The sequence below is a fragment of the Rhyacophila brunnea genome, unplaced genomic scaffold, assembly GCF_057557595.1.
Source record: "Rhyacophila brunnea isolate RB1 unplaced genomic scaffold, BYU_Rbru_1.0 scaffold_19, whole genome shotgun sequence".
Classification (NCBI taxonomy): domain Eukaryota; kingdom Metazoa; phylum Arthropoda; class Insecta; order Trichoptera; family Rhyacophilidae; genus Rhyacophila; species Rhyacophila brunnea.
The window spans coordinates 14796988-14941166 of record NW_028232848.1 but is presented as its reverse complement, the minus strand read 5'-3'; the positions used below and the strand labels follow the sequence as shown (position 1 = coordinate 14941166).

At 30.4% G+C, this 144179-nt stretch overlaps 1 protein-coding gene across 1 annotated transcript; it reads left to right on the top strand.

Moving 5' to 3' along the window:
* Nucleotides 1-23757: 23757 nt before the first annotated feature.
* Nucleotides 23758-116552, top strand: LOC147072772 (lachesin-like). Its single transcript, XM_085945706.1, has 8 exons — nt 23758-23779; nt 50123-50280; nt 81387-81594; nt 104638-104808; nt 108882-109010; nt 110754-110892; nt 113536-113687; nt 116506-116552. Exons 1-8 carry the CDS (start codon nt 23758-23760, stop codon nt 116550-116552), a joined length of 1026 nt encoding a protein of 341 aa, XP_085801832.1.
* Nucleotides 116553-144179: the final 27627 nt, after the last annotated feature.

Genomic DNA, 144179 nt, shown 5'->3' with positions numbered 1-144179 from the left:
AATAACAGAGATTACTTCAAACGGTACACGAAAACAGATTAACAAGATGAGATGACTCGCTCGACCAAATAATCAGATGAACTTGCCAAAGGATTAGTTTAGGTATCACATTTGACAACTAGATACCACACTTATCACTAGAAATGAATTTCGATAGTGTAAGATACTTAGTCTCAAAATAAAGGACCCGTATGATCAAAAGGCTCAGAGCTAATCGGACTAAACCGACTGGCTGTATGACTGTGAGAAATATCAATTATTATGGAGACAACATAGAGTTTAATCCTAATCCGTCTACATAGTGCTTGCGGCATCCAATCAATAAACCGCGCCATCTATGGGTATATTTTTGAAGTGACGCCGCTATAAGGTTGAAATACACAATACAAAAATAGACAGATATGTTATTATTAATAGTTCAATTCAAGATTCGCAACGGCGAGGACCGTAAATAAGGGTGTATTTCATTCATCCCGCAATCAAATAGAGGAAAATACGCATCTTTATAAATCCGTATTCCATGGCTTAATCATATTCAAGGTTCGTTTTTTTCTGTAATTGAGTTCAGAGTATATATCTAATAGGCCGAGTAAATGGCTACCACATAATATTTACTCATGGTCTAAGCTCCAGTTTTTCTCCAGTTTCGGAAAATGGGATATTTCACTTGGTCCACTCTCATTCTAAATCTTTATAACGTTGCTAATATAATATTGGAATGGGATGGGCACAAATAGGAATGGTTATATAAATAGACCTTTTATGGAAATCGGGTATTAGATATTTACTTCTCTCAAAAGACCCTAGCTCTTGAACAAATAAATTTAAAGGAAAAATGCCAGATGCAAATTAGAACCCACATCTATAGTTTTAGAGACGCGCGCTCTAACTACTACGCTACTATGGGTGAATAATTAATAATAACTAAATACAATTGTTTTTAATAATAAAGTTTAACCACGTCTGAGGTTTAGTAGTGTTGTGCGCCTAGAGCGAGGGGCAGTGAGGTGTTGCAAGATCGTCAAATAAATTTCCTCCTCGTGCAAAAGTTTCGACTCAAGCGGTCGAAACAATTGTTTTTTTCGCAGCCAAGTATTCGGAAATTCGATATAATTGGCGAGCAAACTTTTCCCTAAAGAGTGAAGTTTGCATTTTGTGGAACTTTGTACTCCCCCACAATGAAACGGTTACATTATTTTCCGGAAAATGTTTTATCAGGCCAGCGTTTATTCGCATAATATATGAATAGTACACGGATTGTCAAATTTTTTTTGAGAGGTGACTCTTAGTCACTTTCGCATAATAAGTCCTATGATACTCAAAGTCTTTTGCGATATTATTACACCAAAATGAAGTACTTTTACCAACTACTCTATTAAAAACGTGGAGGTTGTTAATTTCACAGTCGATAACTTCCATATACGGCCATTTTGGCGTAATCGCAAAAAAAAAATCAATAAGTTTAATATTTAGGTCTGCAAATAGATTTTTTTATTTTGAAAAGTTAACAATTCAAAAGAGTGAATAACGAAAGAAAATGTCTTTAACATTACTAAAATCATGACTAAAATGAGACATAAAATACAAAAATGATGGTTGATATAATATAAACGGCTTTGCAATCAACATTCGGTTTAATTCTATTTTTTAATACACGGCGATAGATTTAATATTTTATAAATATACACACGACACGATAGAAAAGTATTAATTACAGAATCAAAATAAAGAAAAATATAAAAAAGTAAAAATTAAGAAAACTAACTAACTTAGAAACTAATAGCTTCTAATTATTGTTGTAACTTCGACATAGAATAACTAAATTACTTACATACTTTTCGCCATTTATCTTTTAAGCTTTATCAGTTTTTTATCATCCTAGATCTATGTGATGGTTATCTCACAATCTGGTAACCACGTTAACTAGGGATGTTCTAAAATGTGTATAATACACCCACCATTTCTAAAACTGTATGTTGGTAATATAATTTTATAATTTTCGGGTTATATAGTTGTAACAATACAGATAGCCGATTACCAGACCAGTAGTCATGGAATTGGTTATCGAACTTTGTTAAAATATGCGTCATAAATAGTGTTACAAATAGCTTTTTATCTTGTGATTTATTTCATAACATTCTGTAACTTAGGAACTCAATAGTGACGTAGGTGTTCTACGTTGTAAATGTCGGTAACGTCCGTGAGATAATCTACGCCATTTTTTTAGATAATGCTATCTAGTCTTTGATATTCAAAGCAGCTTTAAATAAATAACGAAAACATATGTAGGTATTTAAATTTCATGATATCATTGTTAGATATATCGCAGAGCTTTTCATAAATAAGCTTAGAAAGATAGTATCATACGTTATGCAAACTAAGGGAAGCTTTTCGCAGATAAGGTGTTTGTTAATCACCAACAAAGGCCGTGCGGCAAAGGGGATATCGTGCGACATGTTTTAGGGATTAAATTAACAAAAAAACAAAAGGCTCCGTGAGTAATTTTAACCCACAAGATGTCCCGTTGACAACCATTAACTTGGCAAAATTTCACAATACAGGGCCTGGGAATTATTGTCATTTCGGTCCCCATATTACAGTAATATCGGGCAGCTGCTTTTTTTGTTTATTTTATTTTGGGAAGAATACACATTAAACTAATTTGGTTTTATTTTTTTGCCTAATATCTAATTAAAAGATACTTTAATTTAGACTCATTCCTTCATTAAAGTTTTTTTAATATACAAATGTCGCAAATACTTGTATCTGTATCTGCTCATACAAATTTCATTATTTTGTAAACAGATAAATATAATTGAATGATATTAAATAATTAACTCACCCTAGATTCCAATTTATTAATTCAATTTATTTATTTATAACATATTTTCGACATTACAAATTATAAATTTAAGACGTTCACAACATGACATTTAGAAACAAAGAAATATAAAACAGTATTACATAAAAAAGAGATAGATCAGAATATAGAGATAGGTAGTATATTATTAAACAGTAGAAATGTGTAAATACAAAAACTATAAATTAGATAGGTATAAGGTAGTACACCGGATGAGTTAAGCAGACCCTATTTTAAGAAATAATAAAACAACGTCCATCTATTATACTCATCCTCACGTAGGTCAATATATTATATAAGAATAATGGTCAATACCACAAATATTATCTGCGGTCATGTATTAATTCACAACATTGTTGCCATATTCTGCTCATGCATCGGTTTATTCTCCCGATCCCCGTAAACCACTTTAGTATTAGTTAATGTCATATTAATTAGTAAAAAAATGCATTTGAGTATGACATATTATTTATTAAACGTATATTTGCACTTATTAGTAGAAGCAATTAGCTAATATCCATTTCTCGTAAAAAAAAAATCTGTCAATATACCCCTCATGATGTGGAGCCCCAAATATTCTTCTAAGGGTTGAACATTGAAAAAAATCCAAAATGGGTAATCCAGTTTTTGAGCACTTTCTCTGGATGTACCTTGCATGTATCACGTATACCCTATGTCAAAGCCCGTTTTTGACAGGATATTAAGTGAAGTCTTGGGAATTGTTGACACGTCCTGATGGAATTCAGGAAAATGTACTTATATTAGGAAATCCGGTTTGTCTTATAAAGTCTAGAATCAATCTTAAAATGGGGTTCAAAATGGTCCTAACCAGATAATTGTGGATAATTGAGTGTATTTAGTAAAATATAATATAATCTAGCTAAGAAATTTTGGAGATGTGAAACGCAAAATGCAAGGCATTATTATAGAAACAAAATGTAGTTATAATAATTAATAATTAATAATAAATTTTAATAACAATTAAAAAAAATTAAATCAGTCCAATTAGATCGTAAATACAATGTTAACATTATCTCAAAAAAATCATGAGAAAAAACCTCTTGACCAACTGAAATTCTAAAAAAATACATATTAAGTATATATTATAATATTGTTTGTTTACTAGTCGAGTGCTCTAGCCATTGAGAGAGTGTTTTTTTTTCTTTCAATTTATACAATAAGAGAGGTTTTTAGAACGCTTAAAACTTTACTTGATAGATTCTCTTATGCGAAATGATAATATAAATCATATTAAATGTAAAGTTTGGTTTATACATAGATAGCTGTTCTAATTATTAGTATATACTAATAATAATATTCTAATATATTATTCATTTTAACACTACAATGCAAAATGATGCGACAGTAGTATTTTTCCGACCATGTCCGATCCTAATAGGATCATATGGGCCTCCACATAGTGACAGGTTCGTATTGACAGATATTGTTTTTCTACGAGAAATGGATGTCACCCATTTGCTCAACCTAGTAGATCTATACTCTGGCTCATACACAATTATTATATTATAAAAATATAAATTATAAATACACAGTATTATGGTAGTATAAATGAAATATTTCACATAAACACACAGGCTTTGAGAAAATCACCATGGGTTTATATATTGTTACCTCACTGGGAATCAAACCCGGAGCTCCCGGATGAAATACCAGTGCCTTGCATACTGGACTACAAGGATTGTACGACTTGTATCAAAACTACACTTAATATATTTGATACAGGCATGATAACTAAAAAAACCAACCCGTAGAATTTAATATATTTTTATAATTAACTATTTCTTTTATTCAAACGAATAATTAACAAGATTTAAGAATATATCAATCTGATTATTGAACATTATATAATTTAGAAAAACACTTTCTGAGAGAGTATATTATAACCAATAGAAAAAATCTTTTTTGAAAAAAGTAAGCCACCCGGCCGGGAATCGAACTCTGCATCTCCACGGGTAAACGCCCCAATCGTCGCATTTATCCAATATGCTACGGTGTGACATACTATTAGTATACTACTTACATTATATAATTTAGAAAAACACTTTCTGAGAGAGTATATTATAACCAATAGAAAAAATCTTTTTTGAAAAAAGTTTTTTTCTATTGGTTATAATATACTTTCTCAGAAAGTGTTTTTCTAAATTATATAATGTTAAATATATTTTTTATAATAATTATGTATTTATTTTAATTTTTGCTATTATACATATTTACATAGCAGACCAAGATAAAAAATGCTTATTTTCTGGTGAAAATATATTATGTAATTTTATTATGAAAATTGATCGCCCTTAGAGTATGTAACTAGTTTTTGAATTCCAATCATGGTTTTTTAATGAAAATTCAATTGGATTCAGTTTGCAATGAGAATGCCAAACCTTAAAATTTAATTATTTTTTGTTTGTTGCTCCTTGAAGTTAATGTAAAAAAAGAAAAACGGTGATTCAATTTTTTTTCAGGTAGGTAATTGCTCATTTTTTCAGACGAAATAATCGTCAGTGAATTTAATATTTAAAAAGAATCCAATTTTAATTGAGCGAAATTTGATTTCGATTAAAACAAAATCGTTTCGTGGAATAGACTCGTCCCAACACATGCAAATTGACATTTCAGCGCGAAATCGTTCAGCTAGGGTGGCTGAATGATATAAATCAAGGCAATTGAACGATGATTTTTAAAAATTGATTTCACTAACATAGTACTTTGCCGGTAGTTAAGCTGTCAGAAAATACCCCCTCCTTCAAAGACGTGAATGCGGTAGTCGGTGACTTTTATCTTGCACCACCATGAAACATTATTGGTGAAAAACTATCCATGAGGAAGTGGATAATACGTCTTATGACGCCGAATGCGCCGTCGAAGACTCAATACTAACTCGAATGCATTAAACAAAGCCAGGCACAAATATTTATTTTTTCCTAAACTTCAATGGTGATTGGAGATAACCTCTCTGATTCCCGGTCACTATACTAGTGAAATTTTTGATTGTACACGGTGGGTTTTCAGCAAAATTACCCGACCAGGCAAGTGGCTGGAGACTTTGGTGGCTAGACACCGTTGTCACGCGTGAAACTTATAATTTAGCTGCATATACTTTGAACAATATACTATCAATAATTAACGAACATAATATAATATCTACTTGTTTAAAATCAAGTATATTGTCTTTCACTTGTGCCAGTTTACTTGCGTGAGTGCAAAATTATTATAAAAGCAACCAACTAAATTTATTTAATTTAAATGTATAGTTTCTTGAACTTCTGTCGTCAATATAATATGTTCATATTTGTACAAAGTAAACTAACCTAACACTAATAAACTATTATATTTTGGTAACTAACTCACAATTAATAATAATAAACATTTGGTTTAACTATTACAATAATATGTGGGTAGTTATTACAGTAATAACAAACGTTTGGGGAATAAAGTTTAGGAACACTGATGTTCTTGAAACTCTGAAGATACATATGAACGAAAACAAGATTGCTATAATGACCGAATTTGAGAAGTCTGTTATAATATTTAAAAGCATGCCACTACTAGGTATATTATAATAATATTGAACTATCCGTGTATGTACTGATACCATCGTTATATTAAGTCGGTGAGACGGAGGTGACCATGGTGAGTTCTGCAATATTTTGGCAGTTTTTTATAACTGCCACTATTCGTTTTTGATTCAAAATGTGCTACGAGGTACGACCATATTTCTAATAACATTTTAAATAAGTGCCAAGTGAAACAATTGCACATGTTTTATGCATGACGTCTTCCTACTGTGAGCTCACGTGACGTGACTGTAATATTATGTTTCTAGCATAAAGCGTAGATTAGAAAGTATTTTGGTTTGAAACCCACCGTATTAGCTTCAGAAGCTATATTGATCGGATAATGGATACCTGGCGTTTGTTTATGATGATATTGGGAACAGTAAAAAATAAATATACAACCACAAATTTCATTTATGGAAAAAAGAGCATTTACTCGCTTTCAGTAAATCGAATTACACTCACCAACCCTTGCTTATTAGCGGACAAAGCCACAAATTTCGATGACCCGCCGTTTTCTCTACCCCTATTGCTTAAACGAATTGATTCGGAGCCGGTCGCGGAAATCCAATTTGCATGCGCGATTTTATCTTCCTCTCCTTTTTTCTCTTCTCTCGTTTTTTTCCCCGGCGAAACTTTTGCTTTCCGCTCCAAATTAAGGCCCCCGCAGTATTCGAATGTTCTTTTTCCCGCGGTTTTCAAATTGCGTTTCGGAGATGACGCCCTGTTTTTTGGATTTGACTTCTTGCGAAATGAGAGTAGCAGATTTTGGCTAGATCGTTGGCAAAATAGTTTTTTCAGACTTACTTAAGTAAAATAAAATGGAGGTTTTCTTGGAAGAATGTTGTGCATTACATAAGTGTCTTATGTTCTGTATACTCCTGAATCATTAACCGTATTTATAATTTTAAACTGTCAAAGGTATATTTACAAATTTGTAGAAAAGAAATTCTTATATGATTAATTTATTCAATATATGATGAACGATAATTTTGTGATAACATTTTTTAAAAGTCGGTATCAAAATAAGTAAATATAATATGTTTTTGTAGATGTACTAATCGACTGCTTAATCTGCAAACCAGCTTATTATACTTTTGATCAAAAACAAAATTTTGGTGGCATTTTATTATAAAGCATGTTTTCTATGCTCACACAAAATTTCAAACTCCTAAGCCTATAAATAAATGTGTTATCGTTATTAACATAAAACAGCCAACTGCAGGTGCCAAATTTCCAATATCGTAATTTGAACAACTCTCCATTTTATATAATTTTTCTTTATATATAAAAGGGAAGCTAAAATAGTAGTATTGATTCATAGTATAGCTTATTTTGTAAAAAAAAATCCAAGTGTATTTTTGGAATTGTTAAATTCTGTTCGATTGTTCAATTATTAAGTTTTTTCTTCTTTCTGAACAATTTGCCCAAACGGAGTTAGACGGCAATCGAAATGTATAATCTTCGACTATATATGATATAGACATGCTAATTTTTAAATTTAGGTATAGTAGTAACTGATTTTGATAAAACGAAATTGTTATCTCTATCATTTCATTAGTACAAATATGTACCTATTATGATAATATAATAAATACGAGTACACAATTAATTACCATTAATTGCACTTTACGTTTCTGCAGATTTTAAGTCTAAAGACCTTAGCTTATATTGAATTTCACATCGCAATAAATAGTTACTTAGAAAATATTTAATTGTAAGTATTAGAGGTAGAATGACTTGTAACTTTTGAACTAACCACGTTCACAATATATTGTGATATTTTCAATCTGATTTGATCACTGATATTTTTAGACTATTGAAGGGGGCAAATACTTATTCAAGGTTGTATAGCTAGAAAGAAGAAGAATTCATTGAAAACCACATTTATATTTATTAGCGGATAGTTTTTGTGACTGAATATTTTTTTCCATACGTTAATACATTTTGCACCCACAGTAGAGCAATGGCAAAACACCTATTAATGTGTAAGTAATCAATGATGTTTGCTAATAACACATAATACTACTATACTATTTAAAGGCTTGGACTTAAAAACAATGGATGGAGAAGTTAATATAATATCTAAATCATATAATTGAATAACGACTAAGATCCGTTTCATTATCTTATATTGACATTTTAATAGTGATAGTCTTATCGGATAAAACTGGTTATATTATTAATAAATAATTCAAATGAATCATCTGCCACAGCGAGGGAAAATCCATGGCACGCGTGTCACTTTTTCACGCGAAATAAATATAGAATTATAAAGAACACCAATGATATGCCTGGTAATAGTGTGTGAATCGACTAAGATACATCCAGAAGTTTCTTTTGCTTTTCAGAGAATATGCGAGTGAGCGAAATACTTCAAACGTCCATCCACATAAATTATCAAAAAAAAAAAAAAAGGTATAAACGGCCTGGATTTTTTTTTGGCGGAACCTCGCTGCTAAAACTAGAAAAAACTTCCTAATTAAAAAAAAACTCCACACTGCCACACATTACTCTAAAAATATTTTCAGGTGTTTGGCACATAAGCATAAAAAGGTTGAACACCCCTGATATATTATATTATAATATGTTTATTTAAAATTAATGCAATATTTCTACATCGTGAATAGTTAAAAATAATACTAATAATGAGGCTATAATATTATTAACCTACTAAAAAAAGAAGGTAGGTATGTGTTAACAAGAAAGCCACATTAATTTAGTAGGCTTGTCAGTCGATGTAATTATTGAATCTGGTTATTTTTGTAGTTTCATAGATCTTGGTATAAGGAAAACGAAACGGGTTTCTTGATATAAAGGTTCTAATTTTTTAAATGTTGGAAAATCTTGGTGGATATTATTCCGTTTCATTAAATTAATTCAAGTTTCAAATGATCAGAAAGCTTATTGGACAAAATCAATCTCAGCGAACGCGCGGCGACCGTGATAAAATAATTTTCTCTGGATTAAAAAAGGGAGGCTCATCCCTTATCTTATAGCCTTGAAAAGGTCTTGGTATCCACCAACCTTGTTGTTGACCCTAAGATGATAATTTAGATTTTGCAGTAAACAGTATTAATTGGCAAGAAAATAATAAAAAATAAATTAAACAAATCGGTTTTGAAAACATTACGGAAAAGAATGAAACGTCAACAACGAGAAAAATGTTACACGTAAATTAATTATTGTTCAGTGAATGTACCATTATAATCACAGAATATGTCAAGTAAAGATAATTTAAAATTAACTAAATCCATAGTATGTAGGTATTTGTCCAAAACCAATTATTGGACCAAAAATCGTATTTGGTGCCTTAAATCGCTTTATTTTTAAAAATATAATGTATTATTATTGCATTGTCTTATATGAGTAGACTTTAAGTAGCTAAGAAAATAAGCGGAAATTAAATACCGATATGCAGGTAGATACATAACATCATATAGCACAGGTGAAGTAATATACGATTATTAAAAAATATTACGATTAAAATAATAATTCTAAGTACGTCTAAATACTATTATTATATTTTAATATTATCAGGCTTTTAAAATTATGCGTTGATTTTATAGATATTTTTTTTATGAATGATCAGACGCGAGTCACATCCACTGAGAATGTCCTTACATAAAAAAATAATAATTAAAGATAAGAATTGCTCTAGTAGATACTATAAAATATATTTTTTTTTTCAAATATACGACTAATAAATAATTTTGAATAAACTAAAAAACTAAAAAAAATAGACTGAGGTGCTTTTTTTATTGATTTAATAATCATCATCATCATACGTGGCTCAACAACCCAGGGCGGGTCCTAGCCTCTTACAAGAACTACCTCCATACCCCCTATCTAGGGCCAGTGTTCTCCAGGTGTCTGCACCGGCATATGTTAACACCATCAAACACACGAGACTTGGCATGCTAGTCGATCTCCGATCGTACATGTTGGTATCCAGAATTCCCCTCAGCGGTTGAACACTGTCCATTTTTGATACACGGCCTATCCATTGGAGTCTACTAAGTTTAATAAATACAAAGACACGTTATTCTTGGAAGAGGTTGTGGAGCACCAGGTTATGCTGAATACACCAATCTTTTCCTTTAAAAATGGGCACAAAAATCCCATGCATCGTTTTTCTTTCCTATGCATCGAGTGCTCGCTCATCGGCCATAGTGAGAGTCCAACACTTCGACTCATAAGTCAGTATTATTAAATTGTGACGTTTTTGTGTTTGATAATTATTTATTTATTCAATCATCTCAATCCAAGTTTTTTCTTAAGTAGTTATGGTTCAGATATACTCAAATTGCGTATTATCAATAAGAAATTCAATATTATTAAATCTTGTATTAATTTAATATCGAATAAAAGCGATTTAAAATTAAAATTAATATACATAATAAGTTTTATTAAAAAAAATATCACACACACAAAATTACCTGTTAAATAAAATGAAATTGAAGAACATGTTTGTTATTAGATAATATTAATTTAAAGTTAAATTTATTACCACCTGAAAAATTATTCGATGGTGTGAGGTGAAATTTTAATTAAAATTTGGTTTAACCTTTGCGATATGACCTGTAATTGAAACATAAAAAATAATAATTAAACGGAGATATTATACATACAAAACAAGATTGGATAATTTAATATTATTTTCTAAAACTTTTTATTATTATAGACTGTCGATGTTGGCCTATATTTTGATGAAGATATACAATTTAATAGACTACAAAATAAAAACTAATATTTTGTTGATAAAATGATGTATTGTTGAAAATAAACAAATGAAGTATCGAAATAGAAAAATCTTATATTATGTTAGTACGAGCTCAAATATATGAAAATAGCTGACAATAAAGACTTGCAGGGCTACTTACTAACATATCACTAAACTCCAAAATCAATAAATAAAGCAAAAAAAAACGCAATCGTCTGTCATGTGTAATGGATTTTTTAACACGGACCCGGATGGCCGCGTTACTTGCTTGATGATAGGGTGCGGCAAAATAATACTAATATTGCAACACCATCGTCACCGCACAGCGCATCAAGCTAAAGTTGGCGTATTACATTCCTGATAGTTTTCAAATGTCATTAATTACAAAAAATATTTTCAATAAATTGCAAAGGATATGTACATTTGTACAATGTATTATATTATACAATGTAATAGGTACATTTATATTATAAATTAATGTCATATTATAATACAACAGAAAACTAATCGAGATATTCCAATATTTTTTTTAGATTAAACAAATGTCAAAGTGACATAATACAAAAAAATCAATGGCATGGCTTGTGTTGAATTGGAATTTAAATTATACACAATAATTAACCCGAGCGGTAGCGTTATTGTGTAAACTAGTTGGATTAGCTCTGCTAACAATCAGCTATAACAATTTTCGTTATTCGTCAAAACTCATTAAAATTTTTCAACATAATTTCAGCACAATTTTAGAACTATCGAAACAGTTGATTTAATAAACTTATTAGATATTGATATTATTATTATTGTAATGTAATATTATAATGTCGTTATTGGTTGGGTAAAATTGTACAGATATTTTCAAGATATTTAGAGGAACATTATAATAAAAATCACAAATCCGTCGACCGTATGTTATATAAACGTAGGTATACGACTAAAACATAGATATTAAAATTAAATTCTTATTATGGTTTACAGTAATATAAGTTAAATAAATGTAATCATCACGTAAAACTTGTAGCCATTTTATTATCATTGCAGCTAAAAACAAATCAATTTAGAAAAATCACTGAAACACGCCTATTAAAAAAAAAAAAAAAAAAATAGTTTGATCGAGTGGGACTCGAATTCACACTTTTCACTTTTAGGTGAGTGGTCTATCCGTTCAGTTATCCGTCTATGATTTATTCGAATTTTTTCCAATATCTAAGTCTTATGTATAATTAATTGCATATACGAATAAATCGAATTGAATATAGAGCGATCATCCGGAAAGTGAAAAATGTGAGTTCAATTTCCATTTGGTCCAAATTGGCTTCTTCGACCTTTTAAAAATATTATGTGTATATTTGATGTCTTTCAAAAGCATGTATTTTATATTATAAAAAATCTCACATTATTAAATTGTGTAGCTACTCAGTATTAAATAAATGAAAATACAAATACTAAAATAGTATACTAATTTAACAAATATTAAAAAACAAAAAAATGAAAAATGAAAGAAAGAGCTAGAGGTGACCTTAATCTAGAATTGTAACGACCATGTAATTTGAAAGCTATATAGTTTTGTAATAATAATTTGACAGTTTTTTTTAAATATTTTTTAGGAAAGAATATCTCGTTTTTGCATTATTTTTTTCCATTTCGTTTACATTATACCAGCTTACTGTTATGATCTCTTATAATTATGCTTTTTTTCCAAAACATTTCGCGTGTGTGTTCAAAAGTTGTAAATAAAAAGACAAAGGGCCCTCAATTCAAGAAACGGCCACTCGCAAAACAAACGGCCACAATTTGTACTGCTGTTAATTTTATTTTCGGACATGAAGGGCGGCTTTCCTCCACGCACCCCGTCGTTTTTTCTTCATAATTAGAATTCTGGCCCGGCATTCTTGTCGCGCGAAAAAAAGCCTTAGCACTCGGGCACAATGTGGAGGTAAATTGGATTATCCGAATTCATTCGCTGGGCAAGTTTTGCAAATCTAATTAGTTACATTGAATTCTTGGCCACACTGTTACCCTGCCTAACTGTATTGGAAATGTTAATTATATGTACATATTTAAACTACATACTGTACCTAATTGAAGGATAAATCTACGGATCTTATGTATCTCTAACTTCTGTCATAATAATATTATTTACTCTACTCGACTTTGAGTATACCAATACCACGTGTATAAAGCTCGACTACTTGGTCATTTACTGATCTGTCATATATATAATATAATATAAAATTAACTGACTTATTTAGGGACTTTATAACCCGAAGTATTGACTAATTTTAAGCCCCCATGATAAAAATTAAATAAGCATCATAAATTATTCCAACTATCACCACATCCAGTAAAATAGAAATAAATGTCGTCTCTATCTAATTATTGAGGATAATAATTATGACACTTTATCAATTTGAGTGGTTATGTTATCGGTTCTTTTGATATTAGTTTCATATTTTATTTTACTTTACATATAATTTGATTTTAAGGTGTTTTAATGTTCTTTTTTAAATCTTTTGACAAATCGATTGCGTCATTTGTGTCAAAGAAACTCGCCACTGTATAAATAATACTATAATACTATTGATCAACTCTTAGTACAATTTTCACCAAAATGTAAAAATAATGTTCGTTTGATTCAGATTTAGTTAAATATACAGATGCAGTGTTTTTACACAAAAATAAAACTAAATGAACTGCTGTTGATTTTTTTCATAATGGACAATTAATAACAGTCTACCAGTCAGTTTAAATTGCACACGAAAGTGTCCCAAAAATGATGTTAATTAATAAATTAATTTCATAAAAATTTTATTACTAAGTATACAATATTTTAAGAGTTTTTAATTAATATTCGCTATTAAACATAGTCGTAATTTATAATACATCAGAAACAAGCCGATTAAAAAATATTCTTGATTCAGGATCTTTCAAAATTTTACTTTAATAAAGCCTTTTAAAAATTTAAATTAATATTGTGAATTTAAGTGTTTAAATTAAGAAGTTTATTAAAATATTTAAAAAGTACAGAAGATGCTTGCAAATACGGAATTTAAGATGGCACTTCGATCAACATGATTAGTATTAAATAGATTGAAAGCCCATGGTTATATAAAAACTGATTAGTTTCTAGTATATCTAGTTTTCTTTAGTCATATTCAATGTCTATTAGTATGAATAAATTTATAAGCAATAATAATTACTTTGTAAAAGTCATATAATAATAACATTTTATCTTGTTGTCTCAATTCCTCCAAAATATTTGCTTTAAATTTGTAATTGCCTTATAGATAGTAAATAATTATTCCTCTCTCAAAAATGAGGTATAAATTATTATATTATGATTCCTCTCGCATGCATGTGGATACATTATAATGTTACAAACTCTACAAATGTTATATTCTACTATGACACAACTATCTGACAGATCAATATTAACTTGTCGGCTAACTGCCAATGTAATATATAATACATAACTGCAAGTTGTATAATATCTACTTGGCTCTAAAAATACGTACCTGTGCAGTTTGTTGTGTACATTATTGCTGTGAGCTTTTGTACAAGTAACATATTATATTATTACGATGGTACCAAATGACGCGTTGTTCGTGAACTATGGTGACGTGATATTCCTGACACTCCCTTTTCGACTTTACAGTTTTACGGTCCATCTTCTTCAATATCTCTGATTCTTACTGTTTTTTACTTACTATTTTATTATAAAATATATTAGATATCAAATATAACGGTCTTTAATAAAATATATTATATTCATATGGAATAAAAACTAAATTAAATCAAATCAAATCAAATTTATTTATTTTACATATAATGAACATAACAAACTATAAATTCAAAGCGTTCATGACATGACATAAAATAAGTGTTAATAATTTTTAAAAATAAAAATACAGAGAATAAGTAATAAAATAAGAAATGAAATAAGAAAATAAAAAATAAGTAACAAAATAAAAGTAGATGGAAGCACACAGAGTGAACTTTGATAGTTCTTATCTTAAAAACTTATAAAACAACATCCACCTAAATTCACCCTCACGTAAGTGGAATATATCAATATCCGAAGCGATTTCATTAAACATGGTTACTGCCCTCCCAATTGGCACTACTAATGGCAGGTTAGTTCTGCACCGTGGGAGAACAAACAACGGATGCCCTCGATTCCTAAGGTAATTATCAGAGATACACAAGCCAACACCACCAAGAATAGTAGAGTTCACATCTACGCCGCGTATAAGTCTGAAAAAAATATGTAGCTAAATAAAGATCCCTTTTAAATTTTAAGCTACAGTATGTAAGCATCCCTAAGAGAAAATCAGTCAGATAGGGCCATGGATAATATCCATACAGCCGAAAGTAAAAGAGTCTTAAAAAAATATTTTGGACTCTCTCCACCATAAGGCCGTACTTCAACTGATGCGGAGCCCAAACGATAGATCCACTCTCAAGTCTGCTTCTAACTAAGGAGTTATAGAGAATTTATAGTACCGTAACATCCAAAAAGACCCGGGAAGTACGCAAGACAAAGCCCAACTAAATTATTAAATCAGCCATTGCACTTTAGATCCGGTACAATATTGATGTAAATATATTTGTATTGAAGGAAAACCCCACCATTTCATTAAACCATTTTTTCTCTTGAATAGTTAGCTCAGGATCCTTAGTGGAATTAGTAGTAGGTCTACTTCCTTTAAGATCAGTCAGGATCGGTTTTGTCCTCTTCAAAGAGACATTATCAAGTAATCTTTATGATGACATCTCTGATTTAGGAATGAACCTCATATAAAATAACAGAAAACAGTGTTGATGAAAGTCCCCTTATAAAGTTGATACACTATAATCCCATTTTTTACTACTGCCATGGAAATAGTATTGCGTATGTTCAAGTATAATTTTTATAATACATAAATGGTGAATTAATCAAAATTTGTCTGAATTTCTTCTAAAACCTTCCAATAAATCTTTGAAATGCTCTGTAAAACGTTTCACAATATTTAATTTAAAGGAATCTTCACAACATGCACTACCTATAATTTAATTAATAACTATTTTTTAGTTCGTAATATGAATGAGTTGTTCATCCGAGACGTCAATTGACTTCAAAATAATTTTTTTGAAATTATAACTGAGCATATGACGCATGTGCATTTCGGGCTTAAAACTAATATAACATACCTATTATATGAAAATGTACAATTATATATACTGTACATTTATTAAAGTACGACCTCGAGTCCAAACTCTAATACGTGACTAATTAAATGAGTGTTATTTCACAGTACGTGGAGTATTTAGGTCATTGGTATTGTTTATATTGCAATATACCTATTCACAAATTGCCATTAGCTAAGATGGTCAGGGTGCATTGCTAATTCTCTATACCAGTATTGTACATCACTATAGTTGATGGCTTTGCGGCCTTATCAATCTACTGGGCAGTACAATTTGGATCTGTCACAAACTCTCGATGACCTAACCTCAAAGCTCAAAGGTCTCAGGATCAATAGATCAGCGAAGGGATGCTCAACTCTTGTGGATTTTTAAGAAAAAACTAACCTTATTTCTGAAGGTATTGAAAATTGCATTTTTATTACTATTTAGGTATATTTGTGGTTTTGTTAAGTTTATAAATAGGTTATGAAAAATTTGATAATAATTTTGAAATGGTTATACAATTTTACTAAATTCTTTTTTTTTATAATATAATGAATTAATGATTATAACTTTTGATAGTTAATTTCGTAAAATTTACCGTTAGAGAGTTTATTTTCTGACTCTTAGCAGGCCAGCGCGATGGAACCTTTAAGGTTGTGTCACAGGGGTAGGGATTTTTTACGTAGGTATAATAAATTGACCAAAGATCAAAAATATCAGTGTTAAAAACAACTCCAAACTAGGCGATTATTTAACACCTACTTAATTAAATAAATATATGAATTGCCTATTTACGTATTTAAATAATAACTTCTACAAAAATTATATAATTTGCTAACGACATCTGTTTGTAGGTATTTAGGTATTACAAAATTAACTGCCAGCTTGGTTAACTAGTATAGGTAACCTTTGGCAATAAAACCTACTTATTACGCCAATTCTACCAACACGCTTAAAAAAAGGTTTAAGAAATGTGATATATGTCGCGCAAACAACACATACGTATGATTGAAAATCTTGTAAAAACTAGTGTCATACTATCACTTGATCTGAAGTCGTAAGTATTTAAGTATAATAGGCACACCGATCCATACAATGATGTAATTTTTGTAAAAAAAAAAAAAAAATATTTTGGCGCACCGTGATACCACAATTTTCTAGTCCGAGTTCGAATCGTTGTCGGGTATTACTTTTCTTATATCTGTATCTATTGTGCTTTTTTTATATTTCTCGTACAATATCTATTATAAAAAAGTTAAGTATAATATTTTCGTTCAGTAAAATAAAGAAAATGAACAAAGTTTATATTATAGTACCTACTGTAAATGTCCTAGGTTTTTTTAGTTATCTACCATAGCCTACCTACCTTCAAAACAGGTACCCTTTGTCACTATCAATTATATACTAAAATATTTTATATTCAACGACACTTGGATTGTCATCAGGGCATTGCCAAGAAACACGGTTATAGTCGTTGGTCATGAAGCTAGTTCTCAGGGCTTATTCAAATTATCTAGAAGTTTATATCAATGATACAGATCAGTTGTCAGTCTGTGTAAAGGTATGAGTCCAACCTATCGAAGGTTTTCAGTCGAAAGATAATGTGTGAAATATATTTCCGTCCATTCATCGATAGTTTTCTCTTTCACGTGAAGTCATCTGCCTACGCACATGGTGTGACTTTCTCAGAAATGGCCCATATCCCTCTCAGAAGGTAGATTGTTATTATAAATATAACAGCTCGTTCGCATGAAACTTAATATAAGATAATATGTTGCAACTAACACTGCTTAATTTTCTGGAATTTATTGATTTTGGCTTGGATTTGTAAGGCGTTATCAAAGCCATAAGCAACTAGGGAAGCCATCTGAATACCCTCTCCCCAACAAAATAGACCCTATATTTTTCGAATTGGCCCCAATACAACTTAAATTATTTTAGTATTTGAAATTTAGGTTTCAAATTACATAATTTTGGGGATACTGATTAAAAAAATAAAAAATATTATTGGATGTCCATAGGATAAGATATCCAACATGGTGAACGAAAAATAGAATAATATTATGTAGTGATTTTACATCATTTTCATTATTAATATTAGGTAACAGGTGGTTTCTAGTAAGAGGGTTTATTAAGTAAGATGTTGGCCATTTTTATATAAACACTGCCGTTTTTTGATTGTTATAATTGAAAATTTTACAGTTAAAATAAATATTTCCAAAATCAGTTTCTTCCATAATATCGTCTATCGCCATATCGGGAACTTCCTCCTGTATATAAGAAACACAAGCTAGTATCATGGAAAGATTCATGTGAAGTAATTATACAGTGATTGTTGTCTATATTGTAATATGATTTAGAAAAAAGGATAAACAAAGCTTTTAGGGTAGATTATAATACACTAATGACTACAGTGACATAAATGATGATGACAGTTCAATAGGTACTTTAAACTATTTAAGTTGCAAATACCATCATTTTGGCTTGTTTATCTATCAAATAGTATACACGAAGTCCGGTAAACATATTCTGTGAGCAAGCAAGGAAAGTTTTAATGTTTTAGAAGTGTATTATATATCAATTTTGTTTGACCTAATTGATTATAGCTTGAACGCACCTGCGGGTTGTGGTGATTGGTCGACGGGGTGTAATGAGATCATACTAATTACGAGTGCGAACATCCCCTAGGAAGTAAGCCTGATCGAACTTTCAATCAAGCTAGCGGGAGATTATAAGCTCGTCATATACATCAGAGATTTTTGTAGGGAGAAAGTTTATTCATTTTGTGACCAATTTGAACTTTCACAGATTTATATAATATAACATAATATAATATTTGTATTAGTAAATATACTCTTGCATTTGATAAGTTTTCAGAAAAATGTTTGTTTATTTTCAGATAACAATATTTATTAATATCAGTGTTCCTAGTGAAGAAGAACATATTATGTTTGCCTCTTATTATATTTAATAATAATATAAGCAGGTACATAATATTTACTTGATTGCACATGCATAGTAATATAAAATTGTGCAAGAAATCATGGAATAAAGCTTGTTTATTTTAAAAACTCCTAAGACTCCATTGCGTGGTTAGTAGTTGCATCGGTAGACAGCATAATCGATAAAGCTTACCGTTCAACCGTTCAGGCTTAAGTTCCATTCAATACAAAAATCATGGTCTTATATTATCTAATGTTGTTAAAAATTATATTTGTTGGAACCTCAGAGCCAGACCGATTAAGTTCAATAATTATGCCTAACATGAGCTTAATACAGAATTCTATATATTTGATTCCTACTCGGATATATTCAAACTCGAAATATTAAGGGGGGACATGCTCGTCGAAGGTCAAAATTGAGTTTTTATTGTATTTTCAAACCATGATCCTGGACACTCCTTAAACGTTGTAGATAATCTATTTATATAATTTTAAAGCCTTATTATCCTTTATAGTTATTTTAAACATTTGATGACTGCATAAAGTATTTTTGTTACATAAAATAGTATTCTTTTAAACCTCTCGCTCTAATGTTTTAGAATATAGTCATATTTCGGTACATAACTGTGCAGTGGTGTTAAGATTTTTTACATTTATTAATTTTTAAACGCATTTATAAAACCATTAGCATAATTTATTACGAGATAATTTTTGTAAAATATTCATGATAAAAAATTGAATTGATAATCTCTGTGATCCCAAATTTGACAAGAATTAGGCATTTTATTATTCAAAAAATCGGCAAGATTAACACATTTGAAGATGATTCTAAAGGTATTTATTATAAGCTATGTCCTTGACCATTCAAGTGTGATAAACATCTTATGAATAATGATTGCTTTATAATAATTATTGACCTAAGAATAAGGTAGTGTTTTTTTGAAATACGCTATTTCTTTTGTCATTCCCCAGTAGCTAAGCTACAACATACGGCCGTAGCCATAAATTGACAAACTATAATTGAAGTAGGGAGTAAAATGATATTGACGCGCGTGTTTGAACATGTACCGTTTAAAAAAAAATAAAAAAAAATTCGGTTAGGTACATGTTCAAACACGCGCGTCAATATCATTTTACTCCCTACTTCAATTATAGTTTGTCAATTTATGGCTACGGCCGTATGTTGTAGCTTAACCACTGGGGAATGACAAAAGAAATGGCGTATTTCAAAAAAACACTACCTTATTCTTAGGTCAATAATTATTATAAAGCAATCATTATTCATAAGATGTTTATCATACTTGAATGGTCAAGGACATAGCTTATAATAAATATCTTTAGAATCATCTTCAAATGTGTTAATCTTGCCGATTTTTTGAATAATAAAATGCCTAATTCTTGTCAAATTTGGGATCACAGAGATTATCAATATTATTTTTTATCGTGAATATTTTACAAAAATTATCTCGCAATAAATTATGCTAATGGTTTTATAAATGCGTTTAAAAATTAATAAATGTAAAAAATCTTAACACCACTGCACAGTTATGTACCGAAATATGACTATATTCTAAAACATTAGAGCGAGAGGTTTAAAAGAATACTATTTTATGTAACAAAAATACTTTATGCAGTCATCAAATGTTTAAAATAACTATAAAGGATAATAAGGCTTCAAAATTATATAAATAGATTATCTACAACGTTTAAGGAGTGTCCAAGATCATGGTTTGAAAATACAATAAAAACTCAATTTTGACCTTCGACGAGCATGTCCCCCCTTAATATAAAAGTGTTTTTTTATATGTAATAAAATCTAGCTTTCAGTTACAGATATATATTTTAACAATGATCTTGTCGCCAGATTTCAAAATCTTCGTCAGGTAACTCAACTTTCGTGGTTTTATTATAAAAATGAAATGTATGAAAATATTAAATGAATTAATGTTAAAAATTTAAATATATTTATGTTGAAGAGGCTCCCAGTAGAATTTTAATGGTGATGGAGTATTATACGTGTAAACATCCCCTTGGTAGTACTTAAGCTTGACAAAGCTTTCAATCAGATAGGCTTTCGTGTGTAAACTTGTTATACGTCGGCCATTTGCAGATAATATGTATATTTAAAATAATTCACACACAATGATAAATATACGGAGTAAGCGTAGTTGCAGAACGTCCGTATCTGAATCCATTGAATCCTGGCCAATTTACAATAATAATAATACATTTAAATGTATATTCGACGCGGAGTAAGGTTTAATGGTGAAAATGTACATTTAAATTAAGTTGCTTAAAAACTAAAATATTTTGTTGGTGGTGATGATTTTTAGTAGACTGTAGAAAGGAGGGTTTTGGATGCTGGGGGAAGGAGTCGGTTACACAGGGATTCAGTCCAAGAACTAACTCTTCATGTAGACATGGCTGGAGCACTGGAGCTGGTTCATACACTCACACGACTAGTACAATCACTCTCACGGTTACACTGTACTTGTGGCGGATGGGTGGGTAATGAGTGTATGATTTTTATAAATTACGGTGATCGACGCGGCGTTGGTCAAACCGTAACTTGTAATTGAATTACTGCTTTTATATCACTATGGCGGTCAAACTAGTGAAGATCACTTGACGCTCTCGTGGTCTACAGGTAACTATTTTTTTGCAAAAGGAGGTTGAACTGTCACTCATTAATCGATTAAAGTTCCTGGATGACTATAATAAGTGTAATAAGTTTAGTAGAAATATGGGATGGAATTTACGTCACGATAACTGGCGCCAACAGTTGGATTAAAAAATATTGTTTTACGGTCATAGAATGATAATAGAAAAATGCAAAAATATTAACAAAAAAATGTAATCCTATCCTTGATATCAGTGGGTATCGATGATTTTACACCGTGTGTTTGTTCGTACCCTTGAATGAAGATTAGTAAAATTAAATTATGAAGTTCATTCCCAATGAAAACATATGTACCTGAACAAATTGGAGGTAATATTACCAGATTTTTGTTTATTAGAAATTGATATTATCAAGTCGGTCAATCTATAATACTTAGCAGAGCATTGGAGCGGAGCTTGGAGCAGGAGCGGAGCCGGAGCATCGAAAATATGCAGTGCTTCACTGCTCCGGATGTTTTTTTATTATTAAATATTCGTCCTGAAATCGAATGAAATATTTTGACACTTTGCACGCTTAAGATAAACAACTCAAAAATGGACCGCTCCAGCCCTCTAATACTTAGGGCTCAAATGCATATTCAAAAAACAACTTGAGAGTTTTCCAGAATCGGTATTTACACCCAAGACCGACGACACAATACTATTCAGTCATCTCAAACATATAGTATATTTTTTAATTTAACTATGAGCATTATAATAATAACTTAATTACCAGTAAATTATTTACAAGTATATTATAACTATTTGCTTAGAATGTTAACAACATTAGGTACATAATTTTTGATGTGTGGTAAATTCTGTAATTTAATATTAAATATAATTAAAATTAGCCAAGTATGAATGTTATTTTAAAAAATAATTATAAATCATAAAATTAATTTATTTATTCAAACCTACAATTTCTTTGAGTCTGTTTATAAGCAAAAATCTCATGGAGCATTCATTAGCTATGTATTAGTAGTTATAAATTCAATCAAAACAAATATTTTAATATTAGGTGGAATTTAAAATTTTATTTGCATTTACTACTTCTTAAGTAAGTGTATGATTAAAATAATATCTATATTTGAAGATGAATTGTTATTATAATACATTATTTCCTTTTTTAATTTGTAGTTATAGGAATAAAATATATGTATAATATATTACTAATAAAGTTGATACGTAGGTATATGATAACCGATATTTGTACACACCTTACACTATGAATGTTATTATATGCTTAGTATCAGAATTAGAGAATTAATTGTGTTTTTTCTTGAAATATATAATAATATCTTCTTTTGTTTGATTTAAAAATACAAAATGATCGTAGGTTGCTGCCGAAAGTTGGTAAATCTCGTACACGATTTGTTAAATATTTAATATGTGTGAATATTTTGTAATTTCGTTGTAATTGCGTAAAACACTGGTGACTTAATGGTAAAGCATATTGGCGTATATCCGATGGATGTAGTTTCGATTCTCACACGGTGTCGTATTTTTTTTATCTATGTATTAAGGGTGTTATTTTTGCGATTATCTGTAATGCGATAACTAAAATATAGTAAGCCGATGGCTACCGTCTTTATAATGAATTGAGGTAACACTAGTCACTAAATTTAGGTGAATAGACTAGGTACTCAAAATTTGGCATGTAGTGCATTTGGGCGCCTGAAAAGAATATTCAAAAGTGTACTCCCATTATGTCTTAAGCATAAAGTGCTCAACCAATATATGCTACCAACGCTCATCCATGCATATGTAACATGGATTCTTAATGTAAGAGAAATTAAAAAAAAATATATGAGTAGCGTAACGTGGTATGGAAAGGAACCAATGGATAAGGAAGCAGACAAGAGTAAGCGATATGATAGAAGTTGCTAAGAAGATGAAATGGCAATGGATCAGACATGTCGCTCGGCGTGTGGATAACCGCTGGACAAATGCTGTGCATACAGTTGTACCCATGGGGCAGTAAACGCCTACAGTGACGCCCAAAAGCCTGCCAGATAGACGAGTTTATAAAGTTTGGTGGATGTATGTACGTTTTAAATTACCTATGTATGTTCACTATACCACGTTACTTTCTCAATCAGATGAATTATTCGTTGATTAAAAGAAATATTTTAATAATTAGATTGTAGAATTGCTGTATAGTTATGCAAATATATTGTTAATACTAATTTAGATACGATAAATGAATACATGAGGCTATCCATCCATTCAACTTAAAAAATATATTATGGCACAATATACGGCCACTGGTAATTTCTACAATCGGCATGGAGTCACATATTATATCTATTCAAGAAACAACTGAGGGTTTAAAGCTAGATCATCTTCTGGCAGGAATTCAGAAGGAGCTCATTCCTAATACTTGTATCATCAATTAGAGATTGATGGTGCAATACGTACTTGGAAACAGGTTGTAGGTATTTATTGTAGAAAACAGTTTGAGAAAAAAAAGCGCAAGGATATTAACAATATTATTTTCAATAAATGAGTAGTGAAGAAAACATAAAAGGTGGATTACTACAAGCGATTCCTCTCAAAGTACCTTTAGTTGATTCTTTAATATATTATTAATATTCAATCAACCATAGCTCTTACGGCAATATAAACAGATAAGCTTACTTTTAAATTCAAATTTTTGTTATCTTTGATTTTAATACTACCATGAAATGAACCACCCTTTTATCGTGGGATATCTAAATGAGGTTGTATAAATTCATAATCATATTTTCAATAATCAAACACCCCGCGGAAATATTAACCCATTCAGTCGAAAGAGGGGTCTTGCATATACCCTCGATATACCAGTGGTGAACACTCGATACTAAGCAATCATTTTATTTTAACCTTTTTTTTTGACTCGTAAAAATAATTTAAATATTATGAAAATTATACAAACATACTACCTACTTACTTCAATGTCTATCCTCTCTGAGTTTATTCCAAAACGGCAGTAAAAAAGCCACCAAATAAATATTTTAACTTGGGATTGGTATATTAATAATTGAAAACAAGACTTTCGATAACCTGCTCAACTAAGTAAAGAGACAAGTTTTTGGTTTTAGTGAAATGAAAACCAAAGTTTTAAACTACCTTTGCTCTTATATTTTTTTTAAGTAATTGAGTTTTTGAAAATATAATCTATAATATACACTGTTTATTTATAGATTATGTCCAAACAATTTAGTAATTTTATATAATATAAAAGAAAATCTAGTTTTAAACTTAGGTTATAATTTCACTAAAACCAAAACACTGTCTTTTTACTTAGCAGGACAATAATTAGAGAACGTTATAATTATTAATACTATCAAATGAGGGTGTTTGATGGAATTTCCATTTTACTTCTAATTGATTTAATTACTTCTGTACTATTTTATTTCAGTATTTTTTTGCAACCCGGGTTTCATCCGTCAGCATTTTCGCATTCATCTATAACGAATACAATAAATAACTCTTGTTAATATAATAAAGTAATACCATAAAAAGGCCAAAAACCTTATTACCCACTAAGTATATAATCAGGTATAAAAATATTTTTTTTAATATAATTTCAATTTTTTAGTATTCGCCACCGTTGTAGAGTTAACCTCCCTTATTTATGGTGGTTCATATACACCCTGAGGGTTGCGCGGTAGATATCTCTCTCGCAGTTTTCCACTTTATTGCACTAACTAATGGCACTTATGTAGTAGAAAATTGACAATATATCGCCGGAGTAATTGGGCTAGTAATGCTATGGCATACGCTGACTTTTGGCAGCCAAAACATTCTCGTTTATATCCGATTTGGTTCAAAAGTTCCAAAAATGTCTGGCATAGATGCAACCATCTTTTAATATCAGCGGTAAATTCTTTACATAACAATATTATTTAACATTTATATTTGACTTCTACATTGACATAATGTTATAATAAAGTACTTATCAGTATATGATAAATATATTATAATATAATAAATGAGGCTGTTAGTTTGAAAGCCGGTAACCCTTATATTCCGCCATTATGTGACAATCGTAAAAAATCATCAATCACGTCATTAAAGACCACAAATAGAATATTTTCTTTTTTTAAAAGTATTAGTTACTTAACAATAATTTGAAAAATTTAATACAAGAATATAAAATTTCTTAACATCATTAAAATTAATAAACAACATCTTTAAAGTTAGTACCTAGTAAAAAAATTAAATAGCGGGTGATGAATATAAATAGCCTTTTAATCAACCTCCTGATTAATTATATTTAGCACACGGAGCTGGATTTGATATGACTTACAAAAGTACCTACTTATAGAATCAAAATCAAGAAAATGAGCCTCAAATTATATAGAATTACCGGAAGCGGTAGTATTGCTGTAAGCTTTGAAAGCTCATATTATATACAAAAAAAAAACATATATTTACAGGTGTGTAGGGCTCAGCAATGTTTATTAAAAATTATAACATATTGTTATATGCTTCATAGATAATAAAGAGTTTTTGGTATTAAGTATTAAGTGAAAGTATGTAATAAATTTCACGGAGTAGGTATGCTATTTATCCTATTATGATATATTATGCTTTATGATACAGAAATGATTAATAAAACGTAGCAGTTTTAGTACATCTGTCAGAATAGTGATTGATCAAATTTTAAATCAAATTAGCATTCCTGTCTTCAGAATGATTTTAGAACAGCGAATCATTTATGTACAGTTTTCATATCTGCCAAATATTTAATTCACCATAATATATTTGAGTTAAAAAAAATATGCTACGTCGTTTAACTCTTTTTCAATATACGCCACAGTAAAAAGAAGTTTGTGGTTGAAATTTATCTATAAATCAACCGGAGAAGACGTTTCCTAGAACTGACCTCCCCTAAAACCTCCAACGTTTACCCACCACTGGAAAAACCGACGAAAACTAATGTATTGGATAATCACTATGTTTCAAAACCAAAACCTATAACTGTTTTTATCAGCAGTGCCATATTATTGGGAGGTATATCAATTATAACGATAACAACATACTTAATATTAATACTATCGACTGAAGGTACTTGATGGAATTTTAATTTAAATTATAATGGATTTAAGCTCTGTACTATTCCATTTAAGTCGTTTTTTTGTCATACGGGTGATTATAAATTATTCTACAAAGAAAAAATATTAGAAATAACTAGAGCACAGTTACAGACCTCACCTATTTTGGATGATCAAGTTAGCTTTCCTAGTAGCCTTTTGTTATATCCTATATGATGTTTTACAGATGAGACTATATTATGGTCAATGTTATAGGTACAAAATTTATATATGTATGTATGAGGATTTAGGTATGTATAAGTGTATATTAGGTGAGTTTATAATATGTATTATATTAGGCGAGTTTATATGTATTTTTTTTAAATAATGTTATAAAAAAGTAGGTACTATGTAAGAATATTATTAAAGACTAATATCTCATTAGTTAACCCCATTAATTATTTTTCTTAGAATTGATGATTTACACCTCTTGAATGTAGTATTTTTATTGTTCATAAAGAATAATGATCTATTATTATGTTTTGACGATTTATTATAATATGCTATCGAGTGTATTGTTATTAATAAGATAGGGTTTTTACTAATTAGGTTTCTTACTGACACTTCAACTATTCATAATTTGTTTATTGTATTTTTTTGTAACCTTTGACTTGATAGGTAGGTAATGGAGTTTTTACCTACTTGATTGTATTGATTTGTTATATAAGATAGAGTAAAGAGAGATCGTTGTCAGTGTGTGTTTACCTTTGGTGAGTGTACACGACGCCTAAAGATGCCGAAAGGTGAATCTCGGGTCGCAAAAAACGACTTAAATGTAATGGTAAAGAGCTTGAATCCATTCAAATTTAACTACATACTTTTAGAATTTTTGAATTTAATAATATTTTTTCTTGCAGTTCCTTGAGGATGAATATCTCTAATATAAAAACTAATTTACAATTTTTACTACTAAACAAAGCATTATAACTTATACGGATAGCTAGTTATATTTTTGGCAGTAGATGACTGGTAGTGGTAAAGAGAAGGTCATAGTTGCTTGTTTGTCGGGGTGATAGTTTATTAGTTGTTATGAGAATACACTGAATACAATAATAAGGATGATGACGTCAGATTATAATCGCGATGTAATAATGTACCTACTGGTGAGATCGATATGATCGAGAGATTAATTATAAGAATGCACTTGATGCAAGACACAATGAGAGACTTCGAGTGCACTCTGCACGTATCGTGATGGAGTCGATGAGTTGAGTGAGAATTCATAGGTTGTCCTTCTTATTTATATTAATGGCTCAGTACATATATTACAATAGATATTGTCGTAATTACCAATCAAAATAGACACTACTAATTTAGTTATAATTGAGAAAACGCTAATAATTACTATTGTTCTAATGTTTTGTTTTAACAATAAAAGCTACATATTAAAGTGTATCACTAATTATTAGTAAAATGTTGAGTGGTATGATTGCTATATATTAATAGATTATAACGAAGTATGGTTTTTAGTCCTTCGCTCAATATATTGGGATCGATTAAATTGATGAACGTTTCGTCAAATCAACAATTTACCGCGGTTTTTTCGATATGTATTATTAATGTAAGTCGTTCATATCATCTTGTAAACTTGTTCATGTAAAATCTTGATAGTCCCTCGTAGTCCAATGCGTAAGGCATTGGCCTTTCATTCGGAGGCTACGGGTTCGATTCGCTGTGAGGTCACAATATTTTTGATTTTCTCAAAGCATGGATATTTGCAATTCACTTCAATACTGCCATTTTGGCCCTTATGACCAGTTGATGTATCAAAAAAATATTGCAAGTATATATTTTTCGTATTACTTATATTTATAAAAAAACAATATGGTTATTCATCATTATTTTCTCTGGTATGAAGAAACTGATGTTTTTAGTTACATGTATATCTTGAAAGGTATCACTCTAATTTCTTTTTTTTTTATTTTTAAATGGGGAATATAGTATTGCAGTCACACAATACCTATAACTATTTTTTTCACTTATTACTAATAATATTAAAATAAGAAATAATGACTATTGTAAAATTAGCAATTCTCATAAATTGTTGACAACCAGCGTAGAGAAAGAAAAACAATATAATAAATTGAAGGATTACAAATCGTGTGGTTATGACCTAAACTAAAAATCAGGACGAGAATGGTAAAATTATTTCTCTTTTTGTTCATATCACAATAGAGTCGTAAACTTTTACGGAGATATCGCTCAATAACCATTATTTTTTTGAAAAATTGTATATTTTATGTATGTAGATGTAAAATGTCGTAATTATACAACACTATAACAACCCATGAGGCCCCATGACAGTTAGTAGTATAGTAAACTAATAGTGTCATTAGTAATGGAAGATAAACAATCACAAATACCCAGCTTTGAGAAAATCACATACATATATAATTGAAAACTCAAATTCTGGTTGCGGTAGACAAAGAATATAATATTATCTAATTATTCGGTGATATATAGTATAAAACAGCAGATGTTTTTACCGTGTTCGATCCTACGATTTAAAATACAAAACCCGATTGCCAAATAATTACGAAATTTAGAAAGCGCTCCAGCGAAAATTGTAAACTCTATAGAAAGATTTTTGTTTGTTTTAGAAAAATGGATGCAAGCTACTTGCTCAATCTATCAGGCCTATAATGTAGGGTAACATACATTGAAAAATAATATGAGAATTTTTCTAAAAGGATTAGAACTCGGTACCCACGACAATATAAACTAATGTACACCATTAAAGTAATATAATCTGTTCCCGATTATGTTATGTGTGAATTAAGTGGGTAGTTTTAATTTTAATTATATTATCTAGTTTCATCAAATGTCATAACTTTATATATATATATATATATATATATATATATATATATATATATATATATATATATGTCATATAGTGAAACCCCCGATTCTACGGTTTTCAAGGGACTCTAAGAAAAAAAACGATAAATGCGGGAAACGATAAATGCGTGATATATAAAAAATAAAAAACTCGTTTTTCTCTTAGATTTTTTTCGACGTTTTGAATTTATTATTTTCATTTTCTCAGCTAGAGTTCTAGTTTTCTTCATGGGGGGCATTTTAATTGCGAAAAATTCGTGATGAGATGCGAGACAAGCTTGAGCGCCGACCTGTGTGAACCTGACTAAAAGGTCTGTAGTATTTACCTATCATAAACAATTCTACGAAAGCAAAATGAAAAAAATTCAACCAAAACGGTCAATCGGGTTAATATTTGTGACGGGACCATAATATTTAAACGATAGACCGAGGAAGACAATAAATTGGGGAATGGTTAACGTGGGATTGTTTAACATTGTTCTTATGGGTGTTTGGCGGGACTTTCAAAAATGAACGATCTGTGCGGGAAAGCGATTTATGCGAGAACGGTAAATCGGGGTTCCACTGTATATATATATGGAGTTGTGGTCATTATTTGTTGTAAGAACGCAAAATAGTTGACATTATAGATAAATAAACACTTATATTTATATATAAAAATTTCATTACTTAGACAAAAGTGAATACATACATATTAGGTATTATATAGATGAAAAGTAAAAAAAAATATTGTTTTGTTTTTAATCATAGAACCTTGGGCACATTTTTTATAAATTTAAAATCCAATTTAATTGCAATCGTCATGAGTAAAATAAATTAACATTCAGTAATTGAAATCCATATAGTCGAATGAACTTCTTAACTTTGACCATGGGCTTTGCGGTGTTATGTTTATACAAAAATGTGCCAAATTCATAAAGAAAGAACGAAGAAAAACTTTGAGAAAGTTCCCGTTGTTTTTTTGGCAAAACGTTTTAAAGTAAGTATCCAACGAGGTCAAATAACAATTCAACTTAATACTTCAAAGCTCTTGCGTGTCCTTACATCCTTATTCTAAGGGACGATTTGAGGCTTTAGGTCGCTTAACTGTACAACCCTAGGGTTTCCCACACCGGTATTCCTGATTATCTATGCATCTCAGAATACCGGGACTATTTATCATTAATATTAACATAATTTGATTGCATATTCCATATATCTTGTTTTTCTTTCAATAATTTTACAACTTTAAATATTGTTCATTTACTCTGAAATGAAATCATTATTAAAACTTTTCAGTTTAATATTATGTTAGAATAAAAATTATTTAAAAAAAAATTGGTTTCATTGAAGTACGATATCGGTAAAAACATAAATATCTATTACGTAAAATATACAATATGCTGTAATTAAGATAATTTAATTTAAATGGAACATTCTAAACTTGAAACTTTAAAATTGATATAAATAAACTATTTTCACGTTATGAATACGGTCGTTGTTCGATTTTTAAATATGTAAACATCTTTTGTGAATACATTTTGACAATATGGCAAATTAAATGATAATGTGTCGGACATTTTGTTTGGTGATTGGATAACTGATGGACAAATGCCGTCATACAGTGGTACCCAATGGATACAAACGACCACAAAAATACTCTAAAATCCGCTGGATATACGAACTCAAAATGTTCGGTATATACATACCGTACATTCATACATATATACATACATACTTTTTAAAAAACTATGAACTGAGAATAGTGGGAAGAGCTGGGGGAGGCTATCATCCGGAAATAGATTGACTTCAGCAGGGTATCATTAATATTGACATACAAAATCAATCGTAATATATTAGCAGTTAGATTTAATGTGGCAGGCTTATTATATTATTATTACTGTTACCTACTAGACTATCAGCATGACACAAAAAGCTAATGAAGTGAAATTACTAAGTGAAAGAATTTAATACAAAATCTATAAATTTGAGAAAAATCTCAGTCATTAGAGTGACGTGAAGCTAGAAGAATATTAAACAGCAAAATAAAATAGAACATACTAATACTGAAATCCAAAACAAACAATAAATTTCCAGGATTAGATGTTAAATTTCCTAGTAGGTCGGAAAATAAAAGTAAAAGAGTAGTAAATCCAGATGTATATTTTCCCGGGATCGGTAGAATCCCTGCTGCGTTGTCTGTTTTATTTTGTTTTCCATTTTCTTATTTTGCGGTCGGCGAAAAGTTAGCGTCGACATGCAAAAGGCATTATCTTTCCGTGTTTGATTAACCAAACTCTTGTGGCAGGTATGTACGCCACAATAAAGCTCCAGCACCACCTGGAAAGGCTTCCAGGGAAAGCGAAGGCTGTATTGCAGATGCCGTAAGACTCGGTTCATTTCGGTCGTAGTAACCAAGATGAAAAGATGAGGAATATTAAAAATAATGAAAGGGGTATGAAACGTTTTTTCTTGCAGTGGTTGTATACTTTAAACAAAAATATTTTGTATTAAAAATTATTTTTTACCATATTTTATATTCTTTATCTTTTATATAGATGAATTTCAGATACTATATAGATTCATTAAAAAGTACTTATTAATTCTTAATGGAAGTACTATTTTATTGCTAAAATGGTTATCACGAAAACAGGAAAAGGAATACGTTTTTGCAGTAATACAAACAAAAAATAAATTCTTGTCATAGAGGTACTTACCTATTTGATACGATAATGCCATTATTTTGTTCTATTAAACCATTTTTATAAAGTTAAAAACGGAGATAACCACATGTCAGTATCACATTTGACTAACTACTAATAATAATTATTATACCCCTTTTTAACCAAAATACGTTGATTTATTTATCCAGTACCTACCTCAATACGGACTTCGGAACTTGTGAAAAAATATATCGTGTACCAATCAGGTATATCACATTTTTTTAAATTTTCTCTAGTATACAGAGACGTCGGTTGACTAATTATTCAGAGTTTTAATGTTTATTATATTTATTTTAAAAAACATTGATTACAATAAATGTCTATTACCTGTAACGTTTTTTAATTATATCAAACCAAGCTTGAATATTTTGAAAATGTTAAATTAAATTTTATACAAATAAAAAAGATTTCAAGTTACACGTGCCTCTAGTAGGTGGATTGTTCGCTTTAAAGCGCGTTTCAAATCAATAGCTACCCTATATATCTTCATAACATTTAGATTTCCACTACTTATTTATAGACAATTGATGACACTAAGGGCTTAGAATAATTATTTTATAATATACATGATGACTTGTTAATTATTTTTTTTTATGTAGGCACATCTACAAAATGTTATAATATCATAAATCTACTATGTTATATAATGGTATTCAAATCCTGCGCTGACGATGCTACACTCCATCGCCGATCGACTTCACAACGCTGATCGACTTCACGATGATACACTCCATTGTGACCTCAAATGCATTTATTCACAATATAAAATCATTTTTGAACCTCACCTTGGCAACAGGTTTAAAAAATACTTTTGAGAGCATACTGAGAAGTTTACGTTAATTCAAGATCTGAGAACAGTAGAATTTTTAGGAAAAAAATTGGATTAAGCGATAAATTTTCGATTCCTATAATATGATGTCTTACTTACTTGATTTACAAAAAGTCATTAGCCTGTATTTGTTTCAATTAGTGAAATTAGGTAGGTATGACTTTAAATAAAATTTGAGGCCAAAAATAATATGGGACGGCATTTAAAGTTCACTTTACTTATGTATATCACTATGTTTTACTTTGATTCCGAAATTTGAGAAACCGTGGAGAATAGTTTACACATTCCAATTGGTAATTTTACGGCGTCATGCATTTTTTTTAGACAATAAGGGTGCAGCAGGACAAAAAATTTAAAAAACACTGATGTAATTTATAATCATGTTTACTACTATGGCTGCTACAAATAAAGTCAAATAATAATTAATATGAATCAAAAATAAAATCCACTAAACGGTTTTGTTATTACAGTGTTTTTTTATGAAAAAATCCCATGGGATTAAACGGTTATAAAACGAATATTCTCTAAATAGATGTCTAGACAGCTCATCTTTATATATATTTTTTTTATTATTATATCCCTTTCTTGAATGTCAGTAAAATACTGTTTTTATGGAGAAACGATACGTATGTCACTCACTTAAATAATATGTAAAAGCTTTTTAAAGTTACTTGTAGGGACATAAATAATATGATAACATACCATATGTACTCGTATCATATCTAATGTAATATTATTTATAATATTCCATGAATAATTTGCCTACTTTAAAAATACTTAAGCGAAGATATACTTTTATTTTTTTTAAATTTATAATCGAATTTCTTCATAAAATTCGACATTAATGTAAAGTTGATAAGAGCTTAAAAACCCTGTTCAACTATTAGTCTATTAGCAAAAGTAAAATAAGGTATTTTGTAGTATGCACTACTGGTTCCGCTTTTTATAGTGGACTGTAATTTTTGTATGATTGTGATGGTAGATGTGGATGCTGGGGGCAGCCACTGAACTTGTATGCTGTTGAAGCTGGCGCCGTGGTCTGGTTGTCACTCCTGGTTACACTATCACTCTAACGCGGTATTGTTTATTGTGTCATCCGGTGCGCGGCAGTTGATACTCAAATATACTGTAGGTTATAATTGTTTATAAGCGCACGGTTGATGAATGACTCACCGTTAATTATTATCGGCATGGCAAGGATCAGGATATGAGGTGGGTGAGACTTTTTGCTTGTATTAGGGCAGCCTTAATTGGCATACTACTTTATAAAATCCAGACATATTATTATCTAAATAATCAGCAATGCAATCGATCATTTAAAGTAAATACGGGTGAAATTGAATGTTGTAAAATGAATGTCTGCTGCTCAATTCTGAGTAATCTTGCTGGTTTAGTGTACGTCCTGAGTGGCAGCGTTTGGCGCAGCGTTGAGCATTTTGCGCAACTCAAACGTATAACCGTGTGTGAAAATGTTCGTAGACAATGTCTTTTTTTGGTTATACATTTATACGTTTGAGTTGCGCAAAACGCTCAATACTGCGCCGAACCCTGGTACTGAGGCCTCACACTTAGAGAAGGATTCAGTTGCAGTAGATAGTACCTACAATTAATTAATATTTTAGAAATAGCTAAAAATATGTCACTTATATTGTAATAACTGAAAATAAAATTTTAGGTAATCGATTGTTATGTACATAAACACCAAACAATGGAAATCTTGATTATGTGTTATGCAGTAGTTTTCCTTCGATTTTGTTAATATAATAGAGTTATCTTTTTATTCTTCGAACTTATACTAACTTCAACTCTTATAAAATGATATTACATTATTTAACCATAATATCTGCATTCTACCTGGACCACATTTTCCTATATCAAAAAGCTTCCTTGAATATACTCCTGATTAAACTAAAGATTGGTAGATCATATTATCATCAATGGCAGAATGATGACTGTGACTCTATAATTTTACATTTGTTTGATATTACTTGTAATTAAATAACTGATTAATTTATTTAACTGATTTAATTTTTTATAGTATTTATTATTACCTACACGAGCCGAACAGGAAACTTCCATAAATCCAACGACCTTTGCGGAAGCTTAATATTACAATCTTTAAAAATTTCTACGCCAATTTCAAAAGACACGGCACAATATGCCCCCGGGGCGTATTTCAAAATAACTACCTACACCTGCGGGTGCGTTTAAAATTCGTGGCAATGGTTCGCAAAAAAAGTTGGCGCACACCTGGCTTACGTGTACTGAAAGTACTTGGCCATTTGCGCTCTCCTGCTTATGGCCAGATGAAAAAAAACGAGTGAAAATAATTACAGAGAGAACTAAATCGTCGGTCATCCGAAGATCTAGACGTAGCAACGTAGAAGCAAAGCTTCGTCGCGTTGTAGAAGCGTAGACGGGAAATACCGTAGAGGTACGGAAAATGTGCTACAATCAGTCCTGTAGTGATGTGACGTAATTGTTTTGTATTTCTTTGTAAATTTTAAAATGTTTTGTTAACGAGTTTAAAAATAAACAATTTTTTTGCAATTTTTTTGCAATTTTTTTAAGGATTCCGTAGACTAGGCATAGGTAAAACTAATAAATTATTTAATTTATCTACTTATATATTATTATATAATATTTATTTATCAAACATTCTTTATAGACAATATCTAAGTTATACAAAACTGCCCAATATGATATGGTTATTATTTATTAATTGTATAACGAGAAAAAATCAAACGTTGGTAGTGCCACCTGTCAACATTCCTTATGATAATACTATTTTTATATCATAAGCAAGCAATATAGGATAATAATACTCATATCTAAAGAGTGCGTCGATTTGAATACCAATGAGCGAATTGCACATATTTGACTGAGCGTTTAAGTGCAGTGTGCATGAGCGGGATGCAACACGGGTGATTTTTATGCAATTGTGCAACAAAGACGCGTGTATCAGAAAGGGATAGTTTATGCATTACAGACTCATCAAGACTAATATATTATTATAATGTATAGTTCATATTTGGTATACTATGTACCTAATGTGTAATAATGTTTCTGAAGAGTCAGTAAAAAATGAAGTACCACCTACGTGGTTATTTATAAGCATATTTTTTATTATATATTATAAATAAATGAAATGGGGAAACTGGGGTCATAATAATATAATTAATATTAAATAAATTTTATGAAATCAATCATTATGTTTTTTATGAGCAACATTAAGGGGGGACATGCTCGTCGAAGGTCAAAATTGAGTTTTTATTGTATTTTCAAACCATGATCCTGGACACTCCTTAAACGTTGTAGATAATCTATTTATATAATTTTGAAGCCTTATTATCCATTATAATTATTTTAAACATTTGATGACTGCATAAAGTATTTTTGTTACATAAAATAGTATTCTTTTAAACCTCTCGCTCTAATGTTTTAGAATATAGTCATATTTCGGTACATAACTGTGCAGTGGTGTTAAGATTTTTTACATTTATTAATTTTTAAACGCATTTATAAAACCATTAGTATAATTTATTACGAGATAATTTTTGTAAAATATTCATGATAAAAAATTATATTGATAATCTCTGTGATCCCAAATTTGACAAGAATTAGGCATTTTATTATTCAAAAAATCGGCAAGATTAATACATTTGAAGATGATTCTAAAGATATTTATTATAAGCTATGTCTTTGACCATTCAAGTGTGATAAACATCTTATGAATAATGATTGCTTTATAATAATTATTGACCTAAGAATAAGGTAGTGTTTTTTTGAAATACGCCATTTCTTTTGTCATTCCCCAGTGGTTAAGCTACAACATACGGCCGTAGCCATAAATTGACAAACTATAATTGAAGTAGGGAGTAAAATGATATTGACGCGCGTGTTTGAACATGTACCGTTTAAAAAAAAATAAAAAAAAATTCTGTTAGGTACATGTTCAAACACGCGCGTTAACATAATTTTACTCCCTACTTTAATTATAGTTTGTCAATTTATGGCTACGGCCGTATGTTGTAGCTTAACCACTAGGGAATGACAAAAAAAATGGCGTATTTCAAAAAACCACTACCTTATTCTTAGGTCAATAATTATTATAAAGCAATCATTATTCATAAGATGTTTATCACACTTGAATGGTTAAAGAAATAGCTTATAATAAATATCTTTAGAATTATCTTCAAATGTGTTAATCTTGATGATTTTTTGAATAATAAAATGCCTAATTCTTGTCAAATTTGGGATCACAGAGATTATCAATATAATTTTTTATCGTGAATATTTTACAAAAATTATCTCGTAATAAATTATGCTAATGGTTTTATAAATGCGTTTAAAAATTAATAAATGTAAAAAATCTTAACACCACTGCACAGTTATGTACCGAAATATGACTATATTCTAAAACATTAGAGCGAGAGGTTTAAAAGAATACTATTTTATGTAACAAAAATACTTTATGCAGTCATCAAATGTTTAAAATAATTATAATGGATAATAAGGCTTCAAAATTATATAAATAGATTATCTACAACGTTTAAGGAGTGTCCAGGATCATGGTTTGAAAATACAATAAAAACTCAATTTTGACCTTCGACGAGCATGTCCCCCCTTAATCAAAATATACAGTAAGATATACACAAAGTATATCTTGTTATGTATACTTTGTTCAAATATTTCAAAACACGGATGTAACATATTGAAAAATATTGCTTTTTGACGTGTGTTTGGACTTAGACCCATGCCTTATAGGCTGAATAAGTGACTAATATCTATTTCTCGTAAAAATCTGTTAATACAACCTCCACTCGTGCATATATACATATTATGATATTCTTAGGATCACACGTGGTAAATAAAACTTGTTTTGCTACGTTGGCGTAAAATTGCTTAAAAATAAGGAAGAAACAAAAATTCATTTTAATAAAGGGGGACATGCTCGTCGAAGGTCAAAATTGAGTTTTTATTGTATTTTCAAACCATGATCCTGGACACTCCTTAAACCTTGTAGATAATTTATTTATATAATTTTGAAACCGTATTATCCTTTATAGTTATTTTTAAGATTTGATGACTGCATAAAGTATTTTTGTTACATAAAATAGTATTCTTTTAAACCTCTCGCTCTAATGTTTTAGAATATAGTCATATTTCGGTACATAACTGTGCAGTGGTGTTAAGATTTTTTACGTTTATTAATTTTAAAACGCATTTATGAAACCATGAGTATAATTTATTACGAGATAATTTTTGTAAAATATTCACGATAAAAAATTATATTGATAATCTCTGTGATCCCAAATTTGACAAGAATTAGGCATTTTATTATTCAAAAAATCGGCAAAATTAACACATTTGAAAATAATTCTAAAAATATTTATTATAAACTATGTCTTTGACCATTCAAATGTGATAAACATCTTATGAATAATTATTGCTTTATAATAATTATTGACCTAAGAATAAGGTAGTGTTTTTTTGAAATACGCCATTTCTTTTGTCATTCCCTAGTAGTTAAGCTACAACATACGGCCGTAACCATAAATTGACAAACTATAATTAAAGTAAGGAGTAAAATTATGTTAACGCGCGTGTTTGAACATGTACCTAACCGATTTTATTTTTATTTTTTTTTAAACGGTACATGTTCAAACACGCGCGTTTATATCATTTTACTTCTTACTTCAATTATAGTTTGTCAATTTATGGTTACGGTCGTATATTGTAGCTTAACCACTGGGGAATGACAAAAGAAATGGCGTATTTCAAAAAAACACTACTTTATTCATAGGTCAATGATTATTATAAAGCAATCATTGTTCATAAGATGTTTAATACACTTGAATGGTCAAAGACATAGCTTATAATAAATATCTTTAGAATTATTTTCAAATGTGTTAATCTTGCCGATTTTTTGAATAATAAAATGCCTAATTCTTGTCAAATTTGGGATCACAGAGATTATCAATATAATTTTTTATCGTGAATATTTTACAAAAATTATCTCGTAATAAATTATACTAATGGTTTCATAAATGCGTTTTAAAATTAATAAACGTAAAAAATCTTAACACCACTGCACAGTTATGTACCGAAATATGACTATATTCTAAAACATTAGAGCGAGAGGTTTAAAAGAATACTATTTTATGTAACAAAAATACTTTATGCAGTCATCAAATGTTAAAAATAACTATAAAGGATAATAAGACTTCAAAATTATATAAATAGATTATCTACAACGTTTAAGGAGTGTCTAGGATCATGGTTTGAAAATACAATAAAAACTCAATTTTGACCTACGACGAGCACGTGGGCCGTTAAGTATTTCTCTTTTTGTCATGTATTTTTTGATAATTATTTTTACGAAAAACTTGTTCTAACATCGACACGGAATAATAATCTTGTTGACGCAGTTTTATAATGAAACTAAACATATTATATAGAATATAAATATATACAATTATTATAGAATTAAACAATTCTGGGGTTGACGAAACAGAAAAGAATAAAGTAAATGTTTAAATACGAGGGTGGGTCAATAATTCCTTAGAAAAAAGCATTAAAACAGTTTTTTTTTTGTATTTTTTTTTTATTTCTCAACATAATCTCCTTGGAGCTCAATACACTTGGTTAGACGTTTCTCAATTTTTTTTAAACCGTCAGAAAAATAAGTTTTCGGAAGGTCCTCAAAATAAGCATTTGTCCGATCGATGACTTCTTCATTTGAAAAAAAACGTTGTCCACTTAGCCATTTTTTTAAGTTTAGGAAAAGGAAAAAGTCACTGAGGGCTAAATCTGGTGAATACGGTGGGTGGTCGACCAATTCGAATTTCAATTCTTCAATTTTAGCCATTGATCGTAAACATGTGTGAACACGGGCATTGTCCTGATGAAAGAGGATTTTTTTCCTGTTTAAATGAGGCCGTTTTTCTTCAATTTTGTTTTTTAGCTGGTCCAATAAAGATGCATAATAATCCCCTGTTATTGTTTTTCCTTTTTCCAAATAGTCAACGAAAATAATTCCACGTGCATCCCAAAATACTGTAGCCATAACCTTACCAGCTGATTTTACGGTTTTTGCCTTCTTTGGACATGGTTCGCCTTTCGCAATCCACTGCTTTGACTGTTCTTTCGTCTCGAGAGTATAGTGGTGTATCCATGTTTCATCTACAGTCACAAAGCGACGAAAAAATTCATCCGGATTGCGTTGCATGAGCGACAACAGGGCTTAAGAGGCCACCACCCTATTGCATTTATTGTCGACTGTGAGCAAACGCGGCACCCATCTTGCAGAAATTTTTTTCATGCCCAATTTGTCATGTAAAATAGAAATGACGCTACCTTTTGAGATCCCTGTAACCTCAATTATCTCACTCAACTTTAATCTTCGGTCACTTAACACCATATCGTGGATTTTATTGATCTTTTCTGGTGTAGTCACCTCTACAGGACGTCCTGAGCGTGGTTCATCCTTTGTTGATGTACGACCACGTTTAAATTTATTTAAGCAGTTATAAATAGTTGCAAGTGAAGGAGCAGATATGCCGTGAACTAAATCCAACTCATTTTTTATTTCCTTTGCTGTTAACCCTTTTATATTAAAATGTTTAATAACAGCTCTAAACTCATTTTTCTCCATTTTCCATTTTTCCATTTTCCACAAGCAATTATTTTTTTAAATGTACGAGAAACACACAACAACCCGACCAATCTGATTGAAAATTCGCAGCATACTGAATCGGTAGTGCCGCTGCATGAAAACAAACCGCTTACAGTACTAGTCGCGCCACCTGTCAGCTTTTCTAAGGACTTATTGACCCACCCTCGTATATTGTAGAACTAATCATGAAAATGACCATTATGAACTGTTTATAATATTAGGTGTTATGTATATTCATGTCATATTTATTTTTTGTGAGAGAAGACAGAATTCATATATTTTTTTTTAAATACAAAAACAAAATAAATGTTTAAAGCTTCCTTTAAAATAATAAATTTTATTAGTAGGTACTTATCTTCGAGTTTCACCAAGATATAATTATGCTGCACTTTAATGGTCATTATTAAGTTTTAATTATTTTATTACTGCGTAAAAAGTAACATAAAATTTATTTCATTATATTATATTTCTTGAGAAGTATAAAATTATCTATAATCTTGGTTAAATGATAATATCAAATACAATTTTTGTCAGAATGTATCTAATTTTATTTTTAATGTCAGTAAAAACAATAAGCATCTTTTTACTTTAGTACAATTTTGCTTCAATTTGTCTCAAAAACAATACAGTCAAACAACACAAAGGTTTTAATCTCTTCGCGATTTTGAAAGCCAATTAATTGTTATTAGCTTTTAATATTTTATCTGTCCAATTTATATGACGCGATGTTAAAACATTTATAACGTCGATGGTAGACTTTCAAAGCATACAAACCTATGTATATACTAACGATATTTTAAATAAATATATTCTTAATATATATTTCAAATATTTATATTACAATTCATTATAATATAATTAACTCAAATTATTTTCTGATATTTTTAACATCAATATTATCATAATATCAGTATCTAGTATAAAAACAGAAACTGTGTTTAGATCTACACCCGTATCCGTTGTCTTTGACTCTGACTTGAAGCAATCGCACCCTAAATAGTTAATATGATTTGTTGCAGACTCTAGTACCTATATTTTAATCCATGAAACGTGACAATGAAGTTTTTCTACTATATCAGATCCAACAGAGTAGAGGTTGTATCAACAGATTTTTGTTTTCACGAGAAATTGATAAGAGCCACTTGCTCAATCTATGACGTCCAAACACAAATTGTGAATTTACCAGACAAAATTAAAAGCTTACGGGGTAACTGATCCGCCATCGTGGTTAGTTAAGTACCTACTAACAATAATTATTGTTATAAGTGAATATCAATAAGTAAAGTATTTTATAGTACCTATTCACGTTGATTCTTGAATAAAGTACATTTTTAATTCAATATTATTATAAATTAGTTATTATTATAACATGCAATATAATAATTATGCACATTTTTATCTCTCATCTGAGTAATTTTTAAGGTAACCCTTCATATAATAATATTTCATTTCATGTTGATAGTTTGTGTCTTGAAATTGGTGTGATTATTGTTAAATTTTGCTATGAGTAAGCACCCAAAGATGAAGAATCATTAACAATAAAAGTTTTAAAAAACCATAGCTAAAACTTAATAAAGTAAATTGATGTAGGTATTATGATCTTTCCCAAATATGAGTAATTGTATGTAATTTAACAGTAAAAATAGATTAATAAGATGATTGACTTCTTCATAGAAAAGTAGTTTATATTGTGAATTAGTATACCTACATCTGAATATTCTATAATATTTAATATTTTATTTTGCACAAAGTAGGTTTTACACCGTCGGTGTTCGCTGTCCGCTGAGCTTAAATTTGTTCCAAAAAGGCAATTATAAAGCTGAGCGTTGGTAATCAATTTATACACAGAAATTAAGCAAATGCTATCAAAAAGATTTGAAATTGATGTTTTTGCGTGAAATAACGATATTGTAATAACAAATCTGCTGTATTTTATAAATAAAATAACTCGGTGTACATTTTATTCAAAATGTATCATCATAATGATTGTCGTTACGATCCAATACAATTCTTGAGCAGTCACCAATAAGAATCTCTCACCTTCTCAAGCTACCTGAACTACCTGAGCTTCAAGCATTATGGGATTGACTCGATTAATATTATTTGTTTATTTATAAAAAAAGTGTTATGAAATTACAGAGATTGGTGAATGCGCCATAATACTTAATAATAATACAAAATATAAAAATTATTTAATTACAAATAACAACCAATACAACAATAAAGTAGAAGAGAAAGTATGTTATTATGTAAATATTACAATAAAATGATAAAAAAAATTACGAATTTAACCTATTTAACACATTCACGAAAATTAATTAAGCTAACAACAAGCTGCATCTCTTTGACGTATGTAAATCTGCATGCGGAAGAGTGATTGCGTCTTTGTTGCGCGATCGCATAAATATAATACCTACGTTGCATCACTATCATGCGCGCTGCACTTAATCGCCTAGTCACGACTAAGAATTTCGCTCATACGCCACTTAACCAAACTCAATGTAACTCACGTAAAATACACCAACTATATCGATATACATATACCTATCAATCATATTGGTATTTTAATTTACGTTTTCTTTGGCTATGGGTATTCTTAACTTATATTGCAACCAGCAAAGATTGCTTATGATATGAAAAATAGTATTATATTGCTAGCTAAACAGTATTATTGAACGCATCTATAAAAATATTGACAGGCGGCACTACCACCTGATAATTAATAACTTTCTATTATCCAGCCTATATCCGGTGCTTAATCAAAGATATTAAAATATTTTCATCTATTAGTTTATTATAGGTCTTAGGACGTTATATAGGCTTTTAAAATTCGTTATATTCAATAAGTACATGCGGTTGTACCTATATAGGAAATTCGTATCATATCCGGTATCCAAACAATAATAATTATGAAATGAAAAAGTACCCAGTTGATAAACACTGCAGAGATCCGAGGACGTTCCTTACAGGAAGACTGTAAGTGACATTGTGTACAAGACCGCATTTGCGGCATGGCAGGTGAGGTGGACCGCCTTCTCCAAGGGGCGGCACACTAACCGTTTTTTTCCAGACGTATTTTGCAGGCACCAAACTAGAAGACTCCAACCTTTTGCAATAGATTAGCCAGTTCCTCACCGGCCATGGCAACTTCGCCGCCAGACTCCACGAGTTTGTCTTGATAGTAGATGGGTCGGGTTGTACCTGCGGGCATGACTAGCAAGATGTTGAACACATCCTCTGGGATTGTCCCGCTTATGGAACTCGAACGAGCGGAGCTGTTTGCCAGGGTCCGTCCTCACATGGGCCCAATTGGTCATGGATATCTGATAGCAACCGAGGTCAACTTTGCGGCATTCCAGAAATTTGCGGCTTCGTATGGGGAACGGAATAGTCCCGACTCCTCTGTAGACTCATCCATTTCAATTCGTGACACTCAGTATGCGGGTACACAGGGCGCTTAACGTCAGCAAACAGCAGAGAAAGTTCGAAAAACAAAAACTAATTCTTTCTTAACTTTCTTCTTTAAGCACTACGGTGCATGGTTGCAGCATCAGTCCCGTACGGCTCCGTCTCGGGACGGAATGAGCACTTAAAATCACTTCTTTCAGACACGTTTAAAGCGTCATGGAAAGCGGCCGTGCATATCCACGGCTGTGCATATATGATGGGTGGTGGTGGGAACTATTTCTGTACATCATTGTTCTAGATTATCTACGAGTATCTCGTCAATTTATATTGGTGGGTTTCATGTTTCCTGTCGTATTTATTAGATAAATGCCTTCTGGCTAGTGTCATTCATTCTTATGTCGTCTATTGAGCATAGTGTGTAAATACTATAAAAGATTTAAACGGACTAGGTTGCAGACAACTAACGGTGCCTACATATTCTGATGTAACTGGATGAGTTGGCAATGGGCTGGAAATGCAGTCGTACAGTGATGCGAAAGGGACGATCACACATATTCAATTCGCTGGATCAACAAACTCGTAAAGTTTGGTGGAATTACATAGCAGTAGTAACGAAAGGTTCTAGTATCAATGGATTAACTTTGTATTATTTATTTAATATAAAATAATAACAAGATAAAAAGGACTTTTTATATACCACGTTTTTAAATTTTCTGTTGAATCATATAAACTTGACAATTATTCTATGAATTAATAATTTGGGACAAATAAAGTAATTGTCAACAAATCATTTTTTGCTATTTTGCAACAAACAAACAAATATAGAATACTGAAATGTCATTTTGATTTCCATAGTAACGCACGTATATATTAATAATTTATTTGCTAGGACCACCTCCTTAGCAACCAATAATAGTGGATTTGATTACGGATTTCTTCAAAAAAACTTTTCATAAAAAACTACTTAAATATGGCTGAAAGTATTAAAAGAATGCATTGGCATCGTGTTCTGATATATTCTAAAAGTTTCAAATGTCTAGCTAGTCGGGAATTTAATTAAAAATCGATTGCAAGATTTGTACTGGATAAACAGCCACCGGACAAACAAGAATACGAGCTAAGTAAAATGTGTAAAATACCATGTGGCAATAATATTATTTAGCTAACAATATAAAACTATATTTTTTATCGTAAGCAAAATAGCGTAACAATAGGTATTCTTAGCTAAAAAACGCGTCAATTTGAATGCGCATATATGTCGGTAGGTATTAGCGTTGAAAAATTTATGAGGGATGTCCTGCTTTTTAAGCAAAAATAGAAAACCCCGCTATATTCACGATTATTCAACAAACACAAATACTTAAGAGGTTCCCGGAAAAAGAAACTAAAAATATTTAGTGAATTTCATTTATTTTAGGAATACATCTAAATGTTATACCGAACGAGTATTTTCTCAGATGAATTAAAAATGAACAGATGCAAGAAACAGGTAATTTGTTTAATTCAACATCATATACGCATATGTTGAATTTTACCAATTATAGATTAAGCAGCAGAAAGATATCTACTCTTCAGGCAAGTCCAATATATTTGTTAATCCAATATATTGCTTAATATTATTATTTTGATAGTTACATAGTTTTTTAGTTTGTATTGTGTCATATATGATCGATATTATAAAAAAATATATTTAACTAGGTAGGTATGCGTTTTAATGTTGTCCCGGTTTTTGATCCTAAGTGCCGATTTTTTTATTTCACAATATGGTAAAAATCCCGATTAAGCAAAAAAAAATATCTGGCAATACTGGCAGGCACGGGCGGCTCTACCTTAAAGGTTCGTAGGGACCATCCCCACGTCGTTATCATCTCAAAAATACACGTCCGATATTTTTAACATTATCATATACCCACTTAATTACATGAGTAAATTAACTTTTACATTTATTGTATCCAATAAAGATATTTATTATTATTATACAAATAAATAAAGCAATGACTGTAAATTATGTAATAGCATAATAATGATTACGTGGTATTAAAATAATTAATTAAATTAAATACGCTCTATATCACGGCGACACCTACGTCCAAATTAAGAAAGCTATGGCATCTATTTTTTGCTGACCGCGGTCACTCAAGCCCAAACCGTCGCCGTGGTACAAAATTCGTTCTGCAAAGGATGTGCATGCATTAGCGTTAATACGCATACTGGGGAGCGAATCAAATAACCCCTAGATGAGTAAAAACGCTCGCTGTATGTCGTTGTTCAAAATGATAATGGTAATGGTCTATAATAATTATTAATATTTAAGTTAATATTTTAAACATGCTTTGTAGATGTACCTAATTAAGTACGACTCAGATAATTATATTATTTATTTTGAAAATTTACTCATTTCCTCACTAATAAAATCATATTGTACCTTGGTACATAATGTATAATATGAGAAAGTAGGTAGGTATGTATATTTATTAATTAATGCCTAAACCCCACCACCTAGAAAGTCGTCGAGCCGTCACTGCTGGCAGGTATCTATTTTAATAACGCTGGTGTATTTGGCATGAGTTTAATTAGTACTATCTAAAATAGTTATTTTTATATTAATAAAGAAACTTTAATACAATACAGTAAATCAGTTAAAAAACATGTAAACGAAATGCATACGCATGACTAAGTGATTAAGTGCATGCAAAAAATGCAACTTGTGTCTTCTATTTATGCGATCGCGCATTAAAGACGCAAATGTACAAACATCAAAGAGACTGCTTATTGCTAGATGTGCATACCTTTGGCACACAGGCAGAGACTGTATGAGTGTTGTGTGCACTGCGTTACAGATAGATATTGTTGTAAAATTTTGTAATTGTGATTTTTGACGTCACAGTTACAAAATAAAAGGGGTTCTAATATAAAGTAAATAGTAAAGTATTGAGCATGAGACATGGGCCGTAAAGTCACCTGATCTTTTTCAAGCCAAACTTTGCTATCGTCGGATATAACGCAACTGATAACTGTAATTTGAATTAAAAAAAGGATTACACGGCTGAAAGCTCATGCTATCCAGGGTTTAGAATGTACATAATAAATTTCTGGACGCCACACAATCATACGACCGTGAAAGATAATAAATATTTTACAGTGTGGAAAATGGGAACAATAAATAAAAGAGCGATTTATACTTGACATAAACTATATTATCGCAAAAACAAGAATTTAAAAATACATGAAATGGCTATTACGCAGCTCGATACTGAAATTGAATTACTAACTTTAAATACAAGCGGCTAAGTTTGAAAAGAGATATCAAAGATCAGAGACTCCTGACACGACGGCTGCATCGTGCTCCGTTAAGTGACGTCCATAATTAATATTGGGTAATCCAAACCGGAGCACGACTGTTCTGGGCAGCAGACAAAATCAAAAAGCCCTGTTGCTTCTCTCACACCACGCGACCTGCCGTTGGTGCCGGATATTCCAATAGCGACATCTGTCTAATCGCATGCGCTCTTTCAACGTGACCATCGATAATAATCGGGGTTGCCAGCGGTATAAAAGTTAGTTATGTTAAAAATGAACATAACAATACATTAAGAAAAATATTTAATGTAATAAATGTATTAACATTTTTGTATAGAATTTGAATAGAAATATTCGTAATTATCGAACATAAAAAGATATAAAAAATAATTCATTTACTCAAAACTTGAAATATAAGTGAAATAATTTACTATATACTTGTCAGCAACTGTAGCAAACAAGATTTACAGTCCGGTCACTTGCTTGAGAGAATGACCAGTAATCCGCATAGGAGGTTCGGCACCAATGCATATAGTACAGCATTATAGCTTTGGTATTCACCGTAGTTAGATGAATACCTATTTGATTGAAGTTGGTGGTGAAGTTGTTAATGTGACCTATGACCATTCAATCGTTGAGTCAGGGGTAACAGTTTAGTTCAAATTGATTTTCCCAAAGTCATTGAGACAGGTAAGTGTATTCCACTGTTGGGGTTAAGTCTTTCGAATAGACAAATGCATGAGAATTATTGGGCTGTGTTAATTTAAGTCTAATTATTACCTTATAAACGCGATTATATTAAGTCGTAAGAATCAAATACAGTATTATCTTATATTATATTTAAATCTATCATATTATATTTAAAAATATTTATATCATGCGCATGCAAAATTTCTTTGAAGTTTCTTGGCCTAATACAATGATCAGCAAACCACGGCTGCAAGCCACGTGTGACTCTTTGGCCCCATGGGCATGGCTCTGCCACAAATGACTACATACGGGCTAAGACAGTGAAAGATATAACAGTCAAAATGTCTTCGAATATAACCACCCAGCAAGTCGAAGATCTTAAATTGGTTTCACCTTTATCAATAGCAGTTAACAAGTCTTGTGACATAAATGATACAACACAAGTTTTACGTTTTGTACAATTTATTTCATCAACAGGTCCTAAAGAAGAACTTGTAGGATTATTGCCACTCAAATATCAAACACGTGGAGAGGATATTGCAAATGCTGTAATTGAATGTATGAAAAAACATCATTTTCCACTCGATAAAATTGTGTCAATTTCAGCGTTAAGTATGACCAGCGTAAGAAAAAGGGTTGTTGCTATTTTGAAAGAAAAAAAAATCACGAGTAACTTGCTTACTATTGCACCATTCGTCAAGAAGAGCTTTGTGCGCAGACATTTGCAAAGTTATGGAATTGGTGATTAAGATTATTACCTATATTATAGATAAAGCTTATGGAACTTTAAATTTGAACATCTCTGTGCAGATATGGACATGTTGGAGAAAAACAAATGTGAACATGTTTCACAGCGCAAGTTTAGTAGTCTGGTTTGAAAGACCTGGAGAAGGAAGCCATGGTGATTTTTAATGCCTAGAATAGTATTCCTGACTCATATGATCAGTTGAAAAAACTAGCGTTTGCTGTTCTTTTCCTTTCCTGTTCTACATTTATTCGTGCTAACAATCTTTTTCAAGCATGAACCTTATCAGGAGTAAATTGAGAAGTCGTTTTATTGATGAGAACCTGGAATCGTGCTTAAAATTAAAGACAACAACATACAAACCTGACTTATCTAAACTTTTCAAGGAGATGCAACGTCATTGTTCACATTAAGTGTTTGTTAGTCATTGTCATTATTTAATTTGATATACAACGTTCCAACAATATAATTTTTATCAATAAATAAGATCATTATGTATTAAGAATGGTATCACGTTAACAGTGTACCTACCTATATAATAAGTTTAAGAAATTTGGCTCTCAAAGAAATCTCAATCGTTGTACTGAGCTAGTATATGATGTAGTATTTGACAACATCTCAAGGATTTCTGCCTATTTTTTTAGAATTATACATTTAATTATATAATTGCATCATACACAATCGACTTTTTGAGCAGATTTGTTAGGTCCTCTGGATAAAATAATGTAATGAAGGAGACAGCAATTCACGTAATTTCAGTAAAAAATAAAGAAAAGAAATAAAATTTCTCATTCACAATTATTTTCTAGTCATTAGGTATTTGAACCACACAATACAGCTACTTAATTATTTATCATTCATAGAGAAATAATATTTAATTGTTTTTTATTGTTATAAATAAAATTAATGTGAATATTTTCTATTTTGTTTCAGTCGAAATCAAACCCACTCCTTACGGTGGCTCAGGCGCAACTGTAACACCTACTGTAGAATCAGATCCGGATTTTCTAGGACCAATCCCGAATGTTACTGTTGCTGTTGGAAGAGAAGCCATTCTTAGTTGCAGTATAGCCAATATTGGAAACTACAGGGTAAGTGAAAAAATCCATGAAATAATATTATATTTTTATATAATACCTACTATCACCTAAGATAGTTCATATTATATTCGTTAGAAACATTTAAAAAAAATTCTTGGCTTTGGGGTTTTTTAGTGATAGCTAAAGTTGCAGCAATGAATATACTTTACCGTTACCTTTGTAGCATTGAAAATGCAATTTTGTATTACTGTGATTGTGCTTTTGTTAATCTTTATCTCTTTTTCGTCGCCGACACCCTGTCGCCATACGACTGACAGCAATTTTTGTATAAAAATACATAATACATGCCTCGTTAAACTATGTCGTGACACAGGATTAATTTTCCATTTCTTTAGATGACTGAAGTAATATAATATATTACGTCAGTCATATAAACGTAATAATTTTGATATTTTAACTCCTTAATATACACGTACATTGTTTAACGTATTATATGGAAAATGCATTAAAAGTGACAAGCTTTTAGAAATATATTATATTTTTTCAATTTGCCTAATACTATGTAGAAAAATAATTTTCAATAGCTGATTGATTTTTTTAATATATCATTAATTTGTAAAGTTCTATCAAAATTGAAAGGATTTACTTGAAATTGTTGTTTTTATTTAATAAAACGCAATTTTTTTGTATTACTTATTCCACTTTTAATCAAGAGATTAGGACCGGTTTCGTCTACCTCAGAGTGACATTTTCAACAAATTGATCAAATTGATTATCTTTTATGGCTGCATCTACATATTATTGTCTAATGATTAAACATTTAAAATAAATATTTTTTCAATAATTTTAAGTAGTAATACATACTAATATGATTACTTTTTCATCAAAATGTACATGTCGTAGGCTGAGTGCAATACTATTGTTTTATTAAAAATATATATTTTATGTTATACGGTTTAATAAATTTGACAGTACCTACACGTCATATATTATTGTATATTATTGATCAAAGTTATTTGGTTATAATTTGTCGGTGTTTTCCATGTGTTTCTAAATACAATAAAAGCAAGTCAATGATTATTTATCCTACTTATAAAATATTATCAATAACAATACCTACGTTAGTTATTGTAAAAAAATAATACCATTTAAACCTATAATTTGACTAAAAACCTGTGTCTTCTACTAACATAAAAATACAAACCTGTTGGCAAAACAAACATAATCCCTAAGTAATAAAATCGTATTAATAAATTTAATATCATTCAATTTTTGATTCACATAAAATGAAAATAGTAGTGATGTACCTTTTGATATAAAAAACGTTCATATTAATACTAATTATTAAATAAATTTATCACAAATTTAACTGAATTAATCTGCGTCTATGGAAAATACGTATTAAAATAATTTATATTATTGTATCCAATACTAAGAATATTATTTTTAACATCATTAAAGTGATTAACACTTAAATATTATATTAAGAATATATTTTTAACACATACATAATATGATGGTTGTAAGATAATAATAATACTCTTATAACCATTAAGATTATCATTGTAATATAAGAATACAAAATTGTATGCCAAACTTCATAATACTTTAAAATGTACGAGGTCTTAAAATAAATTATTAAATTGCCAATGTTACATGAAAGCTATTCTACCGCGCCATTTTAAAATAAAATAAGCACGCATCAAAGCCTCCCTCTGCAAACAGCCAAATTAGCTGGCTCCCCCTAAATATGTTACTGTCACCCCGTCAAGATATACATACTAGTTAATCATATACTTGAAGTAATAATAATCTAATAAATGGTACACGACGCATTTCGCACCCTTTAAAACATATTATTCAGAAGGTGCGAAGATTCGCAAAAGCTTTTCTGAAAGCTCGAGGTAGAGCCTCCCTAAGGCAATTTACTATAAATATATTTAAATCTATTAATGTGTCGTTGTACTTTGTCAAAAAGTGAAGAGGCGCTCAAAATTTTCGAGGCGTTTTTGTTAAAAACAGTGTTTTATCAGAATATTTATTTTCGTTTTAATTTATAAGTCAGTTATACGTCGCTGATTCCCAACCTTTCTCGTAGATATTAAAAAAAACCCCATTATATTACGATACTAGAACATGTTTACGGACTGAAGAATTTACAATTTAATAAGGACAATTAAAATTATTTTTTAATATTGATTACGAATTATTACGTTTTTTTTTTCATTTTGTATTTTAAAAAATAGGTTTAAGTAAGTTAAAATAACTATTCAACGAAAATTAAAATTGAATGTCATAATATTCTTTAATGAGCATACAAATTCAGATATACACCTATAATAAAAATATATGTATTGGACGGGATTCCATCACCTTATGTACTTTAATATTTTTTTTTCGACCATGTCTGATCCTAATAGGATCATAATATGGGCCTCTACAGAGTAGAGGTTTGTTTTAACGATTTTGTTTTTTACGAGAAATGTATGTCAGCCACTTGTTCAACCTATTAGGTCCATGCACTGACTCACACACAAATTGATAAACAATATGTGTACTTGCCAGACCCAGGATTCGAACCTGAGACCCAGGGCGTGATAGTCCAACGCTTAAGCCGCGTGGCCACCGTGGGTGCCATTTTAGCTACCACAAAAAAGGGCTCAGATCAATTTATATCAGCCATTGGTGAGGGGCAGAGGTAGGCTGTTAAGATTCGACATAAACAGTGCACATTAAACTTTGTCAGTAATGCTTATATGTTTTCCTTGAGATAAAAATACAATTTTCAGATGGTGCTGGTAAATTTTTAAAATACAATTAAACCCTGCCTAACCAAACTATAATAGTTTAGATATGCTATATGCGATCTGACAAAAACAATTCACATCTTTTCAGTTATACTTTTTTGTTTTCGTTGAATTAAAAATACATAATATTACAGATGGTATTGGATAGTTTTTTTTTAATTTACTAAGCCCTGTATGAAAAACAATAATCGATAAAAAATATTCTTCTATCTATAAAATATCTGAAATTATGTATAGTTTAATGGGAACATTGTAGATATTTTATGAATATTTTTTGAGTATTATCTACCATGGCTTAGATTAAGCGGAGTTTAATTGATTTTAAAAACTAACAAACACTATCTATACATTGTAGTCTTAGTTCAATGGAAACAAATACGTTTGAATGACAAAGTTTAGTGTACACTGTTTATATCGGATCTTAACAGCCCACCTCTACCCTTCACTACTGAATCAGCATTTAGTATCACTGGTAAACCGGTTAAATTTCTTCGTCCATCAGAAAGGAACTTTTCCGCATCCTTTTCGACTGTCGAACCATCCAAATACCACAAGTTGATTTAAATATCCAGCTTGCCTGTTGGCTACGTGTTTAATACAGCATAGTATTACTTAATATGAAAAATAAGCAAAAATCAATGTCAAATTGTACGGCATGTAAACTGTTATACCCATGGGCTTTGCATCGTTGATTTCTCATTGCGCTGGCGTTGCAAGCATATAACAATATTCTTCTCTATGGAGTTTGGCATGACAACTGAAAATGAAATTTGACATTTCCAATGTGACAGCGCGTCAAGTCGGTTCTGAGACAGAGCGAGAGATGTTTATCTCATTTATGACAGAGGCGTCGCGGCGGCGTACGCAGCACAGCGCCTTAGGAAATTCACGACGCCTAAATGAAAAATGTGAGGAAAACTATGATTGAATGGATTTCAATATAAGAATAAATTTAATTTTTAGAAATAGCATTTTCAATAAAAACAACCTAAAATTTATATTTATACCAACTACAAAAAATGAAGAGATTATATTTTTACTTTATCTATTCATTTTGGCATTATGCTTAACATTAAACTGACTATCATTTGGAAAAAAGGGGTTACAAATATTAAACTTCCTCGTACATACTTTCCAGGTATTTTTAAATGTTCTTCTTCTTCCATCCTGTCACCACCAGCATTGGGGAATAGGGCAAGCACAAGACATGCAGCACGTAGGTCGCTTTTGAAGCACCGCTGCAGGGTAAGGGAGGGCCAGCCACGGCGACGAAACTCTTAAGGCTGTGCCACAAGGGTACAAAGTGACGCACTCTTTGGCGGCATCCAGAACACGTGTTCCAGCCACGTAAAGCGTCTTTTTGTGATAACCTCAATCACCAAAGACTGACTCACGCTGCTCACGAGCTCGGGTGTTTGTAACGCGGTCGTATCAATTTACCCCTAAGATTCAGCGGAAACATCGATTCTCAAAGCTCAAAAGCCGTGACTCTTGAAGTTTAGTAAGATGCCATATCTCACAACCATACAGGATCACAAGTAACACGCATGCGTTAAACAAACGACATTTGGTCCTGATAGAATACTGCCTTGACCTCCATGCTACTTCAAGTTGGTGAACCAACTTCAAATCAAATTCAATTCAAATGCAGACCCAGAATATTACTTTATTATTATTTTTTTATCAATATCTTGTGAGTGTATCGATTGTATGGGCCCTACATGTTGAAGTACGACATTATAGGGCAGCGAGTTCAAAAGACATTTTTGACACTCTTTTACTATCTGCAGCTTAACTCAATTAAGTATTTCTTAGGTATGCAGTCTAAACGCCGGAAGAATGATATTCATGTTTGGCCACGAATTTTTCCAACTTATACACGGTGTGAAAAAGAACTCTGTTTTTTTTGGTAGTATTGACATGTGTGTCCCTGATAACTATCTTAGAAATGAGTGGTTCACAAGCATAGTGAACCAAGTCCATTCTAGGTTTTATTAGTAAGCTAGGTTTAAACATAATATTTGCGTATTTCTGATTCTGTAAGGGGTATGATTGCAGTTCTGAAGTGTTATTTTGGGTACATTTAAGTTATTATGAAAGAGAAATCATACCCTTACAGAATAAGAAATACTCAAAAATTATGTTTGAACCTAGCTTACTCTAAAATAACCAGAATGAACTTGGTTCACTATGCTTGTGAACCTCTCAAATCTGAAGCATCATTTGTTTGTTCTTCCAAGTTGCAAAAATAACCTGCCATTGATAACATCAATTGGGATGGTAATAACCATGTTCACTTCGGATATTGGTATATTCCACATACGTGAGGATGAGTATTATAGGTACCTAGACGTTGTTTTGTAGATTCCTAGAAGAGGGTTTATTCAGCTCATTCGGCGTACAAGGTATTTGTGTTTATTCTTTATAGTATTTTATCGTTTTTTATGTTTTACTTTATATCGAGTTTTTTAATACTATCATATTGTATACATCTTGAATTTGTAATTTTTGTAAGTAAAATGTAAATAAATTTTTGAATATGACTATAATATAGTTTTCAATTAAACTACCAATATTTTATTAAATGAAGAATAAAAAGTCACTAAGAATGTGGCATTCGTTAATAAACATACAAACTATATTTATGGAAAATATTTTTATCTCACGGTAATGTTTCTTGGTGTACGTATGATAATCAACAAATGCTGCATTCTTAAATATGTTATAGCTTTCATTTATTAAATAAAAAGTAGTTTATAGCATTATTAGCATTCAAAAAGGTGTTATAAATACAATTTATTGTCATCTTGGCGCCATATTGGAATCTAAGTAAGTAAATGTGAGAGGTAAAAACAAAAAAATGTCTTTTATAGTGTTAACTGTCAATTATTCATAGTGAAACTGCATTGTATTATTTGATTAATTATTTGTTATATTAAATAAAACACAATTTCTTACATAATTAATAGTTTATAGTACTTTATAAGTGCTATAAACAAATAGTACTTATTCAAGTTTTTAATAATTTACATCATCACCATTATATAGTTGATAATTTCCCCTTGAAGGGGATGAAACCGGTAGAAAATTTAATTAAAAAGTGGAATAAGTACTATAAAATTACAAATAATTAATCGAATAATACGAAAAAAATGTTTAAATCTTTCTTATAGGTATATCTGAAACAGGTATATTTAAATGTTGTTTGTATACTTATGATAATGACATGGTATAATACTTTTCTTAAAAAATGACGTATTATTTATGAAATATTAGAAAAAAATAACACAGTTTATTGACATTTCAATAATTTTCAAAAATATAAACTGCGCGTTTTTGTTTCTAACGCCCTCAATAACTATTAACACTTTAATGTTTAATGAAACAAGCATAATTGGTAAACCATATTATCTGGAATCCAAATCAGCACCATTATTGTTTATGTATACGATTTAGTGATATTCAGATTTGCATTTGCGTTTAAAAGTATGTACTTATATTTAATTATAATTTTAAGAAAAATTAAAACCTACACACTTTTTACTATTCTAGGTATGCCTATCTTTTAGTCAGACGGTAGGTAAAAAAATGGAAAAAAATATTTCAATATTTTTTTAAATAATATAGGCCGTATTTATTTAGAAGTTTCCATTACCGTATTCAAATTTTGTAAATATTTGAAAAATATGTTTACCATATAAAAATGTTTTGTTTGGAATAAACAGTAAATAAGACATTATTTTCAATAAAACACCATAATAAATTTTCATGTAGACTGAAATATTTTCATGACTTATCGGAGTAAAATTATTAAAAAGTAAATAACGTCACTATAAAAGTATGTAACTAGATGATGTGTAAAATACCCAGTCTTACGTATACTGATAATATTTTTACTGAACGCCCTAACACCTGATTAGTAACATATTTTGCTGGCACTTGGTGAACTTGGTATCTTCTATATTATGATCAATTTAAACAGTTTTACATCTTCATACTTATCATAATATTAACTTAGTAAAGTTATTTGATACAATATAATATTGTGAATAAAACACGAAAAGCGAAAAAATAAAATAATATAATTACCCATAAAAGTGGTGCATTAATCACACAGAAACCATAAGTTCCAAAATTTTAATATCCTGGTGTTACTGTCAAATGTTGGTAAGTCTCGAAATCATGTTACGGAGTAATTTCAATTTGAAATTTTAACATGCTGTCAAAAATCAAGCAAATTGCTAATTTCATTATGCTTTATGTGCATGTTCTATAAAATATCGGATTACTTTGACTTTATTTCTAGAATACATATTTATATATAGACACATAATCCGTTGTTTACTCTAAATACCTAAATTATTAACTTACCAATATTTAGCAGCAACCCTACGAATTTAAGTTTTTTTATAATAAAAAATCGTGACATTCCCTAACCTTATGTATATTTAGTATTGAATAAAATCAATTTCATGTTTCATAATAATTGGTATAAGGGCGTCCATAGAAATAGCTGACGCCAGACGTACGTTACAATTAAGGTGGTAATGTAATTACCTTCATTTATCACAATTAACTACTAATTGGTTGATTTGATGTATATCAGTTAAAACGTAGTTACAATAAATTATTCACACAAATCAAAGATGAATAATAAATAATAGCTTAGAGGAAAATGAAACGCGTCTATAGGTACTAGTCTTACTTATTTTTTTTCTATATAAAGGATTTAACATTCTTAAACTACACGTATATTCAGTATTGCATTAAAAACGTGGTGCAGAACTGCAAACCCACACTTCTCATCCCTAATTTTCTTTTTTTATTGACTTATTTTTTTTTATCATTACATATTATGTAGTTAATTCAATCTATCGACATTTAAAGTGGAGGATGGGTTAATTGCCTTGGTTTTATAATATATAAGGATTAATGTCCAAGAGATTTTCATCCAAGGGATAATTATTGTTGTATTACGAAAATAACGTCGCGAGGGTACAAAATAAAAATGCTATTATTTAACGAATTTATTGGTTGAGTTTAAAGACATGGATCAGTAGCGTAATGATACTATTTTATAATAATATACGTTAAAATATTATAATGCATTTAAATAAGTCTCACAAAATGTAAAAATAACAAACAGCAAATGAGAATTCGATTCGTAGTTTGACCTTCAGTCTTTCAGTTTTTTTTTTTTTTTGAAAAATAAGAAAATTTTGTAGAAGGTACCTAGATATTGATATTATTCTGCATGCAAGTGTAATTCAAATGAGTTTTAGAGGTAAGGGTGAAAGTATAATATGTAAAAAGCACATATCGACTGTTGTAGAGGAAGAAGAGCGTGACCCTGATTTTTTTTCAAAATAAGTTTTATTGCATAATAACGTTATAAACGACTAATTACACGTTGTGTCCAATGACGTGAGCTGAAATTGCCGATTTATTATCTAAATTTAGCTAACAATTAAAAAAAAGGAAGTGACGTGGAAAAACGACTTAACCATCATTTTTGTTGTTTTTTTAATGAACTCCATAAATAATATCACATTAGGAAATTAATAAAAACCAATTTACTAATTATCATGCACTTGAATGGTTGTGTCTGTTTTGAATTTTAACTTATATGAACAGCTAGTAATAAATTGCTAACGTTAGGATAATCAAAGATTATCTAGTTAAAGTTATCTTAAACACATAGGCAGTTTTTTATATTTTGTAATAGGAACAAATATATATATATATATATATGGCAACCAGTTAATATAATAAAATGTAACCCCAAAATGTATTTTTATTATCGAATTGCCAGTAACGTATATAATAATATTACGAGGGTGGGTCAATAAGTCCTTAGAAAAGCCGACAGGTGGCGCGACTAGTACTGTAAGCGGTTTGTTTTCATGCAGCGGCACTACCGATTCAGTATGCTGCGAAGTTTCAATCAGATTGGTCGGGTTGTTGTGTGTTTCTCGTACATTTAAAAAAAAAATTTGCTTGTGGAAAATGGAAAAATGGAAAATGGAGAAAATTGAGTTCAGAGCTGTTATTAAACATTTTAATATAAAAGGGTTAACAGCAAAGGAAATAAAAAATGAGTTGGATTTAGTTCACGGCATATCTGCTCCTTCACTTGCAACTATTTATAGCTGGTTAAATGAATTTAAACGTGGTCGTACCTCAACAAAGGATGAACCACGCTCAGGACGTCCTGTAGAGGTGACTACACCAGAAATGATCAATAAAATCCACGATATGGTATTAAGTGACCGAAGATTAAAGTTGAGTGAGATAATTGAGGTTACAGGGATCTCAAAAGGTAGCGTCATTTCTATTTTACATGACAAATTGGACATGAAAAATATTTCTGCAAGATGGGTGCCGCGTTTGCTCACAGTCGACAATAAACGCAATAGGGTGGTGGCCTCTAAAGCCCTGTTGTCGCTCATGCAACGCAATTCGGATGATTTTTTTCGTCGCTTTGTGACTGTAGATGAAACATGGATACACCACTATACTCTCGAGACGAAAGAACAGTCAAAGCAGTGGATTGCGAAGGCAAACCATGTCCAAAGAAGGCGAATACCGTAAAATCAGCTGGTAAGGTTATGGCTACTGTATTTTGGGATGCACGTGAAATTATTTTCGTTGACTATTTGGAAAAAGGAAAAAAAATAACAAGGGATTATTATGCATCTTTATTGGACCAGCTAAAATACAAAATTGAAGAAAAACGGCCTCATTTAAACAGGAAAAAAATCCTCTTTCATCAGGACAATGCCCGTGTTCACACATGTTTACGATCAATGGCTAAAATTGAAGAATTGAAGTTCGAATTGGTCGACCACCCACCGTATTCGCCAGATTTAGCCCCCAGTGACTTTTTCCTTTTCCCAAACTTAAAAAAATGGCTAAGTGGACAACGTTTTTTTTCAAATGAAGAAGTCATCGATCGGACAAATGCTTATTTTGAGGACCTTTCGAAAACTTATTTTTCTGACGGTTTAAAAAATATTGAGAAACGTCTAACCAAGTGTATTGAGCTCCAAGGAGATTATGTTGAGAAATAAAAAAAAAATACAAAAATAAAAACTGTTTTAATGCTTTTTTCTAAGGAATTATTGACCCACCCTCGTATTTTGATATATTATAAATATCTATCTAACTGTTCTTCGTTGGCAAGCTGGGAACAAGACAGTCATCTAACCATACAAATATCATAATATTCAAAATATCGGAAAGTATTATTTACGCAAGAATGAATAAATACATTTTGATTAAAGAATTCAAAAAGATTTTTTGTGGAGATCGTTGTGAAAGTAACGTACGATAATATTTTTATACAATAAATAACATTCAACGTGGTTCGATATTAAAAACCCTTTAGCTATATATAGGTAAATAAAAAAAACATATGTGTATATTTGTTATTTTTTAAGGATACTAACTTATAAGATGGGTAAAAAACTGCTTTCATATTATTTTGAGGCATTGTATTGAATATTATTAATACCTGTAATAGCAGTTGGTTGAGGGTATTATTACTCTGAAAATATAAGATATTTACACAATGTTGATATGTTTTTTTTTATATTTATATAAAACCTATGCTTTTATACATATGGAAAAGTAAGTTCTTCTTCGTCGTGTCGGGTCTTCAATAGCAACAATGTGTCGCTTCAGAAGTTGACGAAGGCAACACCATTTTCCTCGGCTTGTAGGATCTCGTCGAAATTGCAACTTACTGGGCCTTGCATACAAAAGGTGCTCCATGCTTTGCATTTCACCGCACTCGCAGGTTTTGTCATCGGAGAACCCCCACTTTACCATGTTGTCTCGAGTGCGCCCTACCATGGTTCTCAGTCTATTTAGGACTTTCATGTACGGTACCCGAGACTGGTCTCGGGTGGGAGATGCTCTGCTGGCTTTACCCAATCTTCGAGACCCTCAGAGGCTAGGTTCACCTCTCATGCGGATAGTCTATCTTATAAAACATGCAAATCGAAAAAGTAAGTAAGTGTTTAGTCAGACTTAAATACTAAAAAATGTAAATCAAATATAATAAATAGTAAAGTAATGGGTGTCTGGCAAGGCGATAGGACCTCACTAAAATTATTATTTACCGCTACTATGGAAGATCCATTCAAGTGACTTGACTGAAAGAAAAGTAGAATCATCATTAACGGCGAATACCTCAGTCACTGAGAGGCTTTCATATTATAGAAGTAGATTGATGCCTGCTGATGATGATGATTAATTTGTGTGTGAGTTATTGAAGAGAACCAATAAAACATCTTATGTATACAACATTAATGCATAATATTACAGTAAGTATAATATATAATTTATTTTAAATAAATATATAAGTGTTGAGCCTAATAAGAGACGTAAACAGTAAATATTATCAAATCGTACAGTTAATACAGTAATAATTATTAAGAAAACTTGTTGGTATAAATAAACAAGTCAACAAAAAAATATGACGTAGTTCTTATAGTTCTTGTGAATGGTAAGTATGCACTTATGCTCTGGGCAACTTATTGTGAAAGAGGCAAGGGAACAAAACAGATACACAATGATTTCTTTAATATGGAAATTGTTGGCAATATAAATTTAAATCTAACTTATGAAAAATTCGAGACATAGAAGAAAGATAAATGACATATTATAAGCAAAATAATGGTTAAAATTAAAAGTTAATTCCTTTTTCAAAAAATCTACTTTTTAGGAGTGAAGTGAGTCATACAAATTGGAAGTGAAGTGGACCACTTTTCACAAGATGCCTAGAAGATATAAAACACGAATTGATGGCCCCCACTACTGCCAATATTCACAGAATCGCCTCCGCCTAATAAAGGAGATTATATTCTTGTAAATAATGAAACAAATAAAAATCCAATACAATATGTTAGTAATATTATTGGTATTACGAAGCAGGACACTAAAAATCTTTATAACGTGAAATTTTTGAGAAAACTGCTAGAAAAATGATGTATTTTGCCTATCCTTAAATTGTTGACGTCGATAAAATTACAAAAGATTGTGGGCATTAAGTGGAACTACTATTATTATATTTACTTATATAATTAATGACAATTTGGCACTGAATTTGACTTAATAAATATTTTTGTATGATTGTAAATGTGTTTTTTTGTAATTCTAAAAATCTTGATTTATGCTAAATGTGACTCCAGAAAAGGCTATTTTGTATAATGCTAAATGCATATAATTATTGGTACCGGACGTGCTAACTGCATATACATAAAAAAACCCCCTTTTAAGCTTTTGCTAAATTTATAGGCTACTTATATGTTGAAAAACTGTTGGTTTTTACGTAGTGAAGTGAATTGGTTTTCAAATTATAAGTGGTGGACCACTTCACCACAAAATGCGGCTGAAGTGGGCCAGTTTTTAATCGACCAAAACTTTTTCTCAATATTGTTATATTAGAATGTGCTCGAAGATACATTTATTATATATTTAGAATTACAATTCAGTTATATAATAAATGACAGAGAGTTATTTGAAAAAAACATCAAAAGTTAGTACCATTTCACACCGTTTTAATAAACTCCGAATAAGTACTAGTTTTACACGCCCATAGAGATTATTATATATATTTTCAATATCTCAGTAGGTTTGGTTATTGTCTAAATCTGTCTATATAATGTAATGGTTCGTGTACCTAAATTAAGTATTCGGGTATTTTATGCTGCGTATATACAATGGTAATATTAACTTTTATCAATACTACTTATATCTGCATTGTTGATTTTCTTAAACATTTAACATCACGGCATTCTAGACGCCAAAAATAATACAGAGTTAAACCGTTACAAGCGAATGAAACAGAAAAGAAAAACTGTATTTCCTTTTTCCACTTCTTCTTGGAATTTCCTCCGCCCGTACCCCAGTTCTGAATTTTCCGGACTCTAAATTTCCCCCATAACTTGCCTTTAGGCTAAACAGGGTGAGCAAAGATTAGCTGTACCAACGTCAGCCCACGATCGCTCGGGGTAATATTCTTATTGAAATGAGTTAATAATAATTTCATTTCTACAGACTTAATGATGAAATTGTGCACTGGGTCTTGTAAAATAATATGAATTGCCAATAATTCGGAGTCTTTTAGGTGTAAAATGTTAGACGAATTTTATTTAATATTACTATAGTTTAAAAAATGAGTTTATTCGCTAATAAATTCACGTATATGCTGTATTGAATAATGAATAAAAAATATCGATGACCGATGATTTCGAAGAGCACTGATGAGCAGGTTTTAAAAGGCCAATAGTTAAAATTTGTCACAATTAGTACGTCGTCTTGTAGCATAGAGGATAATGCACGGATGGGGCGTAAACCCAAGAGATGCTGGTTCGATTCCAGCCGGGTGTCTTACTTTTTTCAAAAAGATTTGTTCTATTGGTTATAATATATTTTCCCATAAGTGTTTTTCAAAATTATGTATTTTTAATAATTAGAATGGTACATTCTTAAATCTTGTGAATTATTCGTTGAATAAAAGAAATACCTGGTTAATTAAAAATAGTTATAATTGTTGTTTTATTAGTTAATTACGTTCATCATAAAAATATTACGAGCTTATCAAAATGTTGGCAATATCAATGATTAAAAAAATGTTTAAAAGAATAAAAAAAGTATTTTTTGATTCCAATATATAAATTTTGATTTTTTTTTTGCTATGTGCACACAATTATTATAGTAACACTGTATTCAAACATATTTAATGTCGGATCCGAGTGGCGAAAGTATTGACTCGGCAGCACTTTTCCAGATAAATCTGATACGGATGAGTAAACATCTCCTACCTGATACACAGGCCAATAAATATTAAATGGACATTCCTATTGGGAACACAAAATGCCGACGAATACCCGTGAGATTTTAATAGGTATATTCAGTGTTGTATTAATACTGATAATCTGATCAGTGTATGCACACCTTTATGGGTAACTCTTAGATAAGAACAAGAAAAAATACCGGGTGGCAGTGCCACCTATCAAAAGTCATGTCGATGTGCTCAATAAAATATTGAGCTAATAATAATACTATTTTTATATCATATGCAAAGCAATAAGTAAGTATACGGTAACAATATGCATAGCTAAAGAACGCATCGATTTAAATACCAATATATATGTATTGGCGTATATTTCGATAAATCCGGTGTATTTTACGTGAGTTTTAATGTTATTGACTTGAAAAGAGTTTTTTATTTATAAAAATAACATAACTACAATTTATGGTGACTGTCAAAGCTAGTAAGCGAAATATATATACGTGACTAAACGATTAAGTCCAGCGCTCATAAAATAGATGCAACGTGTCCATTTAATTTTTGCGATCGCACAGCAAAGACGCTTTTTCATCCAAATGTACGTGCGTAAGAGAGAAATAGCTTATTAATTATTAGCTGCGTATACCTTTGAAAAATAGGGAGAGAATTTGTGTCTGCGTGTGTGTGCTGTGCTGCGTTTTATTACACTGCGTTACAGACAGACAGATACATCAAGATAAATATATAATTCAATAGTAGTATCCCTTAAAATATATTCAATAATATTGTATTTGGTCGTTAATCACAAAATAGGAAACGCTGTAATAGAGAGTAAGTTGTAAATGCAATAATTGAAATTGAAATTGAATTGGGCTTGAATGCTATTGAATATATATTATGTACAGATATATTGTATGGGTTAACAGAAAATATGATAATAATAATTCGATATCATATTATTCTGATGATTTAATCATATTATATTATGTTGTATAGTTGTAACGTATAAATTACCAACCCGGAACACAAATTAAACAAATACGACATATCAATTAATGTCGTATGTCATCTTTAGTATGCATTATGAGAAACATTCTCATAATGTCATGTAAGACAAAGAGAACATGTGATTAATTAAAGTTTAGTTGTAGATCAATAAACTTAGCTGGGTAATGAATTGAGAAATACATAATATATTATAATATATGGAAAATAAAGATTATTAGAGAAGTCTAAACAATAAGTTAAAAATGAAATTAAACCATTTTTAGAATATGAAACAGACTTAATAAAGAACACGTTTTCTTTTAATGATAACATTAATAATACAACAGATTTTCTTTTACGTATTTTTATTGATAGTACTCACCTTTTAAGCCTGATACATAAACTGTCACAAACCCTTATAAACTTTTCGAAAAAAAATGTAAACGTCACATAATATGACGTCAACGCCGTGTTAGAAGGTTTGCACGAAATATAAAATGGCTAACACTATCATCGCTATCAGAATTCTACCTTCACTAATAAGTATTAGTATTAATTGGCATATTTAAGCGTGTTGATATTAGTGCTAGTGGCGAGTACTAATGGTTAGAACTAAGCCCTTGTAAGCAAGCTGCGAGCGTCCTTCTTGATTTCGCAAATTCCTAAGAACATCGTAAGGTTATATTATGTACGTACATCAAGGATAATACTTAATTTATATTCTAGATAGAATGCCCTCAATTTTTTTCCTTTTTATAATATACTTGTAAATAATTTTATGTTATATTTACATTTTCTTTATACAAGGTTTAAAATATTGTTACACTATTATGTATTATTTAAGTTTTTTTTCAAGTTATGTTGTAAACATTTTGAATTTTTTTTTATTGTGCACGTGTAATAAGATGAATTTGTATAAATACCGACATAAGGTTTTAAGAAATCAGTCTATGAAGACTGTTGTCACATTTAAGATAAAGATACGACATTATATCTAGCTTGGTCACGTTTTATGAATACTGTATGAGAGCTCTACCTACCTTTTCATCAAACCAGCAGCAAATAATATATGGCATAGCTTTATAAGACAAAAAATCGGATCAAAATGGATTAACAGTTCACGAAATAAAGAAAAGACAGATAAAAATAGCTATAGTGATATTACATATTGACTGCTGACTAGATAAAAAAAAATTAATTACCACATTTAAATAGCGTGCTAATTATATCGAATGACTACCTAATCGTTACGCGCTGTGCGCGTCATTAGCGTCCAATGTATTAAGCCAAATTCTAGATGAGGATTACAAAAATGTATGGGTCTTATCATAAATTAAGGTACGTGGATAAGTGGAAATTTGGTAAAGATAGTATAGACATTATCATGGGTATTTGCCAAAACAAATAGATTTGTGTTATATCTAAATGCCACCCTGTTCCTTTTTTTGATGGTTACAAAATCTTATCTAGCATGGTTTATGAATTATTCTCGTATGTATACTAGTATAATATAATATATTATTTAAACCATGTCCCATCATGATAAGATCATAACTATGGGTCTCCTCAAAGTGGAGGTGGTATTAACAAATTTTTATTTTTTACAAGAAGCGGATGATAGCCTCTCCAGTATTCGAGCCCGGAACCGATAATATTATAAGCCTGACGTGTAACTGCTTGGCCATCGTAGGCTAATGTATAACATTAAAGGATAATTCAAATTACCTAGACACTATATATTTTTTTCTCTTAGATAAATCGTGTAATAATTAACAAAGATTCATCAGCTCTTCTAGAAATTCCTTAAGAGCCGGAACGATTATTCTAATTTGCTAATTTTAATTCATAAAGTTTGACTAATAGCCTTTCTCTGTGAAATAATATCGTTAATTACCTATAAAGTCATCGCCTAAGATAATAAATTTATATTTAAAAAAGAACATTAATTATAATTGATATTAGTCTGTAAGAATATTTATTGAACTAATTTCTTATCTCAAATTTCATTTAAATTAAAATAACTATTGTTTTCACTGTAACTATCAGAAAAACAAATTTTATAGGTTATTATTTATCTTGAAATTAAAATACATAGGTAATTATGTTATAATTTTATTACCAAGTCGCTATATTATTATAATATATAGATTAATCATTAGTTTGGTTGTGAATAATAAATTATATTTTTTTTTTCAATAATAATGGTTGACATATACTTATTATTATGTAGTTTTTTTTCCGCTTCAATAAGACAATGTCATAAATAATCATGTGGAATAATATTCGTTTTACTTGCAAAATTTTAATATATAAATCTGAAAATTGATGCATATCGTTTTAAAAGATGTTAACTATTGTAATATCACAGATCAATATACTGTGAACAGATAGATCAAGTGTCAAAAACATATAATTATTTTTTTGACATTTTTTAATCAATGAAAAATATCTTATATTATTATACACGGTAAAATAAGTTTTTTTTCTAAATAAATTAGTTACTGCCCATGCTTATATAGCTTTAGAAGTTATACAAGCCAGTATTAGTAAAACAATTCATATATTATTATAACAGTAGAGTAAATAACGTTTGAGAAATACAAATATATTGAGTACTTGTCTGTCATATTCATTGATTTGGATCTAAAAATGATTTGCAATATGATTAAAGTAGGTAGAATGGTGTCAGATTACTATGATAGTGTAGGCGACTCATTTATGTGTTGAAATTATTACTTTTAAATTTCACTAACACCGATCTAAAGGATTTCACCATGGCCGCAATGCCAGAAGAATCTGTCCATCATCTACTTGGCATTGTATTTATAAATGTTTTACTTCACAACCTAAGTGATTTGTCTGATATTTTACAACCGAAAATATTCCTTTTTTGTTTATATCTTCTGCGTTTTTATACATAAAAAAATAACGGAGTAATATTATTACGAATAATATTTTATAAGTATATACACTGTTGCTAATATATATTTACAGCACCATTCATCACATAAATCCGAGAAGTATTTTCGAAAAATCATACATAAGTAACACTTAAAGTCGGTGGAATAATAACTACTTGTCATAAAAACAACGTCTATTTGAAAGCGAATTGGACAGTAAGACGAAACAAAAAAGCCATTATTTTCACTACATTTTATTGTATCCTTTTATACACTTATCGCGGTAGAGCACCCTTTTGCCAAGCATTATCGCATTATTTACCCACGAGAAGTGTAAGCGGCCAGACTAGTGAAGACGGGAAATAAAACATTTCGTTCAGAGTAAAATATCAATGTGTGTAAAGTTTCTCGTCTCTATGTATCAGTTTATTTTACAAACTTTCATTTTATTTGTATTTAAATAAAGAACACAAACAAAATGTTAGCGGTTCGATTGAAATAAAGATTTTAAACGTTAAATGACACTTTAATTTCAATTTCATTTATTTACATAAAGTGAATATCACCTTAATGTAAATAATTTTCTAGGGCTTAAGCTAATATTGAGGCTAAGAACAAAACACACAATGGGTAAAAGATCTAATGTCTTCATGGGAAGAAGCGATTTGCAGCTCTGCGATAATTATGATATTTTAGAAGACAAATAGCAGCACAGTGCCCTAAATATGAACGACACAGAGTACTGCTGCGAATTGCGGATATCTTTGAGAATGTCGAGGAATTGAAATATGCCCTGTCAGTGGGTAAGACGGAATAGCTTGACAACATTGTAAAGTCCTTTAACAAAATTGGCGTGAGAATCTGATCAACGGGTCCTCTTCTAGATGAGAAGAGGTGATATGACAGCGAGTTGCAGTAACAACCTCAGTAAAATCATATAAAAAAATATGATTTGGAAGTGTAGATGCTAAATCAAAAGATTTTACGGAGAGTTGAAGTTTTCGGGATGTGGCTTTATAGACGCATCCCCAAAATTACTTGATCTGACCGGGTGACAAATTTTGACATTTTTAATTGATTGAGAAAGGACCGAGAAGTTTTATGTAGTATCAAAACCAGAAAACTACAGTAACTCGGCCACAGTGTGAGAGGTCAACAGTACAGCATTCCCCAACCTATCATCCAAGGAAAGACCAACAGTAAATGTCATAGAGAACGACGCCACATTTTGTGGCTTAGGAACCTACGTGATGGTATGAGTGGAGCTCCACTGAATTGTTCCGGGTAGTAAAGTAAGAGCTGACATCCGCTAGGGGATGGCACGATGGGAGGAAAAATAGTATCACCAATAATTATCATAATTATTATAAGTTGAATATGTTGTTATCAAGAAGATATTAATGTATAATGGTGATTTAATTAAGTGATTAATTGAGCATTGTGTAGAATTACCATTAGTATATTGCCAAGCTGAAATTTAAAAAATCTGCAATGTTGGTGTAGTAGAGGTAAAAATATAGAGGAGTATGACAGTTAGTACTACGGCGTTATGTATAATTTATATTTAAATTATATAGGGTTGGCGTTATGAAAAATGGACATTTTTTGAAAGGTAAGTAGGTACCTATCTATAACAATTTCTAGCACTTATTATATAATGTATAAAAAGTCAATTTGCAATACGTCTTTTAAGTATACAACGAAAAGGCAAATTAAAATACTAAATTCAAAATTGACCTACCAGTTTTTCGGGCCTAAGGCCGCCAATGGTTAGTAGAGAGGTTAGACTCTTGTTACGGCCAAGTAAAAGTCATGATTAAATTCTCCATAAAAGCTGTACTGAAAAAATATTATGGTCAGGATGAGTAAACTGGATCAATTAAAAAATCTACAATGTCCTAAAGCAAGATTAGACATACGATGCGATGATCTTTGTGAAGATTTCATTTAAAATTATTATATATTATGTTTATCTAATATAATAGTTAATACTAATTATTCTTCATCCATATCATCTACTTAAATAGAGCATAATAAATACTGTGCAACACTTTTAAAAAACTCTTTTTCTCGTCAATTGTCTTACATCTTCATCAATTATATAAGACACATTACGTTACATGTTATATTTATTGCTTTGAAATTTGTTATCAATTTTGTTCTTAAGATACATTTTAATCATATTGTATTGGGTTATTAACTATCTATAAACTACTGTCATACCTTTTGCTAGTTAAATTAAGGTAAATACAGACTCCAGTTGCAAAGTCCGTAAAAAACAGATACCTGAAATTTTTCTTTTGATATATGAAAATATAAAATTCATACACATATTTAAATACAAGGCTTTGCTCAAACTAGTCTGATGCATTATATAGCTAGTGAAAGCAGCAAAAATAAAATTTAAATTTTTAATAAAACGTCACGTAAAATTCTCCACTGCAATATTATTTTTCTTTTACTAAAATATATCTAGGAAATTTTCACAATGCAGCGTAGAAAGAACTTTCATCATCCTGCCATCCATTTGTTGTTTTTCCTGTAAAAGAAAAGGCAAATGTGACTGGAAATATATGAAATGACTTGTTTATATGATTGCTTTTGTTTTCTACGGTGTTAGATATATCGCTTTTTGCCTAGACGCTTTTCTTTACACATACAATGTACAATATCAAATCTCACATATTCCACTCTGAATGTAATTTATATTTTAAATTATAATCATTTTTTTACCGTGTCCGAACCTATATTATGGGCCTCCACAGAGTGGAGGTTTGATTTAACAGATTTTGTTTTTACGAGAAATGGATGTCAGCCACTTCATCGTCCCGGATTCCCCCCCCCCTCCAAGAAATTGAAAATATTACTTTTTATACGAGGTTCGTGACCCGGATGTTTTGTCTTGTAGGTCAAGTGATTGCCAGGCGAGCAGTATAATGGGTATGGTGTATGTACCTGGAAAAGTGCCGTATTCTAAGGTTGAAATGATGATAATTTATGAATAATAATAGGTGGGATAAATTTGGAAGTCAGTGCCACTTGCAAACTTCTGTTAACAACACCGCCCACCCGTCACATTTAAAATCAATATAATAACATTATGGATATTTTTTTTCGAAATGGACCCACTCCCCGAACTATTTTTCTCAGTGCGCTTGGATAACTATAATTTATATATAAACTATTGCTAGTAGAATACTAGAATACGTAAAAAATCACATTGTAAACACTTTTTGATGTGAAACTTTTCCAATAAAACATTGAGTATTGTGTTTCAATGTCTGGTGTCAAACTTTAAACACGTTAGTTTAGTTTTTCACCCCCTTTCACATCTCTATCGCCAATTTTATTATTTGTTCTCCCGGGTCGTTTTTGTTTCAATATTTATTTGAAAAATAAAATCAAACGTCATGATTATGGTGAGGAAACCAATAATCTTCGAATTATAGCTGCATTTATAAAGGGTTTGTGTTTTTTTATTTTCCCTTAAGAAAATTGTTATAAACATTAAAATAACATTTAATTTGGACTGTTATTACTTACATAAGTTATTCATTTTACAGGTTCATGTTTTTGAAGCACGCACAGTGCCAAATTTAAAAATCTCTCCTATAAAATGTGATTGTTAATTATTTTATATAGTGAGTGTCTCTTAATGATTACTGAATTAGCATTGATTGCCAATAAAGGGTCAGTTAAACAATCACTGGTTAGATGACTAATTATTGTCATGTGCTCTGTAAAATGCATAATATGTTCATATATCCAGTCAAGCGAAAAACCAGATGTTAATAATATGATAGAAATGATTTATAATATGTTATACATTTTAATTTTCATAATAAAACATTGTTTTAGTAGATAGTACAGCTTTTATCTACAAAACTCGTTTGGATGCTTCATCAACAATATCATTTTTAAAACTATAACTCTTTCCCTACCTGGATGATCCTACGCTCCCAGTTTTTAATTGCTTTCAGCATCATTAAATGATTAAATTTTTAAAATACATATTAATATTTTTACAATGTGATTTAAACCCGTTATCCAAAAGCTTAGAGTCGGATTTTCCATTCACTAGTCCATTACAGGGTGTTAAAATCTAACTTAATTGTTTGGAATTTTTCAGTTATAATACAATTAATATTGAAAGTCAAAATTTATATGTTCCTATCTACAAAGTGTAATAATATTCATGCGCTCATGTTAAAGTTAATAGCGCCCTCAGGACAAAACAGTATCAGTAAAATGTTTAAGTTTTAAATCTTCACCTAAGGCGAAAAATATTCTCGGAGGCTGTTACATTATTTCTGGTAGGCTACAATAAAATTGTATTTTCTGGGTAAGTTTAGAGGCTTGATATAATTTTCAATTTCACGCTATAGTAAATGATATTGAATTTAGATATGTTAAAGCAGGCATGTTGAACTTTTAAATTGAATATTTACATATAGAAGATATCTTATAAAAATATTTTATGGTATATCAATGTTGTATGAAGACCTTCTCTATGTGTCTACAGTCTACACTCCTTTCATCTGTTGTATTTTATGACTACGGATTTTTACGAATATGTCTACCTAGGTATTTCTGAAGTCATTTAGTGCGTACCACGATTATTGTTAATTTCAATTTATTTATTTTAAAATATAATCACGTCGGAATCACCACTTTGAGATGATGATTTCACGTCGAAGTCACTACTTTGGTTTTGATATCGTGGTGAATATAAAGTCATCGTTGCTTGGAAGTTTCGAGAAAAGAGTATTTATACAAGAAAATTTAAATACAATAATAAATATGACAGAGTGGTGTTATAATCGCGGGTACGGATTTACTGATAAGCTTGATTATACTATTGAACTGACTGGCAATATACCGAGATGTCAATATAACCGAGAAATTGGACTCGAGATGAATAGTGCGCCGAGTGACGGACTCGATGTGAGTAGTGCTGTAGTGAGGATTTAAGGATTATCCTTGCTATTTATACAAATGCAGTCCATATAATATATACTATAAGTAATATTGTCGTAATTAACAAGTCATAATAAACCCTATAGATCTAGATTATGATTAAGGAAATGCTGACTATCGTTTCCGCTACGTTTTTTTTGTTTTAACAACAAAATACATGTTGAAGTGTGTCACCCTTGTAATTATATGGTATTATTGCTACATATATTATGACAAATAATTATTTCTTTATACTGTATGTATTTATACTGTAAAGTTATCAATAATCACACATATAGTAAGCATAGTGATGAATCTACCGAATAAGTTGAACGAGCCGTATTAAAAAAATATATATTAAATAATATCCATTAATTCCAATAATAAGTGCAATATGTATACCGATATCCAAAGTTGGTTTTTTAACACAGTTATTTCGCTCCCAATTAACAACACCAATGGCAGGTTTTTCAAACCAACTGATAATCTCGATTACGTCGATAGTCATCACGGACATATGGATCAACACAATTAGGAATGGAATTATTTTATTAAAATCTCAATATTATTAAACCAACATTAGATTTTTAAGTTTATGTCTATCATGGCGCCCACGAGGGGGCAAGGCTGACAGAGCTAGTCTAAGGACCTGGGCTTAGAGGGTGATCCAGCGCGGATGGTCAACAGTTAAGTGAGATAAACACATGCCACAAATCTGCTGCAATAGTAAAAAAGTCGCCTGGAGCGCTATTTTACTTAAATTATTTTAACACTAAAAAATATATGGCTGTACGATGCAATTTCATGTGGTGTGTTACAAGTAAAAAAAAAATCACTATTTTATTGTATACTTAATTATATTTAGTGTGTTTCCTTAAATAGCTATTATCCAATATGCCGATGGGTTAAATGTTACTTGGCTACTACAATTACTGCCCTGCTAAGTAAAAAGACAGTGTTTTTGAATTTTGTGAAATGAGAACCCAAGTTTTAAACTACCTCTTCTCTTATATTATTTAAAATTATTGGATTGTTTTGATATAATCTCTGAATAGACATTCTATATTTTTACTCAGCTGGACAGATTATAGAGGATCGCAACCAGTGCTTCATAATATGGTCGAGTGCAATAAATAATTCAAGTGAATATATTTAGAATACACGGAATACCCTTAATTGTAATACCATTTGAGGAAGACTTCTGTAAATTATCACATTGCTCTTAATCTGATCGATATGTAGATGGGAGTAAATATCCTGGCCTGATAGCCCATTTCAGGATATAGGGGCCATGCTGTCCTATATACGTATACATAAGAGAAAGTTAGTTGGATGCGTATGAATAGTAGTATACAGTTTTAGTAGATAAGTCTTAAAACGTCTTCAAAACCCTCTCTATCATAAGGAGGTACTTCAATTGTTACACCGTCTAAATCTCTAAGTAATTAATCCTGCTTCGTATTATTAAATTAAGTATATAAGTCCATAGCATGTTAATATCTACTACCGACTGACTTTGTATTTTTTTTATTATATCATAATAATATAATATAGAGAATACCACAGACATAAATCGATAGTTGTAAAATTTTCGAGGTATGATGAGTTATGATGAGGTGGTGGTAGATAGAATCGTTGAGAGATAGTTGATAGTTGATAGTTGGGTAGATAGATCGTTGTTACTTGGCGGTTGAGATGAGAGTTTATTAGTTGACAAAATAATATACTGAATACAATAATAAGGATGATGATGTGAGATTATAATCACGAGGTAATGACGTACTGGTGAGATCGGTATGATTAAGAGATTAATTATAAAAATGCACTGAGAGACTTGATTCGAGTAGAATAACAGATGTTCTATGTCGAGTAAAGAACTTGTGATAATAGCAGCACGTCTAGTAACGGACTCTATAAGTTGAGTGTAGATTCATAGATTATTCTTCTTATTTATATTAAGTACATGACGTATTACCATAGATATTGTCATAATTTTTCAACACTACTGGTCTAGTTACTAGTATAGTCGAGGAAACATTGTCAATAATTATTATTGTTATAATGTTTTGTTTTAATAACAAAGTCTGAATATTATTATTAAAGTGTGTTATTCGTTTTAATGGTGGGTAGTATAATTACTACAAAATTATTCAAAATTTAATCCACATCAATGACGATGATGTATTTGTGAATTTTATTATTTAGAATTTAGACTATATTATTATATTATTTTGTGATCATTATTTTACTTGTTGATGTTATGAGCAATAGTTACTCTTATGTCAGCATTTTTAAAGTTATAATATGACGAATAGATTATATTATAATGTACCTACTATTATTAAGTTAAAAGTTATTAATTAGCGAAATAACTTAATAATATTCTGTGGGTGTATGACAATTATTCAATCGTTTAAAATTTTCTATGAATGAAAATTCAAACGCACCGTGTCATTCATTATTTATTAATAGTAGCAATTAGCATTGATCACGAATTCCGATATACCGCAGCTGATTATAAATAGTAAAATTCCATTTTACATTGTCATAATAAAGTATGGTTGAATTTTAACTGTGTAATATACTTACGAATGATTGAAAATGCATTCTATGTGATTTTATACAAATTGTTAAAAATATAAAAAATATGTTAATATATACAATGCACTGTATAATTCATAAATAATCATCATCATCATCATAAGTCGGGATCGATCCAATGATGGATGAAGCCTCCTCTAGCTCCCTTCACTCTTCTCAGTCCATATTTCTTTGCTACAACCTACATCAACCGAACTTTATGAGTTCGTCTATCCAGCAGATTTTAGGGCGCTATTGTAGGCGTTTAGTGCCCCTTGAGTATCACTGTATGACAGCATTTGCTGTGCGCTTGTCTACTCACCGTGCAATTCAGCCCATTTCTATTTCATCTGCTTAGCGATCTTTATCACATCGCGTAATCTTGTTTGCTTCCTTATCCATTGGTATTTTTTTTTACACGGAATGCCTATTCGTATTTTTTTTTTGATTTCTCTTATATTAAGAGTCAATATTCCACATGCATACTTGAGTGTTGGTAGCAAACATTGATTGAACACTTTGCGTTTAATACACAATGTGAGGTCACCTTATCACCAAATCTATATAGGCACCTGAACATAAGTAATACACTCACGTAAATACCTTTCTATTTAAATGTATTATAAAAGTATATACCAGTATTACTGTTGTAGGGATATTCTTAAAATATTAAATTCAGTTTCGTTTGTTGGTTCAATAGAAATAAACTGGAGATTCATTTATATTCAACAGCTGTAATTTCATAATATTTCACCACCGACTTTAAACATGATTAGGTATTAATATTTGCTACGCCCACGGTGGCCGCGCGGCTAAAGCGTTGGACTATCACGCCGTTGGTGCCAGGTTCGAATACTGGGTCTGGAAAGTACACATATTGTTTTTCAATTATTTGTGTGTGAGTCAGGGTATGGACCTAATAGGTTGAGCAAGTGGCTGACATCCATTTCTGGTAAAAAACAAAATCTGTTAATACAAACCTCTACTCTGTGGAGATCCATATGATCCTATTAGGATCGGACATGGTCGAAAAAAAATTGTTATAACGTTACTGACATTTTAAAAATAACAATATGATATATTGTAGAGTTATCAACAATTATTTGTCTATATATAAGCTAGAAAATATATGCTAGAATATGTAAGAAATGCTAGAAAATGTCTCTATGCTAGAAAAATAATCAAGGTCTTCCGATATATAGAACATGCACAATATAAAGCTCAATGAAATTAGCATTGTGTCTGATTTTAGAAGGCAAGTTAAACTTAAAATTGCAATTAATCTGTCACATGATTTCGAGACTTACCAACTTATGGTTGTTGGCGGGTTTTTGAAATTATTTCAAAATAGTGAATTTTGAAAGTAGGTAGGGGAAGGGAGGGAGACATGATCCCCTGGGAGACTTGTTCACCCACCAAGAACTCGTTATTGTGTAAAAAAAATCTTTCAATATTGGTAACACTGGCTGCCCGCCATATACCATAGACGTCAGAGCATATTCAGAGCTGTCGAAATCAATGGAGTAAAGAACACGTCTGACCGAACTCTTTTTGACAATTTAGACAAGTTTTTTCTAAATCTTTGAACTTCAATATCTGCTTTTTACATAACGGTGAGTGATTGTAGTATTTATTCAGTCTATATGTGTATATTCAAGATTTATTTGCTGTTAGTAGTTGTTTAAATTTCATTTGTAGTTACCGTTTTAAATAAATAATTTTGATTTTACTAGTATTGGGGACACTTGATCACATTTACTATGGGACACTAGATCCCTAGGGATCACATCTCCCATAGTTAGTTTCTATAGGCTATTGAGGCAGAATATGTGGCCAGGGAACCTAAAGGGGACAAAGAAAATAGAATGGAAATCAGAAAAGCAAAAATAAGTTTAAAAACTAAGAAAATTTTGAAACAAATTCGAGTTCATCGGAAGATGATGTTCCCATTCTCCATCGCCTGATTCTCTTTACAACCTAAGTGATGAGTCCTCGAAGCTGATTTTTTAACAGAGTGCGAATCAGACGTCGATGATGACTTTGAGCTTACGGTAGATGATTGGATAATTAATTGTCAACTTTAATTCACACAAAAAGAAGCTACATCGTTACGTTGGGCAGATTCAGCAACAAACAGCAAAGAGATTTAAAGTGAAAGTTGCCAGAAAATATGACCACAAAACATTTAAATGGCCTGCAGTCGAAGACATAGATAATGTAGCAAGATATCAGATCGCAAAGAATCTACTTGAACCAATTTTTAAGTCTATGAGCAAGCGAATTCATTTTTCCGCAAGTCTCTTCGCAATTTTAGTGTTGAATGATGCGCCTTGATTTAATTATTAAAAGCATACATTATTATGTAGAGTTTAAGGTCAATAAAATATTTTCTTTTAATAACCAGAGGTATTATTTATGATTATGACTATCATACATATATGGGATCCCCCCTAATCAAATCTCCCATATGTAGTGATCAAGTCACCCACATTGGGGGTGACTTGATCACTTTTCCCTAACCTGACAATTTGTTAAATATGTTTTTTTTAAATCAGTTATCCACATTTTGGGAATTATAAACGAATACCTAGATAAATTCTGCAACTAATAGGTTATAAAGAATTACTACAACCACAGTAGAAGAAAAGTTTTAACAACAAATATAAAACGGGGATCAAGTCTCCCTCCCTTCCCCTATCAATCTCTTTTATTTTGTTAACTGTCAATTCATGGTGGAACTGCATTGTATTGTTGTTTAATTTAATAAAACGCAATTTTTTGTAGTACTTATTCCACTTTTAATCAATAAATTAGGACCGGTTTCGTCCACCTCAGAGGGACATTTTCAACCAAATTTTCAATCAAGTTGAAAATGTTCCTCTGAGGTGGACAAAACCGGTGCTAATTTATTGATTAAAAGTAGAATAAGTACTTCAAAAATGCGTTTTATTAAATTAAACAACAATACTATCAATCTCATATAATATAATATATGGTTTTGCTCCTGGATTTTGTCCAGAATGCGAGTAATTAAAAAATGGGTCCATTAATATGATCACCGAATATATTTATAATGGGCTTTTATTATAATAGTTTGAAATTTCTGCATTCAAGCGAACTCTTTGCAACAGTATGGCGATTGAAATATTTAACTCGGCGTTTTCGAAGAAACTCTATCCATGTCTGTAATACAACAATGTATTCCAAATTTATAAGGGTTGCTTCAAAGGAAATTTGATATGAATGGTTTATTGTTATTAGCTTGCTATTCGTATACAAAATTTAGAACACTTCGCGTAATAATCATTTTGTATACAATTGCTTTTTTGGTCATCGTAAATCAGACGGAACATAATAGTCATGTCTTGATATAATCATTCTTCTTATGTACTTACTTTTAGTTAACTAAAAATATGTCGGTTATTGTAATAATTATTATTCGTCTATATATTTACTTTTGCATAATACTTATCGTTTTTTTTAATCTATTTTAAGATAGAAACCAAATTCAAAAATAACTAATACAAAACAATATACATATATAAATACATAGTAAATAAATCGTTTTCTTATCAAATAATAGGAAATTTATGAAAATTTTGGAGTGTATTTAATGCTTGAAATTATTTTGGTATTGATATGTCGTTTTTCGTTCCGTTAAAAAGTTACTTCTTAAACACAACCTACGCAAAGATGAATAATAAAAGTGGTACTATTAAATTATTGGTGGCATCTGTCGACAAAATGTAACACATACAATTTAATACATATTTTTATTGATAATGATCATTTTTTTTTTTATAAACAATATTAAACTAAAGATAATAAATTCAAAAGAAACATATACTTAATTGAAATACAATTGTTTATACATTTTTATAAAAATATAGTTTAATTAAGTTTTATCTGATTTGCCGATGACAATTTTGAAAAATGTGTAGTTTTATGAGCTTTTAATATATATTTATAGAAGTAAATTTAAACTACCAAATGAGGGCCATCTGGAAACAAAAATGATAGTTACCATTTTCGTAAGTCATGTTGGCAAGTCAATTAAAATGTATTATTTTATTATTCTAAAAAGCTTTTATACGTATAACTTTTTAGAATGCTTTTTTTAGAATATATATAAGAAAGAAATAAGACATTCTTGTAAACATTTAAAAGAATGCTCTGCAGGTTTTCTATTCAGAACACTCAAAGTTATCAACATCGTTATTAATTATAAATCTTCAGATTTGAATTTACTAATATTTACATCTACAACATTGAATGTCTGATTTTATTATATAAATTGAGAAAATCTTAATACTTTTATATAAGTCGGTTAAAATATAAATTATAACCATATTCATTTTCTATCATCGATGGTGTCTTTGAAAATATTTTAAATGTATGAAATACTCTCATAATAATATATGCACAGTTAAATTATTTCGGCGTATAGCTGATATTGTTTTATTGAAAGCAAAAATAATGAAATAATTTACTGATATACGTTAGTCTTTATATAAAGATTTCCAAGTAAGATACTCGAGAGAAAATAATAAAACAACTAGTTTATTTTGACCCTTAGAGAAAAGCGGGAAATTCCTATGTTTGCTTTCCATTCTTACGGAATCGTTTAGTTTTCCATTTGGGGCTAAAGAAAATGCGCAACGTCCTTATTCACAGAAAAGAAAAGCAATTTCATAAAATAACAGCTTATTGTTTTCACTGAGCATCGAATACTCAGTAGCATAATGGATCAGAATGCATTCGCGCGAAAAACCAAAAAAAAAACCCTTAAAAAATCCTACTCCGATTTCGGGCTGTCACATTTTTCCCGCGACACACGTCGGTTCGTAAAAAAAACCATCCCGGAAAACTAAAAACCGGAAAAAACCACTGAGATTTTATGAGGCAGACAACATAAAGGGAATGCTCACTCGATTCGATATTTGATTCTTTTTGTTTGAAATATTTATTAACACTTTTTATATTTCTCTGTCAAGTATCATTATGCACTCTATTCATCTCTATAATCTGAAAATAGATTCCGTAATTTTAAATGACAATAATAATATAATCTATAGATATATCAACGTTGTCTATAATATTATATAGCCAGTCTGTGGCATTAGTGGAATTAAGATTTAGCGAATTCCAATGGTAGTACTAGTTATTGCCTAACTTAGAATTCAGTATGGTAACTTATTTGCAGTAAATGAACATGTCATACTTCGTTTATGTATTAATATTACCATTTCATTTTAATATTAAGCGATCATAATTTTCTTAAAATCGTTAACCATATTATGTGCATTCGAAGTATATGCTATAAATAACACTACGATCTAAATTTACAGTTTTATGTCACGGCCTAAATCTAGTAAGCCTTTAGACTTATATAAAAATTACAGGTTGTAATAATTATGACAAATAATGTAATACAGTATTTATGAAAGATGTTGAAAAAACCTTCGTATATAGGTATGGAACTTAAATGTATGAAATTAAAGGAAATAATTACATGATAAAAAGAACTTTTTATATGCAACGTTTTTAAATTTTCGAAATGACTAGCTTAAACGATCAAAAAAAGTTGTACTTGACATGTCAGATTGATTTGCATAGTAACGCACATATATATTAATAATTTAGTTGCTAGGACCCCAGAGCCCTAGCAACCAATAATGATGTCGAACTAACTTTTCATACAAAACAGAATTAACTGAAAATGAATTTAATTCTAATTAAAGATAGCTAAAAAATGCATTGGCATCATGTTCTGATATATTCTGAAAGTGTCATATGTCTAACTAGTCGGGAAGTTAGTTAAAAATCGATTGCAAGTTTTTTTACCAGACAAATAAGAATACGAGTAAAAAAAACGCTGTAAAAAAAGAATCACTGGTTCACTGATTAGGTTAGTTACAGGTGGCATTGCATTGCAGGACCATGGAATGATAATGCAAGAATACAATATTTTATTAGTTATTTAAAATCAATATCTTTATTATGGCTTATTATAATAATTACAAGTGAATGAACAAGAAAAAAATCTTTTATGAAAAATACTGTCCTGTACAAGGACACACCGTTTAATATAATTCATTTCTAAGTGTTCGTATTTTTTATTTTCTACAGATTGCCTGGATAAAGAATGAAGATCAGACGATCTTGACTATCCACACCCGCGTGGTAACTCACAATCCTCGCATCAGTGTGGCCCAAGATGGCATTGGCACCTGGCAACTACGCATCAGGCAGGTCAAGGAGAGTGACAGGAGCTGCTACATGTGCCAGATAAATACGAATGTGATGAAGAAGCAACTTGGCTGTGTGGATGTACTAGGTAAGAACATAACATTATTTACATATTTATAGATAGTTACTTCTATTGAATCTTCCATTTGAAAAAACAACATAAGTTTTAAGAGAAGCAAAAGACGAAAGCTTCTGGAAATTTTAAGAGGTCAAAATGATCAATTACCACTTAATTTGAAAATTTTATAGCTCAGTCAATCATCAAAGCGTTTTTGTGTATCCAAATATTTCTTAGATAATTTAACCTGATATAAATAATAATACTACAGGCTTATATATATCAATCTACCCATTATGAATAATATATTTTTTTGTTGTTTTTATCATAAACAATATTATTATATACTAAAATATAGTATATTTCTTATGTTCAGTTAAATAAACTTCAGCAGAAATTTTGTAGCTCAATATTAGGAAAAAAACAAGAGAAACGTATTAATAAATATTTGTGATTCTAAATTGTGTTCTATTCTATTTAAAAAAAAATGCTTAAATAATAAATCCTTTTAAATATTTTTTTGAGTTCTCGTTGTATCATAAACGCTATAAGGAGACCTTTTGCATGTGTTGTTTCTGTAATAATTAGCAATATTACTTAAAATGAAATTATTACTAATATATACAGCATTCTGTGTGTTTTATATAAATATAATGTGTATTGCGGAATGACTATAAAGGCTGTGATATACATATGTAATAACGTCCAATAAATTCACCCCTTTCGGCGATTACATAGGTCAAAACCGGCTTTTGGAAGAAGTAAGCTGCTACTTACACAAATAATATTACGACTTTTTAATAGTGTTTTAATTATTCAAAATATGCATAAGGTATGTAACAACCAATTCGGTGGTCCCAAATTCCACGCATTTTCAGGTATTGGGTTATGTTACTGCACTCGGCGGTATATAGGAAAGGCAGTCGGATATTGCCTCACGCTAGAGACATCTGATTAACATGAACGTTAAATTAATCTACTTGAATAGTGTAAGCTGATCGCTGTCTGTAATAGTATTCTGTGAAGTATATACCATTCCCTACTTCCTAAGTACCTACTTGTATATTGGATTCTACATTCTACTACACTCAAGCGTGTCAAATAAATGTTTTTTTTTTGTTTAATAAATAGTTTATCAAGTAAGTAATCAATGCAAGTTACTTTTTTAAAAATGCGAGCATGCTACTCTGAATTAAATTAGTGACACACTTGAATGTAGGTTTTGTTATTAAAACAGAACATTAGCAATAATAATTGTCAGTATTTCCTCGATCATAACTAGACCAGTAATATTTGTTTTGATTGAGAATTATGACAATATCTATGGTAATATATCGTCTCTGTTCTGGCAGAACACACTAACTGGAGAATACTAGTTTTGAGTAATTTGACTTTGAAATTATTAAAATGTTTGAAATGGTCTATCATGTGAGTTTATTAAGTAATCGTAAAAAGGATGACTTTAAAATAAAGACTGTTTATTTATTAAGAAGTTTTCCAGACGGTAGGTAAAGTTTGAAATAAGGAACATTTTGGTATAACTAAGTCAATATGTCATTTTTTAGAATTAGTGTCTTCTGTCAGAGCCGTGACGATATTGAGGTATTCCTAATTATGTTTTCTTGAAACTTTTTTAATGAAGTTGCGTAAGATTAGATAAACAGGTTAATATCAATAATCTTCTGCCAGAACAGTGACGATATATACTGCATTAATATAAAAAGAACAACAATCTATAAATCTACACTCCACTCATCGAGTTCTTCACTCGACATAGTACCTCATCCGTTAATCTACTCGAATCACGTCTCTTAGTACATTCTTTTAACTAATCTATTGGTCATATCGATCTCAAATAAGTACATCATTACCTCATGATTATAATATCACGTCATCATCATTATTATTACGTTCAGTGTATTCTTGTATCAACCGATAAACCCTCATCTCAACTACGAAGCAACGATGACACTTCATCTACCACCACCACATACCAATACCTTCAAAGAAACTGAATTATAAACGTCATTAAGGCGTACGTGTTATGTATATCTTGGAAAAGCCTCAGAAACATACCTAGCAGGACTCTAGAACCAATTGTGGACAGAGTAGGCTTCAAAAATAATATGCTATTTATTTGGCGGATGAGATTAACTACAAAATAACCGACTCACATGCCTATCTTTCACAATAACAACATTTTTTGAGGATTTTTTGAATTTCGTCAATAATGGCCATCATATTCTAAGTCAAAGTAATAACATAATTAACATAATTTATTCACAGGTGGCATAAGGATTGCCAATAAAATTATTAGTTTTAATATCGTTATACATAGTGTATAGAGGGTAACCCTCGATATGGTACATAACATATAATAATCTACATTGAGTATTTTTAATTAAAAACTGAACAGGTATGCTTTTGAGGTTTCACAAGCTATTTATTTTATAAAATATATTAATTAAAATTTAATAAATATTTTTGTAAATCTTAATTGCGATTTCATTGAACACTTACGGATTTTACTTCTGTTTTTTAAATAATTAAAAAAAACTGATACTTAAACCTGTAGATTTCATTTAAGTTACCTATATGTACATACATGGTTGTACATTAACAAATTATATAGATTATAAAAAAACACTATTAAATTAATGAAACCATTTAAATAGTTTATAAATGTTATCTTTTAAATTACATACGTCAAAATTTTTTAAATAAAACTTTGAACAATTTGTAACTGTCTTTAACCACGGCCTCGTTTATAAATCATGTATGTGACGTTAACATAAAAATCAACCAATTATACATAAACTATTCCCTCATTATATCAGATTAAATCTGACGTTGTAAGTATCATTCCAAACTAAATTGCTTGCAATAAGTAACAAACGAAATAATACGACCCCCGTATGACAGGCACATAAATAAATTATACCAATTACGCATACGACCACAGGCATAACCCTAAAAAATGATTAACCAATGGCTCATTTAAAGCTCATACAAATTTTCTGTTCCGCTCAAAACGCACCCCAATAAATGCCATATCACACCGAAGGACGCAACTCGGCTTTACGTAATATGTTGACAATTAATAAATCTACGAATGTAGACTTAACCACATTTAATAATTAGAAATTTTATAATTGCAATATAATAATACTTATACCACCCGCGGCGGTACAGGTCTTATCAGACCCTGGTCTCCCCAAGAATCCTTTGCCATTCCGATGTCTCATTCGCAGTTTTTTTCTAATCCACTACCTCTATTATTTACGTAATGTGCACCCCCATTTCCTCATATATTTTCGCTTCAAGAACTTGTTTTCCTGTTCGATACAACGTAACCATTCTGACTACCGAGTCGCACCTACAATATCGCTTAAACTGCAATACGGTCATAAATCAAAACTGCCCTTAAATTTGTAACTCACTTCCGGCAGGACAATAACGCAAGAGTGATGATACTACATGGCTAGCCGAAACCGCGGTACCTATGTCTATATTATCTTGAGTCGAAACGAATGGCTAGACACGATACATTTTCTGTGTTACCAATGTCGAGTGAAATTTGTTGCGACAGCAGAGTAAGTGAGTAAGTGACAAGTGTTTTTTGAATGCAATTAAAGCACATCGACAATTTTGACATTTTTTGTTGTAGTCGAGACGAGTTTGTATAAGCGATCGGTTAATTCTGATGCTCTAGACAACATTTTATTATCTAATTTCTTTATATATTTAGTGGTCATAATATTCCGTCATTGTTTACTTGCTCCTAAATCCATAAACAACAATTATAATATATAAAAATATTTTTTTCAGAAGACATAATTGAAAAATGTACATTTACTATAAGCTGAGCATTTTCTTGTTTATAATATCGTATTCACTATCATATACAAAATATTCAACAAATAATTTATAAGATTCAAGAATGTAACATTCTTTAATATATTAACGCACATAATTTGAAAACATCTCACGAATATACCCACTTAATATACAAAATCCAACGTTATTAACGTAATTTGATAAGAATTTCATCTAAGAACTACTAGTTAAATCGTCGTAATTAAGTAGGATGCCCATAACTTAATTAGAAAAGCACACTGTTACAAATCCAGCGGTTAAAGGTTGTTTAGTCGGGAGTCGTATTTTTTTCTGAAATGGATTTTTGCTAGTGAGTATGTATCTATATTATGCATGAGATGTTTTTAAATTATATATATAATCAATATCATATTCAGCTGTGATAATTCAATAATTTTAGTTAAACCATATTATCCAACTCTTCGATCACACAGTCTATTTAGCTCTTTTGGGGGCAGTCTCTAAGTCGTTTCCGCTGGGGTATCTATTTAATACTTTTAGTATTCGGTGTTCTTTCAATAAGATCAATATATCGCAGTTAAATTCAACTCGACTAAACCTAGTACCTATAATTCACAAAAGTCTATTTATTTTCTAATTTCGTTCAATTGCGTAGCGCGTAGTTGTCGAATCGTCCTAGACCCCGAATTTGAGTAATACTCAAAACTGCCTGATGTGTTATATAATATCGTCTTCAAATATTGAATTGAATCAGATTTTCTGGTGTAATATAGGTGTAATATCACAGAGTTACAAATATTTAAGGTTATTATTCACGGGTTACCACTTAACCCTGCAATAAAGCTTATTGGTCGTAAAAAAAGCTCCGCCGTGAGCCGGCGCATTAATTAAAGCTCGGAAACTTTTTGACGGTGGAAAATTACGCCCTGCCATGCACAATATAATATTCTACTGAATATGACGGTAACCAGAGCTCGGAAAATTACGGTTATTGTTGCAGAGGTTTTTCTGAAAGAAGGTTATGATATATTCAAATTACATTTAGATTTGAGCGTATAATTACTCAGTTAAGTTTTGATATATTTTAGTTAGTTGGTGAACTTCCGGTTGAAATTAATTATAATAATGAAAATATTCATGAAACAAAACGATTGAGATAGTAAGATAAAACAGTCATTACTAACATCTTACGGAATTCCGATACAATTAGCACGATCTTCAATTTATTATCTGCAAGTCAGAATAATTTGATGTTACTAGTATTTACTTAATCAGGCATTATGCACCATTCAGGTACATAGCCGACTGCAAAAACATTCTCCAGAAATCTCTATCTCGAGCTTTTTCTCTCTCTCCCGTTCATCACACTCAGCCTCTCTGAGTCTATATTGACGCAATTCACCCATATTGTCCGGGAGCGGCATAGTGGGGCCAAATGCTTATAGGGCTTCCTTCATTAACTTTATACAAAGCTCTAGATCCATCGCTTCAAACAACTTAATCGATTCATCTGAGTCTTTGCGCCCTTAGAACAATATTTGCGTTAGACCTTATAATAATTATGGAAAATTACAACTGTATTAGAGATCATTCTAAAATTACCCAATTATAAGGAAACAAACCCTCTTATGTTTATAATAATAATACATATTTTATTGTAACAAAATCGCCTACGGCGCAACTCTTTTTATATCGGTTATCTTTAAAAGATGTGTTTATACAATATTACATATATTATATTACGATATGGATTAACAATATAATCATATATATATATATATCAATGTTGATAAAAATTTTAGTCTTAATTTATATACACATTCAAATTTAGAATTTATAGTATGGTAGTAAATGTGCATATGTTTGTTTTGTATTACGTAATGGGTGCATTTTTCGTTACGGCCCCTTGAGTTAAATTTCCTTGTTACGCTTCTGTAATGCCCAAGTATTTATGTACAAAAAAAATGTATGTATAAAATATTTAGAAAATACCTACATGTGTAAAGATTGCAATACTGGTATTTCAAAACCGGGATTCCAGTATTTATCGATACCGAAATACTAGTTTTAAATATCAAAGAAATCGGTATTTTTGGTAGAGAAAGTAGACAAGTTTACTTTTTCGAAAACGATTTTAATGTTGATTTTCATTACTTTTTGCGTTATTGCCTATTAAATTGAGTAGACGTTCTGTGTTGCCAAAATGCAAATATTCTTAATGCATACGGTACTCTGTACTTTTTATTTAAGGGCGGACGTGCTCAGCGTGGGTCAAAAAGGAGCTTTTATTCTATTTTCAAAGCATGATCCTGGACATTCCTTAAACGTTGTAGATTATGATTGTTGTAGATTATGGTAACGTTGTAGATTATGGCGCATTGGCCAATAGCTGTAATGCCGTAATACTCTTTTTATAAATAAATAAATAAAATAAATAAATAATTTATTTACATAATTTTGAAGCCTTATTATTCTTTATATTTATTTTAAGCATTTTATTACTGCATAAAGTATTTTATTACAAAAAATAGTATTCTTTTAAACCTCTCGCTCTAATGTTTTAGAATATAGTCATATTTCAGTACGTCCATGTGAACCGTTTAAAAAAAATCGGTTAGGTACATGGTCAAACACGCGCGATAACATGTTCTTACTCCCTACTTTAGTTTTAGTTTGTTAATTTATGGCTACAGCCGTATGCTGTAGCTCAACTACTAGGGAATGCAAAAAGAAATGGCGTATTTCAAAAAAACACTACCTTATTCTTAGGTCAATAATTATTATAAAGCAATCATTATTCGTAGGATGTCTATCACACTTGAATGGTCAAAGACATAGTTTATAATTAGTATCTTTATAATTATCTTCAAATGTGTCATTTTTTGAATAATAAAATGCCTAATTCTGGTCAAATTTGGGATCACAGAGATAATCAATATAATTTTTTATCGTAAATATTTCACTATAATAATGTCGACATAAATTATACTGACGGTTTTATAAATGCGTTTAAAAATTATTAATGTAAAAAATCTTAACACCACTGCACATTGTTTATGTACTGAAATATGACTATATTCTAAAACATTAGAGCGAGAAGTTTAAAAGAATACTATTTTATGTAATAAAAATACTTTATGCAGTCATCAAATGTTTAAAATAAAGATAAAGGATAATAAGGCTTCAAAATTATATAAATAGATTATCTACAACGTTTAAGGAATGTCCAGGATCATGCTTTGAAAATAGAATAAAAGCTCCATTTTAACCTACGCAGAGCATGTGCCCTCTTAAGGACTTGATCGAATACACCATTGATCTATTACGGATTATCCATTGATCTATTACGGAAGAGATAACAATTAAGGATTTATGAGGCTGATTGACATTTCAGATGTATAACAATACCTACTTGTTCAGCTTAAAAAACATACAGACTTATATATACTTTCAAAATTAGTAGTTCTATCATATTACTACTATATATCTATCAGTATATATTTTTTAAATCCTAGGATAATAATTTTTTTTTTTTTTTTTTGTGATTTTACCGAGGCTTTGACTGCGACTCGCTGTCATATCGCCTCTTCTCTTCTAGAAGGGGATCCGTCGATCAGGTCCTCACTCCTATTCTGTTAAATAACTTTACAATTTTGCCTAGCTCTTCCGTCTTACCCACCGCCAGGACACCCTTCAATTCGTCGACATTCTCATAGATATCTGCAATTCGCAGCTGTACTCTGTGAACCTCATATTTGGGGCATTGCAGTGCTATATGTACAATGTCCTCTAAAACATGACATTCATCGCAGAGCTGCGATTCGCTTCTTCCCATGAGGCCATCAAATCTTTTGCCCATGGTGTGCCCTGTTCTTAGCCTCAGTATTAGCTTAAGCTCATTCCTCGTCAAAGAAGACTCTACAAACCAGGGAACCTCTCGTGGTGTTGGTAGAATCGACTTACTCCATTTCCCCTTTTCTAATGATGCCCTATGGTGAAAATCTATCCACATACTATGGCACATTTTCTTTATAGCCTCATTCCAGTCCAGGTTTTCTGGTATCCACTGATATGGTACCCCTGAATGGCCGGCTACCTTTGCCAGATCATCTGCCCTTTCATTTCCCTCAATGCCCATGTGCGATGGGATCCATTGAAGGCATAGATCTCCACCTCTATTTTTCTTGGCGTCGATCTGGTCAAGGATGTGGTATGCTATGGTTTTACTGTTATGTGAGCGAGTTGCTGCGGCAAGATGTTGTAAAGCGCTTTTGGAGTCTGTTAAAATGACAGCGGATTGCGCCGAGAAATCATCGCTTAAAGTGTATTTAATTGCTTCGTTTATCGCGATGAGTTCCGCTGTCATTATTGGTATTGCTGGGTTTAGCTTCCAGCTCTTATTTATACCTACTTCTGGTATCACAAGAGCTGCTCCTGCTCTATTCTGATCTTTGGATCCATCTGTATAAAGGTGGCTCCATCCTGCGTACCTCTCTGTCAGCATTTTTTCGACACGCTCTCTTCCTTTATCGGATACTATGCTCCGTTTTGGTTTGTCTATTCCTTTGACCTCTAGTTGGATAACAGAGCTGAGGTCGTAGGTACCAACTGGCCTCCTCAGCGAATACATACCTAGGCATTTTGTATTTAATACCTCCCAACTTTCTGTGGCTTTTAGGATTCCTACCAGTAGAGGGAGCTTTCTTTTCTCATAGTATGTATTGCTTTCAAAGGATAATAATATTATGTAAGCACTTCGATAAGTTTGGTATAAAATAATTACAAGATAAAAAAAACTTTTTATTTACAACGTTTTTAAATTCTGTTAAACTATATTAACTTGACTTGACTAGCTTAAACGATCAAAAAAAATGTACTTGACATATCATATTGATTTTCATAGTAACGCAGGTATATATTAATAACTTAGTTGCTAGGATCCCAGATCCCTAGCAACCAATAACGGTGTCGAAATAAGTTTTCATACAAAATAAAATTAACTGAAAATGAATTCAATTCTACTTAAAGATGGTTAAAAGTATTAAAAAATGCATTAGCATCGTGTTCTGATAATATATTCTGAAAGTTTCAAATGTCGAGCTAGTTGGGAAGTTAGTTAAAAATCGAGTGCAAGATTTGTACCGGACAAAGAACCACCGAACAAATAAGAATACGAGCTAAGAAAAACATTGTAATATGAATGTGTTGTGTTTTTTTCCCTATATGTTTTAACAAATACCGGTATTTAATGAGGAATACCAAAATACTGGTATTGATATTTTCAATCAGTAATTCTATCTCTACAGATGAGATATCCGCGACGAATTAATAACAATTTTTGAGACAGTACCAAGTTAGTGAAAAAATATGATGAAACCGATAATAATATTATCTTTTACTTTTTTTTTTTGTAAAATATTAAAAATTGTCTCTACGACTCTTAGTACGCTAGTATTACTATTTGCTACTATTGATATCGTTGTTACCGTCACCATACGCGACAATATAATAGGTAAGAAGTAGTATAATATAATGTTTAAATGACTTTTTGTGGGTTAGAACTTTGATATGCGTATATGAGGTTATGTTGTATACATTACGACCTCACTTACACTAACACAACTACATCGAAATCTATGTTTCAATTGTGTCGCAGAGAGATAAGGTCGTAGGCCGCCGTAGACGTGTGGACCGGGTGAAAGTTTAACTAGTACTTCTGCAATAGGGTACGTTTCACGAAATGATTCTGTCGATAGGTTAACATTTCTGGGTTATCGTACTAAAATGTTACCATAAAATTTTATTGGGATTTGAAACTTTGATATTTACATATGCCATATTTGTATATGCTGTGAAAGATAAGGCAGTCAAAAACATAGACAGCTGCTGAAGATACGTGTTTAATATTATGTAATACAAGTTTCTTAATAAATTTATTTACCGGACTTTTGTAAAAATTTAGATGTGGTTAGTAAAGTTATATTAAATAATAGTTGTCATAACACGTTGTCTATCTAGAGGAAAATATTTATTAGGTATTCACTCAATCTGTTTGATCTTTGCTTTGGATCAATTACACATTTAAAAAAACCTAATAATTATTCCAGAGGTAGAATTAGATCAGATTATACCACCATGGGTGTCTAGACATAATGATTTGAATATTATATTATTTTTTTCTAAGTCCAATTGTACCAGAGATATTTTAAATTTTTTTATCGGTCGTATGAGTTATAAACCCCAATATTCTTTGTTTTACTTGCTTATGCCAAGTTGCAGAAATTCATCACCATCTAGAATACTTTTAACATAAATAGCCCTGCATAGACCTAACTGAGATGTTGCCTTTTTGTAACGGTACTACGGTAAATAAAGGTCCTTTTTACTTCTCTCCAGGATGTATTATGTAGTTAGAACACAATCAATATTATGTCTTATCCAAGATAATAGTTGTGTCCGAATGGGTGCTAAAAAAAGCGAGTAACTACAAATACTGGCCACAATATCTGAGGGCGTCCTCTTCCTAATGTTCAGTTTAAAGACAGCATGATGCTTTACAACAGCGTTTTTCAAATGCTATTTTGCGGAACCCAACGTATCTAGCATGATATATCAAAGGTACACATTCCGTGCTTTAGTAATTTTTGTATTTTTAAATAAATTCACATAAATTATTGAGTTGTTGGCATGATATGAAGCACTGATTACAGACACCTTTTTAGCCAAGTAATATGCGACTTCTCACCATATTGGATAAATAGCCATTGTTTAGAGCTTGTTTGGTGGTACTACTTAATAACTACTTAAGTATTTATGACTTTTCCTCTGTTTATCATGCTTTGCAAAATAGGCTTGGAAATTATACTTTTTGGGTCGTTTTGGCGGTAATTAATTTATTTTACTTATTTCTTACAGCTGCCTACTTTAGATTATTATAAAAAACATTTTAGAGAAAAGAGAATTCTCATCACAAGTGGTATCTATCTTCAGTGGGCAGGAAGGGCGACACTCGTTGATAAAGGTCGACGTTTTGATATTGGTCGGTTGACAAGGTGACGCAGTGTCGCCGTATCCCGGTGTCATAGCGGCCCGGTGTCGTACTCGAGTGTCGCGGTTAGGGCGTGTAGTGTGTCGCCACATGGCTTGACATAGTCGCCCATTGTCAATTGGAGGAAATTCGTCTCGGACGTTGAGCATTGAGATACAATAATGCAACAAATTATGTCCTTAAACTTACGAGGCAATCTAAAGACAGGGTTATTTATGATTTATTTTTTATCTATGTTTTTAATACTAGCCAAAATGACAAAAATTAAAGTATAAGTAAAAATGTCTTATTCCCGACTCGCCGAAGTCCGATAGACATGAGACACGGAATACTCTATGGCACTTTACTTTGCAAAAGTTTTGTTCAAAATTTGGCAGCGTATTTTTCACAATTGATAGCCGCCACTAAATTGGTCATCTATTAAATAATTAAATATTCTAGTTTCAACTAAACACATTGAAAAAGAGAAACCAAATTGATAAACATATTATTTGACGTCTAATTAATATCTTGATAATAATTTATATAATGTAATTGAGTGCTGTTGTATTATTTTGTAGTTTTGAAAAATCCCGATGTTCAATATGCAGATACTACGAGTCTTCGAAAATTGACATAATAGGTTACTGTAAACTAGCATCACCAGAATGAAAAAAATAAATGCTTAATAAGAAGCTAATAATGCGATAATAGTGTTATAGATTTCATATTAAAAACTTACTGTTTGATTCAAATACCTAAGTAACTATAAAATGTTATTGTCAACCGAAGTAGTCTTATTTGCATATTATATAATATCTGTAGTTTAATAATAATTCTCCTTTTTAAATACTTGCAAATATTGTTAAACATAAATTCTAGGTGTATATAAAAATTATGAAACCTTCATAATTCCAGGAAAAAAACACAGAAAAAAACAATAGGTGGTTTAATCAGTAATATTTTAATAAGAAACAAAGATCATAAAACAGTATGTGAAAGTACACTGAGTTAAATAAGTAAACAAACGTTATTTAAAGAAATTACAAGACAGTTCAAACAAGCAAGTCCACTAAACACACTCTCACTCAAGTGGAATGTATCATCTTGATACGAAATAGTGTGGATTGTTTACAACATAATTATCACGTTCCAAACCCTTTGGTATTTGAAGGAGTTTAGATTCTCGCTGGGTCATAAAATCACCTCTTCTATTTCGTCGGCTTACTATGCAAACCTTCTATTTCTGTTTTAGAAAAAGTTTAGGACAGGGTTAAAACGTGTTGTTAATTACAATTCTTTTATAAATATAAAAGTTTTTCTAAGATATTATTTAAAGTGCACTCTTTTTTAATAAGTATAAATCATAAATTTTAAAAAAAATATTTATAAAAGAATTGTACCTAATAAATAATACGTTTTAACTCTCTCCTGAACTTATTTTCTTAAACAGACATAAAATGTTTGCATAGTAAGATGACGATTTGTAGTATTAGGTTTATTCTAAATAATATAGACAATACAATTTTCTTCTAAGTATATGGTTTTTCTATTACTTACCAATCTATAAATAAGTATTAAATGATACATGGTTGTATATTAACGATTCGAAATATAGCTTTTTTATATTCTAGTAATCTACGCAAGATTACATTTATTATGTATTGTATTTTTTGTATAAAACAGCATAAAAACGTTAATTACATTGTTTCCTTCCTATGGCATACTTTTTCTCTTCCTTATGGTCGTTAACAACCTTTTGATAGTTAATTTATATCCTGCTACAGAGCGCCAAAACACTTTGTCACACTTTTTGACAGTGGGGAAATTTAATGCAACGAAAAAATAAATAACCATATAAATGAGAAATATCTTACACATAGCTCTGTAGTCTAACCGCTAATAGTAGCTTTATATTATAATAACTAAGTTAAAAGCAAGGACGTGCAAAAACAATTAATACTAATGATAAAAATGTGGTGTATGTCTATCTGTTCCTTATCGGGCATTACTAAAAAACTATTGAACCAATATTATTAAATCTTTCACAGCTTTGTAAATATTTCTAAAATAATGAACACGTGAAAATATGAGATGACGTGTACATAAAGAAATAAAAGTACGAATCATTCAATTTCATACTCTGTTAATTTGTCAACTTTTTGTTACCGTATTTCATGTGGACATAGTCGTGGAATATTGCTTGTAACTAAATATCTCTTCTTCTTTTGGTGCCGTATTCATCAATAATATTGGCAATTAGCTTGAAGTAGGTACACCTTCTCTCCTAGACCAGTCGTATCAGATCCCAAACCCTTTGGATACTGAGCTAATTTGCCAAAACTATCTTATTCTTTCCCTACATTATGGGTTGGATTAAATAATACTTCACATTGCATAAAATATGGTCGAAGGTGCAGTTTTCTTTACATTGATAATGTGATCATCTCAGGATATCTGCATGAATAGCCGATACAGTTAGATCTCAAAAGCTTTTAATCTTCATATTGTCCATTTCTTTAATATTCGAGCTTTAGCTTTGATTTAGATCAATGATTTATTATTATAAGTAAGGAAAAATTGTTATGATTATGTTATGTAATTCTCAAATATAATATGTAATAATTCAATCATAATTATTGCCCCTCATCTTCGTATTTTTAGGGTTCTAATTTGAAAATACAAAGTATTTTATTACCATCAAAATTGTATTTAGCACCATAAAATACTTGTGTTAATTGAAAATCGATAAAATTGAGGTAAAATTGATTAATTTATTTTAGTCTGTATGTACAAGTATCTATCATAGATAATAATTGAAACCCAGACTTTTACCGCTGGCGTTTCATCAACCGGTAGTTAGGCGTACTAGATAGAATGCTATATGTGCGGGAGGATATCGGATGACGGTCTCAGCTGAAGACTCATCTACTTTCGTAGCCAGTCGCACATGCTCGACGTAGCAAACGCAGCGTCTAGAAAAGTTCTATATAATATATTATAGTATAATAAACGCAGCGTATCACAGTCAGAAGTCCAGAAGAATAGTTTCTTGATTCTTTTAATTATAAAACAGTATAACTACCAACTGTTTTATGTTTTATATCGTGTTCCAGACATAATAAATTAAATTATATTCTGAATAAATTTCCGAAAAACTAATAGTTATATCTCTATTTTCATTTAATTGTTTTCAAGGAAGCGCCATTAAAATAATATAGAATCACATGAAACGATAAATTTTAGTGGAAAAATGCAAGATAAAATTAATTTCCTCTTTGACTATAAATAAAAAAGAAAATGGTCGAGAAATACGGTATTTTATAGGAACAATTTAATTGTTATTAAATCTGTATATCAACAAAAACATTTAAAATTAAGATTATTAATCATCTGCCTTCTGTAATTAGTTAAATTTTTAGCTACATTACAAAAACCACATAGCTTAATTTTTCGTTATTATTATTTATCTATTCTATTCGAAAATACTCAATAAATTTTAACTAAATTACATATATAAAATTGACGAAATGTTGTTGTGTTGATTGCATTTTCATGATAACAACTCAGTAATAATATAAAAAAATACCACCTATCAGCAATGTTTAGTAAATATCACCCTTAAAACATATATATATATATTATAAACTCGATGACGGTCTAAAAACCAAGCACGTTTTTGTTATTTACGTTGTATAGTTTTATCTAAATACGTATATACAATACCTAGCGATATAATATTATGTCGATATGATGTGTTTTGTTAGTGATTACTGATATTAATAAATTCCTGAATTCTGTAAGTTAATTTATATAATATATGCTTATATATTTTACACATCTATAAAATGTATAAATATTCCAAAAATACTGTACAAACTGAATAACTAATAACAAATAAATGAGCCGTATTATCGTAAGTATTGGTTGCCTCCCTTAAAATGTTGCCACTTGAAAACTCCCTCTGTATATGTAGAGTCTAAAAACCACAAACTCGGTCTCCCTACCATCTTTTCTGTTTATGTATATTGTAGAAGAGCATTTTAGATAGTTGGGTATCATTTATTCTTCAGCCATCCTCAACGATGTACCAGGCTCTTCTAATTACTTTTCTGTTACCTAAAGAGAAACTTAAAAAATATGTTCTTTAATATCCATTATTTACTTACTAACTTAGTTCACTTGTAATGCTAAAAGCAAACACAATATCGAAACATATTCCTCAGTTCATCGCCACGTTTTTTTTCCTCCCGCCATGCGAGATCTGCAGCGCGTAGATCGCTTTTGTAGTACCGCTGCAGGGTGAGGAACGGTCGGCCTCGGCGATGAAATCATATACTAGCCACGCAAATCATCTCTTCATGACTACTTCAATCACCGAGGGCTGATGTTTCTGCACACGAACTAGATTGTTTGTGATGCGGTTATACCAATGTAGAAGTAGTTGGAGCCTCTTATCCATTTAACTGAAAATAAAATTTTTAAAAGAAGTGATTAGTCAGCTTAATTCCAAATAAATTATCGGATATATATTTTCTTTGGTGAGTTAAATTTTGAATACATATACCTAATAAACGATCCAAATATTACAAAATGTGGTTTTGGTTAAGTGAAGGATGATAAAGGTTTTTTTAGGTACTTAATTTTATTTAGTACTACATCACTGTTGATCATTAATTAATATAGGGAATCTATCGAGTACAAACGCTTTCTCATTTAGTAAATGGGATAAATTAAATTTATATAAAATGGCGTCATGCTTCTTGTTGAGTCGGTCTTAATAATAATACACACAAAGGCGTTTCGGTGAGATTTTTCGTTCGTCTTGTCTACAATGAACTACCCGGCGAGATAATATAAACACATCCATCAAGTGGTAGGTGGTTAAGAAATTCCCCTTAAATGAAAATGAAAATCGCCCCGTCTTTTGAGCAACACGCTCGCGAAAATATTCAACACGGGGCTTATATTTTACATATTATTATGAAGGGAAGATTTTAAATGTTTTCAAGTCTTGAGACAAAACTCAACAAAAACATTATTTGATTTTACCATCATTATTACCAGTCAGTCACTCTTAATTCATTTCAGAATGAAAGTGTTTCATAATTATATCCTTTCTTCTCGGTTAACTTATATGTATTTAAATATGTCTCGGCTATCACCGAATATTATATTTTTACTGTGATGAAAATAGTATAAGTATTATAATATGTTGAAAAATAAAATAGATAACCTATATTCAATTCAAGGTTTTGACAAATTGAATTATATCGTCACCTTACTATTAAAATCTCGTTAGTCTGTTTGAGAAGAATGTTGAGGAGATAGAACAAACGTAATAAAACCAATATTTTAAAAGCCTATCTAATCGATGAATCTGCTAATAAATACTGGTTGTAAAATACAAGATTTTAATTCCAAAACTACGAGACATACGAGCTTTTAAAATTTGTCGATAGATGGGCAGCATACTAGACTAGAGAATCTAGAAAGAGGTTTTGATATGATTTTAAATGTTTTTTTTTTTTTTTTAATATTTTCGAGCAAACTATTTTTTTCCATAATATCGGACTAACGAGGTCTTAATAGAAAGGTAACAATATCTATTGTAATTATTTACTTCATAACTCTTGTCTTTTAATGTCTTTTAAAATTCCTGCGTATTATGTACAAGTTGCATTTCTTTTTGGGTCATATTATATAGTTTAGGGCGGTATTTTATTTTTAATATATTTTATAAAATATGTAAGAAATTCTCGTTGTTTCATTCCTCTATTCCTATAGTTATAATATAGTCTTAGCTTTTAAGTCTATATTTTGTACCCATACTTATTTATACATAATATACTCTTTGAAGAACCGTTTTTCAGTCATTAAATTAGTACACATTGAGTGTGCGCAGAATTCTAATACATATATTATAATATATCAGGTAAAAGCCATATTGAGGTTATGACAGTTCCAGTTTTTGAAGTGTCTTAAGGCGATGTCTATACTTACCAGAGGCACCTAGCGGAAAAATACAAAGTTTGCAATTTGAGATATTTTTTGATAATTTATTTACAATTTCAACTGTGTAAATTTGTATCTGAAAACATTAAAAAGAAAAATATTTTTTATTTTAAGACAAAGATAAACTTACAACTGTAAAAAATGTAATTAAACGTGAATTTGTTGAATCGGACCCCATCTTATTATTACATAATGTTTGATAGTCATATTTATTATTAAAATTTAGTTAATTAAGCTAAGCTATCTAAGCATCGCCTAAGAGATGTTTGACTAATTCGTAGTTTTAATATTTTTTTTAAATATAAATTGTGTATAACTTGAAATCCTTTTTATTTATATCAAATAGAGCTTCAATATTGTCACCATTGATTTTAGTATAAATTATCAAAAAAAAAATATTTAAAATTGCAAACCTCATATTTTTCCGCTATGTTTCTCTAATAGATGGCGCATTTAATTTAAAGCTTTGTAATAATTTTCACCCACCTTATCAAATTGGCAAGTTAAAACTTACATAGGCTCATCTTTTTTTTAAACCTATTATTTTTAATCCAAAATTCCAAATGTTTTATTGTCTTGAATCGCTTATTTGTTGAGATCATATATTTTTTAATAAATACCTAAAACTCATATACCTTCTACAAATGTCTTGGAAGTAATTATGAAACAGGAAATATGTTAAAGAACAGGATATTATGAAAGGAAAAATATGTTCAATCGTAATACAGTAGTAAAACCAAATGCTGGAACGACAATAAAATGCTTGATAGAGAAACACTTATAACATTATTAATCGCTACAGAGCTGGTTACGTTCATCGTTCGCTTATGACGTATAACAAATGGTTCTTAATGTCAATGTGGAATTGACAATGAAGATATAAAATCATGTTGCTCGGCAATATTCCCTGACGGTCAAATGCAAGGGTTCCTTGAAAATTTAAGAAATCAAAATTCTCAATAAACACGTCTTGACCGTGAGGTATTAATAATAGCTTAGCCAAACATCAAAGTTCGTATACATATTTTTTTCTAAGAGAATGTGAACTGCAAGTATGAATTATAATACTTTAGGTTTTCATTGTAGATGGACGAAAACCGCTTTTTAGTGACATCGTTGATGACGGAAAGACTGGTGGTAGGTTGCTCAAATGAATCGAAGAGAGAGTTAATTTTAGCGAATGAAGAGTACAAAAATACAAAATATGTGGTGAGATATGCTCAGTCTGGGAAGTTATGGTAAAGTGTTTTGCTCGGTGAGGTCAGCTTAATCCGAGGCACGCTGATATAGGGTACTAACCAAGCCTGGAGTTGTCGCCCCTCATCGAAGTAAGTCACACCTGCAGAATGTCCTGATCATAGATGAGGCGATTGTGCAATAATTGTGTTACTCGCTGATTATCGTGATGTCGCAATTACGCTGACAAGGCCTGAGGTTGTTGACTACCACAATACCACACGGGTGTAACTAATAATATGTAATATTATTTAACCTACTTTAAAAAATAATATGTTTATCAATCTTGTATAAATTGAATGTAGCCTCATCAGCTGATAATATAATAAAGTAAAATATATTAGAAACCTAATTCTGTTGTTCATCATAATATTTTTATTACGAAATATATTTGTATGATAAGTTTATACTTCATCGGACCAAGTTAAGTATGATAATTTTAAGAACATCCATTAAATTGCATTATTTCAAGTAGTACGTACATAGCAATCATAATATATATTCATAAATTATATTTAATATTTTAAAATGTCTGTTCGAATACCTCCATTATAATACAGTATAATAATAATCCCTAGAGTTGATTAAATTAATTTGTGTTTCAAAGCAACGTTGAATAATATAATTAACACGGTGTTTATAAAAAAAATCGTTATGTATTTATTTTCATATACGTAATAGTAAATTTAAAGCAAGGTTTTAATAAAAATTTTCTGGATTTTTTTTAAATTCTTTTGTTCTGATATTCCAATGATAGTGATATCGAGATTTGAAAAATATACCGTATGCTTTTAACACTAATGTTCAAGGCGTATTAGACGAGGTCATGCTTACACTGTTGAAAATAACAGTGAGAGTATTAGATATATAAGCTTTTATTATACCCATAGTGCATTTATAACGTCGAGCTTTTCTTTGTACCTACTATATCTATATTATACTTAAATAAAATGGTAAATAATTTTACACATTTTTTTCAATATCTATCTTTCTTTGAATAAAATAACCTTTTCCTAAAATATCTACCTACCTACGCTTAATATCAGAGTAGATGAAACAACATACCATTAACAGTTTTTATTGATGACAAATTGTTCTGAAGTTTTTAAGAATAATAAGAATATTATAACCTGACTGCGGTCAATATTGATGACTTAAACATTGTAAAAAACATAAAAAAACTTTACTTTGTTTACAATTTATTTAAGGTGATTATGTATAAGACATTATAAAAATACTTGATAATGTATAATATAAAGATAGTAATATTATATAAATGAAAAACGTGTCCTCTAAATCGTCAATGTTATAGTACATAATTTATGACGCTACAACTTTATCCTGGACAATTCAGCGCCGACACTTTCCAGTTACTTTGGCCAAGCATTCTTACATGTGGCGCAGTCCGGCTGTCCATGTCTATTTTTGTCTTCAGTGGAAGTAACTCTTCCAGCACATTATGCACGTGGCTGTTTTAGCGCATTCTCTGAGTCTTCATATTCCACGTATCCTTTATGCCTCCATAAAATATTGCACAGCTTTTCACAATATCTTGACCTCCAAATGCCGTCATCTTGAACAGCTCTAAAGATTTTTCTCGAGACCCTCCTCTAAAATATATCCAAATTTATATCATCAGGGTTGCTAAATACCCATTATTCTGATCTATATGCTAATACTGGATGCAAGAGAGTTTTATACTTATAGATTTTTTTAAATTTTATAGATTAATTAATTCCTAAGTATATCTAGTATAATTGTTAAGTTCTCTTGATGGCATTCTATTCTTAATTTGTAGTTTTTTTTTTAAATTAGATTTAAAAATATGTTAATAATAACTGTGTAGTTTAAACAGTACTATTATCGGAAGAACAGTCATCTTTGAAGACATGGATTGCAAGGTCGATCACGTTATCATGTTTTTCAGTGCATGTTCGTTACAGTTAAATCACTCAAAATTTGGCCAAATGCTGATAACTATGTCATAGAATATTACATTATTATTACAATATTACCTATTACATAGAAGCTCATAATATGCTTAGTTGTGTAGTAAACATGGTTTTTTAATTCGCTTTAAAACTCGGTGTGATCACAATAATAAAGTTCAATTTTGATAAAAAATAAAACGTACATATTTTGTATTAATAAATTTTCTCAAATTGAAAACTTTGTAATTTACTGCTTAGTATCTAAGTAGGCGGACATTCATTCCAAGATAAAATTGGTATCGTGTTAGGCCTACTTGTTAGATTATCTAAAATAGTATTTCTGCTCTTCTTTGCATTATTTTTCTTTTATTTCAGAAAAAAACTAGTCAATACGTGATATAATTTTACTGAATCACACTATACTTGGCATGTATATTGAGACCGTCTCAATGTTCCTGGACATGTCGGACGGACATGGGTCAGAGGACGATAGGATTACAACTGGAAGGCATGTGTCTTTTACATTTATCTCTGCTTCGTACCAGAATTAGGCTGCCCGGTTTGGATTTATTTTTTGACATATATTTTGTCCGTTGAATCATTAATTCACACGTATGTTACATCGTAACAATATGTGTAGAGAGTATGGACACTTTTATTTTTTAGACTGATACTTGCTACGTGATAAGTTGATTTACTATGTTGCTGTGCTTGTAAATGTATCATAATTATCTTATACTAAAATTTTTTTCTATCCTGCGTTTATTATATTATATTTTTGCATTCAAACTACGTCAAAATATGCCAAATAATTTTATATATTGGTAGATAGATACTTAAATTATGTTATTTTAATCGAAACATAATATTATATACGTATGCAGTATCAAGTTTAATATGAATTTGATTACTTAGAATAATGAAGCCTAAATCTTACATAAACTTTTGTCAGTTTATTTGAAAGACCTACTATAAAATCTCAATTATTTAAAAGGAAAGTTGCAAAGTATTGATGTGGGTATTTATAATAATCATAGTGCATCAATATTTATATTCAGTATGTAATAGCGCCTGTACATGTAGGTACATGAATTTACTGCTGACAGTGCATATTATCGCAACCATAATAAGAAAATGCACGTGTAAACATGTTTTAATCCTACAACAAGTAGCAAGATTACATGCATGAATCAAAAAAGTTCGGAAGCTTTTGAATTTTCACGCGATAATTTTATTGAATCGTGCAAAATCTTCGCTTGCGCAGTAGAACGATTGTAGCGAACCTGCCAGTAAAAAAGTGAAGTACACCGCTCAGAAACTCATTTTGAGGTTAACCGATTTTCACGACCTGACGACTATAAAATGACAACATCACGTCTTGCTTACTCTTCAAGAATGAGATTGGTGAGTCAGTCAGCACTTTTACGTATAAAAAGTGATTATCGCGATAGTTTAAAAATAAATACACACTCTTGGTTCAAGTAACTCCATATACGTGTACAAGCGCTATAAGTACATGTACGAGCATAAAATTTATATGAGCGAAGGTTTGAGAGACAGTTTAATCGTATCTATTTTTACTGTTCAATAAAATTTAATTCATTTTTGTTCCATTTTAGTATATCAACAAAAATTGAATCTTGATAACCCGCTTTTAGACCTCCAAAATTGCCAACAATTATTAGAAACTGTAGCTGATTGCCGCAACTGCGTGCATAAACGCTTATTTCCTTTTATATGCTTCGCGATTGCTTTAAACCTGGTTGCCGGCGGTGGCATTTAATTCGAATAGTTCCTAAATTTAGTGATTTATTTAAAAAATATTATGAGCATCACAACTTATTAATTCTAGACGTTCACAATAATTTTGCACGTTATAATAAAAATACAAAACAAATATTTAAAAAAAAAATCATTACACATAACTGAAAATATTACGTTTTTAGGTAGCGTTATTAGTACTATCGTATCTGACACGTGGTAACGGTTTTGATTATCAAGAACTCATGACTGCGATGACGCATTTATAATTACGAGTGCAAAGAAACTCAAAATTTTCCAACCACCAGGTTTACAAACTATGTCACGTGTGAAAATACAAAAATGTATTCAAACCTTCAAAATAGTAGAAAACGAGCTTTCTTCACAAAAATAAAATTTAAACATTACAAAAGATGATGCGCTTCTTAAAACGATTTTGTTATCTGAATCAAAATGACTGGAGCAACATTTAACTTACTTATACGGAATGTATGGGTCCCACAATAATTTCCATATTCGGTGAAGATAGCATTCTGATAGATCTCTTTTAGGGTCATTTCATCTTACAAAGCCTCAAAACATTACTATATAATCCTTGAAAACAGTAGTTTTCGGCAGATACTGTATATGCGGTAGAATTAAAAAAAAATAATGGAAATTTAAAAAAAATGACGATACAGCTTCTTGTAATATCGAAGGTGAATAAATGGTATTGAAGCTGGCTGAGCCATAAACTATGATTGCCTCAAAAGAGTTTCAATCTAGCCGGATCTTTCTGCAAATTAGTCAGACTACATTATCTTAAATGGTTACTTTATACCATGCATAGGATGTATACGGCAGAGCTACTGGATGTTCGCTGGACATAATAATATACAAAAATACTGACGAGTTACATGGATTCTTGAAGGCCTGGTTTTAATAATAATATATCCTAACTGAGGAATAGTCATGGCCGAATAGGAGAAAAACATACCTACCTACGTACTCTACAATATATTATAATTTTAAAGTGGTATAATTTCTGCGATTAATACTGGGAACCTATTGGATGTCAAACATATTTGATTTTACAAATATTTTGATGATTCAATGTTATTTTGTGCTTCATACTATCAACGATTTAAAAATCATCAATATCTATAAAATTTTAACATAAATAAATTTAGATATTTCAAGATAATACTAGGAAAAGAAATGCACTGACTTTTAGTCATTAATGAATATACATTAATTCAATTCGAATAATAACTTTTTTTTCAACAGTGCCACCTGACATATCCGATGGCCGTACTTCGGGTGATGTCACTGAACAAGAAGGTGACAATACTACCCTGGTATGCAGCGCCACAGGAAGACCACAGCCCAGGATCATCTGGAGACGAGAAGACGGAGACCATATCTTGCTCAAGAAGGGCCATAGAGACGTCGTGAAAGGTAATATTTACAAGCATTAAAATAAAGTCTTTAGATTATATTTTATTGTATTTGTACCTCTCTAAGATAATCTCTTTTTACATAATAATATTTTTGTTTATACTATGTAACTATATTCATCTTTTTTGTCTTGTATATAATAATATTATGGCATGATTTACGCAGGATTGAATTGAATTTTAAAAACTCACCAACACCATCATCAAATAATTTTAATATTAGTTCAATGAAAACAAATGAGTTGCCTAAAGTCGTAACTCACATATTCCAAAAATCGAGTTTTGAGATAAACGCAAAAAAAACACTAGAACACTGTTTTTTTGTAATTACAAGAAAATTATTGAACTTCATTGAATATTAAGGAATGGGTAAGTCGATTTTCATTAATTCATATATTACTAAATAACACACAGAGCACTATAAGAAATAGATTGGTTCGAAAGACCTAGTTGACAAAAAATGAAAAATGTGAGTTATGACACCAACAATCAACTTTGTCAGCAATTTTCTCATGGTTTAAAGCAGGGGGGGCAAACTTTTTGGATGGAGGGCCAAATTCAAGAATTCAAAATGAGCGGCGGGCCGCAAGTAAAATACCATTTTTAGATATACACTATTTATTTTATTATCACGAAAAATAAACATTACAAAAAAATAATGAGAAAAATGAAACTGTTGTACATTTTTTAACATTTGTTTTAAATTCAGGTGTTAATTTTGTAGTTGATATTCTCAAAATTGCTTGTAAATGGGCATCGGAGATATTTGATCGTAAAGAATTTTTATTGAGGTTCATGATCAAAAATGTTTGTTCACATATTTTATAGGTTGATCCAAAAATAACGAAATTCTTGCATAATCTTTAAGTTGGTCGAATTTGTCTGAATTAAGGGCACTGTAAAATTTGGAGATTTCTTCACGACAATACAATTCTCTTAAATCAGTGTCACACTGCAGATTAATAATCTCAAGTTGTAACTCTGTCGGTACACTATCAATATCTATTGAAAATGGATTGCGTAATATTGCTAAACTTGTCTCAATTTTTCGGAAGTCACCAAATCTTTGTGAAAAATCGTCATTCAGAGCTTTAATAATTTTACCATATTTTTCAAATTTATATTCTGATATATTCAGCAACTTCAAAATTGGAAAGTGGTCCACGTTGTTATTCGATATTTGTCGAAGGAATAACTTGAGTTTTAATTGAAATCCATTCAAACTTTTTACCATATCATGGGCATATATTTTTTTTTAGTTAAAAGTATTTAAATGTGTCACGATGTTCAATGTAGAAAATAGTGGTTACATAGTGTGAGACGAGATGCAAGGAAGACGTACTAAGATAATACATTTACGAAACAATGAATTCTTCAAATTTTAATCTATTGTCAGTATTTTTTTAAAAATTATAAAAAAGTTATTCGTAATCAGAAGTACAATTAATGATGGCGGGCCGCAAAAAAATACCCGGCGGGCCACATGCGGCCCGCGGACCGCAGCTTGCCCCCCCCCTAGTTTAAAGTGATCTTTGATACTCAACATTTTTTCTTTGTATAGATTAATCCCTGTAGAATCACTTAGACTCCAGGCGACTCAAATACGTATAACTGATAAAGTTTGGTCAATATTATTTATGTTGGATCTCAACAGCATATTGGCTCCAAACGATGTCGGGTTAAAATATTATAAATAGTTATATAATATAAGATTGCTGATATTTTATTTTGTGAAACATAAAACAAAATACAGTAGGTAATTCATAAAAAGAATAACTTTTTATTAATTTCATACAAAATCCGTGAATGCAATTCCACGCCGGGTCAATGATTAATAAACCTAGCGCTAAATGAAAAATGAACATTATTCGACGAATCGATTTATGGAGTACACAAATCATGGCGTAATTGGATTACTCACTGAATGTAATGAATAATTGGGACAAGCGCTGTATAGTAGCGTGAAAGCCTTTTTGATTCGATTCCGATATTAATCCGAAAGCTCGCAAATGATTAATGCGTATAATATAATGTTATTGTTATTTTTATTATAACATGTTTTTGTTGTCATGCTTGTAATTAAATAATCAGCTTGATTGTGATTGCTGCAACGTAATTTTGTTAATGGATACTATTTATTACTATTGAATGGATTTTCATACAAAACTAATATTAACATTTAAAATTTGATATTGTTATGTTGATTCAGTTTTCAAAAATAAATATTTTATAAAAGCTCTTTTTTAAATTCAGTACGGTGCAATTACAATAATATTATGTTATATGGCTAGAAAATCGATATAGTTTTTAACGAGTAAGTTGTCAGTCTGTGACGAAAAATGTCAAATTGTATATTATACTAAATGACTGCATATATTATCATGAGTACCGAAGAAACAAATTGAGTCGGAACGACGCTAGTAAATTTAGAAACTTTACATAGAAAAATAGAAATTAACATTAAAAATATCTTAAACACAATCTTAATTCGGCTTTCTTAAGGAAGCTGGTGATTGTCATGACAGATCAATTGAATTTCAACTTATTTAATATGGGTACAAAATTTGTAATACGTCAGAAAGATGCGTGCTATACCTTAAACATATATGTGTCGCTGAGTTTCAAAACCCGCAATAACACTTTTTTGAAATAATTAAAATATATATATCGTTGGATTTGTTATTAAAATCTCTACATGAAAATTTTATCGCCTCTTTCAAAAGCCACTACGATTAACTGTCATTTATGAAACAAAATTAATGTGTCTATAAAATTCCGCTATAACACTACTGAAACATTCAAAAACATTTTTAGTTCAAAAAGTTTTTGTTGATTTTCTCAACATAATGAAAAAGCGTTATAGGGGGTTTTGAAACTCAGCGACACATATTATATATTATATATCTTGTGTGCGAGCGTGTGTATGTGCATGTGTGTGTGTGTGTATGTATTCGTATATATGTGTGCGCGTGTGTATGTGTGTGTTGTTGATGAGACTTGAGCCTACAATTAATATCGTAATCCAGACGCTGTGCTTTACATTTTAGCTATCGATGCAATCATTAACCACGACAAATTCTTTGTATCTAAGTTATAAACAATTTTGTATACTTTTTATAGTACCTATAGGTTGAGTGAAAAAGTCGTCGATTATTAATACAAGGTGGGGCGTGGAATTTTTTTTATTATTACTTTTTATCCTGTCACATGACACAGGAGATTTGATTTTACACCATTTAAAAAAAATTATCTTGTAAATAATATCACCCTCCACTACCAATACACTGATTTACTCAAATTCGGCAGTTTTGGTTCACTCTTTCAAGTACAAGTTTCAAGGTACATTGGCAATTTTAGCTCGGATGTTGTTCTGTAGGCCTTCCAGAGTTCGTGGACAATCGTTATAAAACCAAGGATTTGAGATAATTTCACTGGAAATAATCACAGGGGGCTAAATTAAGCAAGTGCACATTCCAGTTTAAGTTCATTCTCAGGGAGATCAGCCACCCGTGGAAGGCTTGTCTTATAAAATCCATTGAAATTCTGGCGGTGTGAGCTATCCCACACTGTGTAAAACCACACATTGTCCAGTTCCATGTCTTCGAGACCAGGGAAAAAAACTTCTAAATCATTGACAAATAACGGTCTGAATTCACGGTTACAGCACAACCGTTTTCTTAAAAAAAGTAAGGGACGATGATCCCTACTATTAAAATTGCACACCATACCGATCCAAATGAAAGGGTATCTCATGAAGTACCCAGGAATTCGTTTCACTCCAGTACCGCATATTCTGTTTATTAACACAGCCACTAAGGTGAAAATATGCCTCGTCTGAGATGAACACAAGTACGTTGATGGGTAAAGTGTCCACCAGCAGCTCAAATGGTACTTGTCAGGTTAAATAATCACACAAACATAAACCTTAAATACAGCGCCTCTCATTGATCCCTTCTTCTCCCCTCTGTGACCCCCACCAATTTCACCATGCCGTTTTCAAAAAAGAAAGTTCCCACGGCCCACCTGTATAATGAATTAGTTCTAATAATTATTATTTATTTATTCTTTCTATAGTGGACACTTTTGCGGGCGAAAACTTGACACTAATAAAGCTGGAAAGGCGACAGATGGGGGCTTACCTGTGTATAGCTTCAAATGACGTTCCACCAGCCGTTAGCAAGAGGATCACACTCAACATAAACTGTAAGTTTAGTAACTTAGGATTCTATTTTACTAGTAATATTTTCTTCCCACATTACGTGGTGTCTCTTACATTTAGCATGTCTATTTGTTAAGAAGTCGTCGTGTCAAAACTTTGGTACTATGTATGTACGAATTTTAATCTTAACACATTAGAAAATAAATAGTTCCAAACACTAGTGAACTGTATACCTATATTATATATTATATATTGTGAACAAAACAGTGACAGTATGGGAGCATAAACAGTAATCTTAATGTTAAAATTGACGACTGGCTTTCAAGTGCACCGGTCAAGAACGATTGTATCTTTCTTGCCCCAGCATTGGGTCTTAGGGCAAGCATAAGGTTGTGCCACTTTTCTAGGTACATCGTCACGTCTCACGCCTCCTATATTGTTAGGCTTGCAGCGCGTAGATTACTTTTGTAGTACCACTACAGGGTAAAGGAGGGTCTGCCACTGCGACGGAACCCTTGTAGGCCGGATACCTGTTGATTAAATTATCATATCGATCATAATATATTTTTTAATATTAAAAACAAAACAAGGTTTTTTTTAAATTATAGAGAAATGAAAAGTTAAATTTTAATATAGTAATAACTAAGTTTCACTAAATCTTGACATACATATTATATAGTATACTCCTTATTAACTGAATAATTATTGACATACATAATTTTGAAAACACTTCTGAAAATATATTATAACCTAGGTTATATGAAAGTATGGTGAAGCAGGCAAGTATGGTGAGGCAGGCTGATAATCAATTTGCGGCAAAATTTCCACGTTAACATTAAATTATATGGGTACGTTATAATGACCAAAGTAAATCCTCCGTGATGCCCTGCATTTTTTTTATCGTGTCGCTATTGCTCGTAAGTTGTCGGCTATTAATTGTTGACCTGCCTCATTCAGTTGTATGAGAAAGCCGATTACATGCCCCTGTTTTTATTTAATACCTCTATGATTATAACCAATATAAAAAAGTAAGACACCCCGCAGGAATCAAAACTGCATCTTCGAGTGTCGCGCCCACGCACATAGTCCACTATGCTAAAGGAGTCATACTTAATTACGACAAATTTTAATTAATGGCCTTTTAATACTCACTGAAGCATAGTGCATAGCTTTAGAATAGTAAATTATGTGCGTGGGCGGGATACCCGAAAGATACAGGTTCGATTCCTGCGGGGTGGAGTGTCTTACTTTTTTCAAAAAGATTTTTTATATTGGTTATAATATATTTTCTCAGAAGTGTTTTCAAAATTATGTATGTTCAGTAATTAGAATGTTACATTCTTAAATCTTGTGAATTATTCATTGAATAAAAAAATATTAATGAATAATTATTTATTTACATTAGATTATTTATACAAAATTTAGTTCGCTATTATACAAAGTACCATTTCTTGAATATAACTTAATGTATTATATAGAAGATTACAGTTACTATATAAAAATATAATCAGTACGTAGTTTCGATGTAACTTTTATACATTTTATTTAATTATAGACTACGATTTTATTAAATTAATCTTTTACCTTGCACTGAATATCCATGTTAGGAGATTTTAAATTTATTTTTTATTATATAATATATTTTCTAACTACTCTACATATTTGATATTCAGTTCACATTTATATATTGCACCATTGCAAGTAAATTGAAAATATGTTTTTTAAAATATTGAGTGAATTTAAATTGATGTTTTTACATAATTGAGATGCAATCATTTTGAATGCAGTTGCTCCTGTGATAAAAGCGCCCAATCAGCTGCAGGGGGCGCCCCTCGGGACAGACGTTCAGCTTGAGTGCTACGTGGAAGCATTCCCCAACACGATCAACTACTGGGTCAAAAACAGGGGCGATATGCTACTTACGGGGTGAGTACTATCTCTACTTTCTAGTCTATCATCCTAGTCAACCAGCATAAACGTGAACTTTTGAAATTTCCCGGGAGAAATGCCGGTAAATTTTTATTCACCATTTTTACACTGGCCACCTAGGAAACCAAAACGAAGTGGTACTCCGGATTTAAAAAAAATTAAATACCGAAAAAAAAACAATTCAAATGTTACAGTAAAATAATTACAAGATAAAAAGAACTTTTTATATACAACGTTTTTAAATTTTCTGTTGAAACATATAAACTTGACTTGACTAGCGTAAACGATCAAAAAAAAAATGTATTTGATAGAAATAACACTGAAACGTCATTTTGACACTCATATTGATTTCCATAGTAACGCACGTATATATTAATAATTTAGTTGTTAGGACCCTAGCAACCAATAATAGTGGATTGGTTTACGGATTTCTTCTAAAATAACTTTTCATACAAAAGGGAATTAACTGAAAGTGAATTTAATTCTACTTAAAAATGGCTAAAAGTATTAAAAAATGCATTGGCATCGTGTTCTGATATATTGTAAATGTTTCAAATGTCTAGCTAGTCGGGAAGTCAGTTAAAAATCGATTACAAGATTTGTACTTGACAAACAATCACCGGACAAGAATACGATCTAATAAAAACGTTGTAATGTAAAATGTGTTTTTATGTTGAGGGCCGTAAGTTTTAGATTATTAAATTTAATATTTTAACATTTTTAAATAATTGTACTATAACATTATTATTAGTATTATAAAAAAAATCAATGGATAAAGTAGGCCATTTTACTACAATTTACAAAAATACACCAAAATATTGTTAAAATATTATCATTAATATTCACAGTAAAATATATATTCGCATGTAGGTACTCAATACCTAAAATTATTTTTAATGAAATTTTACTGAGATAAAACATTAATAAAACATTATAAAATCACATAGTTCCATTGTCTACGAGAAATGATATTTGCAATGTGCTTGTCTATAAACACTTTAAATATTAAGAATATGTTTTCATACCCGATCTTTTAATTAGGTAATTAGGTTTTTACAGTATTTTATTGTATTAAATTGATATATAAACAAAAATTATCTGTATTTGTTGTCAGTGCGCATTTGCCATTGGTGAATCGCCCATGGTGCCTGAAAATCCCAAAAGGCGAAACCTGGCTCGCAGAAATTATTCAAATGGAATAGTACAAAACTAATAATTAGACTTAATAAAATAGACGTGCGGTGTAACGTTAGATTATTATATTAAAATTCATTATTTTCCATATTTTTTGTCAAATGAAATTATTAATCTTTAATTCATTGGAATATTATGTTAATATTTTAAACAAATAATGAAATGTGTTGTTGCTTACAAAATTGTTAACCAACTATTACATTACATCATATTGATGCAATAATAATTTTTGTTTAAGGCCATACCTCAGTTGAGGCATGGTCTAAAAAGATCGTGGCTAGACGATGCGCGGATTGTGTAAATGACGCTTGCCGAACGAAATATAATTTGTCATATAAATCCAACATGCGTCCATTTAATGTTATGTTTATTGTTCTATTAGTAACAATAATAATATATTCATTGACATGTTTTCTTTTTCAAATAAATGGGTAACGTTTTTAGTCATCTTTACACGATTTAAGAATTAATACCCCCGTCGCCATCACGAGACAAATTTACGTATTCACACCTCGACGTTCGCTCTCCGACTGCCAGCGATTCCAAAATTTCGTCGCGCCTATAGTTGAAAATTATTTGCCGTTTCACTGAAGTATCGTCTTAAGACGACGCATGTTGGATTTATATGACAAATTATATTTCGTTCGGCATGCGTCATTTGCACCCGCGACCCGCAATCCGCGCATCGCCTAGCCACGATATTTTAGAGCATGCCTCAACTGAGGTATGGCCTTAATCCCTTACCGTTACAATATACCCTGTTTACACGTCCATGGATTTACTACCGACAGTACCTATTATCGCGGCCATAACAATCAAAAAAGTTAAAAATCTTCCGAATTTTTACACGAAATTTCTGCGATATCTGCGTCTGCGCACAAAATACAAACAACACCACGCAAAGTATTTTGACGTTTGAAAATGTTCACAACCTGTCTACTAGCACCATAATATGACAGTAATTCGTGTCGCTAACGCTTAATGAGATATTGGCAAGACAGTCAGTGTAAACAATAATTATCGCGATAGTTGAAATTACTCACTATTCGTGCCAGTAAATCCATGCACATATACAGGCACTATTGCGTTAAAGTAATATTTTCGCGATTTAATAAAATTTTAAAGCATGGTTTTGATAACATTTTTTTGTTTGTATCTGTAAGCTCATGTTTGTATTATTTTAGAAAAAAAGTCTAAAAAATATATACATAGTAATTATTAAGAAACCTGAGTAACGTGATTTGAAATCAAAGAATGGGCAAGGTTAATTAATCACTATCCCAAAATGCCTCACCGATATTATTACTGATTAGAAACATTCTGCAATAAACAATTTAGCAGACAAAATAATCGAATAAACCTAATCATTTTTGCCAGAATTCATACGCCATAATCAGCACATTATTTTTATCTAATAAAGGAATGTATTTTTTTGTTCTCTTTCAGGAAGAAGCACACGATCAACGAAGAGAAAATAGGGCCGTACAAAGTTCACCTCCAATTAAGAATCATGAATTTCAGCAAGAGAGATTTGGGAACGTACATGTGCGTTGCCACTAACTCGTTAGGAAGGGCTGACGGCACGATCCGTCTATACGGTCAGTAAAACCATTTTATTGAAAGAACCTTTTCTTATGCTCTGAGTGAGAATTAGGATGGAAATTTATTTTTGTGGTTATTAACGAAAACAAAACAAAAGGATTATTTGGGAGATGAATGATTATTAATCAAGATTACTAATCAAAGAATTCAGGCTTATCTGTGTTGTTTTAATATTATTTTTTTAGAATTATTATTAATAACCATGTCCTTGCTCTTTCGCACAAGGTGGTTGTTAGTAATTTTGAACAATCACAAACACCTAGGCTTTGAGAAAAATAGATAATAATTGTGTCCTCACCGGGATAGAACCCAAAACTCACGGATGGGAGGCCAACGCCTTACGCACTGCACCACGAGAACCGCTTGTTTTAATAATGTGTGAGTTTTTCATCGTAAAAAAAAGAAACGACAAACTGAAATCAATATTGAGCATTCAAATCCATCTGAATAAATTATAATTAAGGATAGATGTACCATGTTAAGTTCGAAGAATTATAATTTGGGACCTTAGCCCAACCAATATGTATACTTTGTAAGAAAGAGATTATAATAATATAAATGTTGTCGTAAATATTCCACATAATATATTTTTCTCAACTTGACAATCAACATTAAGTAGGTAATCATACAAAATAGTAAATAGGTACATTCCGTATTCCGTTAATAAGTATATTCCAAAAAATATATATATATTTTGATAAAACATTTCTTTTATTCAACGAATAATTCACAAGATTTGAAAATGTAACGTTCGATATATTGAACATACATAACTTAAAAATACCTCAAATATATATATATCAATAGATAAAGCACATTACTAGTTATTATACAGGTTCAAATCTCATCAGGTGTCGTATTTTTTCTAAATAGATTTTTCCTGGTACAGCTGTTTATTATCTGAGGTGTTTTCAAGTTATGTATGTATGTTTTTATTTATATTTATTCATTATATAAATTATTCTTCTCTTATAGATTGAGACTAAAATATGAAAGAGAACGAGTGGGACCTCCAATTGTTATATAAACTCTCAATATTCGTATCAATGATATTTATTTATTGTATAAAAAAGGCATTTTTGTCCAATTGAAAATTTTTACGGTGATTTTCATACGGAATCCACAGAAAGCACAACCTAGATTTTGTCCTAAAAAATGATTCAATATAATATTTTTGATACTGTTTTGTTAATTTAAAAGGAAAATAAAAATAATACATAATATACCTATATATTAATATGATGCAGTCAATACTATTCTTTTATGTTTGATTTTCTGGCTAAGAAAAGATAATTCATCATAATGACATGATTTTTTTTAAACAGACCTCAGGTTGTTTACTTATTTTTCTTTAGTACAATATATGCATCTTTAATTTTATTGTTATTATTGTTTCGATCAATATTTATTTTGCATGTAGATGATTCAAAGCATGGATATTTGAATTTCTCCTTGTCCTTGCGTATACATATGGCTAGAAAAATGACTATCAACCTACTCCTTAACGCTTAGTAAAGTACTAGTAAATAATATATCTTATAACTCTGTCATGAAACGTGAGATTAAATACAATTAACAAAAAATATATTTCAACAGTTTTTATAGTTTATTAGTGGGAAATGACACCTTTTGCATATTGTCTCAATTTAATACTTACCTGAAATATAAACAATAATTATTGGAACATTTCAAATACAGTGCTAGTTTGTAAAATAATTACGATATAAAAAGAACTTTTTATATACAACGTTTTTAAATTTTCTGTTAAATCATATAAACTTGACTTGACTAGCTTAAACGATCAAAAAAATGTATTTGATATAAATAATACTGAAATGTCATTTTGACACTCATATTGATTTCCATAGTAACGCACGTATATATTAATAATTTAGTTGCTAGGTTCCCCTAGCAACCAATAATAGTGGATTGGATTACGGATTTCTTTCGAAATAACTTTTCATACAAAACAAAATAAAATGAAAATGAATTTAATTCTACAAGTATAAAAGTATTAAAAAAATGCATTGTCATCGTTTTCTGATATATTCTAAAAATTTCAAATGTCTAGCTAGTCGGAAAGTTAGTTAAAATCGATTGCAAGATTTGTACCGGAGAAATAAGAGTACGACCTTATATAAACGTTGTAATAATGTATTTTGACATGGTATTCAGTAGAAAAAGGCAGTAGTTAATAATATATGAGTAGGTTAAAAGGAAAAATGATTCTGTACATTACTTATACATTAAGATATTATTCTCATAAAAATGACATAATTCTTAAAGATTTTTAGGTATAATATAAATTATATTACCATATTAGTATATATTAAAATTATTAGGAGTATTTTCTGACATACGTCTATGACATGTATCCATTCCAAATTAAAAATGCATTATTTTAATAGTCACTCATTTTATACAAGATTCAAAAAAAGACAAAGGAATGTCGCAAATACTGTCACTTGCATACTATCCACACATTTTATTCAAGATTAAAGCAAACGAAGCGCATATCTATTCTATCTTCTGTCACTTGCATATAAACTATGTTTATATGACAATTTATTTTCTAACGTCAGAAATTGACATTTTTAAAACATTTTATTGTTTATTCATCGCTATGAATTTAAAAATCTATCGCAACAACACGGATGCCCTCTGAATTTTTATATGTTATATTATCTCTGCCTACTTATATTATTATGTTACATTTTCATTTATTTTTTTACGAGCTTAGTAAAATTAGAACTAAGAAATATTGATTATCAAACAGTGTTGCATGTAGAGTGAGATAAACAGGCTGCTTATAAGAAATTCAAATACACTACAGTAGCATAACACGGAATTATAGTGATTAAACTACCTGCAGGTATATAATGGTATTATTGATTCAGAGGAATACCTTTGGTACTCTCAGAATTTTTTAAATGTATTATCCCTGCCAACGTACGATACATTTTTAGTCAATTTGTTAGGCAGTATAGATCTAAAAATTGTAAAGTAGACAAGCACAATATTATGAAATAATATATATATTTTTTCAAAAAAGTACATCAATATATTATTTTTCTTCAATGTAATATTAAAACCAACATTTGAATTTTTTCATTGGCAAATATAAAATCTCATACAACACCACATTTGCTATTATTATAGTAACTGAGCAGCTACTTTCATAATTAATACAATTAAAAATGACTTTTTAGTTAGTCTTATTTGAAGATTTAATAGAGTCACTGTCGTGAATATCAAAAATGGAGAGAAACACTTATGTTTTAATTTTTAAACCTACCACATATTGTAAGTAATACAATTTATAATTTACCATGGATTACAACTAGGTAAACGCTGAATTTTTTAAACAGTCCTAGTTAACTAAAGTATATGTACGAAATTGTGACATCATTATTTTTTACTCATAAATATTAAATGGATGTGTTTAGTCATATATATTTTTATCAAAAATGTATTATTATAATATTTACCTATAACAAAACTACCATGCTATAGATATGCTATACCCAGTGTTTCCGAAAGTGTGGTACGCGTATCCCCTGGGGTACGGGAAGAGTTTGGTGGGGCTACGCGCTGCAACAAGCTTTGGCTGCGCCTGGGGCAACAAGCAATAATACGAAATACGACATAGAAGGTTTATCGCATGCGGAAGAAGAGCAATTGTTGGAAATAGATTCTTGAAAAATAAATAAAAAATGTACTTTGACATCATTCTGGTTGCAAATGCCACATGTGTTTCAAGTTTTAATAGAGAAAGTCCTGAAATATATCTTGCCTTTTCCAACTTCATATCTATGTGAAGTTGCTTTCTCAGCATCTGTGGACAAAGTCAAAAAAAGAACAGGCTTTTGGATGTGGAACTGCATTTCAGATTAAAATTAACAACCAGGAAACCAAATTCTGATAATCTGTTTCAACATAAACAATTTCATCCTTTTAATTGATTTTTCGTTTATTATTATTTTGTTTATGTAAAAAGGAAAAAAATAAATATAGTTTGATTCTTATTAAAGTATGCATATATTATGCATTTTTTTTTGACGAGAGGTACTCAGTGTTACGAAAATTATAGAAGGGGTACACAGATGTCGAATGTTTGGAAAACACTGCTATACACAATGCGCGGTTAAATATACGTTTTAGAATTCTCCAACATATCTAGTATGCGAGATTCAAATTCCACTGAAACTAGTTCAACTAATCCGTTATAAAGGTATGTTGAATGGAAATCATGTGATATAATATGCGCATTGTCTTTGAAAAGAGATATATATTATTCTATACTATTAAAATATTGTATTAAGGATGGATTATTTTACGTGGTTACGTTAAACTAATAGTGGATTTTTCAGCTATTAGGTTATTTATTTTTAAAAGTGTGTTTAACATTGTATAATGTTTTTAATTGATTTTGAAATTGAGTGATGCAAAACTTAAGCTTCATTATAATATATAAGCTTTAAGCACCACGTAAGAATGAATAAACTTATTTATTCAAATTTTATCTAAATATTTGATAATATTCAAAATATAGATACTAACACAAATGTTGAGATAAATCTGATTCTATGAGGAGTTATTTAACCCTGCCAAATTATTTATCAATATTTTTTGTTAAAATATTGAATATTCAAAATAGAAAACGTCTAGACATTCGATTAACAGTGACAAAAAATATTATCAAGTCCTAATAACTGACCATTACTTTGTTCTGAGAATTTACGTTTTTTGTACCTATTCATATTCCGCTTCGAAAAACACTCAGTTGCGACTGACAGATAAAATTTTAATGAAGCATTTTCAGCGTAACCTATTCTGACGTATGCAATTAATATTTTTGTTGATAAACAGAATGTTTTGATGTATAAACTCAAGGAGAGCGAGTTATTCAGACATCATAAATAAATTCATTTGAAGCCGTTGGAATAGAAAGATATAAATAACACAAAAGCATGTCATAACAAATTATTTTCACTATAGCAAACATCATAACATCATATTTAAGTATGTAGACGTCTCGCTTAATTAAATTTGTTACTTTTGTAATAAAAAACAACCTAAAATTTAATAATTTAATGAAATTGAATATTTTTATTACTTCAACTGTAATTACGTTCAGTTTATCATTAAAGCAATGAATTTTCAGTTAATTAGGCTAATTAAGGTAAATGACAATAAGTATAAAAGTAGTACTATTTATTAATATTATTTATTAAAAATCAGCACTGGTGTATTCCACTTAAATGACGATTGTTGTATAATTTACCTATTTTCTACAGTTCGATGTATATCCTCGAAATATATACCTACCACGAATAAGTTTATTCAAGTACATATTCTGTTTATGATAGATAGTTTTTAGTAATTTGCTCAGTGGGTAAAAGTGTAGAAAAATAATAATATATTATAGTACTTACTAAACGAGATATAATTTTTTTTTTTAATTTAAAAGTTACATATTGGTGCTGAAGTAGGTACATAGTTGTTATTTTGAGCCGCGGCTTGTGCATCACTGAAATAGAAGTAAGGCCTTGTCCACGATTTGCCACGAGTGAATGTGGACATCTCATCATCGCGCGCAACTGTCGTCACGGCGCGACTACTTGCGGACGGCTCAATGAGGTCATATATCTAACTGGAATGCGCGCGAGTCAAAACGCGCCATGCCGGCAAGGCCTAAGGCAACATGTACATTTTTCGGAGTCGTGATTTGAATTCAAGACCAACAAGTTGGTTACAAGCGGACACATTTTCAATCATCCATTTCATATGCTCCTTTACTTCTCACACAGATAAAGGATTAATAAATTAAAATAATTTAATATTAAATTAAAGATGATTTCAAATAATATGCTAAGAATAATGAAATCATGCAAAATATGTCATATTATTACATTCATGCCACAGTGTGGTTTTTTGCATAAAAGGTCATATTATATAGTAGGAATTTAAACAGATTAAGATTAGTTAACACAAATTCTTTATTAAGAAAAAAATATTAAAAACCAAGCTCTAACCAACTATTTACTATGTTCATTTTAAAGTAAAATGCAATCAGTGTCACAGAATCGTGCTTTCCATGAAAAAATACACGAAAAGAGACTTCTTGACTCTTGAGTAAAATAGGTCGAATACCTACTTTGGGATAAGGCATTCTATTCCAAATACTTATCTAATAAATGCACTCAGAAAACTTACTGTATTAATGATATTTTATTTGATAAAATTTTATTAAAATTACGCAATGAAATACGGATTAAAAACATTTGTCAGAAAAAAGATGTAAAATGTTATTCACATATTGTTCATATATTATAATAACTTCCATTGTTAAAGCGATTGAAATACATTTTTTATAGTTTTATGTTATAGTACATGGGTCAATGAGAAATGGGACCAGTCTCAGGAAATAAAAACTAGAACTGAAATCGCAAGGAGCGCCTTTCTCAAAATGAGACGTGTCCTTAGCAATCGAGATCTCAACTTAGGTCTGAGACTGCGTATGGTACGTTGTTATGTGCTCTCAATTATTTTCTATGGTATGGAAGTATGGACGCTAAACCAAGAGATGTCAAGGAGACTTGAAGCTTTCGAGATGTATAGGCGCATCCACAAAATTCCTTGGACTGACCGGGTGACAAATGTTGAAGTTCTCAATCGAATGGGGAAGGACCGAGAAGTTCTACGTAGTATCAAAACCAGAAAACTACACTACCTCGGCCACATTATGAGAGGACAAAAATACAGCATTCCCAACTTTTCATTCAAGGAAAGATCAATGGGAAGCGTAGCAGAGGACGGCGCCGCATTTCGTGGCTTAAGAACCTCCGTGATTGGAACAAGTGCAGCTCCACTGAACTGTTCCGGGTAGCAGACGACAAAGATAAGATCGCATTGATTGTGGCCGACCTCCGTTAGGGGATGGCATAATAAGAAGATAAAAAATACGGTCTTAAATTTTTGACTAGGTACCTTATAATATAATACTTACGTCAGCAGAGTATAAGCAAATTTGTTTGGATTCGAAGATTTGGCAGAGTACTTAGCAGCAAAGAACAACGTGCCAGGAAAAGTGATGAGAGTCTTATAAGGCCTTCATCTATCATTGGATTGAAACAAGTTGATTGAACCTATAATCATTACAATCAAATGAGTCGAAATTGCGGCAAATAACGTATTGTGATTTTTGACTATTAAAAGAGATTTGATGGAATTTTGTTATAAAGCATTTTTTCTATGCTTACACAAAATTTTAAATTTCTAAACCTATAAATAAATGCATTATCGTACTTCATACAAAACAGCTAACTGCAGGTGCCAAATTTTCAATACCTACCATAAATGGAACAATTATTTCGCTCTTTATATAATTTTTCTTTATGTATAAAAGGGAAGCTAAAATAGTGTATTAATTTTATTCACAGTGCAGCTTATTTGTATTTTTTTTTCTAAGTGTATATTTTGAATTGTTAAATTCCGCTCGATGGTTAAATTATTATTTTTTTTCTCCTTCCTGAACAATTTGCCCAAATGGAGGATTTGCAGATTCCCATTCCCATTTCCTGCGGACCCTTTTAAATAATATTTAATTAGCACATTTAAATAACATGATAATTTTATCTAATCGCTACCTGATGGACAACGCACCGGTTGCGTTCATTTTTTTTTTCATGAGAATAATTATGAAAGTGGATTATTACAGCGATTTAAATCAAATTCTGATGTGCGCCAGAAAGGATTATTCCATGACGATGTTTTAACCAATTTCGGAAAGGTAAAAATTATATTATTATTTATATGATTAATTTTATTAGTCTCCTGTTAAGTTTCAAATTGATACATAGTACGCGTCTTTGGGTCATAGATGTCGCATTTTTGGTTAATGAAATGTAATGAATAATCAAATAAAGGCCACAATATGATATAGGTATGTATTCGTACTTCTATATAACTACATAAATATATTGTGACCACACTGGGATCGAACCCGGAGCCCCCGAATAAAAGGCCAGGGCCTTGCTCTGTGGACTTTCACAAAACTGTAGACCGACAAATAAAAGTAATAGGTAGAATATTAGGTATGGAATATAGCTCATAATATACATATTTTCTCGTTATGTAGGTATTTATCTAATTAAAATCTGTACATAATATCGTCTCTGTTCTGGCAGAACACACTAACTAGAGAATACTAGTTTTGAGTAATTTGACTTTGAAGTTGTCAAAATGTTTGAAATAGTCTATCATGTGAGTTTATTAAGTACTCGTAAAAGGATGACTTTAAAATAAAGACAGTTTATTTATTAAGAAGGTTTCCAGACGGTAAAGTTTGAAATAAGGAACATTTTGGTATAACTAACTCAATATGTCATTTTTTCGAATTAGTGTCTTCTGTAAGAACATTGACGATATTGAGGTATTCCTAATTATGTTTTCTTGAAACTTTTTTAATGAAATTGCGTAAGATTAGATAAACAGGTAAATATTATCGTAAAATTATCGAGCGCTCCGGTTAGTAAAATTTTTGATTTCAACTGCTGAACAGATTAGTTGTATCTCTTTTAAATTATTGTAAATGGAAATGCTTTTAATTTATTTTATTATTTTATGATTTAAGTATTATTATTTTATAAAAAAATGACCTTTGTATGCTTAACAGATTAAACTAATTAGTTTCCATATAACATGCATACAAAGGAATACTTACCACTTAAAATTTGTTGTTATACCTAATTATTAAATAAATATATTTGTAGTAATTATCTAGCAGTCATAAATAAATATCGTGGATTTATTTATGAATTATATAGACAACAGCTATTAAACTATGCAATAATATCATTTTCGAAAATGTTTATTTCAGATTTCTTTATTAGGGACAATCCATATTCGACTGATGCACAAGTCGTAAATAGTTTTTCCGACGTTTATGGTTGACGATAAAATCAAACACATAAAAATTAAAACAAAATGCTTTTTTAATATAAATAATATTTTATTGCATTTATACGTGTCGAATATGCATACTAATAGTAATTATATTTTCTGCTGTGTACGCTCATTTTATTTGACATTTATTAATTTCAATATAATATTATAATTTGTGTATGGCCGGAAAATAATTGTATAACATGTCAACAAGCTTTAGTTTTGACTGGTATACGTAATTACAGTTTTGTCGAAATTGCTCATAATTACTAAAATAACTGTTAAAATATTTTTGTCATAATAGTTATCAAAATAAAAAAAAACGTATCATTGTTACAGATTTTCGCCATTCACTGTGAACAAATTGTAATATTACAACATGCAAATTAACTGATGAATCTGATTATTAATATACAAATTTTTAATTCAACGAAAATGCGTTAACGCATATAGCTTAGTTAGTAGACCACATGGGTACGAATGGCATGAGGGGCGCGGGTTAAAATACCGCTAGGATTTTTTTATAGTGGTTATATAATTTCTCTTATACATCTTAAATTTATCTTTGTTCGATAAAGAATGTTAAATTATTAGCGATCTATGTAATATCAAAAATTTCGAGAGATCCTGTCACCGGTTAGTAGTGAAAGTAATTATTAATACCTACTTTGATTTAAAATCAAAACCTGACTGCCAAAAATTAACGCAATATAGAAAGCGCTGAAAGAATTGTAAAACTACTAGTTAATTTCATCTAAATTAAATAGGACACACATAGCTTAGTTGGTAGAGCTTATCTCCATATACAGCTGGGCCTCAGGTTTTTTTCTAGTGGTTATATAATTTAGGAGGTGTTACTATGATTACTTTAAAAATTTAAAATTTGACTATAATACTACTTACAGTAAAGTTGGTACCATTTCTCATTTTTAATCAGTTTACGTATATATTATTATAATATGTTGTCAAATATCTTTATAGTTGAGAAGTTAATAATTTTAATCCCGATATTCTCAATATCATTAACGCTAATGAAATATTTGAATTAGGTACTAAATAAAAAATAGTTTTAATAAAATCGTTTTAAAAAAATCTTAGAATGGGGAAAGTATACATAATGAATAATGTATTAATTCTTTCCACATATTTAAATAAAAAACCCATGGACCAACAAAAAATTCAATAATAATTCATAGGAACATTAAAGTAAGTACCTACACATAAATTTTACATTACCGATTTTGATCTTATTTTTTGTGGTAGAATATTTACAAATTAATCATTTTCCATCCACCTCTCACATTGAGTTCTTTTGGAGGACAAACATTTCCATGAAAGTTTCATGAATTTTAACGAGCAATACGCATAAAAAGCTATAAAAATATGACAGTAGTAAAACGTGTCATATTGTGTGGGTATTTAGGGCGACTATAAAAGAAATACGCTCGGTGGAAATTCTTCTTTCATTCTATTCAGTGCGAATTTTCAAAAGAATTTCCTTATATTTACGTGTTCTTGCGTAGCAGTTTTATTACACATGCATTTCCACGTCATGTAAAATTTTTCAGGAATTTTATGAAATTTGAGAAAATTTTAAGATTTGTAAAATGTCATCTTCGTTTTTTCGGCTTGCTATTATTAATTATATGAACTGTTTCTTAATTACTTTTAATTAATACACCATCTCTTTAGTAATTGCTTCATAATAATTATTCATAGTAAATTTCAAGGAAACACTGATATATAAAGAGCCGAATGCATTCCTGGTTCTATTGGTTCAACGTGGGAGTTAATTAGTTGGTATTAATATACTTGAACACGGATCATACAAGGTGCATATTTTGAAAAAAAAAAATAATAATATCTCCCCAATTCAAATGTATATGAGTAATAATATGTATATTTTAGTGGGTTAAAAGTAAAAGGGCTTCTCTTCGTCACTATCTTGTATATTAAAATATGCATTTAAAATAATGTTTTGTGAGGTTTTTACGTACATTATGGTATATCATTTTATAGTTGTAAAGCTTATGGAGTTACTTTGACCATTGTTTAAATTAAACATAATTTTTAAAGAGTGACGGTTGTGCATTTCAAAAATGGAGTATTATTGATTTCCCCCCTTCTTTCCAATAGCTCAAATCGAGCCTTAACCCTCAAATTTTCATCATCCATTCCCTTCGATATTCAACAGTCTTCAACTGTTCCTGGCCATCAGAAGTTCTAACACACATTGTTATCATCTTATTATCTAGACTTCCTCTTTCTGCGTGGGTCTTAAAATCTTCCTCAGATCTTTCCTATAAAATAAATCGAACATTAGCCATTCTTTTAAAAATGGTCTGCGCTGGTATACGAAGTTTCTGTTTTTTTTTTGTTATATATTATGGTTTAACAGTCTTAATTTGGTATTTTTAGGATATTCAAGTTACTGATAATGGCTAAGAAAATGAAGAGTTTTTTATAGTCACAATTTGAAGCATAATATTATCCGTCGTTATATAAGCCATGCACCAAGCTAAAGTGATTAAAATACTTGTAAATTAGAGGGGGTGTGTCTCATCTTGCATTTTGCAGAAAATAAATTAAGTACCTACAGATTTGTATGTAAATTATCACATTTTCAGACACAATATAATTCACCTTTTAAGTATATTCATATTAGAAACCTGAAATTTCCAAAACCATAAAGCATCGAGTACACAATACAACATTTTTAAGATCAATATTCTATACAAGGTATGTACAACGCGTCGATTTCGGGATGGATTTTGGTAGAATGCAACATATTATGACCATAGTGAAAATACAAAAAAGCATGTACCTATTCAGTTGTAATATAATATGATTTCATTGATAATTTTAAGCGTAGGTACCTATTTTTATTTTCTAATTAACTAAAAAGCTTGCGTGAAAGTCGTTTTTAAATTAACCACGAGGAAACCCGCGTGACCTCATCATACCGCTCGATTCATACTGTATGACTTACGGCCTGTCGAATAAGTGAGAGAAGCATAAAATGTGAATCCTTTGTGCTTTAAACCGGGGCATAGTTTACCCTTACCATCACGCGGTAGGCTCTTTGCGTAGTACAAAAATAGTTTCATATGGAGTATTGAAAATAAGACCAAAATTTATCAAGACAATATACCAAATAATTGTTTCGTTGCCCTCATTTAAAAATTAACCATTTGTTAAGATTGAAGAATGGCAATAAAAATATGGTAAATCCCCCAGTTTTGATACTGGATAGTATATAAATTTAGTCTACCTGAAGTTGAACATGCCTGTTCTATAATACTACAATATACTTTAAATATACATCTCTTTTGTTGCACAATAAACTTTAAAATTTATTATTATTAATTAATAAGAGAATATAAACATGACATATTTCCGGCTATAAGTACTTTTGCGCTTTGAAGTTTCTTATTGTTAAAAAAATACATTGAATATTTTATATGTTTAAATATTCAGTAAAAAGTCATTGACAGCAAGATTGTAAGCGTTGTCTAGATAAAAAAAAATACAATCCAAAGAAATCTTCGCACGCTTCCATCGAATCTCATTAGGGAGGCATGGGAAAAATACAATATTGTACTTGTTGTTTCTCTACCCTTATTTTGTTTGCAGCAATATGGCGAAATAGTACAATGGGAGTAGTAGGCAGATCAAAGCGATTTTACGTTCATTCAAACAGAGGGGTAAAAATCAATCATTTGCAAGTGCGGAACAAAGAGCACCCCACAAGATTTCGAGCGCGTAAAATCACACATTCAAAAACACCCTGTATTTATTTTAACCTTTCTAATGCTATGAAATTTTATTAGATAAATCACAACTTTTTTTTTTCGACCATGTCCGATCCTATAGGATCATATTATGGGCCTCCACAGAATTGAGGTTTGTATTAACAGATTTTGTTTTTTACAAGAAATGGACATCAGCCACTTGCTCAACCTATTAGGTCCCCATACCTTGACTCACGCAAAAATTTGAAAACAATATGTGTACTTGCCAGACCCAGGATTCGAACCTGGAACCCACGGTATTATAGACCAACGCTTAAGCCGCGCGGCTAAAGCAGTTTAATTTTAACATTTTTGCTTCTGAGTTGAGTACTTAATATATGAATTATTTCAATAGACTTTTTAAGAGACATATATAATTTAAAGTAAGACTTCTTTCTTTAAAAAAAAAATGCGTCAAATTTTGCGAAAAAAAGAAATATGAGCACAAAATTTTTCATATACGGAAATGTACCGTTTGTGCTGCACACATAATATTTCAAACATTAAAAAAAAGTATGATAAATTTCAGTGAAGTAAAATAAATTTCATTAGATATATCAATATTTAGGTATGATAAAAAAAAGTTTTGTATCGGTATTTTTTACATACGAGGGTGGGTCAATAATTCTTTAGAAAAAAGCATTAAAACAGTTTTTATTTTTGTATTTTTTTTTTATTTCTCAACATAATCTCCTTGGAGCTCAATACACTTGGTTAGACGTTTCTCAATTTTTTTTAAACCGTCAGAAAAATAAGTTTTCGGAAGGTCCTCAAAATAAGCATTTGTCCGATCGATGACTTTTTCATTTGAAAAAAAAAACGTTGTCCACTTAGCCATTTTTTTAAGTTTGGGAAAAGGAAAAAGTCACTGGGGGCTAAATCTGGCGAATACGGTGGGTGGTCGACCAATTCAAACTTCAATTCTTCAATTTTAGCCATTGATCGTAAACATGTGTGAACACGGGCATTGTCCTGATGAAAGAGGATTTTTTTCCTGTTTAAATGAGGCCGTTTTTCTTCAATTTCGTTTCTTAGCTGGTCCAATAAAAATGCATAATAATCCCCTGTTATTGTTTTTCCTTTTTCCAAATAGTCAACGAAAATAATTCCACGTGCATCCCAAAATACAGTAGCCATAACCTTACCAGCTGATTTTACGGTTTTCGCCTTCTTTGGACATGGTTCGCCTTTCGCAATCCACTGCTTTGACTGTTTTTTCGTCTCGGGAGTATAGTGGTGTATCCATGTTTCATCTACAGTCACAAAGCGACGAAAAAATCATCCGAATTGCGTTGCATGAGCGACAACAGGGCTTTAGAGGCCACCACCCTATTGCGTTTATTGTCGACTGTGAGCAAACGCGGCACCCATCTTGCAGAAACTTTTTTCATGCCCAATTTGTCATGTAAAATAGAAATGACGCTACCTTTTGAGATCCCTGTAACCTCAATTATCTCACTCAACTTTAATCTTCGGTCACTTAACACCATATCGTGGATTTTATTGATCATTTCTGGTGTAGTCACCTCTACAGGACGTCCTGAGCGTGGTTCATCCTTTGTTGATGTACGACCACGTTTAAATTCATTTAACCAGTTATAAATAGTTGCAAATGAAGGAGCAGATATGCCGTGAACTAAATCCAACTCATTTTTTTATTTCCTTTGCTGTTAACCCTTTTATATTAAAATGTTTAATAACAGCTCTAAACTCAATTTTCTCCATTTTTGTAAATAAGCCATTTTTTTTTTTAAATGTACGAAAATAAAAAACAACAACCCGACCAATCTGATTGAAACTTCGCAGCATACTGAATCGGTAGTGCCGCTGCATGAAAACAAACCGCTTACAGTACTAGTCGCGCCACCTGTCGGCTTTTCTAAGGACTTATTGACCCACCCTCGTACTATGGTAGTAGATATAATATTATGATTTCCACGATGGTTAGCAATTATAGTGTTGGCTTATAATATTTTGAGTCCCGGTTTCTAATCCAGGGTTGTTTAATAAAATGTATTTGGATCAGAATATGGACCTAAAGGATGAGCAGGTAGCAAAGATCCATTTCTCGTTAAAAAATCTTTAAATACATACAACCTATAATATTATGATCTTTTCATAATCAGACATGATTTAAAAGAAATTATTATAAATCAAACTTAACATTAAAAGCTTTGATGACACGTAACGATATAATTTGTTAATAGCCTGACCGGGTACAAGAAAATTTAACGCGGTTAGTCGTATAGGCATTTTAGCGGTTACGTAGGTACTTTATGGTGAATCATCACTAAATTTAATATTGCCAAAATTATAATATGATATTGTTGTAGAAGCGTAATATTATATAATAATAATAATTCTCATAAAATATATGAAAAGGAAATTATTAACTCCACAATGCCGCCAAGATAAGTAACGTCATTTTAGAAAAACTAAATTTCTCTGACAGCTAAGGAAATTCATACAAAATATGCACTCTAATCAATCTATATTTGAACATAAAACAATGTCACTATCAAGCAAAACAAAATATCAAATTGTTAAATAGTATTCGTTCTGTAAAAATTTATAATGTACAATTAGTACGTAATGTTGAGACTAAGAGTGGTTTCCAAATTAAATAACAAATTATGGTAGAGAGTTACCTATTTATTAAAAAAAAAAAAATACGATTATACTACAAAACAACATAAAGGTAAATTTAGAAATTCAGCCTGTACGAATTCATCAGCTTGCTAAAAAACCAAGGGACGAGTGAGTCCTCGATGAATCTTAGTTAAACGGTAAGTGAAAAAAATATTTTGATCATCTCCCCATTCCGTTATCCCTTTCACCTGAAGCCTTTTTACTTGAACTGGGAAAGCATTTAGTTACAATTAAAGCAAATAAATTTTTTATGGAAATTAATATTATTATTTACAATTTACATTATAATAAATTTCAGCTAACTCCTTGTATAATACAACTAGAAGCTGGTTTCAGCTTAATCTTTAAATGAGGGTCAATTTACTGTATGTTAGTATCTATATTATGAAGAATAAGAAATATGTTTGGTTCCTACAGTAGTATAATTGGTAATTAGATAAATTTCTCGCCTTTCAAACATTATTATAATAATGTCGTAATCCAATTATTTTTTTCTAGCATTATTATTATGTAGGTACAAAGTTTTCATCGCACTCTGTCAATGCACAGTTTGTAAGCACAGTACGTCTACCTGTCCTCTATTCGATGCCGAAATAAATTCAAAGAAGAAAGAAAAGTAAAAAGTTGGATTGAGATTGCCTGGCGTCAAATGTCGACAGCGCTTTTGTTGCACACTGTGTATAAGGGGTGTAGCTCAAATACAAAAAATAAACAATAAAAAAAAAACGAATATATTTGTACCCACCCAATAATACTTATTTTGTTTAGATTTATTATTAGAGACACATTAAAAAAATATTGCATTACAACCGGAAAGAAGGCACCAGGGTCAATATCTCAGTAGTTAGAGCACTCGCCCGATAAACGTGCATTGTGTTTTCAAATTTTACTCAGTAGATATAAGATTTTTTTATAGTCTCTCCGAAGTTATGTACTTACTTATATTCAATAAAGAATGCTACATTCTTAAATCTTATCTTTATTCAGTCTTCATATAGAGGAAGCAGGGAGCCCTGAAGTATTTTAGTAGAACTACAAAATATTTATTTGTATGATTTTTTTACAATTAAATATGTGTATAATATTTAAATTAGTCAGATAATAACACACCAAGAACAATAACAGATGATGCAAAATTATGCATGTGAATAATAACACGTGCATTATCTTTTCGTATAAGGCGATTATTAATAATGCAGATGTATGTATGGTCACCACCGATTACATGTAAATTGTACGTAAAATATTTCAGAGTGGCAAAGTTCATCGTGAGCTTTCTTATCGGAAAGAGATGATCGTATTCTATACGCTCATACGGTCTCCAATTTTATAACATTCAATTTTCTTAGCTGATTTTGGCAAAATTCATGAATTCAAATATGAAAACCTAACCTAACCTAATCTATTCTAAAAATTAATCCAGTATATTATCAGCTATTTTCTAAATTGGTTTTTTGTTGACTTTTTGTAAAGCGTATTAGTAAAGCTATTTAGACATGAATTTTATGTCAATACTATATGACCCAAAAAGATTGGACGGTCTCTAATATACGGCCATATATTTCCGATACAATATTTTACGGTGAAGTGTGATACGGCAAACTGCATCTACAAGTTTCCGGATACGGTCACCACCACGATAGCGGTATTTCTTTAGTCACCTGTATATTCCACCTGCCCGCTTGCTACGTACAACAGTGGGATCGATATACTTACAATAGTCTCAAAACGTAAATTCAAGCAATTTGCAATATGTACACACAATATGTTAAACGCTGACCATTGTATCAAAGCAGTGGTGACAATTTTATCGCCATTTTATTATCAATAATTATATTCTCTCTCTTTGCGACAAATACATAATGTATATTATTCCGTTGTTATTTAATCCTTTCTATGCCGCAATTAGTTAATTGATAGTAATTAACATAATAATTAGTGTAATTAGGGCGTCCAAAGACGCTTTGGGCACTTAACCGGTTAATTATGAAATGTTATAAAAAAAATCAAATGTTTTCTTATAATCCATTTGGCATTAATTATTACTTATACATGCATATATATTTATATTATATTATATATATGTAGCGGTCAATGCCTTCGGGCCTTGTCAGCCTTATTTTGATAGTGTTAGAATTAGCAAGTAATTTAATAATTAAACTATCGCACAATCGTCGCATCCACAGCCAGCATACTCGTGACATTATTCGTTGGGATCAAAACGTTCGAAGTGCAATAATGAAAACTTCATCAAAAATGACTTGCAATTTACCGAATATTCATGCATATAATCAACAGATCATAGTTGATGATTTAGTCAGTCCAAATACCTATTAGTAAATCTTAATCTTAGTCTGATCAGCAAGCTTCGTGACAGTTGCTCCGCACAGTATTCTATTTTACCGAGCTCGGACCTCGTAAAAGTATCAAAAGTATTGTAACATAACGCTCTTGTAACATCCTCTTGTACCGACTGTTTACGCTGCAAATAAAACTCGCTCCTCTATCCATCGCAGCAACCCTCAAATCTCAACTTCTCATCTCTCCTCCTGACGCCTCTCCATTTACACCTCCTGGTCATCCCTAAATACAACAGTTTCGTCCCTCAACAACAAGACCCGCAAAATATATAAAATGATCAATGTGCAAGGCGTTGGAAATCTGATACGACTGAACTAGCTTATTGATGAGTGATGTAATTTTGTCCCCAATATTTTAATAAAAGATGGTACCAAAAGAAACGAAAATAAAAATAATAGATTGTTATAAATATAATAATAATAATTATTCACAAGTTTTAAAAATATAATGTTATTTACATTGAACACACATAATTTGAAGACACGTCAGATACTTAGCAATATCCAATTATTAAAGTTGATACTTAATAATTAAAGTTTTGAGCGATCTGGGCGTCGGTTAGTTATTAGAGTACTTAATTGGTCATCATCATGTATGGCATTACAACCCTTGGTAGGCCTTGGCCTCTTTTAAAAACTTCCTTCATCCCGAATGATCTAGTTTTCTTATCCAGTCTTGTTGCTTTGAGCGCCTATTCTTAAATAAGCTGTTTTAAAATTATGTATGTTATAAATATGATAATTTATATTATCTAATATTGGAAGTATAATAATATATAATAATATCTATATTTTAACGTCTGATTGATTCTGAGATAAAGATTTTTTTTTAATCAACATTTATTATAAATATGGATATTGAAAATACCTACATTTGTTTTTATTTCGCAAAAGACTCCATCCCACAGCATATAGCTCAGTGCGTGGGCGTTCATTACTAGGGGCGGCGTTTGTTATCGAGATCGCTCAGCGTTATGTTTCTAGTACACTTTACGCCCCAACTGATCCAGCTGCCTATAATACAAGGGGCCTCACATTTGAAACTGGCAATAGATAATTATTTGCAAGCGTATAAATGGAGATGTCGAGACTGTTGATAGTAGAATTATGTCCCATTTTTATGTTCTATACAATATGACTATGAGGCGAATTATAAAATAGTATTTGCATAATTTAGGAGTAGCCCCATATATCGACTTAAAGACATGAATTCTGTCTCAAATCTGTCTGGCCTTTAGTAAGGCTAGTTGGCTATTGCGAATTGAATTAATTTACTGGACACCTAATTACTGAGAATTTAGTAAATTTGCGGTGACATACGGCAAGAGAGAAGGTCTTTAGAGCATCAAAATTTGACCGAAATAAAATTAGGAATATAAAAGCTAAAATGATGAAAGCTCTATTATAGTTCTATTTACCCATATTTGGAATGTGTCCTATCTATCTAATATTTTTATGCCTACCTCCTTCCCATTAATAATATTTTCTAGAGAAAAGAATAAAAACTTAAAGAGTCTTTCATTTTATGCGATCTTTGTAACTAATGCAAACTAATAAGTTTTTTAATCTCCAGTTTGAATGTAATCACTGATTAATGAAGTTTATGTTTTTTCACGGTGTATAAGGTTGCAATAAATAACTCGACTAAATCCAGATTCAAAAATATAAAATGTAATAAAATTTAAACTTAGAAAAAAATGCACTCGTGGTTTTACTACTAATCCAGAAGATATTTGTTTTATGTTACCATTCTATTCACTAATACTTCTGTAATATTTTGTGTGGTTTAGCTATTTTTATATACTTTTAATATGTTACCTGTTCCAGATGTAATTTCCCATTTTTGGTCTGTTGCTTCCTTGAATTTTTCTGTAACTAAAAAAAATGCTCTTGTGTAACAATGACCAACATACTGAAAAAAATTTCCTGCGTCGCTTCTTATATATCTTTGGTAGGTTTTATTTCTAAATAAGTGTATTGACATGGCGAGGGATCAGGAAAAAACATATTGTATAAATATGAGTGATTTAATAAACAATATGAAAACTATGCAGAGAGCGTTGAAAGATTTTTTTTTCAGGAAACCAGTGTCCAAGCTTCACAATAATAAATGAAAATTAAAAATCCTAAGTTTTCATATAATATTTCTTCTTCAAAAAGGTTTTATTTATCTCACAAATCCTAATGTACGAATTAAGTACATTTTTATTATAAAAACTTCCATTGAAAATCTTAGCTGGGTAAAGAAAGTTACAGTTTTCAAGTTATAATAATATCACTCATAGTTAGTTCACTTTATTTGCTTATATGATAACTTCGCTTCTTAACTTAAATTTTCCAGTACCTACTTTAAAAGAACTACCAGTTGTATTCAACATCTAATAAAATTATATACATCTATAATTTTGAAAAACACTTCTAAGAAAATATATTATAACCCATATAAAAAAAAATTTGAAAAAAGTAAGACATCCGGCAGGAATCGAACCTGCATATCTTGGGTTTACGCCCCATGCGCATTGTCCACTATACTACAAAGTGTCATACTAATTACATAACAAAACTGTAACAAATTTAACATATAAACCGATTACCAATAGTAGCTTGATTTGGAAGAGCGCTGATGAGCAGGTATTAAAGGCCAATAGTTAAGGATTAGATTAATTAGATTTTTGGCATTTAAATAAAAGTTTAGCATAATTATAATTTATATTGATGTCTTGCTTTTGTAACAGAAAAACCGATTTATCTGTTTAACTTGTACAGGTGTCATATTTTCTAGATATCGTTTCTAAGTACCTTCCTTTTGGCATTTCAAATACCTACACAGAAATTACCAGCCGTCATCCTTATAAACCAGGCCAAATTTTATCTATACGATTTTATACTCAATTACCTGAAAAATTTAGGAATTACACACATATCCTAAGTAACACGGGACAGATACTTTCCATTAATGACATTATCGACATCATTTTCTGCCCAGAGTTTTTTTTATATTTTTATGCAATGATTGTAATCTGTCCAAATTGACTAAGCATTATCACGCAGTAGCTATAAGAAATTTTAATACTGAATGAATATATCATTACCAGTATTTTGGTATTTCTTATTGAATACCGTTATTAATACCGGTACTCGTCAAACAATATTATAGTAAAAAAAAAAGAACTACCTATCAATAAATATAGCTATTAAAATCTAATAAAAACACAATTTTATAGCAACCTAAAGAACCTACCTACATTTATGATGTTGACTTTTATTTATTACGTATATGTCATAATATTTTAGAACTGATAATTTTTACAATAACTATGAGTCCAGGTATCGCGAAAAATCTTTTTTTAATTCAACATGTATTGGGTGTACTATCAACGTTGGATCAATAGTTATAGAATAATTGGAAATATTTTTCACGAATGGTTTCTTTTTCGAAAGATATTAATAATTCACCAACCCTATGTCACATTAATGACACCCACAGTGACCGCGTAGGTTAAGCATTGGACTATCACGCCGTGGGTCTCGGGTTCGAATCCTGGGTCTGGCAAGTACATATATTGTTTTTCAATTTGTGGGTGAGTCAGGGTATGAACCTAATAGGTTGAGCAAGTGGCTGACATTCATTTCTCGTAAAAAAGAAAATCTGTTAATACAAACCTCTACTCTGTGGAGGCCCATATGATCCTATTAGGATCGGACATGGTCGAAAAAAAAAATCATAAGTATATTTGAGGAATTTAGTTTTATTAATATTAAGATTTGTTGGTTTTAGTCAATATATTTGCGTTTTGGCAGCGTTAATCTTATGCACTATAATTAATATATGATAGTAGTAAGTAATGACAAAATAACATTAAATTCATTTTCAAAAAACATAAACGTGTAATAAGTGGAAACCGATATTTTGGTATCGATAATTAATTGACTAACGGTTTTGAAATACCGGTATTGCAATTCCTAGTAGCTATTTAATATTGTGATTGAATTATTTTCTTCTATTCTACGATACACACAAATGTATCAAACAAAATATCAATATATATATGTATATTTAGGTATCTATATTACTATAAGTTGTGTAAAACTTTTCCTCTGACAAAACTGATCAAAGTATTAAAAAAGTGAAATAATTACAATTAGTTGTACCTATATTACTGTGTTTTATTATTTGATTACTAAAATGAGTCGTGATACAGATTTTAATAATATGTTTAGTCTCTTGTAAGTACCTTTTATTATTGGCCTATATTTAAGGCAGTGTTTTAATAAACACTGGTACCTAGTATATTGAAAAAAAATATATAAATTATATTATATCTATATTATATTATATACATTGGATGACTAGTTTTATAAACAGACGTCTTATTTTAGGAAGACCCAATACACGACTTTTACGTTCACCATAGCAGAAAACGTATGTCAAGACGTTTCCCCAATACGTACAGTATACGACAAGATTTGATTTTCCAGCTAGATTATAACAGATCATATACCACTACAAGACAAACTCCCTCCTTGATATTTCCTTTGATGAAGTAGACTTGAAGCGGTATTCTGCGCAAATATTGATATAAAAGGCGCGCTTGGTTATAAATCCATTTTAAAATCGGTGATGGTAGGTAGTCAGGCTTTCTTCAGATTTTAGATTGAATTATTGATCTGGCGTAGAGCAAGATGCAAGATAATAATTATGTCACGGATGTTTTATATTATACACGATGTCATGAAACTCAGTTTCTTAGAATATGAAATAAAATTGCTTTAGATTATGAACCCATACTGTTCTAATTGATTTTTATTCTTGAAACTTTAAAGAAAACTATTTTAAACTATTACAATGGATCTTAAAGCTGTCCATAGGCTGCAAAATGAAGCATTAACAGTTTTGGTATACTAAATATAAACTAAACGTTACGTGTATCGTTATTTTCTTGCGGCGATTTCTTATTGCAGTGCAAGAGTTGTCAATTTTAATATAAAGCTTTCGATTAAACATAAGAATACGCGCCACATTAGAGAACTTTATAAGTATTAACGAAATTAATTAACTGAGGAAAAAATATTGCCGTTATATTTATATCCCTACAACTACATAATTAATTCTGAAATGAATAAAAAAGAAACTAAAGAGATAGGTATATAAAAACAATTAAAAAAACTTCGTTTGAAATGATATTAAACAAAAATCTGACTACTATATACGAAATTATAACACATATTATCTACTTTCTGTTGACACACAGAGCGGAAGTGGTTTTAACAGACTTTTGTTTTACAAGAAATGGATGTGAACCATTTACTCAACGTATTATATTCATAACTACAAACGCTCTACACATACGTTGACAAGCAACATGTAAAGTTTATCACATCCGGGATTCAAGCCCGGGATCCATGATAATATAAGCTACCACGTTACCGCTCGTTCTTAGTGGCCATATCTCATACCATATTTTGTTTTATTCAAATGCACTTTCACATAATTATGTGTTTTAAAGAAAACTCCACTAAGAACAGTAAAATGATTCGAATAAGGAATATCCAGAATGGTTAATAAATTATTAATGTTATACTAGCTGAGTCAGCTGGCTCTCGCCAGTCTGTCTCGCTAGGTCTTGCAGACAGCTTTTTGTCATAATGACATGGTGTTGGATTTTCACTTCGGGATGGATTTTCATTCACGTCAGGCAGTTGACATTTCGCTGATTTGTCAGTTTTACGATTTTCATGTCGTCACTGCCAATACAAATTTGGAGTCATATGCATAGTCTATTCTGGAGTTTGGCCTTCACTATATCGTCTGACACCATTTCAGGCTGCTATGCCTAGCAGAACAGCTGGTAATCGCCGATTGCTACCACTGACATTTTAATTTTAATACAATATATGTGTAGGTATGTGCATTTAAATATGTGAAATCACCTTAAAGAGGCCTTCATCGAGCAATGGATTGATACAGGTTGATGACGATAATGACGATTATAAATGGGTAGGTATATAAAATCACAAATTTAAAAAAAATATAGCAGTTTACATGACCAAGAAGAGTAGAATTGTGTTGGTATAACCTTCATCCAACAGTGGATTGATCTTGGTTGATGATGATAATGACGATATTTTGAATGGGTAAATATAATATCAGCAATTTTGATAAATATAGCAATTCATCTAACCAACAGATATGCAAACAATTTAGAGAGGCCTTCATCCACCGTGGATTGATTCAGGCTTACAGGCAATATAAACAGATATAATTTAATATCACCGATTTTGATAAATACAGCAATTCAAATGACAGAAAGAAGTAGAATCAGGCTAGGAAGGCCTTTATCTAGCAGTGGATGGGTTCAAGTCGATGATAATAAGGACGACAGAAATAGGTATAATATCATAAATTCGTTAAACCGATAGTAGTAGAATCAGGTTGCGGAACCCTTCATCCAGCAGTTGATTGATCCTGGTTGATGATGATGATATGAATATATAGATAAATATAATATTACCAATTTTGATAAATACAGCAATTCAAATGACAGAAAGGAGTAGAATCAGGCTAGGGAGACTTTTATCCAGCAGTGGATCTCAGTGCTCAGGTCGATGATGATAAGGATTATAGAGATAGGTATAATATCACAAATTCGTTCAGCCGATAGTAGTAGAATCACGTTACGGAATCCTTCATCCAGCAGTGGATTCAGCAGTGGAGAACAACCACAAAGAAGTATTTAAAAAAAATCAAATTTGGAATACAATTACGTTTTCTATGGAATAATTCCACATACTGTTGGTTAGTTTTTTTATAATTCATTAAACCCTGCCTCAACCTAACAATAGCAGTTAAAAAATATTATTCTATCTATTAAAATTCTTACAGCACATCTGTTGTGTCCGCATTAGATATAATTAGTATGTTATTTAAATGTGATAATTAAATACTCCGCGGCGAATGTGTAAATATCCAAAATTATGTGTGATTTAATGGCATAATTTTAAATATTTCATAGACAGATGCGTATTATGGCTTGGTTTCCCAGGGTATAATTGAATTTTAAAAACTAACCAATACCATCTGTAAATTATAGTCTTATTTAAATGTAAACAAATACGTATAACTGACAAAGCTTAGTCTGCAGTATCTATGGTGGATCCACCCTACCTCCAACCATCGCCACAGCCGGATAGTCTAATTTTTCATACATTTAGATTATTGCGTTGTTACAATACGTTTTATTTATTGAATGGGGGAAGATCCCATTAGATTGAAAAAATGTAAAAACTATGTCTCGTACTAAGTCTTTTAAGATACTCATAATTACCACTCTGAAGGGGTGTGTCCAAATGCTTTGCGTAGGAGCAAAAATACTATTTTATTTTAAAATTAGTAGGTTTTTAATAATACTACTGAATAAATCCCAACATGCTTAATTCATGCCAAATTATCTGGGTGAGGAAATGATGTTATTTTTTTCACGTACAAAAATGGAAAAGTAGTAGCTACTTACTTATAGTACCCACCTAATAATGGTATAAAATAGTAATAATTGACTACTATTAGAATATTATTTGCCAATAACCGATAAGATATAAGCGATGTTACGGGTAATAAAGAATAAATGATACGTAATATCATTTTTACAATAATAATAAGAAGAAACATTATTGCAATTGAATAATTATTAATAACATCGCGAATTAAATATTATTTGTATTAAACGTGATATGAATTTCATTTACCAACCTACCTAAATGTAAAAAAAATACTATTACATAATATATCAGGATAATCAAGGTGTCTGAAATTATTATTCATTAATAGTAGTATTAAAATTCTCCATTATTTCTATTGGCAATGAATACACATATAATATTGCAATAAATGTCTATGCTATTTGAAATGTCACATTACTGTTTGATGTTTTCTAGGATTCTCACAAATTCTAAATTTGAAAATATTCTGACACGTCAACTAAATAAGCAAAAGAAAACAAATGACAATCATTAGTCTATTAGTTTGACATATAAATAGCAGTGACGTGGTTTTAGCTTATATTTTCGTAATAATTAGTAAAAACGATATTATCTGTGATTGTGTCGAGTTTTATCAGATTGTGCCGGATTCAAATGGAAGTAGATTCGGGACTCCAAAAATTGAAGTGAATTTTTTTAATATCAACAAAATGGTATTTAAATAAAAAAGTTGGTGCGTTTTCCAAAATTTCTTAGGATAATAATATATAGGAGATTATAAAATATAATACTATGTTATTTCTTAGTGTGAGTATATTTTACGAGGATTGGTTCAATCCATTTTCTGTGTATGTTAAGTCCTTGTTTTAGAATTAAATAAACATATTTTGTTTTACAAAAGTTGATTAAAATACATAGAATTGTTGAGATGGCAAAACATGCATATTTGAAAAATATTTTTATTTTTGTATGAACCTATCTTTTTATAAACATTTATCTATAATTACTTACTGTAAAATAACATTAAACAATAATTATGAAATCAATATTTTTTTTAAGTATTAAGAATGTTTATTGTACATACATAATTTGAGAACTCTAGTATATTTTTCATACAACCACTAGAAAAAAATTGAAAACGACTAGTAATTTGGGTACCTAATTCAATACAAAACTCTATTCCTAATAAGTAACGCAATTTAGAAAACGTTTCAGAGAGTACCTATTATAAAAAAAATATTTTACTTCGTCACGATTAGATAAGATATGTATAGCTTAGTGTTCAGGCACATGGGAGCGAATCCCGGGGAGCGCAGGTTCGAATTCTGCAGGTTGTCGTATTTCATTCAAAAATGATTGTTTCTAGTGGTAATAGTAATTTTTCAAAAGTGTTTTCAAGTTTTTTTGTCAATTATAATTTACATTATATTATATTATGTATAATAACATTGCCTTTCGTAGTTTTTAATAATCAAGTGACTAATGATTTTTTTGTAATTTTGACAAAATATGTCCTGAACTTTTGTGAAAGCCCGGCTTGTTTTTTCTCAATATCATGCAAGAATATAATGACGTTCTTTCATAATGAAAATCTTTCCTGTAACTTTGCGGAACATAAAAAAGATGTATTGTATAGCTAGCATTTTCTGAAAGCTTGCAACGTCAAGTTTTAATAAACTTTAATAATTAGTATTTTTAATCATTTTTCCTTCGGATAATCCATTTATTATTCATGAAAACATCATTAATAACTTTTTCAATCATTGCCACTGTCAACTGTAGTGTTATGGAACTATCGGTTCTATTATTTACTAATTTGTTTTAGTGCATTCAAAACTAAACTTCGTTGTATATCTTCAATTATTGAGTAAGAAAAATACTCAAATATTTCAGTAAAATAAAATTTAACCGAACCGTATTTATAGCCTAATTAATATGCTAATAAGAAAATTTGAAATTGTAAAACAAATTTATATTAAATAAGTTTAAAAAACCTAATATCTTCATTTATTAAATTATATAACACTATGTTATATCAAAATCTTACAAGTTGTTTTAATATTTTGTACTCGTTTTGTACACGTATTTTTATGGTATACTATTATAAAAAATAGAGCTTTTTATTATAATGAGCTTACTTCACAAAAAAAAATTTACTGTATTTTTATGGAAACTTGTATTTTTATATTCGTGAAAAAGCGAATAAATATTTTAACTTAGGTATAGATAAAATTCCTAAATTTAAATATTTTGTACAATTTGATACTATTATTATTATAAAATACTTACTGATTTTATTTCATGGTTTGTTTTTTGAGTTAAAAATTACCGAAAGCTTTTTCTTATTATCAGATGTATGCTGTTTATAATTTATTTAAATATTATACGTAGGTCTTTTCAGTAACAAAGTTTATTTATGTAGTACGTGTTTTACATATTTTGATAATTATTAATATAATATACGGACCGTAAAATAGGTACTACCTACATATTGTGTTATATTTCAATTAAAACAATGTATTAATTTACACTAAGATTTGACAGCTGATACCAACATTTAATAAATATATATTTTAGGTGAATATTAGGTTACTACTTCTTTATTCACTTTACATTATGGAATATTTGTATTGATGAATTAATCCTAAAAATACTCTATTTTTCATGCATATCTAACGGATCACTATTGCTTTTATATTTAATATGGACTGCATTCAAATTTCATGTTTGACAAAATAAAATATTTGTTTACAGAAATCAAAGTTGCTACAAGTCCTCCAACGACTACAACGACAACCGAAGCCTATACTACAACCCTAAGTAAATATACATTTTATATATAATAAAGTGAATGATTAAATTAAAAATTATATACTCCACAATATAGTATACACCAGTGGTGTCAACTATTTATTACATAAATTCTACTTTGGAGAAGAAAAATCCTCCGTGATTTACTTTATCGGAAATTAAGGACATATAATATAATATATAAGTATAGTATATAATAGATATATTTTTAAACTAAAATAGAATCTTACTGAGATGTTTAAATAAAGCGTTGTATCTAGAAAAAAAAATATTTACATAAGTGTAGTTATTTTATTTTGAATACATAAACTTTATTTTGAGTTACCGGATGCTACAGAGCTTCAATTACTTATCCTACATTGTAAGGTGTCTACAATTTTTGAATAGTCTTATCGAAGTTTTTTTTTTAATTGGTTAATAAATCTTTACCTCGTGTTTTTATTGGAATAAGTATTTATATAATTAGATAGTTAAAAATTTGGATAATAGCAATATACATAATAAATAAAATCCCATTATACTTCCAAATTACACATAAATAGATAAAATATTTTTCGCGATCGAACAAAAATCATTTCGCGATCGAACTTATTGACACCCTTGGTATACACAATATCCATCCTAGAAAAACGCCTGTGTCTAATGTGATTGAGTCCATGTGATATGGATAAACTCATACCAATACAAAAGTATTACGTATTTTATAGATTTTATTAAAACCAATAATATTATTTTCAGTGTTATTTTTATGATGGCACAATGACGTATTTTCTCAAAGAATAACCAAATAAATAATAACAAAAAATATCGAATATCTATCTAAAATTTGCCAATTAACAAACAAGAATTCCACCCTTCAATTCATTATTACTTCTCTTAAAATGTTATTTGGTTATCTTTTTTTATACACAGAAACGGTACTGTTGAATAAATGAGATAATAAATATGAATAAACCCTTGCTTTGTTATGTAGCAAATCATTGTGATCGGAAAACTAATTGGACCTTTTCTTTTACCAGGTACAACAGTTTCAACACAATTGACTATTGCGAGGAGAAAAATACAAACAACCACTCGTAAGTTACCACAATAGAATGATATTTATTTTATTTTTTACATAACGTACCCTCTATAATACATTCCATTATATTATTATCGTTTCATTGTGCAATTTTGTGTTATACCTACAGTACAATAATTGATTTGCCTAGAGTCATAACTCACATTTTGCAATTTTGTCATTTTTAGTTAAATATATTAAATGATTCTAAAGGCATTATACTATATAAAGAAAATTAGTTGGCTATCAAACGTCACTTAAAACCATGCTAATATTATTAATAAACTTGACTGTTAGTGTTATAACTCAAAGTTTTCAATGGATAATGTGAGTTTTGTCATCAAGAACTTTCTAACCAGAGAGCTCTATTTCTCATAGTGTGCTGTATGTCTGCAGCCTTAAGAGTACTATATATATATATATTAAACAATAATGTAAATTGAATTAAACACCCATTAATATTCAAGGGAGTTCAATATTTTTCTTCTAATTACAAAAAAACAGTGCTCCGTTTGGTTTTTTGCTATTATCTCAAAACTCGATTTTTGGAATATGTAAGTTATGACTCTAGGCAATTTAATTATTTATTAAATATCCGTATTTTTTATTAATTATACCTATATCATTAATCTATAACTTTTAAATAGTTATAAGCATTGTATTTTAAATGTAGATAATAAATACGACACTCAAAAATTCATAAATAGTTAGAATACGAATGAAATGAATAAAATAAATCGCATGACAAATATGAAATACCTACGCATAGAATGATAAATTTATTATTAATTAATATACCTACATGAACTATTACTAACCTTTCTATGACGTTGACAAGATCTAATGAGTTAATTCGCGTATGGCCTGATGGTACAAAAAAATAATGGCAAATAAACTCGAACGTTGCACATAAGAGGTTAAGAAAAATAGTGAAAAACCAATTGAAAATGTTAAAAAATACACTTAGTGTACACTCAAAAATAAAATACCTTATATCTTCCTAAAAAAATATCATTTTTATCGGTAAACTGGTACTTAAATATATTATTCATTAAAACAAACAGCTATATGGTGAATTAGGTACATTAAAAATATTAAGAAAAGGGCAAACAATATTAACAATTAAATATTATTAAAACAAAATAATTATTTTGAGACAGATGTCAAATATTATTATGTCAATATCGGTTGATAGATATTAATGACTATATGGGTACAAGTAAGTTTTATCCAATTTTACTAGCGGAAGAAGGTGAGTTTGACAGATGGTAGAAAAGTAGTTTAAGAACAAATCTTTTACATAAAGTGTAAAAAAAATGCGGAGGTAACTGCCTTTAGAACTAATACTCTCATATAGTTTATCACAATTGTGAACTTTTATAACAAATTATGTAA

What these genes read in the sequence shown, in the direction of transcription:
- LOC147072772 (XM_085945706.1), top strand. Translation starts at nt 23,758, where the DNA reads ATGGATAAGGAAGCAGACAAGA. An exon ending in CCAATATTGGAAACTACAGG is followed by an intron (nt 50,281 to 81,386) that starts GTAAGTGAAAAA and finishes TATTTTCTACAG; the next exon opens with ATTGCCTGGATAAAGAATGA. An exon ending in GGCGATATGCTACTTACGGG is followed by an intron (nt 110,893 to 113,535) that starts GTGAGTACTATC and finishes GTTCTCTTTCAG; the next exon opens with GAAGAAGCACACGATCAACG.